We start from the raw sequence: 121,782 nt of genomic DNA on the forward strand, positions 1-121,782 counted from the left end.
CTTATGTCTAAAATTGATGCACCCATGAAATAGTTATATACTCTTGTAGTTTCTAATTTATGACTTAAGAGCTTTCTACCTAGTTGGATGCATGGTCAATCATTTTATGATGCTCCTAAAATCATGAAACATCCTTGTTAGTTTCTTATGGCCATGTTGTGATGTAACTAAATATTAAACTTTATGATGTGGTGGTAGAAGGATGTTAATTTAGATATGTTTGTTCTAAAACTAGTTTCCTTGTAAAATGCCTAGTAAATCAATTGTGCTCATTGAGCTATCAACTTCCCTTTGTTAATTAAATAAATGTGATATGCTGTTATGGTTTGGAACCTCCATGAAACAACTTATAATGATGGTCTTATAATGAAGATACTTGTCTTAATTAAGTAGAATAAGATTTGCTAGCTTCTCTTTTATATAATGATGATTTTACCTTAACTAAAATGTGATGTTGCTAGTAGCCACCCATTAATTCTTGAATTGTCTAAATTTAGCTATAATAATATTATCAAATTGTATGAGCATACTCTAGGCTCTAGCACTCTATGTTGTTAGTAATCATGAACTAACTTCCATGGTTGATGCTTGATGTTGTGTGAGTTGCTTATTCTTAATTTATATCACAAATAATATTAGCACAACTAGTTTTGATGGCATCCTAATGTTACAACTTGTCTTGTTGAGTGTGTGCTTGTATGAATAATTGATTTGCACCTCCACCCTAAGCAGTGATTGTGTACCCTAATTTACCTCATTGACTTGCTTACTTTATGAACTTGAATCATGTTAGCCTTTACCTCTCATAAGTCATTGCATCTCATAAGCATATGCATTCACGGCATCTTTTCTAACTCATCATAAGCATATGCATTGGCATCCTTTCTAATTCATGCATTTGTTTACTTTCTTAGAGAATGACGTTCTGGAGTGTCGCGGTTGCGGAGTACGAAGGCAGGCACCTATGTATCTCAAACCTTACTTTTGAATTCTTAATTTGCTATTATAAAGTATTGTTTGTGCATAGGCTTAACCCTATCTAGTTCATGTGATTTGTGTAGAACCCACTTGGCATGTTTTCCCTTTTAGCTCTAGAACAACTTATACTAGTTAAAGTATGTATGCTTAGACTTCTCGAATTAATTTGTTTAGCCATTCTTAGCGTACGGAAGAAGTCGAGAGATGGCAAGGTCACCATCACTCGCGAGCTATAGGGTGTTTGCTTAAATATACTTGAGTAAATGAGAAAGATTATTAAAACATAAGCAAGATATGAATGATGGATCGAGACTTGAGCAAGTGTGGTAGGGCCATGTTGGAAGTGGAATCCAAATGGTTTAGACTTGCTTGAGTTGGTTAAGGACTGACGCGTCATTGCTTTGATACTTGAGCACTCTTCCGTACAAGCCACATGCTTTATAATGGGATGGTAAGCTTAGTACCATACACGCACCCTTCACTGAGCGGATTCGGCGCGGTTTTTGATGGGGTGTAGTCGGCGGTTCCGTTGCACCTGTCCATCCCGGCCATTCGTCTCAGCGTTGGGGATGGGTATGCGAACGGTTGACACGTGAATCATTGCTTACGGATCGACAAGTCGTATGACCTATGGTCTCGTGTCGTGTGGGAAAAGTTGTACACCCCTGTAGGATTTATAACCTATTGCAATAGCCGCGCTCTCGGACATTAAGCACGCTCTTGTACTTTGACTTTAACGTAGAGTTTCGTGAAGGGCTTATGGAAGATTGAGCTCATAATTACATGATCACTTTACTTATGCAATTGTATTGGTGCTTGATATAGAAATATTAGATGTCATGTCTTTTGCTTATTCACTTGACAAATTATGCTCGCATTTTTATACATTAATGTTAAAATTTGACTGGCATCATGCATTCACCAAATGTATAGTATTATGGATAAGTCTCGCAAGTACGAAATGTACTTACGGTGTTGTCGTTAAGTTGTTTTGCAGGTTCTCTTCGAAGGAGTGATGACCATGTTCAGGCTCAAAGTGGATGGACGGTGGAATTCGCTCAAAGTTTATGCAAGTGGTGTCTTATGGGCAAGGACATCTTTATTGCTACTTAATACTCTCTAAGTTATCCGCTGCGTTTAGGCTCTGAATCATAAGAAAAATATGGTAGGTTATCCACCTAGACCTAGGAGACACCTTAGTTTGTAAAGAATACTTAAATACTGAAAGTCCTCATGTTTAGTTGCTTATGTTATAGTTAAATTCATGAGTTTTTGTAAGATAATTAAGACTTGTAATCAAAAGTTTAAAATTTTGCTCTCATATGTATCCTTGTGATGGTTGCTATGACGTGAACAAACGGTATGTGAGTTGATCCTGGGCGTTGCTCAAGGCGCATACCGGGGACTACCGGGATTATCTCGCTTAAACTGGGTTGATCAATGGATGATGACCCAGTTTAGTTGAGATAATTTGGGCTGTTCCTCACACTTGATCTTCAAAATAAAACAAGATGTGAGCAGTTAATTGTTCAGCACGTCAGAGCACATACAGTGCCGAGTAGGCATCTTGTGTTGGTGTTGCTATATATTTTCTTCTCTGAATGTGGCTTAGCTGTTCATAGCTTCTCTTTCTCCGCGGATGTTATACAGTAACATCAACACGTTCGGCGGTAGTTTCAGAGGTGTGACCATGATAGAGTTTGGTTAGCCTCAGTAGTGGGTTAGCACACTTCGACTGCGGGCGGCGCTACCGATGAATAGTTCCCACATGAGTTTGTTTTATGCCTTGGATACAAATTTTTTGTGCCTCCTTTTCATATATGACACATATAACTCGCATGTACCCCGCATTTGTGTTGTTCATATTCTCCTCTTTTTATTGCCATCCGCCATATTGATTTGGTGGTTGAGACCCAGATATATAACCACAGGCAGGAAGTTGTCTCATATACTATATGTAAATGGTACAAGAATGAATACATGCAAAGCAGGACTATGATTCGCAGAACTATTGATCTATTATGCGAGACCAATACCCTGCAGTATAAATAACTAAGTTGCAATATGTAGAGAAAGGATATTCAATTCCATGATACCTTTCCCACTGTGCCAGGGTCACGAATCGGATGACAATGGACGGAAACCGTTCTTTTGACTTTAATCTTTTTACATTTGGGTCATTGACACATGGGACCTTGACCGGTGACCGGTGGGGATAAAGTTAGTGAAGCCTTGTTCCAGTAGGACTACCCACCTGCTTGCCACTTCACTATTTTATTTCTTTCCGTCATCCGAAACAGACCAACAACTTCTCCTGTTATTTTTCATTATTCGTAAAGATGGAAGAATATATATAATGACGTCTGATGACTGATAGATGCAAATTAAGAATACAGATAAATAAAAAACACTTAAACATAAAACATCATAAACCAAATGTACACCACGACCAAAACCAAATTGCCCTAAAAACACTACAATTTCCCAACCTCTACCTAATAGCAGCTACTATGAAATGCGGCTAATAGCAGTGCTGCAGTGCAGTGCAGTTCAAGAACTGTTATACGGACGAGAAAGATCTACACGTTCCACAGCGAAATTCTCCTCCTTTGTTGATAATAGTAGTGCTGCACTGCTGCAGTACTACGAAAGGACCCGGATAGGTGCTCTAGCCTAAGAGGGGGAGTGGGTGAATTAGGCAACTTAAAACTTAGACCTATGACTCCAACTAAATTGCACAATATTAAACTAAAGCGTGCTATCTATATGTGCAACTAAAGCTTTACTAGTGTGAAAAACCCCTATCCCAAAAGAGTTTAGCAACCTATAACCTTTCCTATCAAGATTCTACTCTATGAAAGTAAAGTCACACAAAGATTGCTAGTATGAAATGCGAAAGCTTAAGAAGCGGGATAGGAGAAGCAAACTCTTGACGCAGGTGTTTATCCCGTGATTCGGTTAGCCACAAAGGCACACCTACATCCACGTTGTTGAAGCACTCACTAAGAGTATTGCTTCTCGGAAATAAAGTCTCTTCCAGGGACACCGAGTCACCACGGTCACCTTGATTCCGGATTCCACTAAGGAGCTTGTCCACGAAGGAAGGGAGTCTCCACGTCCCCCGCACAAAGATCGTCCACGCCGCTCCGCACCAAATCGGAGGGTCGTTGACATTGCCGGCGAGCCATAAAGCTCCAAGGGGCCGGCGCTCCAAGATATCCTCTTGGTTCAACAAAGAACCACAGCACAAAGGCACTAAGCCTTGCCCTCACTCACCCAAGAGCTAATATAACACTTTACACTCTTGAAGCTAGTGCTAAACCTAAGGATATGATCAATATGCACTTGGGTTGGCTTGGAGGGTTTCTTGGGTGTGTATGAGACTTGTAGTTGCTCTAGCAAACTTCAAATGGCCAGGGGATGGCATATATATAGGACTCCAAGTCCATAGAGCCGTTGAGAGCCGTTGGCCACTTTTCTGCGAAAGCACCGGTTAGACCGGTCAGGGGGCACCGGTGCATCCGGTCACACACGGCTCAGTACTAGCCGTTGGCCTCCTGACAGCCTACGTGGCTGTCACCGGTTAGACCGGTGTAATGCACCGGTGACCCACTGGTTCAACCAGTCTTGAAGATTTTCATCTCAGCTTACGCAGAATTGCACCGGTGCTTCGCTCCAGGGGTCCACCGGTGTAACCGGTCCAAAAGGCATGCTTCCTGGCCGTTCTACATCGTCTCTGAACACTCCTCCGGTGCTTGCACCGACGTCCAAATCTTGATACCACCGGTGCATCGGGTGATGTTGTGTTTCTTGCACTTGGTCTCTGCTGCGCAGTCTGATTAGACCGGAGGTCTGGCACCGGTGTAACTGGTCGCCTTCGGATGCACCGGTGCTGACTCACCGGTGTAACCGGTCCTACTGTGTTTTGCAGAACTCATCCAATTCATCGTTTCTTTGAGTTCTTTTTTAGTGTTTTGCTTTGCTTGGCCTTTTTGCTTCATCCCTGGGATCTATAAATATTCACTTGACAAACTCATTTGTCCCATTGATTGCGTTGTTACTTAATCACCAAAATCACAAAACTATGGCCTAATGGGGCCATGTTCCTTACAATCCCCCCCTTTTTGGTGATTGATGACAACACAATCAAAGCAAGCATAAATTTTGCAAAAATTGATAAATTGATACGAATTGAACTCAATTGAACCACTTACACTTGCCTGGATGCTTACCATCATCCAATGTTGATTTGGCCTCCCCCTAAATCTATTATTCCCCCTTTGTCAAAGCCACTTGCAAACTTCTCCTTTGATCACCTTGCTTTGACACTTCTCCCCCTTGGTTTTCCTTGCTTTGACCCAAACTCTCCCCCTTTGGAATCAAATCAGCTAAAAAGCTTTGCAAAACAACATAGCTCAAAGGAAAAAGTTAGTAGCCTAGAGAGTTAGTTCCATGAATCATGATCTAATTGTATTATATCAATGAAGATACTAATTGAGCAATTACTAGGGTGGATCACAAAATCACACTTGCTTGACATGAGTTAAGCTTTCCACAAAGTGTGTGCACAAAATGATAATGTGAAAATCAAGTGCACAACTAGACATTTGAAAGAGAAAGTTTAGATCATATCATGCACAGAGGTAGCTCTATAATAACAAAGAATTGATAAAGATACCAACTGAAAAAAAAATTAGACCATGCATATCTCCGGGGGATAATTTAATTACCTTGCATGTACCAATTTGAAAGAGACTTGTGCCAAATGATACTAATTGGAATTAGATATCAATTGAAAGTCTTTGAGGTCAAAAACACTTGGTACACCAAGGTGAGCATATGCATGAGCACATAGCTTATGAACTTAAATATAGAAATTTAGTTCAATACATCATGGCTCAATATGAGACTACAAAAGATAAGCTTGAAAATAAGTTAGTCTCAAAATCACAAACTATAGGATGAACTCCCCCTAAATGTGTGCATTTAGTGTTTGAATCACTTAACCAAATGTATGCACATTGTTTATGACAACAATGGGAAGTTTACCCTATAGCTTGTGCTCATGGTACATAAATGAAACACATATCTCATGAAGTCCATGTACCATGAAGGGTAGCCACGTGTAGCTTTCTACACATTTATCAAACCATGTAGGTTGCTCATGGGTTAGAATCATGACACAAGCAACCTACCATATATAACACTAGGAGAATGCAATGCATGCAAACAATCTAGCAATGGTAATGGAGCTACATAATGCTTGAATTGAAATCTAGCTACCATTACCTTATGCGGGACTTCGGCACCAAATGTCCAAGTTGTGAGCTTAGCTTCTTTGGCATGAACCCTCTCATCATCTTGTGAGCTAAGCCTCCAAATCCCCCACAGCCGTTCTTGGGCTTCAAGTCAACTTTGGAACCCACACCATTTAAGGACCCTTCAAATTGGTGATGACATCCTTAGGCACCCAAATGGAGTGATTCCAACTCCTTTCTTGCTTCCCAACCTTGTAAGCAACCACCTTGCCATTTGTCTTCTTTTTGATCACATAGGAGGTCCTATGGCTCTTGTTTCTCCAGTTGGGCTTGGTATAGATGAGAGAACTCTTGATTGTGAGCTTCTTCTTATTCTTCTCATCCGAAAGCTTCTTTTTGGGTTGAGGGCACTTGTTGGACTTGTGGCCTTTTCTATGGCACTTTGAGCAAGTCACGTTGGACCCCTTTTCAAGATTTTTCTCCATGTCTTTATGGTTATCTTGAGAAGGTTGGACATTGCTCTCCATGCTCTTGCCCTTCAATCTTGCCAAGTCCTTAATGAGCCTTTTGTAAGGATCACCGGGGTGTCCGACCCTAGAGGGGGAGGGGGTGAATAGGGTCGCTAATCGCTTTCTAACCTAGGGCTCAATCTATTTGCATAAGAGAAACCTAACACGTCCTACACATGCTAGTTATGACTAAGGTTTATCTATGCTACTCTCTACTTACCCCTAAAAGACTTGCAACCTATAGCCAATCCTAATCAAACTAACTAGGAAAGTAAAGGCACACAAGATAGAGCAAATGCAGAAACGTAATACGATAAGTAAAGAGGTAAGGGAGAGAATATGCAAACTCCTGTGAAGACACCAAGACACATGATTTAACGTGGTTCGGTTAGGACACCAAGTCCCTCCCTACGTCCACGGCCACTTGTCCAACACGAACAAGTGTGATGCCAAGTTTCTTCGCTTGATCACCGTCTTGCGTTCGCCACCAAGGCTTCCGGCAAGCAAAGGCTAAGTGGCGCCAAGTCACCAAGACAAGGCCACCGCCACCATCTCTCTCAAAGCGTCACCAACGGCACTGTCTTCACTATTGGAGCTTCTCACCAAGAGGGGTCTCCTTCCCAGCACAAAGTGTCGTTGCCTCTCCACACCAAGTCGAAGGGTCACACGACGAGTACACGATTGCTTGCCGTAGCAAGACTTTGCTCAAGGGAGCTCTCGCAAGAACTAATCCCTATAAGGTGCACAAAGCACTCTCTCAAAGCTTCTCACAAGCTAGATATGACACTAAGCTTTGCTAGGATGGTTGGATATGTTAGTTTGCTTGGGCAACACTTCCTTCAATTTTTCTAGTGTCCAACCATATGCAGCAACCGGCCTTGGGGGGTATATATAGCCCACACACCCCAAAAGAGCCATTGGAAAAGTGGCTGACAAAAAGCGTTATCACCGGTTAAACCGATGATCCACTTTGTGTCATCACCTGTTTAACCGGTGAGCACCTTTTTCCAACTAGCTGTTATACTTCAATGGCTACCTTAATCAACCGACGTAATCAACCGGTGAATGTATCTTCATTGCCGGTTTAACCGGTGCATGTAACTGTCCCAGAGTTCCCGAAAACCAACTCTCTGGACAACTACACCGACGTTCACTTTGCCTTGATCGCCGGTTTAACCGGTGCCTGTAAAACTCCTGCTGCTTCTTCGGCCTCCAAGTCCATTACACCGGTGAGTGTAAAACACCCAACGCTGGTTAATCCGGTGCCAAACCCTAGCTCGCAGCTTCTGTGTTCATTGCACCGATGAGTGCAATTTGCTCATCATCGGTTTAACCGGTGATAGCAAATTGTCTTCGTTTTGATCTTTTCGACTTGGATTTCTTCACGGTCTCTTCAATTCTTGTCCTTTGGACTGAAGAGCACCGGAACCACCGTAGGTGCGGCCCTTCGGGCCTAGCTATGCCTATCTTCTCTTTGTCATCACTTGAACCTAAAAGCATAAGAATGGTCATCTTAACAATCATATTAGTTCAAGTGTTGTGTTGGCTATATCAATCACCAAAACATTATATTGAAATATGGCATGAGAGGCCATTTTCGCTACACCTTTGTACTTCTTGCTTGAGCTCACAATTTTCCTTGGCAATGAGAGCATCATATGATTCTACAACAACATTCTCATTGCATTCCACATTGCAAGGGTTAGAGAAAGATTTATTAATTAAATCACTGCAAGAAGTTGGAGCATCTTTTTTAGAAATTAGGTTTGTACTAGGGGTAGATTGTTTAGTTTCCAAAGAGTCATTAGTATTATTAACGCTCTCAAATTTTGATTTGAGCTCTTCATGTTCCTTGCTAAGTAATTTGAATTTGCAAAACAAATCTTCATAATTTGTAGCAAGAGAAGCATTAAGATCATTAAGGTTTTTAATTCTTTTGATTGCTTTTTAATGACTCTTTGGTGCTCATGAACTAAGTCAAGAAGATCCTTAATTGAAAGAGAGTCGGAGTCATCATCACTTACATTGCTATCCATACCTTTGGCCACGTGGCATGTGTTGGATGATGAAGCTCCCTCATTTGTGCCGGTGGTGGTGCTCTTGATGGACTCATCACTTGAGCTTGAGCTTGAGCTTGAGCTTGATTCTACACCATTATCCACCCATTCTCCAAGAAAAACACGAGGTTCATCCTTGGGCTTTTTCTCCTTCTTTTGCTTCTTCTTTTTCTTGAGCTTTCTCTCAAACTTTTGGGAAAAATTAGATGGTAAAATACTTAACTCTTCCCCGTAGTATTGTGAAGCCATTTCTAAAGGATTCATCCCTTCCCCAAAGAGCTAACTCACTAGGCGGTGAAGCCTAACCGATCAAATGAGCCGGTAAACACAAATTGCCAATGGAATTGGCTTTCTTTGTGAGAGACGTGAGTCCCGGCTCTGATACCAATTGAAAGAACCGGGATCGATGCTCTAGCCTAAGAGGGGGAGGGTTGAATTAGGCAACTTAAAACTTAGACCTATGGCTCCAACTAAATTGCACAATATTAAACTAAAGCGTGCTATCTATATGTGCAACTAAAGCTTTGCTAGTGTGAAAAACCCCTATCCCAAAATAGTTTAGCAACATATAGCCTTTCCTATCAAGATTCTACTCTATAAAAGTAAAGGCACACAAAGATTGCTAGTATGAAATGCGGAAGCTTAAAAAGCGGGATAGGAGAAGCAAACTCTTGATGCGGGTGTTTATCCCGTGGTTCGGTTAGCCACAAAGGCACACCTACATCCACGTTGTTGAAGCACTCACTAAGAGTATTACTTCTCAGAAATCAAGTCTCTTCCGGGGACACCGAGTCACCACGGTCACCTTGATCTCGGGTTCCACTAAGGAGTTTGTCCATGAAGGAAGGGGGTCTCCACATCCCCCGCACAAAGATCGTCCACGCCGCTCCACACCAAGTTGGAGGGTCGTTGACGTTGCCGGCGAGCCACAAAGCTTCAAGGGGCCGGCGTTCCAAGATATCTTCTTGGTTCAATAAAGAACCACAGCACAAAGACACTAAGCCTTGCTCTCACTCACTCAAGAGCTAATCTAGCACTTTACACTCTTGAAACTAGTGCTAAACCTAAGGATATGATCAATATAGACTTGAGTTGGCTTAGAGGGTTTCCTGGGTGTGTATGAGACTTGTAGTTGCTCCAGCAAACTTCAAATGGCCGGGGGATGGCATATATATAGGACTCCAAGTCTATAGAGCCGTTGAGAGCCGTTGGCCACTTTTCTGCGAAAGCACCGGTTAGACAGGTCAGGGGGCACCGGTGCATCCGGTCACACACGGCTCAGTACTAGCCGTTGGCCTCCTGACCGCCTACGTGGCTGTCACTGGTTAGACTAGTGTAATGCACCGGTGACCCACCGGTTCAACCGGTCCTGAAGATCTTCATCTCAGCTTACGCAGAATTGCACCGGTGCTTCGCTCCTGAGGACCACCGGTGTAACCGGTCCTGAAGACATGCCTCCTGGCCGTTCGACATCGTCTCTGAACACTCCTCCGGTGCTTGCACTGACGTCCAAATCTTGATACCACCGGTGCATCCAGTGATGCAATGTTTCTTGCACTTGGCCTCTGCTGCGCAGTCTGATTAGACCGGAGGTCTGGCACTTGTGTAACCTGTCACCTTCGGATGCACCGGTGCTGATTCACCGATGTAACCGGTCCTACTGTGTTTTGCAGAACTCATCCAATTCATCGTTTCTTTGAGTTTTTTCTTTGTGTTTTGTTTTGCTTGGCCTTTTTGCTTCATCCCTGGGATCTATAAATATTCACTTGACAAACTCATTAGTCCCATTGATTGCGTTGTTACTCAATCACCAAAATCACAAAACTATGATCTAATGGGGCCATGTTCCTTACATTCTACAATTTGTTTGTTTGGATTTGGGGTAATTCTCCTTTGCTGATGCTACATGGTTATGCCCTTTTAGTTGCGTGTCTCATAGTTGATGTACCATTTCCTGTGGAGGAAAGGCTAGTTAGTATACAATGCTGACCCTTTTGACTTGTAGTCCTTGCAGAATAGGTGATTTTGTGGTTTGCTTGTTCCATATCTCAGACATTTTTCTTCTTAGCCTTAAAATTTTGTAGCCACGCTTAGTAAATTATGTGTTGCCATTGACAATGATGTGTGAATGCCTGTTATAGGCTTTCTTGGTACTTCTATTTCTGGCTGAAGCTAGGCTGTATTGTAATTCTTTGTTATTTGTTAAACGAGGGTTTACTGGGGGTTATTCACATGCTAATGGGTTGGGCATCTTATTCTACGGGGAAACACATTCCCTTTTTTTCATTTCAAGATGTCTATTTGCAGATTTTGATTGTTACATTACAGTTGCCTATATTTATTTCTTTTGAGTGCTGTGTGGTTTCTTTGAAATCCTTCGTTTTTTTTATGTTCGTATTTAGAGCAAACCTCTGCTATACACAAATCAACTTCTTTTTGATATATTTTGCTAGCTCTGTTTGATATAATGGCTTTGTGCCATAACTTTACTCTTCCTCTTTCAGGTAGCATTCAGAACTGGTGATTTTAACCATCAGGTGATCTTCATTGGTGGCCTCACAGACGAACTGTTAGCTACTGAGTAAGTTAATAATTTTTTAACAATATGTTGATTAACATCCATGCATGGAAACACTGTTGTGATCTAACTATTTGCATCATTGTCAATGTATCCATAAATTAAAACACATGGGAAATTGGTACAAGTTTTGCTCTTCATTGAGAACTGAAGAATTATATCATGTGCAGCTAATAGCAGTGGTGCAGTGCAGTTCAAGAACTGTTTTACGGACGAGAATGATCAACACGTTCCATATTAGCTTCAGAGCTGAACCGTCCCAATGGCGGAGTGGCGGGTGAGCGTGTTTGATCAACAAGACGCACCGACATTGGTCAATGGGTGAACTTAATTCTGCTGTACCACAATTTCTCGGCACCATCTTCCATTGAATATCTTGGACATGAGTTGCTGATGCCTCCTTTTCCTACAAGCAATATTTTTTCTTTTTTTTTCAGAGAGAAGGCTGTAGAGGAGCCTCCCGATGCAAGAACCAGGGCTCAACCCCGATCGCCGGCTTGAGGGCTGGCTTCAGGAACCACTCGGGTTCCCCGGCCCCTCCGCCAAGCTATATATCAAGATATATGATCCTACATTACAAGCTATATATCAAGATAAATGCTCTTTCGAAGCTAGTATTTCCAGTTGAGTTTGAACTAGGATCCGTATTGCCTCCCTTTGTTATTACTGGACCTCATCCATCACTGTCTTCAATTCTTGAAATTACTGGACCAAAACAATTCACAATCAGGCGGCCCATAGTCCTGCTGTCCGGTCAGAATTGTAAGGACTTATATATATTAAAGAGTCAATTAGTAACAATAAGCTAGTGCCATTTTTCTTCATCTTCAGCTCAACAGATTTTTATTCATCTTCAGCGCACAATTAGGTCGTCGGCCGTAGTGAGAAGTACCATGCATGTGACCATCGCCCAATTTGCACTCGATTTAGGTTAAAATTATTAATTAATCCATTAAGATGAGAGTTAACACGTGTCCGCCTCTCGATACGCCACGTGTTAATTCACATCTTAGAAGCACTTAATCAATACAATTCACCTAAACCGATCGCAAATTCGGTAGTCCCGGTACGTGTTTGCCACATGCCCAGGATTAAGCACACGTACCATTATACAATCACGTACATTGCCGATGATCCACAAAGAGCAATTTTACACACTTAATATTACAAGTTCGATATACGTGGGTTCAAACTAACTTCTGTTACAAGCCTTGGGCTCACGAAAACCATATTAAACATAAACTTAAAGTTTATTGCATTTTACATACTCTCACGGAGTTCGATTATGATAAAAACATACCAAGATAATGATGTCTTGCTCAATGACACCATCCCAGCCTCAACGACCTACTCCTCCCCCGTACCTAGGTTGGTGAGGTAGAAGTGGCCGAACACCACTTTCGGCTGATCTGTAACTAGGTTTAAAAAGCAACCTGAGTACAAAAGATACTTGCAAGTCTTACGCGATTAAATAAACAAGGATCATGCAAAGTCTCAAATAAAAGCTTTAAGGTTAAGTAATTATTGCATAAGCATGAGCTCTCTAGATTATCACCTAGTAAAATTAATTAGTATTGCCCGAACTCCGAGAAGTTTTAATTGATCGAGAGTATAAAATTCAACATATAAATGATCATAGATATGACATGAATCCAAAGCCAACAATACCGAAACTCTCTACGAAGAATTCGATGAACCAAGAGCTTGCTCATATCCGAGAGCGCGACAATTCGAATTGATTTAAACCTTGCAAGGGTATACTACTTTACCCACACGACGCAAGGACCATGTGACTCAACCAACCGGCCAAATTGGATGAGAGGGTACTCGCGTCAACCGTTCCCAACAAGACTTGACCATTGAACTTCACATCTAGCTTATGCGGAGAGTTACTTAGGTCCACCGGGGACACTCCCAAGCCTCTCTACATGGCCTCTTGGTCACGTATCTAGAACTGCGCATCAATGATCAAGTCAAAGAAGGTAATTGGCTCATCCGTACCATTATTTGGATATGTGGTAGCACCAAAAGTTGCTCAAGGCCGATGGCATCCACGGACGGTCCTTAATCAATCCAAACAGATATATGCCCATGTGACTTCTTTCTCTAGGCCCTACCATTCCGCTCGAATCTCGATACTACCTCTCCAACATTACCTCAGCTAACCAGTGTGATCAAGGACTATCGGTAAGTGTGATACTCCAGCTATTCTTTCTAAAAAGCAAGATGAGTATTCTAAGTAGAGCTAAGCATCTAATCAAATTAAGTTATTAACTGAGTAATATGTGGCAAGAATATGGTTAAATAATTCAAGGAAGGATAGTGCATCAAAGTAGGTATAAGAATTCAATACATACATAATATATATAACCCAACATTACCCAAGTGAGATAACTAAACTAATCAAATTAGATAGGTGCAAGGAATCATGCTTAGCTGCTTGTCTTGGTTAACTTCGGGCTCGACCACGAACTGGACTCAGGGTTCAGGCTCAACAGACTCGGTGGGCTCGACGGGTTTCTATTATTACTTAAGAAAATCACAAATTTCAGCTGTCCTATACAAGATAAATCAGAAAAGGCATCCAAACTTGATTGAACAAAACTAAGAAAATTGCCACAGATACTAGGTATGAACACAAAGCCAACAGAACTGGTTTTACCATTTTATCATTTTTCCACAAAAAGTTCTACATTAAACCATTTTCAGACAAAGCATATAAAAACACACTAAGACCTTAATAAATAGTAGATAAACATTAAAACAAGTTGTACTACTGGAAAGAGCATTTCACAAGGAACCTAACAAACTTTGGTTTGGCATTTTTAGAGTAGTACACAAATTACTAAGCATTTAACTCACTTTTGCAACATTAAATCGTAGATAATTCTACAGCAAGATAACATGCAAAACAACATTTTTCATGAGTAGACCTAAGTAAGAGGAAGCCATCAAAATAAATTTCACATTTTTCGGAGCTATACTCATGTTACTATGATTTTTGTAAACTCAAAACACACACAAGTACAACAAGCATCTCTTATTAGCTTCCACTGTTCATCTTCTACCCACACAGAACACGCACGCAGCACGGTGGCGAGGCTCACTACTCCCGCCAGCAGCGAGCAGGGGCGGAACAGCACGAGCAGAGCGCGGCCCAGGGTGAAGGGGAGCTCACCCAAAGCGCAGATGAAGGAACGGCACAACAGGGAGGCGCCACGGCGAGCAGGGACGACGACGGGTGGAGGTGCTCGTCGGCGGCCCTACACGGCGAGGGAACGGGCCGGATTAGGAGGGGAACGGGTCAAGGAGAAGGGGGAGATACTCCCTGCGCGAGGAATCGAGCCACAGTTCATCGGAGACGACGAATCGACGGCGGCGGTGGAGCTCGGGCTGGCGCCAAAGGTGGAGAGGGAAATGGGGAGCTAGGGTTTGGCAGGCAATGGGGTCGGCTAGGTTCTATAGGGGCGAAGAGGAGGCGAGCGGCTTGGTCGCGGATGAGGTCGTGCACAGCGCACGGAACGAGGATGGCCAACACATGGAGTCTGCGCCGGACGTGCAGCACCGGTCGGACCAGTGGCCTTCGCTGGTCTGACCGGCCGCGGGTTGGGTCGTGACAATGTACTTAGCATGCATCTTCACCAACCAGTCAATTGGGAATGGTCCAAATGCCTGAGGATCTGCGTCCGGTGACTAGGTAGTACTCTGCCAAGATTAGAGGTCCAGCCTCCGCTTTCTTCAGCAACCAGTTACATCTGATTCTATGGAGAGAGAACTTCCAGTTTATTCTAAACCAAGATTCCTGATGATGCCTCACATTCCTACTGGGCTTGGGTCTGATCTGTTTCTTACTTGAAATTTAGGGAGGACTGATTGAACATGGTTCTCTAAGACTGAACTGTATACAAAAGTGGAACATCATCCTTGGTCACAAGAGTGATCATTTATATAGTTGTAATGGAAACATAGACAAAAAATAACAGAGTTGTGTAATGCACCAAAGCCATCTAAAGACCGAAGAAGTGAGTACTTGAGTAAATTCTTTATAAGCAATGTTTCGCAACTTACGTGCTACGTTTAAAATGTGCTCATAATTCTACAGGATGCCATTTGCACAATCTAAAATATATGTGAAGCTAGAGATGAAATATACAGAGACTTTCGAGTCCTGCAAACTTTATTTACTAACATCAAAACCGTAGGATATGATAGATTGCTCGGATTCGTGGGTTGTGTATAAGGGCATAATCACTGTGATTAGTCCAGGTAAACACACAGCACTGGGCCTGGCTATGGGTTTCGTCGGCCCGGCTGAGGAACACTTACTGGCTATGTTATAATAGGAAAACTTACTGTGCGACAAAAACACCACACAAGCAACCGACGAGAAGGTGCGCCAATCATCGCCGTCGCGCGCGCAACTGGGTGTCACAGTGTCGCAGAAGGCCCAGCGTAGCACTCAGCACTACTACATAACAGGACTTTGTTCCAGACCATTTGTCCCGACTGGCTTTGGGCCCGGGACAATAGGTGGCTTTTGTCCCGGATCCATCGGCTAGCCGGGCCAGCGGGGGACAGGGGCCTTTTGTCCCGGTTGGTGCCTCCAACCGGGACAAAACTCCGCCCTCTTATCCTCTTCCCTCTCCCCCCACCCGAGCCATTCAGCTCACTTATTCTTGCTGTTCTTGGCTCAGGAGAGGGAAATTCTTACTCATTTCTTCACCACATTTGTGAAGATCTTTGATTCCCCCGTCCATCCATCGGCGCTAAAGGTTTGGGGCTTGTTTTTCTCTTCTTCCTTCGCTTGTGTAGCTCATTTCATGCTTTAGAAATAGAAAAAATATGTAGCTCATTTCTTGGACATTTAGATTGCATATGTAGGTGTGATTTTCTTTTAGATTTAGATGAGCATGTGGATAGTAGAAATTTTTAGAATGAGTGTAGACACTTCATGTGGTTTACTTGTATATATGACCATATTGCGGATAGTTGATTTTTGTATTAATGAATGAATTAATGAAATGAGTATATTAGAATTTTTTGTATTATGAATGGATTATTTTGACACTCTAGTGATGTATTCGTTCATGCTTACACTGAAACCATCTAGAAACTTACAAAATTTTTATTTCAAAACAAGTATACGCCGTTAATCTCCATTCAATGGTGGTGGCACTACATTTCGAGGATACACGATGCGTTATAAGGATGTCACCAATGGGCTGGTCGCAACACCAGCACTTGCGGTTAATACAAACACACCATTTGGCACAGTCAGCGTGGCCGTTGTTGCACTGAGAGCATATCAACCAGCATGCTGCCTGTGCCAAGTGCTGTGTTCCTATCAACCATAAATGTTGGTGTTGCGACTGGCCTATTGGTGACCTACATGTACAGCACCGTGTCTCCCCGAAAGACAGTGTCATTACCGCAGGGTCGAGGTTACCGACATATACATTTTCTGAAATAAAGTTTTTTTTCTTCTAGAGGGTTTCTGGATATTGAAAAGAGTGTTCTCCTGGAACTGAAGGGTGTCAAAATAATTAGGAGTTATTGAGATTTCTTTCCATTAATTAGAGATTTCGTCTTTTTTATATGTTTTCATTGTTATTTACAAGTGTAATTAATCTGAACATTGTAATTGTAATAGTAAATAATATTTGCATTGTAATTGTAAGAATTTATAATTTTGTGAAAAATAAAAGTGTTTTCCAGTAAAATATGGCTTCAGCAGCTGGAGGGAATGGCGGCGGTGGGGGTGATCGTTGTCCTTCTCGAGAGAAGGGCACAACTCCTATAGGTCGTCGGTGTAAGAAACCTAGCGTTTTTCATAGGGCAGCGCTCCGTTATTTGGAAAAAGAATATAGAGAATGTGTGGCAAGGGGCGAGGAACCTCCGTTTGATCTTGAGAATTTGTTGCGGTGTTACGGTTCGTCACCAGCAAACTCGGAGATTTCAGCTCCGCCATCTTCTTCTGCGCTAGCAAGAAATCCGTCAGAGCATTCTGCTTTCCCACGCAAGGACGGTTGAAAACCTATGTGTTATTGTGCGAATTTTTAAGTTGCATGGTGAGTACTCCTTTGTTAAGTTCTGTAATGGATTAAGTACTCCTTTTAATTAATCATGATGTATGATAGATATTGCAGATCTTTTAATTATTTATGTTATATCACATTTAGTTTAATTTAGGTTTGATATATTTTATTTATTCGATATGTGTAAAGAATTCAAATCGATTTCTTTAAAATGCAAATGGACTGGCAATGGATATACAATGCTGACCGACGAACGAATTTATTGAAGGCCTGCATTATTTTTTGTCTGTGGCTGAGGCAAACAAGCAGAATGGTTTTATGTGCTGCACGTGTGCTCATTGCAACAATAACAAGGATTACTCATCTTCAAGAATCCTACACAGCCACATTTTCGCAAATGGTTTCATGGAGAAGTATGTTTATCGGACGAAGCTCGGAGAACAGGGGGTTACCATGGAAGACAATGAAGAAGAAGATTTTGACGACCACTTTCCCGGGAATGCTGGATTCGGTGCATTCGATGATAATATTCCCATGGAAGAGCCCGAAGTAGATGTAGCAGAAGATGATCCCAGCGACGATCTAGGGCAGGCACTGCACAATGTGCGGGCAGACTGTGAGAGTGAAATGGAGAGGTTGAAGTTTCAGAAAATGTTAGAGGACCACCGTAAGTTGTTGTACCCAGATTGTGAAAATGGATTGAAGAAGCTTGGCACCACCTTTGAGTTGCTGCAATGGAAGACGACAAATGGTGTATCCGACAAGAGATTTGGTGAATTACTGAAACTTGTTAAAAAAATACTTCCTAAGGACAAGGAATTGCCTACCACAACGTATGAAGCCAAACAACTTGTTTGCCCTCTAGGATTGGAAGTGCAAAAGATACATGCATGTCCCAACGACTGCATCCTCTACCGAGGCAAGTACGAGAATTTGGATGCATATCCCGTATGTAGTGCATTGCATTACAAGATCAGAAAAGATTATCCTGGCGATGTCGAGGGGGAGCGTCCCCGGAAGAGAGTTCCTGCGAAGGTCATATGGTATTCCCCTATAATACCATGTTTGAAGCGTCTATTTAGAAATAAAGATAATGCTAAGTTGATGCGATGGCACAAAGAGGAACGCAAGCAAGACTCGATGTTGAAACACCCCGCTGATGGGTCGCAGTGGAGAAAAATAGATAGAACGTACCTTGAATTTGAATTGGATTCGAGAAACAAAAGGTTTGGTTTGAGTACGGATGGCATGAATTCTTTTGGTCAGATGAGCAGTGGTCATAGCACTTGGCCTGTGACTCTTTGTATGTACAATCTTCCACCATGGCTCTGCATGAAATGGAAGTTCATAATGATGCCAGTGCTTATCCCGGGCCCAAAGCAGCCAGGAAATGACATTGATATGTACCTAAGACCATTGGTCGAAGAACTCTTATTGCTCTGGGGCGATGAAGGTGTATGGATATGGGATGAATACAAACAGGAAAACTTCAACCTACGAGCATTGCTGTTCGTAATGATCAATGACAGGCCTGCTCTTAGTAACTTGTCAGGACATTCGAACAAGGGATATAAAGCATGCACACACTGTTTAGATGATACCGATAATATATGGTTGACTCACTGTAAGAAGGTTGTATACATAGGTCATCGTCGGTTTCTTCCCATCAGGCATTCGGTACGAAAGAAGGGCAAGCATTTCAAAGGCCAAGCAAACCACCGAACAAAACCGATGCACCGTAGTGGTAAAGACGTCTTCGACATGGTAAAAGATCTAGAAGTTATTTTTGGAAAGGGTCCTGGTAGCCAACCTGTTCCGAACGAAAACGGAATGGCGCCCATGTGCAAGAAGAAATCTATATTTTGGGAGTTACCGTATTGAGAAGTCTTAGATGTTGGTCATGCAATTGATGTGATGCACCTCACGAAAAATCTTTGCGTCAACCTGATAACATTCTTGGGAGTTTGCAGAAAGACAAAAGATACAACGTATGAAAAAACGAGATGCCTTACATCCACAACAGTGAGATAATGGACGAGAATACTTAAGTCCTTCCAGCTATACTCTTAGCAAGGAAGAGAAGGAAAGCATGTTTGACTGCTTGAGCAGTATAAAGGTTCCATCTGGATACTCATCCAATATAAAAGAAATCCTAAATTTGGCATTGAAAAAATTTACAAATCTCAAGTCCCATGACTGCCACGTGCTTATGACCGAACTTTTTTCGGTTGTGTTGCGGGGGATTCTGCCTGATAACGTCCGATTAACCATCGTGAAGCTATGTGCCTTCCTCAACGCAGTTTCTCAGAAGGTAATTGACCCGGACAATTTGATAAAGCTGCAAAACGATGTGGTGCAATGCCTTGTTGGCTTTGAGTTGATATTTCCACCATCTTTCGTCAACATCATGACACATCTTCTAGTGCACCTTGTGAAAGAGATTGATATCCTCGGACCAATATTTCTACACAATATGTTCCCATTCGAAAGGTTCATGGGGGTACTCAAGAAATGTGTTCGTAATCGAGCTCGTCTAGAAGGAAGCATCGCCAGTGCCTACGGAACTGAGGAGGTTATTGACTTTTGTGTTGACTTTATAGATGACCTTAAACCGATTGGGGTCCCTGAATCGCGATATGAGGGGAGACTAAATGGAAAGGGTACATTAGGAAAGAAATCTTATGTCTGCACAGATGATTTCTCATTCAAGAAAGCGCATTATGCGGTTCTTCAACAATCATCCTTGGTTGACCCGTATATCGAGGAACACAAGAAGATTCTGCTCTCCGAATTCCCGGAAAAGTCTGAGGCATGGATTACACGTGAGCACATGAACACTTTCGGCAGGTGGTTGCAGAAGCATCTAATGCATAACTTGGATATAAGTGAACAACTGTTCTTATTGGCTAGGGGACCATCTTGGAATATCTTAACATACCAAGGGTACGAGATAAATGGTAACACATTTTATACGATAGCCCAAGATAAAAAGAGTATCAATCAAAACAGCGGTGTCCGTATGGATGCCACGGACAATAATGGAAAAAAGGACACATATTACGGCTACATTGAAGAGATATGAGAGCTAGATTATGGTCCCAATTTCAAGGTGCCTCTATTTCGTTGCCAATGGGTTAAGCTATCTAGAGGAGGGGTAACAAGAGATGAGTATGGGATGACAATAGTTGATCTCAACAATCTTGGGTATAGAGATGAGCCGTTTGTCCTAGCCCAGGATGTCGCTCAGGTTTTCTACATTAAAGACATGTCCAGCAAGCCAAAGAAGGGGATAAACAAGCAAAAAGATGAGCCTAAGCGACACATTGTTCTATCAGGGAAGAGAAACATCGTTGGAGTGGAGGACAAGATAGACTTGTCAGAAGAATATAATAACTTTGTTGCCATTCCACCTTTCGAAGTAAATGCTGATGCATGCATCCTGCTAGCCAATGATGATGCTCCATACTTGCGCCTGATCATAATCAAGAGACATTTGTCAAGAGAAAGTTTGTTACCGCTAATCTTTCATGTACTTGAATCATTTCCTATTATTGTATACAAAAGTAATAACAATTCGAATACTTTTATTATATATGTACTGTACCATTATCATTTATATGTTATATATATATATCATTTTTTATAGTTTTCACTTAATTATCAGACTCAAGTATAATTTTCATACAATAATATGGATTACTCAACTAATTTTATTTATTTCATGAAATTAAATTCACATTAACACACTATACTCTCTCATTAACACACACAATCTCACTAACACACACTATCTCACAAACTCACACAGTACACATTAATGTCATGAAATTGCTTCGTTTTATGTTAAACTCACTTTTTAAACATTAATATCGTGATAGAACCCACTTTCTGTCGAAAAGCAAAAGTTTGAAAAAATTTATTCACTTAATATATTTTTGCATGGTGAAAATAAAAATATGATTTCAAAAAACTTAGATATTTCATTGACCCAATCACTTGAATGAAAATTAAATATTTTTGTTGCGTGTATCAAGTGTATATAGAGATAAGAAATTTGTTCTATAATTTTTGGAACCATAATTTTTTCCCGGGTATTAACAAATAAAATCCTATTTTAAAAGAGAAGTAAAAAGAACCAAAAATAAACAAAAGATTAGGCGGGAACGAGGGAAAACAGGCCCCTTTTGTCCCGGGTGGTAGATCCACCCGGGACTAAAGGTGGGCCGCGGGCTTGGAATTTTCCCGGCCCGCCTAAAAATCCCTTTTGTCCCGGGTGAAGCCACCACCCGGTTGTCCCGGGTGGTGGTTTCACCCGGGACAAAAAGCCCCCAACCCATATATCTCCTTCCACCTCCGCCCTTCCCCCAACACTTGGTCATTTCTTGATCTGCACCTTGTACCGCCGCCGTCCCTTGCTCCCACCGCCTCCTGCTCGTCGCCGTCATTGTCCCTGATCGCCACCGTCCCCCGCCACCAGAGGACGCGCCGACCGAGCTCCGCCACCAAAGGACGCGCCGACCGAGCTCCGCCGCCCCACCGCGCCGTCAGTCCCGAGCTCCGCCATCCCCGAGCGCCGCCCCAAGCTCCGCCGTCCCCGAGCGCCGCCCCGAGCTCCGCCGCCCCACCTACCTGTCAGTCCCGAGGTCAGCTGTCCCCGAGCGCCCTCCCCCCCCACCGCGCCGTCGTCCCCGATCTCCGCCATCCCCGAGCCCCCACCCCGAGTGCCGTTGACGTCGTCCTCCTCCCCGCTCGCACGCCGTCGTCCACGACCTCCGCCTCGCCCGTGCGCCGCCCCGAGCTCCGCCGCCGCGACCTCGCTACCATACGTGAGTACGCCGACCGTGGGCCACCACCGCCCCGGCCCCCAAACCCTAAAATTTTTGTGAATTCATGCTCAAATTTTAGTGATTTATGATCAAATTTTAGTGAATTTTGTTCAAATTAAAACCATAGTTTGATGTAAATTAGGTGTTAATTTGATTAATGTGTTAATTTACAAATTTGAGTATATTTAATTTGTTTAATGTGTTAATTTGTAAATAGTAAATTAGGGTATTTATTTTGATGTAGTATGAAATTAGTTGAAAATGAATTTTAGTAAATTTAATTTGTTTAATGTGTTAATTTTTTTGTGTGAATTTCATAAATTGTAAATTATGGTATTTAATTTGATGTAAATTACGTGTTAATTTTTTTAATGAGTTAATTTATAGTGAAATTATATTTAATTTATAAATATATTAATGTGTATGTATATGTGTATGTCTGTACGTACGCCGATCCAATCTTCGTCCAGCTAAACGTACGCTGATTCCATCGTATTCCATGTAAACGTAGTCGTCCGATCCTCGTCCATCTACTCGTACGCCGATCCTCGTCCATCTACTTGTACGCCAATCCAATCCTCTTCCATGTAAACGTAGTCGTCCGATCCAATCCTCGTCCATGTAAACGTTGTCGTCCGATGCAATACTCGTCCATCTAATCGTACGACAACAACAACATAGCCTTTTTTCCCAAGCAAGTTGGGGTAGGCTCCATCTAATCGTACAACGATCCAAAGAAATGTCCAGCTAAATGAAGTCCGATCCAAACGTAGTCTTCTACTCGACCGGGGCAAATAAGGACTTTTTGGAATCCTTGTGACTATATCTATTCTGTAAAGTAGAATTGATTTATATCTATTCTGTGACTATATCCTTGTGACTATATCTATTCTATGACTATATATTAAGTAGAATTGATTTATAGATATATTATTAGAATTCAATTATGGATATAGTGTTTTCTTTAATTATAGAGATATAGTGAGAAATAGAGAGAATTTAGAGAGAAATAGAGAAGGAAATAGAGAATTAGAGAGAATTTCTATTATGATGTATTCAAAGACTTAATTTATCATGTATTTATGTGAATATGTGAATTTTTTAGAGAATTTTCTTAAGGGTTTTATTTGTATTTATTTTTTAGTTACAATGGACCCGCGACAACAAACAGACGCGGAAGACGAACAGTTCCTGTTGAATATGATTGCCGAAGGTGGTGGTGCACAAGGAGATGCCCCCGAACAAACTGATGATGGCAGCAATACCGACATATATTTGAATATGTCCGGTGACGGAATTGAGGCACCATCCATTCAGCATGACGCTGCTGCAGAGCAAGATGAGGCTGCTGGTGAACAAAGGGCTAATGTACATATCACAACTATATTTACTTGGATTGAACATCATATTTTCATCTGAATCTATATGAATACTATATAAGTATATGAATGTTTTTGTATAGCTGTCTGGATCATCGTCGCAGCAGAAAAAGACGAAGCGAGGCCCGACAAAGAAACTGGGAGGGCGGTACATAATAATGGAAGTTGGTCCAGATGGTGAACCGATCGCTCCAGAAGCTGCCGCCAAAAAATTCGTAAGACAATCCGGATGTATTGTCAGGAACCACATCCCGATCAGCTTCAGGCTATGGAAAGCTTTCAATCCAAGCGAGAAATGGGATGCGGTACCCGAGAGAGAAAAAGAATGGTGCTAGCGGGAGCTTAAGAAGAAGTTCATGGTTTTAGCTGAATTAGAAGAGATATGCAAGCGCTTAAGAAGAACTCATTAAGGAGACCTCCAGAACAATACAGTGATCTTCTTAACATGATGAAAAAGTAATTCTACCACTACTCCGTCGATGATCGATACTTTGAATCACTTTGTTACTTGACTATAATTGTTCTAATCATGCACAGGGTTTGGAAACAAGTTGCTAAAAATCATCCATGCAAATTGGACAAGGAATTGAAGATCAAGACAGATTTTGCGATACGCACTTGGATGATTCGTTGCACGTTTCATTAGTTTTATTATATATTCATATAAATACCTGATAATTTCTTCTTTCTTAAAGTGTATGAGGCAGAAACAAGGCACTAATTTATGCGCATACTATGTATGCGAGAACCGGGACAAAAGGGTGCACCAGGCACGTGGCGCTGGCATACCAACCGGGACAAAAGGGTGCTTTTTGTCCCGGTTGCCAGACTTGGGATAAAAGAGCACTCCCTTTTGTCCCAGCCTGATATTCCCGGTTGGGAAACCGAGACAAAAAAATTTCCCAATCGAGACAAATCGCATGTTCTGTAGTAGTGCAGGCTCCCGCCGCGCCGCGCAGCCTTTACCCAGCCAAAGCCACTGTACTAGAGGAGGAGCGTGACGCAAGCATATAAAACTACGTGTAAACATACCTCTAACGAAAAAATATATCATTCACAAATGAATAAGCCAAATTAAATTCTGATTGAACCGTTGTATGTGTTACGACGAGATCTTTAAAATAAAATCACACTTGATAATATTTAAACAGATTTTCTTTTGAATCATTTTTCCTTTCTTCTATAACATTTAGTTTTATTCTTAGAACAATTTATATCTTCTTAGAATCATGAAGGTAGAACAATTTGTTTGCGAATGTGGAACAATTTGGTTGTGAAGCCAGAACAATTGTTCCACCTTCATGATTAAATTGTTCTGACTTTTTAAAAAATGTTCTAAAATTATTTTGTCAAAACATGGTCAACTGTGGTCCAGTTTTGAAGCTCTCGAGACAAAGAACACAATGGTACAATCAAAATTTAATTTGAATAAATAGTTTAGAAACCATGAGTATTTTAACATCGTTGTTGACATTTGATTGCATCCTGTTACATTATCAAATATTAATTTACTTCTTTGTATTCTCCTGTCACTTTCATTGATCTGTTCGCATATGCCAACGGAACTACTACAAAAACGATTTGTAGCAACGACTCAATTTTTTTAGGGGCGGACCTAAATTTAATCCGCTGCTACAAATGGGTCTCGGTACTGTAGCAACTCACCTGCTCCTAGAAACACCATTTATATAGCCCCCCCCCCCCCCCCCCGCTGCCCTTAAAAATGACGTCCATTTTAGGGGCGGCCGGTGGGGTGAGCCGCCCCTACAAATGGTGTTTCTAGGGGCGGCTCAACCCCCCCCCCAAACCGCCCCTACAAATGGCTCCATTTGTAGGGGTGAGCCGGCCGCCCCTATAAATAGATTTTTAGGGGCGGTTCAACCCCCGACCCGCCCCTACAAATATATGTACACGTAATTCTTGTCATTTGTAAGGTTTTTTTGTTTGCTTTTTTGGCTCAAATGGTACTCTCTTTATCTCTCGCTTGATTTAGGCCTCCATGGTGTGGATTAGCCATTTGCGAGACTATTTGCCTCAAACTTTTGGATGAAGTTGTGCTATTTTAGTAGGAGAATAATATTATCTAAGCATTTGGACTAGATCTAAGTTTTTTGTCACGCCTTACTCCAATTGACACTTGGACTCATTGTGGATATGTTTCGAAAATGAATCCGTACAGTACCCAATCATCCAACAAACCCGATATGACTTCATGAAAACTCATAAACAAATGATACTAACATAAGTTCACAGCTACACGCATAGTGTGCAATACATAGTCACAACTCACAAACCACACTTAGAGATAGAAGATTTAACAAAAGTTCAATTGCATGCCTACATTACATCATCTAACGAATATTATTCCGAAGCAAGAGGTAGTCAACATACTTAACATCGCCAATCTTGTACCCCAGGGCATCGTCAATGAAAATCAATGCACGGATAAGTGTGGTGTCATTTGCTTCACTTCTACGAGGAAGTGCTTTGCCCTAGACGGTGAACATTAGTTCTGCGGTAGGATCTGGCGTAGTTCGAAATAGAAAAGAACGCTGGTAGAGACCTTCCCTTGTATATATTGGTCCCTCCTCATCAGTAGAATAATAACCCAACTGCTCCACGGCTTGACATAAAATTTCTTCTAAACTCATCGCCATAAAGGTGTTACCAAATATATCCTGCAATGGAGATGGAATACAAATATTACAAACTGCTTTGATTAACAAAATTCACATACTATGTCATGTAGAAACTATCATAATTCTTTAAATTAACAAAATTCACATACTATGTCATGTAGATTTTCTCGTGAAAAGCTCTCACATAGACTAACAATATCATGTTGATTCTGTGGAAGTGCTTTGATTTTGAACCATGACAAATATGGAATCAGGTAACCATAGCTCTCAAGTTCCAAAAGACATACTTTTATGGTAGTTCTTTCATAAGTCATCTGAACTAGTGATTCTTTCCCACTAGCCACTATTGGCATCATGGTACCTAGATCTTGTCTTAATGGTACCTCGAAAGAGATTGTCATTTTCTTGAATTGTAGGCATTCTGTGGTTACCACCTGAAGAGGTGTACCACCTAGGTACTGTAGTACCTCAGTAAGCCATTTAAAATAATTGATTTGCTGCATTAGAGGTAACATAACATTAATAAGTATGCAACATTCTTATTTATCAGGCCAACAAAGGATCCTAGACAAAAGATGGGTCGTACTATGCTTGGAGTTGTAATGTTCTGTTGAGAACATCATCTCGGTCTAGTCCTGTTGACTCTGCTGAAAGTGATGCCAGGAGGGCGAGCCAGAGGCAAAGGGTAATCCTGATGCGGCATACCACCACCAAAGCCACCACTTGCCATATGTCTTCATACAAATATTATGCATATTTCATACAAAAATTAACATGTGTTCAATTCTCAAATTTACTACCTAATTTCAATAACTAAATTTTCAAATGTAGGATCTCAAATTAACTAGCCAATTTCACTTACTATATTTCTTATTCTCAAACTAATTAGCTAATTTGACTAACTACATTTCACATTATCAAATTAACTAGCTATTTTCAATAACCACATTTCAAATTCTTAAATTAACTAGTTAATTTCAATAACTACATTTCTTATTCTCAAACTAGCTAATTTCACTAACTACATTTCAAATTATCAAATTAACTAGCTATTTTCAAAAACTACATTCCAAATTATTAAATTAGCTTGCTAATTTCACTAACTAAATTTCACACTAACTAGCTAATCATATACAATAATAACAAAATAAAAATAAATCATGAATCTCACCTTAGCTCAGATTCGGTGCTGGAGATGCGGGTCGCGGGCGTCGGAGGAGCTCAACTATGGGCGGCGGGGGAGGTTGACCACGAGCAGCGGAGGAGGCGCGGGTTCGGCAGGAGGGGGGTTGCAAGGCGGGGGGGAGGCGCAGGCAGAGGTGTCGCGGGCGGGCACCAGTGGTGGGGCGGGTCGGGCGCGGGAGGGTGGAGGATCGAAGCGGGTCGGGTGCGGGCGGGGGGGGCGCGGGGTTGGGGGTCAGGGGCGACGGCTTTGGAGGAGGCGGCAGTGTCGGGCGTGGGCGAAGGTGGCCGTGGTCGGGTCAGCGCCGGCGGCAGCTTGGCCTATCCTCGACCTCCGAAGAAAAATCCAAGTCCAATATATATAGGCAACAATTTGTAGGGGCGGGTGGGAGCATCAACCGCCCCTACAAATCTATTTTTAGGGGTAGGTGGGGCCTAGGAATCCATTTGTAGGGGCGGGCGAAGCCCCCACCCGCCCCTACAAATCGTTTCATAATTTTTTCTGAAAAATTATTTAATATGAAAAAAAATAGCAAACCACATCTAAAAAATGTGAAATTTTCACCATTAGCGTATAATGACCTATGGATCTGGTGAAAAAAACCAAAAATGCAATTGATGTTTTTTAGTGTTTGAAAGTGTGCAAAAGACAAAGTTGCTCTTATGTTGTATAAGAGAGTAGTGTGACATAGTAGAGGTTAAAGTTTGAACACATTCTCTTATTATATACACTGAAATGTAGCTTTGCAATTTTTCTTATGTTTTACACATCAAAATACGCGTATGGTAAAAATTTCAGTATTTTTTAATATTGTTCACAATATTTTCTGATATAAGGAAATTATTGAATTAAATATGGAAAATGATTTCTAGGGGCGGGTGGGAGCTTCACCCACCCCTACAAATCATTTCTAGGGGCAGGCGGCACCCGCCCTTACAAATCGTAATACTATAAATATCAAAGGACTTAGAAATCCCCTGGCGCGCGCGAGAAGACGCGGGAAGGCTGCCAAAACTTTTTGGTGCTCCCGCCGCCGTCGTCCCCTCCGCCGCCCCCTCTGCCGCTCCCTTCGCCGCCCCCTCCGCCGCTCCCTTCGCCGCCCCCGCCGCGTCCTAGCTCAGATTGAATTCCCAATACCTCCCATGTCCACATAACATGGCACCAACCGTATATGAAGACATTATGTTTTAAGTAAAACCTCCAAGCTTCTCGCATGCACATATTGTCCAATGACTTTGTCCACTATATATAGGCACATGCCCCTCCGTTTTATAAAGTTATAACGTCGCAATGATGGGAGCATATATATCATCTACGGATACAAGTATATATGCTCTTTGGGCGACTGGATCCACATGAGAAGCCCTTTCTCAAACTTCCATGGGAAATAAAATTAATTATTCAGTTTAAATAGCTAAAGGTCAATGCAACTCTGTAGTGAAACTACTCGGCATATCTAAGTTTCATTGCCTAATTACCACATTTCGTTGTAGATAGTATAAGATATTACATTAAATATTATATACTAGGTTTAGAAATTAGGTTTCCACATATACCTCAGTTCCCATACATGAAAAATTATGTCAACTGAAAGACCGGATCAGGTGCACTAGCCTAAGAGGGGGAGGGGGTGAATTAGGCAACTAAAAACTTAGACCTATGGCTTCAATTAAATTGCACAATATTAAACTAAAATATGCTATCTATATGTGCAACTATTGTTGTTCTAGTGTAAAACCCCTATCCCAAAAGAGTTTAGCAACCTATAGCCTTTCCTATCAAGAAACTACTCTATGAAAGTAAAGTCACATAAAGATTGCTAGTATAAAATGTGGAAGCTTAAAGAGAGGGATAGGAGGAAGCAAATTCAAGACGAGGGTATTTATCCCGTGGTTCAGTTAGCCACAAAGGCACATCCACATCCACATTGTTGAAGCACTCACTAAGAGTATCGCTTCTCGAAAATCAAGTCTCTTCCGCGGACTCAACCACGGTCACCTTGATCCGGGTTCCACTAAGGAGCTTCTCCACAAAGGATGGGGGTCTCCACGTCCCCAGCACAAGGATGTCGTCGCCGCTCCACACCAAGTCGGAGGGTCGATGACGTTGCCGGCGAGCCACCAAGCTCCAAGGGGCTGGCACACCAAGATATCTTCTTGGTTCAACAAAGAACCACAGCACAAAGGCTCAAGGCCTTGCTTTCTCACTCACTAAGAGCTAATTTAGCACTAACACTCTCAAGAATGTGTTAAGGGCTAAAGATATTATCACTAAGCTCTTGGATGGCTTGGAGATGTTCTTGGGTGTGGGTGTGATGTTCTTGAACTCCAGCAAACTTCAAATGACCGGGGAATCACATATATATAGGCCTCCAAGCCCATAGGGCCGTTAAGAGCCATTGGCCACTTTTCTGCGAGGGCACCGGATAGACCGGTGGTACGGCTCCGGTGTATCCGGTCACTCACAGCTCTGCACTATCCGTTGGCCTTCTGACAGCCGACGTGGCTATCACCGTTTAGACCGGTGCTTTGTCATCGGTTCATCCGGTGCAACTTCTCTCCCTTGCAGCTGTCGCAGTATTACATCGATGCCTTGCTCCGGTGACCACCGGTGTAACCGGTGCTGAAGAAATTCTCCTCGGCTGCTTGACATGCTCTCTGGTGCATGATAATGTGCTTGCACCGACGCCACCAATTAGTACCACTAGTGTAACCGGTGCTACTTGATCTTCTCCCCTTCGGCTAGGCATTGCTTGGCCCTATTGCACCGGTGGTATAGCACCGGTGTATCCGATGCCAACCTGTTAGACCGGTGCTGTGCCACCGGTGCATCCGATGCAACTGGTTTCTGGCTTTCTGCTGAACTCATCCAATTCATTGTTTGTTTGAGTTCTTTCTTCGTGTTTTGCTTTGCTTGTCCTTTTTACTTCATCCCTGAGATCTATTAATGTTTACCTGACAAACTCATTAGTCCCATTGATTGCGTTGTTACTCAATCACCAAAATCACAAAACTATGGCCTAATGGGGCAATTTTCCTTACAATCTCCCCCTTTTTGGTGATTGATGACAACACAATCAAAGCAAGTATAATTTTTTAAAAAATTGAGAAATTGATACCAATTGAAATCTATTTGAAACCTCTTACACTTGCTTGGATGCTTACCATCATCCAATGGTTACTTGGCCTCCCCCTAAATCCATCATCCCCCTTTGTTTCTCCCTATTTTTGAATCAAAGTGGCTCCCTCTTAGGAAGATATTTATTTTCTCCTTGCTTTGATCCAAACTTCTCCCCCTTTGGAATCAAATCACCTAAAAAGCTTGACAAACCAAAATACTCAAAGGGAACAGTTAGTAGCCTAGGGAGTTAGTCCCATGATTTATGATCCAAATGTATGATATCGATGAAGATACCAATTGAGTGATTACTAAGGTAGATCACAAAAACACGAAACTAGCATGACATGAGCTAAGCTTTCCATAAAGTGTGTGTACAAAATGATAATGTGAAAATCAAGTGCACAACTAGATATTGAAGAGAAAGCTTAGATCATATCATGCACGGAGGTAGCCCTAAAATAACAAAGAATTGACAAGAATACCAATTGAAGGGGTTATAGACCATGCATACCTCCGGGAGATTGTAGTTACCTTGTATGTACCAATTTGAAAGTGACTTGCAAATGATTCCAATTGAAGTTGAATACCAATTGAAAATCTTTGAGGTCAAAGATACTTGGTACACCAAGGTGAACACATGCATGAGCACATAGTCTATGAACTTGGATGTAGAAATTTTTGTTCAATAGATCATGGCTCAATGTGAGACTACAAAAGATAAGTTTGAAAACATGTTAGTCTCCAAAATCACAAACCATAGGATGAACTCCCCCTAAATGTGTGCATTTAGTATTTGAATCACCAATAAAATTTATGCACATTGTTTATGACAACAACAAGAAGTTTACCCTATAGATTGTGCTCATGGTACACAAATAAAACACATACATCATGAAGTCCATGTACCATGAAGGGTAATATTGTGTAGCTTCCTACACACTTATCAAACCATGTAGGTTGCTCATGGGTTAGAATCATGACACAAGCAACCCAGCATATATAACACTAGGTGATGCAATGCATGCAAACATCCTAGCAAAAGTAATGAAGCTACATGATGTTTGAGTTGAAATCTAGCTACCATTACCTTATGGGGGACTTGGGCAACAAATGTCCAAGATGTAAGCTTGGCTTCTTTAGCTTGAATTCTTCATCTTCTAGTTAGCCAAGCCTCCAAATCCCCCTTAGCCTTTTTAGGCTTCAAGTCTCTTTTGGAACCCACACCATTTGAGGCACCTTCATATTGGTGATGACATCCTTGGGCACCCAAATGAAGTGATTCCAACTTCTTTCTTGCTTCCCAACCTTGTGAGCAACCATCTTGCCATTGGTTTTCTTCTTGATCATATAGGTGGTGCTATTGCTCTTGTTCCTCCGGTTGGGCTTGGTGTAGATGAGAGAACTCTTGATTGTGAGTTTCTTTTTGTTCTTCTCATTTGAAATCTTTTTCTTTGGTTGAGAACACTTGTTGGACTTGTGGTCTTTATGATGGCACTTTGAGAAAGTCACGGTGGACCCCTTCTCAAGCTTCTTCACCATGTCTTCACGGTTATCTTGAGAAAGTTGGAAATTGCTCTCTATGCTTTTGCCCTTCAATCTAGCCAAGTCCTTCATGAGCCTTTGTAATTCTGGCTTGAGCTCATCATTCTCCTTAGTAATGAGATCATCACATGATTCTACAACAACATTCTCAAGGCATTTCTCATTGCAAGGATTATATTTATCGATTGAATCAAAGGAAAAAGTTGAAGCATTATTAGTATCATTAATGCTCTCAATTTTCAACTTGAGCTCTTCATGCTCTTCGCTAAGCAATTTGAATTTGCATAATAAATTTTCATGGTTTGTAGCGAAGATAGCATTAAGATCATTAAGAGCATTAAGATTTTCAATTTCATTTAATTGCTTCTTAATTACTTTTTGGTGCTCATGAACTAATTCAAGAAGTTCTTCATATGAAGGAGAATCGGAGTCATCATCACTTACATCGCTTTCCATACCTTTGGCCATAAGGCAAGTGTTTGATGATGATCCCATGTTGGTGTGGGTGGTGAATTTCTTGCTTGATTCATCGCTTGAACTAGCACTTGATTTTTCACCACCACTAACCCATTCACCAAAAATGGCAAATGACTCATGCTTGGGCTTCTTCTCCTTCTTTTCTTTCTTCTTCTTGAATCTCTTCTCAACCTTCATAAGTTGGTGATGAGGCCCATCTTTGAGGAAGACCATATACCCTATTGAGTTGATTTCTTGCAAGTATTTGTTCATCTTTTTGACTTGCATATAGAGGTTGGGGTCCATTGGCTCTTTTTCATCATTTGAGGAGTTTTGGCATTCCTCCTCTTCTTCCTTCACTTGAGCTACCTTTGATGGCCATCTTCTTCAACTTTTTTACTTGCTTGCATGCAAGTGCGCTATGTGTTGGTGAAGAAGGTGGCGCTTTTGGCTTGATGTCATGGCGTAGCTCATGGGCGATCACCTTATTAAGGATTTGATTTGGTGTCAATGTGTTGATTTCTTTCTCATAGAGAATTGTGATCACCAAATCATACTCCGGCCTTCGGAGAGAGTGAAGGATCTTGCAAATGAGCTCCAAATCATCAGTTTTCTTCACATCTAAAGAGTTAATCTCATTCACAAGAATATTCAACCGTGAGTACATAGTTTCGGCATTTTCATCATCAAGTTGCTTGAAACTATTAAGTTTATCAATGAGAACATGATATTTTTTATTTGCAACATCTTTTGTGCCTTCACGGTTCTCACTAATAGTTTTCCAAAGTTCCTTAGCATTTTTGCAAGCAAAGACACGATTGAACACATTGTCACCAAGAGAGCTTAAAATAGCATATTTGGCTATCGCATCATGTTGCTTCTCTTGTTGACTATTGCCCTTCATTCCCTCACTAATTACCCTCCAAACATTTAGGCCCTTTGCTTGGAGGTGAGCTTCCATTAAAACCTTCCAATGTTGGAAGCCCTGCCGTCGAACCGTCAAGGAGGTCTTAAAGAATTCATCCCTTCCCAAATAGCTAACTCACTAGGCGGTGAACCCTAACCGATCAAGTAAGCCGGTAAACATAAATTGCCAATAGAATTGGTTTTCTTTGTGAGAGAAGTGAGTCCCAGCTCTGATACCAATTGAAAGACCAGATCGGGTGCTCTAGCCTAAGAGGGGGAGGGGGTGAATTAGGCAACTAAAAACTTAGACCAATGGCTTCAAATAAATTGCACAATATTAAACTAAAACATGCTATCTATATGTGCAACTATTGTTGTTCTAGTGTAAAACCCTATCCCAAAAGACTTTAGCAACCTATAGCCTTTCCTATCAAGAAACTACTCTATGAAAATAAAGGCACACAAAGATTGCTAGTATGAAATGCGGAAGCTTAAAGAGAGGGATAGGAGGAAGCAAACTCTTGACGCGGGTGTTTATCACGTGGTTCGGTTAGCCACAAAGGCACACGTACATCCACGTTGTTGAAGCACTCACTAAGAGTATCGCTTCTCGGAAATCAAGTCTCTTCCGTGGACTCAACCACGGTCACCTTGGTCCCGGGTTCCACTAAGGAGCTTCTCCACAACGGATGGGGGTTTCCACGTCCCCCGCACAAGGATGTCGTCACCGCTCCACACCAAGTCGGAGGATCGATGATATTGCCGGCGAGCCACCAAGCTCCAAGGGGCCGGTGCACCAAGATATCTTCTTGGTTCAACAAAGAACCACAGCACAAAGGCTCAAGGCCTTGCTTTCTAACTCACTAAGAGCTAACTTATCACTAACACTCTCAAGAATGTGCTAAGGGCTAAAGATATGATCACTAAGCTCTTGGATGGTTTGGAGATGTTCTTGGGTGTGGGTGTGATGTTCTTGAACTCCAGCAAACTTCAAATGACCGGGGGATCACATATATATAGGCCTCCATGCTCATAGAGCCGTTAAGAGCCGTTGGCCACTTTTCTGCGAGGGCACCGGATAGACCGGTTGTAGGGCACCGGTGTATCCGATCACTCACAGCTCTGCACTATCCGTTGGCCTTCTGACAGCCGACGTGGCTATCACCGGTTAGACCGGTGCCTTGTCACCGGTTCATCTGGTGTAACTTCTCTCCCTTGCAGTTGTCGCAATATTGCATCAGTGCCTTGCTCCGGTGACCACCGGTGTAACCGGTGCTGAAGAAATTCTCCTCGGCTGCTTGACATGCTCTCTGGTGCATGATAATGTGCTTGCACCGACGCCACCAATTAGTACCACTGGTGTAACCAGTGCTACTTGATCTTCTCCCCTTGGGCTGGGCATTGCTTGGCCCTATTGCACCGGTGGTATAGCACCGGTGTATCCGACGCCAACCGGTTAGACCGGTGCTGTGCCACCGGTGCATCCGGTGCAACTGGTTTCTGCTGAACTCATCCAATTCATCGTTTGTTTGAGTTCTTTCTTCGTGTGTTGCTTTGTTTGGCCTTTTTACTTCATCCCTGAGATCTATTAATGTTTACTTGACAAACTCATTAGTCCGATTGATTGCGTTGTTACTCAATCACCAAAATCACAAAACTATGGCCTAATGGGGCCATTTTCCTTACATCAACCCTATGTCTCGGCCTTCTGCTTATTCCACTTCTAAGAATGATATAGTATAGTTCATGTGCCCCTTTTCCTGCCTTACATTGGCCACGGCAACCTTCAGATCCTTTTACTGCATCATGCAACAAAACTCAGTTACTGCATTTTTCCTAAGTGTTTTAGTGCATCTTTACTACGTTATGCGAGTTCCATAGAATATTTCAAAAGAAATATGAATGGGCTACAATTATTAGTGAAGACAATATGCTCAATTCTGTAATTTGAAATATAGCAAAAAAATATTCTAAGAACTTGATATGTTTTAATTACGCTAACAATAACTTATAAGTAAATCATGTCTTCCATAATTCAAGTGCAATGCTAGCTTAATGTTGTGAAAGCATTGTTTCATTCAGCCACATATATTTTTTCAGCATATTCAAGGCAGTCATTGCTTGTTGTGTTTATTATTTCAAGCTCAGGGGTAGTATTATTAACTTTTTGTTTATGTCACAGAGGCCTGAAAAAACTATAAGGTTAGGTGTAACGTTGGATCCTATGTTTCCAACACAAATTTGTAACTCTCATTTTTTTGTTTGCTGCCAGTGCATCTGTAAGATTTATAATTTGTGTCAACAAGTGAATTTCATGCTTGTTTTCACTCGTTTATGGCATGCCAGAGAGAGTTGAATAAAAGCCTTACCCACTGCTACAACTATTGGTGCTTCAATGGGCTTGGATTCTATGGTAGAGGTGTCAGCCGTGAAAGCCTTTGGTACTGTAGTAAAGCGAGCAGCAACATAAAAAATCTCAAGTGGTTGTTGTTCAGGAAAAGGATTAAAAGGTCACCAACAAGGACTTTGTCCTCGTGCCACTAGATGATGGATCTTTCTGAGAGTTATTTAACCAAATGTAGGGTACATGGCTTAAGCATAAGATGGAGTAGTGTAGATTCATCCCCAGTTTGATTTTCACATTACCTGATGCAGCGCACCTACAGGTTAAAAACCACTAGCGATAATGTGCGCACACACTTTTTTTTTTTGAAAAAACTACGGCCTCACACGCACTTAAAACATTGGAATATATTGGAGCAATGGCAACCTCATTGTGAGGAAGGCCCAACATCAAACATCACATCACCAGATTCATAAGTAAGAAATATACCATACATATGAAGTTTTACAAAGAGTTCCGATGGTAACAATTTCCTTGCATTGTAGATTATATCTTGACAACAAGTCATAGATATATCTTGCTGACACACATCTAACATCAGAAATGAAGGTACACAACATTTGTTCCCTGTTGTAAATGATCAGTATATGCATCTACTACTGATCATATTATTCATATACATATCAAATCTGTAGCAATCATCCATGATTCTGGTTGCTGGGAAAATTCTCCATGCCACCAACCCCATGGACACCACCACTAAGCAAAGGATAGTTCATTTGAAATCCACCAATGGGTGCAGCCCTTGAACTCGGAGCTGTGGAAGCCAAAGGATTGGCACTCTGGGAGGTAGAAGCTATCTCCATAGGTAGTTGTGGCAGGGAACCAGCAGGAGTGTACGGCCTTGCTTGAACCAGTACCTGATTGATCTTCTCTTTGACAACAACATGTATTTCTTCCAGCTTCTTCTGGAACTCTTGCAGTTCATCTAGACCCAATTCAAAGATATTTGCAGTCAACCACTGCATCATACGTTCACCCATTAACTTCTCAGTTGCCTCTTGCAACCTCTCCTGTTTCTTCTTTTCAGACTCCAGTGACTGCTCCAACTCTAACAACTCCATGTTCAGCTTACTGACAGTATCTGTCACTGACGACGACACAGCACTATCATGGCTTGGACCACCCGGGGCAGGGCCATTGGGATTGACCGAATTGAGGAATCGGCTTATAATCTCATCAATAGAGGGATGGCCAAAGGAGAAGGACCTACCAGCCGGTGAGAATACAATAGCACCAACCATGGCGCCACAAAGGATGGACAGTTCGCTGGCCTTCTTGAACAGGCCTTGGCGCCGCTTGGAGAAGCATACCTGCCGTGCTTCCTCGTTCTCGATACGCTTGATCTCAATCTTTTGCCTTCCCTTGGACTTCTGACCCTTCACCATCTCTAGTTTCTTGACGAAAGCTTTAGGAGTAGTATGATGATTTGGTACACAATGCAATCGTTTATATAGGCACATGTAAGGGATCAAAGTGGAAGCAAAAAAATCTGAAAAGATTTGAATGTGAGTGCTACTACATGCTGGATTATAGCCAGTTGGATTATTCCACGTTCTTAATTTGGAAGGCATTTGTAAATATTTGACGTTATTGGGTTAACAGTAAGGTTTTTCGATTGCAATGTTCTGGAATACAGTATGCATGGCACTGTCATAAAAAAATGAGATATCTACTGGTTGTAATCCTTCCATAAATTAATGATTTCGATAGCAACCGAGAGACCATGACAGAACGCGTGGATTTTAGCATCTGTACAACGTGAGTTCGTGAGTTTGAGTTAGTACGACTTGAAAAAAAATCATTTTGCTTCTCGTCACATCCATCCCTGTTGGATATATATAAATTTCAGAAACAGAATCGTGTGCTTACCGTGGCAAAGTGACAGAAAAACTACCCGCAAAAAAAAAGTGACAGAAAAATTGTGAACAAATAAACACCTTGCAGAGATATTATGCTATAGCTGCAATAGGCAGAGATATACTTGACGTTAGCACCATGATGTCATCAACAGATAGGAAGGTAGCATGAAGAGTTAATGGTGTTGATGAAATGTGCAGCTAGCTTCTTATGGTCATCCGACCTGTAGAGAACAGCAAATGCGTCTTACTCAGAACTTGTTGTTTTTGGAAGTACATTAATATTATACAGCACTACATAATAATAAATTCAACTCCAGATCAGCAGTATTTATTTGTGATTAGCACTACGAGCATATATACGTTATGACTCATTCCAGGGTAATGAATAAATGTATGGCAAGGCCAGTTGTTAATGTTCCAGGCAGGGGCGTATCCAAGGGGTATGCCACATGGGCCATGGCATACCCACGATCTGACATTATTCTCTCAGCTCCTGTGTTACAAGTCAAGTTCCCTTCTGCCCACTACGTCGAGACGATTCATATCTGCACTTTCCTACAATCTTTCTATATCCTTTCCCACATACATAGAAAAGTAGATCTAGACAATTAGATATCTAGTCATCTTTTTTTTAGGAAAGACATCTAGTCATCTTATATCATGTAAATTGAAATCATTTTATGAAATTATACCGGATTGTACATGATAGCATTTGTGTCATTGTGTGGCATACCCTACGTTAAAATCCTAGATCCGCCACTGGTTCCAGGCCGTCTAGTCTCAAGCTTGACGATGATTGACTAGCACATTGCGTGGCAAATTCGAGTTTTTATGATGGCAGATTCTCAGTAATAACTGTTCAAACCATTGGCAAAATGCAATCTTCATGGTTTAACTCTGTTTCGAAAAAAAGTCCAAACAATAAAAAATGTTCACTTGAAATGCTCTTTAAAAATTTGTAAACATGTCATGCCATCACCAAATTATGTTTCCTTGCCGTAATTATGTGTTTTGTTCGTAAAAAAGGGCAATCACTATGTTTTCGTGCCAAAGAGTAAGGAAATAAAGCAATGGATTTAGCTGCAGTAAGAAAATCAGGTGAAAAAGCACTCAATGTGGATTAGCTTGAACAATACCGCTTGATGCATGTCACGTTGTGGCTTTCTTTCGCTACATCAAAGCCAAATTTTCTCTTAAATTTGTGTATGGACTTGTAAGTTCATGATGTTCACTCCATGACCCAACTGGGCACTGATCAAACTTGCAAGTGAATGCCACTACTATGTCCTGTTTCAGCAATAGGGAAACACAATCATATCCCTTGCTGTTATTATGTTTTGCCTTTACATTATCCAACAGTCACAATTAAAAAGAAACACCGAGTGCTGTTTCATGAATTTGCTCATTGCCACATAATGCTTCTTCATCAAAAAGGCGAGGTTAATTTTTTATATTAAGAAAATAAATCCAGTCTCAGCAAACGTGAACCGAGAGCTTACAACCGAAAAGAACCACACAACCCTGCAGCACTTAGGCAAGGTTAATAGAGACCTTGGTGGTAGGAGCCAGAGCTGAGCCATATATATCTCTGATGCTCTTGCACTTAAGCCCTTTATTTTGTTGATCAGATAGTTACACATGTACCCGGCCGGGGAGTTGTATATATTAATCTTACGTTGAGTCAGCTCAGCTTCAGCACATGAGTTTCTTGCGGTTTAGACTAGAGTTTGATGTGTCTGCCTTTCCTTTGTTGAAATATTTGTATTTTGAGAACTATAATTCCATTGTTGCATACACCTGCAGAAGTTCTGCAGCTCCACTGCTTGACGGTCCTTTCCATCTCATTCAACTGAATCTCCCCCCTCTTTGCAACATAAAGTCCAGGTTACTTTTTTTGAACCGAGGTTCTCCCCCATTTCCATTGCAGCAACAGAAATACAGAAAGTTTACAGAGTTTCAGAACTAGAATCCAGAGAAAGAAACAGGGGAAGAAACGAGCAGACCAACCTAATTCAGGTAGGACTGTCACTAGCAAGAACCCAGGATTCCCAGGTTAAGTCCCTCGGTGAAATTGCCGACCAGCCTAGACAGCGAAGTACAGAGATTATTACAGCATCCAGAAATACAAAAAAGTCTTGCAAACAGAATTGCTCTTTAGTCTTCCTCATCAGGCACACGGTCGTCGTCTTGAGGAGGAGGAAGTAGTCGTCTTGTTGTAGAAGGAACAGATTGCCCTGCTAGCACCTTGTGAGCACACGCCAGAAGATCCTGCACCCCTTCCAAAATCTTCTCCTGCATCACCTCATTGTACAGACCTGCCCAATATGACAGAAAAGAACAGCTTTGTATCATGATTTCTATTGGATTCCTGAGTTGTTTCCCTTCAAAGCATACTTTGTTTCTGCATTTCCAAATGGCCCAGCAGATTGCTGCGCAACCACTTGTGTACATTGTGTCCCCCCTAGAAGCCACATAGCAATCCAGGTTTTGTATTGCTGGATGTCACAGGGGATGTTGTTGGCCCCAAAACAAAGCCCCACAATCCCCCAGATGATCTTAGCAATAGAACACTTGAAGAACAGGTGTTGAATTGTTTCAGGTTCCTGACAGAAGTAGCAGGTTGGATCTCCAACCCAATTCCTCTTGATGAGGTTATCTTTGGTCAAAATAGCATTGTTCTCCACAAGCCATAGGAAGATCTTAATCTTGTATGGGATTTTTGCTTTCCAGATGTGTTTGAAGGATTTTCTTGTGGATTCTCTAGTCAGGTAGTCATAGACAGATCTGGTTGAGAAGGTTTTATTTTTGTTCCAGTGCCAAATAGGAATATCTTCGGCATTTGAGAAAGAATAATGATAGATCTTATCCACCACAGTCAACCATTGTTCAAACAGGATAGGAGGGAGGCATCTTTTAAACTGTAGTTGCCCTTGGTGATTCAGAAACTGGTATAGAGAGATATTCTTTTCTTTACAGAGCTCAAATAAGATAGGAAAACAGGCATATAAGGGCTTATCCTCCAGCCATGTGTCCAACCAAAGGGAAGTATTTTTTCCATTCATTACTTTGAATGATCTTCCAAGTAGGTAAATGTGTTTCACCTTGAGTAGGTCATTCCAAATTGGTGAATCATCTAGTTTGTGCTACACAGATCCTACTGTGTCTTGGCCCAAGTATTTCTTTTTAACAATCTGTTGCCAGATGCCCTCTTCTTTCTCAAGTTTCCACCACTTCATCTTGTGGATGTTTTTTATCCCTAAGCCCCCATATTTCTTGCTCTTGTTAATAATTTGCCATTTTAGAAGGTGATACTTCTTTTTTTGTTTCCCTCCTTGCTAGAAGAAAGTTCTTTGCTTATCCAGTTTTTCAGTTGTGCTTTTTGGTAAGAGGTACATAGACATGTGATAGATGAATGTGCTGGAGAGACTAGAGTTGATAAGAGTTGTTCTTCCAGCAATAGACAAAGATTTGCCTTTCCAAATTGCCAATTTCTTTTCATTCCTTTCTTCCAGAATCAACCAGTCTTTGACATGCAGTCTTGCTGGGCTGACTGGTACTCCTAAGTATTTCAAGGGAAAAGTTACAGTTTGGCAATTAAATAGCTCTGCATATTGCAGATATAAATCATCATTGCCATTTATCATTATCACTTCACTCTTGGAGAAGTTGATTTTAAGGCCAAACATGAGCTCATAGATATAAAGCAGGAGTTTCATGTTTCTTGCAACATCAATGTCATCTTTTAAACAAATGATTGTGTCATCTGCATATTGCAGAATGACCACTCCATGAGGGATTATATTGGCAACTAGACCAGTGATGAGGCCATTTCTTTGTGCTTGTCTGACCATTCTGGTCAGGTAATCAGCAACAAAGTTAAAAAGGATAGGAGAGAGTGGATCTCCTTGTCGAACTCCTTTATGACTCACAAAATGAGGATCAGTAATATCATTCAATTTCACACTCACTGTTCCCCCAGAAACCACTTGCTTTATCCAATTACACCAGGTTGAACAAAAACCTCTTATTTTAAGGCATTCAAAGAGGAATTCCCAACACACCTTGTCATAAGCTTTTTCAAAGTCTAATTTAATAATGAGACCCACTTCATTTTTTCTTTTGGTTTCTTGAAGTACCTCATGTAAGGCCATAATGCCATTCATAATATCTCTTTTCTTCATAAAAGCAGTCTGATTCTCCAGAATAAGCTTGTCTACTACTTTTTCTAATCTCAGGGTGAGAACTTTTGTAATCCATTTGTATAAGCAATTCAAAAGATAGATAGGTCTATATTGCTGAATCTTTTCAGCATCTTGAACTTTAGGCAAGAGAGTTATGATTCCATAGTTTAGTCTGCTCACTTCTAAATTCCCAGCATGAAAATCATTGAACATTTCCACCACATCTTCTTTAACTATGTCCCAGCAGTGCTGATAAAACTCAATGGGAATCTTGTCAGGGCCTGCAGCCTTGTTTTTTTCTATTTGGAAAAGAGCCTCTTTTATCTCAATTTCAGAGAAAGGTTGGGTCAACTCAGCATTGTCTTCACTGGTGACCTTCTCTGAGGTTTCCCATAAGTCCTCATTTAGAGGAAAAGCATTGCCCGGGGCAGGTCCAAATAGAGATTTATAATAATCAGTAGCATGTTGACATAAGTTGGAATCACCCTCAATTAGTGTATTACCATCCATAAAGGAGGTGATAGTACCTTTTCTTTTTTGACCATTAGCCATTCTATGAAAGAACTCAGTATTATTATCTCCCTCATGAAGCCATTTTGAGTGAGACCTTTTATACCAGTAAAGCACTTCTTCCTTAAGGATTTTCAGGATTTGCTTATGAATTTCAGACTTTCTCTGATTTTGATTTGGGTCAAGATCATGAATTTCCTCAAGATTTTCCAGACTCAACAACTCCTCTTGGAGGGCTATCTTTGTTTTCTTTTGGACTCCTTGCCTATTGAACCCCCAACCCTTGAAATATTGTTTGATCCTTTTTAATTTTGCTTGGATTCTATCAAATGCTGTTGCAGCATGGAAAGGTTTTGACCAAATTTCATTTACTAGAGAATTGAACTTGTCATCCTTCAACCAAGATAACTCAAATCTGAAGGAAAGGTTTTTTAGAGGTTGCTGAGAAGAGGTAGTAAGAATGAGTGGGTTATGGTCAGAAACTTCTCTAGGCATTTTCTGAACTCTGACCATAGGAAAAAGATATTACCATTCTTTACCCACCAGGATTCTATCAAGTCTTTCCAGAGTAGGTGGATTCTGGTTGTTTGACCAAGTATATTTTCCACCAGTCATTTTCAAATCTATGAGATCATAACAAGCAATCACAGAATTAAAAGTCCGTGAGTGTCTAGAGAGAGGGGTTGGCTTGTTTTTTTCTGAGGAGAATCTAATCAGGTTGAAGTCTCCTCCCACTAGGGTGGGTTCCTGACTAGCACCACAAAAGGTTGCTAATTCAGCTAAGAAATCAGCTTTGTGATCTTCATGTGGTGATCCATATACATTCAAGAAATTCCATTTGACCTTGTTTTCCTTGTCCCACAGGTTCAATTGGAGAATATAGTTTCCTTCCTTGAAGGAACCAACATCCAAGAATTCCATTCTTACTCCACTTAGGATGCCACCAGATCTACCCTTAGAGGGAATCCATTTCCAGAGGTAATCATGAGAGGGATCAATCTTCCTAAGAAGGTTATCATCAATATTGGCTTGCATAGTTTTCTGTAGACCAATGATGTGAAGTTTGTGCTCAAGAATCAGATTTCTAAGAAAAGAGGAGACACCTTTCTTTTTTATGCCCCTACAGTTCCATATGAGGGCTTTCATTTAATAACAATCTTTTTATTATTAAGAAGAGTTTTAGTAGGACCAGGATTTCCCTTGTCCATAGTATCTAGTTGAGAAGGGTTGCAAACTTTTCTCTTGCTAATCCCTTTCTTCTTCTTAGATACAGAGAAAGATAACCTTCTCGGAGGTTTTTTGATTCTTTTTGTTGATAAGATATGAGACTCTATGCTCACATGAGAAGTATCATCTTCCCAATCCAACAACTCTAGCACATCCTCAGTTTGTTTAGGTTCAGAAATAGGAGGAGAGGAGGGAATGTTATTTGAGTTTGTAGCCATGCTAGAAATCTTCTGAGTCAGAAGATTTCTAGCATGTTCAAGCTCTTTTAACAAATTAATGGATTCATAATTCTCACTAGAAACAGGGACACCCATATCTGTAATTCTGTCAACAATATCTTCATTGTCTAATATAGAGAAAGAGTTATAGGTGGGAATAGGATTACCTGACAGAGGTCTCTTCTTGTTGGTAGAATTCTTCTTGGATGATTTCCCCACCAGCACTTCTTTTTCAGCCTGATTCTGGAGTCTTTCACTCCACCTTCTTTCCTCTCTTTGCTGCTGCATAAGTTCACAAGAGTTGATCATCCTAGTGAAATCCATATCTTCCTCTAAGTTTTGCTTTCCAGGGGTAGCAACATGCACATTTTTTATCAAGTTCAAGAATGAACACTCCTTGTGTTTTCACACAAGGCTGTTCATGTTGAGACATCCAAACCCTATTGATTGACTGAGAGTGTTTGCCATCCATGACCTTGTTAACTTCTCCCTCAAAATCAGTGCTACTGTCATTGTCCCCCCTTTCTGGATTGGGTTGATAAGTAGCAGCAGGAATTGCTTCATTGTCTTCAAGGTATATAGGGAGAGTGTCAGTTGCTGACTTCCTTCCTTTTTCAGAACCTTCCTTTTCCATATTTATTTTTCCAGGAGCAGAGAAGGATATCTTTTCAGAAGCATGAGACTGAAATTGCATGGTACTACTGCTCATACCAAAAAAAAATTGCTGCTGAGGTTTCCAAATTCTTTCCTATTCCAGATTTGGCCTGAGTCTCATCAAACTTCATTTTCTTGGAACTTGGCTAACCTGCAGAACCAGATGCTTCCACAGAAACTTTGTGAGCCTCTCTCTTCATACTTTCTGATTCTTCTAACTCATAGAAAAAGTCCAGGTTACAATTCAGTTTGTAATTCAACATGGAGTATTACAGGAGGTAAAAGTCTTTTCCACCATGTAGTCACTTCCATGTACATGGGTAAGGAAAGGCAGACAATCATAAGTTCTGTTGCCACAATAGGTTGCTATATCCAACAATTTGAGGATAAGGCAGGTCCCTATCAAAGCATCACGATCTTATTCTATGGAGCAGGCACCTTGGGAAATGCACATGCATTATTTGCATTCTAATCAAAACATAGGTATGCAATAGTTTCAATTTCAGCACATTCAATGAAATTTTAATGTATATATCTTACAGAAATTATTAGCGTGTATGTCTTACGAACCCAACGGCGTGTATGCCTTGGAAAATGCACATGCATTATTCATTGAAATTTTAATGTATATATCTTACACTCAATGAAATTATTAGCGTATATCTTACGAACCCAATGGCGTACACTCATAAGATGCTAACCTGCTGGAATAAAAACTAGCTGCACATCTCTGAATTACTTGTGGAATAAAATCGGTGGCACTAATAAACTTTATTTTTCTCATATTGCTATCAAGATATCGAAATCGGGGGAAAAAACCGGGAATACAGCGAATCCGGAATCGAAATCAGAAAGAGACTTTTTCCGACCGAATGGTCGGTTCCCGTTTTTTATTCGGGAAAATCCTGACGGGAATCCCGTTTATGGGCTGCACTCACGCCAGCCCATAGCCCAAATCCATCAGGCAAGGCCCATGACTAAGCATTGACAAAGACCCAAGTCATCCCTCTCGGTCTAATTTATAGCTCACCTGCCTGCCTCTACTATATCGCTCGGCGCCTCTACTCTATCGCTCGGCGAGGTGGGAGTAAGGCCCTCCCACCCCGTAAACGCAAAAAAACCGTAAATGCAAAAAAGTGTAAAGAAATTTTGTTAATTTGAAGTACTAAATGAAGTCTATTTATAAAACTTTTTACATGGTTGGGTTGTAAATCGCGAGACGAATCTAATGATGCTAATTAATCCATAATTAATTAATAATTAACGAATGATTAATGTAGCATCACTGTTGCAAATCATGGATTAAATAGGCTCATTAGATTCGTCTCGCGATTTACAACCCATCTGTAAAAAAAATTGTAAATAGACTTCATTTAGTACTTCAAATTGGCAAGATTCTCACGCAAATTTTTTTTACAAAAACATGTAAAACAAAGCCTAAAGCTCCTGCGGTGCTGCTGGCTGGCTGCCCATGCTCCTGAGATGCTGCCGGCCTGGCGGCTGGCGCTGTGTGCCTGTGCGCCATGATGTGCCCACGCACATTTGGAGGAGACCACGTGGCCCAACAAATTGAAAGGAGCATCACCGATCAACAGATATGATGGCCTTTTTCATTTATTTTTTCTTTTTTCTTTTTTTCTTTACCGTTCTTTCCTTTCAAGTATTTCATGACAATTAAAAGTAAATTGTTGTGTCCACTATAAAAATATTTGATATTTACTTCTCATTCAACTAATTATGCCCTCTTGTGCAGGGGCGGAGCCAGGAATTTGTTTTTTCATTATTAGGGGGGCAATCATACTAATTTATATAAAAATTTAATCAAAATTCAAATTTTCAATGTAAATTTGGGAGCCATAGGGGGCCAGGCCCCTGCCCCCATGTCTACGCCCCTGCTCTTGTGCCGATCTGCAGGAGAATGATTTGAACCTTGTCTAATGCATATCATATTTTTTTTTTCTCTTATAGTTGTATCATATCCTTATACCGTAACCTATGAGCACTATGGTACTATTTGTCTGTAATTTTTGAAGGGATTAATGATTCATAATTTCCGCTTTTGAGTATCGATTTCCGACCGTTATCGATATGTCTCCGATCGAATTGTACCGTTTCCGATATCCCGCATAACCGATTCCGTTTTCCCGACTGTGGTTTCCCGTTCCCGTTCTCATTTCCGAATAAAAATATGAAAATAAAAGTGGTTAGGGTATTTTCCCGACCGATCCCGGCTGCTTTCACCCCTACCCACGCCGGCAGCCTGGGTTCGATCCCCGGGGCTGGCACCGGGGGCACCTCTGCAGCCCTCCTGGAAAAAAAAAAGGGCTGTTAATCAAGGGGGAAAGCAGTCACTTTTCCATCTACTTTTTATGAAAGTTTGATAAATAAACGTGCTTTAATAATTAAAAACAAGAAACTTTTGGCTAAATTTGTCAAAACAAAAGTTGCACTAGCAACCTTTGCAAGAATTATTTGCTCAAAATCTGGAAAGTGCATCCATTTCGTTTCCAGGAGCACACAACAGAGGAACTCTTATCATCGAATCTGCACTTATGCCCGCCATGTGCACACATTCTGATACGAGAAATGGGGTAGTAGTAGCAGGGAAATTGTATTATTCTTTTATGTAAAAGAAGGATATATTTTCCAAAGAATAGTAACAATATATGAGTGGTAATAAAAAATTGGGTGCTTTGCATAAAGGAGTGCAGATTAAAACAGAGCAGGAATCTACTTAAAGACTAGTACCGGAACGGACATGAAAGAAAAGCTCAACTGCTAGAGAGTGAAATAGATACTAGCCCAGCCAGTTTGCCATGCATATTTTGGTCCCAACTCCCATGATTTGGGCCAACCACATTATCCCTTATAACAAGATGAATGACTCAAGCGAATTCTCCTTCTTTTTCATTATTTTTATTGGATTTCTGAAAAATACAAATATTTCGACATAGTATCAGGAAACTGCCAATATATGTTTTGCCTGGGATGGTCCAGCTAGAGTGCAGATGCAAGAGAACCTCTACAGCAACATTCTTCACATTTTCAAAGTGCAACACCAAATTCCTCAATGTTGTCCGATGAAACGGCAAAAGAAGCGGTGTCATCACCAGCATAAATTCTCCTCATGATCATACAGTCTCCTTTCCCATACTTACAGGTCGCTGGAGAGAGGGGACCAGCCCCTGGCTTCCTAGGCAGATGCATACCACCATGTGCTTAGTGGAGGCCATGATCCTGTCTTCCCAGAGCTTCCGGTAGCGGCGGAAACAGTGAGGATGATACCACTAGCCATTGACACAAATTTTATTCAAATGGGGCGTCAGTGGTAGTCCACCACCTCATTAGAATGCGCCATTTTTAATGTTGTGCCCTGAAGTTCATAAATTTAAAGCGCCATTTGAAAATGCAGGTCGAAAATTTAGTTTCAAAAGTTTCTGAATATATCTATAAGTTCTTAAATTTACTCTGAGACCTATGAATAGAATATTTCTGTTGAAGTTGCAGCATTTTCACAATTTTGTTTTAAATTTCCTAGGTAACTTGTTGACCTGCTTCATACTGCTACTGGCAGGGGAAAGAGTGGGTGCATCACCAAGCCACGAGGACAGAAAGATAGCACAAGATCAAGATCCAAAGAAAAGGTAATTAGCACTTGGACACACGGTAGCTGAAGCCCTAATGATCAGCACTAATACTGTATGATATATGTCCTCAGTCTAAAGCTGGCAGTTCAGAAACTGAATGTTATTTTATTTTTTTAATGTTATTCTACAACTCTCTATGACAAGGAAAATGGATTGTTTTTAAAAAAAAAATACCTGACAGAACTGAATTGGAGAAAGAAAATTTGAAGTCAACCATCGATGGGATCTTGTAAACTTTTAACAGAGGTTGACCTCCTGATCAGAGTCAGTACTAGATTTCACAGGTTGCCTAGCTTGCAGAGCGTTGACCAATCTGGGCCATCAACAACTTCCACGCTCCATAGCCAAAAATTCGGTTGAATTCCTCATCATCGCCATCGACCTCGTTTCAGAACATGGTGTGAAAACACAAGTGATCTAGTAATCTTATTCTAAGTTGGTATATTGACTGATTGTCTGACTTGAATACTTGATTGACACTAACACATAGTGAAAAAAGTAAGATATCTCATAATCATGACTTCAGCGAGGATTCCTTTTTGGATGTTAAAGAATGTACCATACCAGCCTGTCAACGTTGAATATCCACTGTAATCTCGATCACAATCTTCAGGTTTTGAATTTCTTTTCTCTCTCTGAATATTGACTACTTTAAGGTTTGCATTTCGCATACGTTCTTAGACCCATCATTGAATCCACAAACTGGGACGGTTCGCTTCCATGGATGTCTGAAAGCTTCTGTTTCTGCTGTTAGTATATGGTGGTTCTCTGCTAGGATGTTTGCTGAATGTGCTACTATATGCTACTTCGAACACAACTTCTCCAGCACAGCTGCACCCGAATCAAAATGCATGCTTTTCTATATGTTGCACCAACCGATCATCGATTCATCGTTGAGTCATCTTTAATTTCATCCGAGGTTGTGGTGTTGAACTAAATGTATGACGGAGCATTTTAGTATAACAACCCACTGTCATTTTGGGACAAATATGTATTCATATTTCATAGGGGTACATTTGTGTGCCTATTCATAAGCATCTGTTTTCGGACAAAAAGAAAAATTTTGAATTTCAGAAAATATTTACCTAGTTCGGTGATGTAAAGAAACATTCACTTAGCCAATGCTAAAAGTTGGAAGGAAAATTATAAATACAGTCATGCTCTGAAGCCTGAAGGCAGAGGGTCTACCCTTACTCAGGTGAAGCGGCGAACCAAATTTTGTCAAAGTTTTCCTTCAAAGATTTTTTTTTTGTCAAAGTGAGTGACACTTCGTATAAGTCAAATGTCACAACCCCCACCTCCCATGCTCTGACCCGTTCGCATTTATGGCCACGTCGTCCACTCCCTGAGCTCCCTCGCCAGTCGCCACGGAACCCACACGACATGCTCTGCCTCGCCGCCTTCCTCCTCCTCGCGCTGGCGCCACCACCCGCCGCGGCGGCGGGCCGGGCAGCGCCGGGCCCGGCGAACGATGCTCCGTCGTGCCCGTTCGACCTGGCGACGGCGGCGCAGATGATCCCGCGCGAGTGCCACGCGAACGCCACGGCGGCGCCGGGCGCCACGGGCTGCTGCTGGTACGTGTTCGCGGCCTACATCTTCGCCGCCGCCGACCACGCCAACCGCACCGGCGAGGCCTTCCTCCCGCGCGGGCCCGCGGCCGCGTGCTCCGACGCCTTCGCCTCCACGCTTCTCGCCGGCGGCCTCGTGTCGCGGTCGCAACTCGCCGGGAACGGCTCCTGCGACCTCACCGGCGACCCGGGCAAGCTCGCGGCGGGGTCGCGCCCTTGCCAGCTCGCCACCATCGACGGCGTGCGCGCGCTGGCGCCGAGCGCGCTGCCCAACGCCACGCGCCTCTGCGCCGCGCCGGGTCTGGAGCGCGCGCCGAGCGTCGCGCCCGACACGCCGGGCTGCTCCGTGTGCCGCACCGCGGTGATCGCGACCACCTACGAGATGCTGGCCAGCGCGCGCACCAAGGAGTTCGTGCCCTGTGGGATGGCGGCCACGGTCGCCGTCTGGTCCACCGCGCCGCCGCCGCTACAGCGCTACAGCGCCTACGCGCTCTGCATGCTCCAGGTCCTTGAGAACGTCAACAGCCTCGGCACCGGCGACCTCGTGCCCTCACCACCGCCGCCGGCCGCTGCCTCGGCCACCCTATCGCCTCCCGCGCCAGCCGCTCCCAGCTCTACCTCGAGCAAAAACACCGTCGGCGTCGCCGCCGGCTCGGCGGCGGCAGGTGTGGCGGTTGTCGTTTGCGTCGGCTTCGCCGCCGTGGCAATTGCAAGAATCCGTCGCCGGCGTAGGCTGACTGCAGGGGACAGCGAGAGCGGTGACGACTCGAGCGACGACGACGACTCCGTGGCGTCGCTGCCGCCCCTGCCACGTGAAGGCCTGTACATCTTCACCAAGGCGGAGCTGATGCAGGCAACGAACGGGTACGACAAGAAGCTCCTGCTCGGCACCGGCGGCGCCGGCAAGGTGTACCTCGGGCACCTCCCGTCGGGGCAGCGCGTGGCCATCAAGAAGATATACCGGGCGAAGAAGGTGTCGGAGTTCTACGCCGAGGTGGCCGTGCTCGCCAAGCTGCGGCACCGCAACCTCACCACGCTCGTCGGCTACTGCCCCGGCGGCCGCGGCGGCGACCACGTGCTGGTGTACGAGTACCTCGCCGGCGGCAACCTGTGGCGCGCGCTGTTCCAGGGCGAGCTGCCGTGGCGCCGCCGGCTGGAGGTGGCCGTGGACGTGGCCGAGGGGCTCGCCTACCTGCACGGGCTCCGCGACGGCGCCGTGGTGCACCGCGACGTGAAGCCGACCAACGTGCTGCTGTCGGAGTCCGGCGCGGCGAAGCTGTCGGACTTCGGCGTGTCCCGCATCGTGCCGGAGGGCGGGACGCACGTGTCCACGGAGATCCGCGGCACCCGCGGGTACGTGGACCCGGAGAGCTTCAGCGCCGGCCACGTCTCGGAGGCCGCCGACGTGTACAGCTTCGGCGTCGTGCTCCTGGAGCTCGCCACGGGGATGCGCGCCGTGGTGCCGACGCCGTCGGGGGGCGCCGAATCCATCGTGCAGGCCGCGCACTGGGCCGTCACCGAGGCCGGCGGCGAGCCGGGGCCGGCCGCCGAGGCCATGGTGGACCGGCGGCTCGGGCCGGCGTGGGACCGGACCACCGTGCGCGCCGTGTTCGCGCTGGCGTGCCGGTGCGTGCGCCCGTACAAGCACGAGCGGCCGGAGATCGCCGAGGTGCTCGGCCTGCTCAAGGGCATGCTCGCCGACTACAGCGCGCGTCTCATCAACGGCGACGGCGACGGTTTGTCTCCCGACGCCGAGAGCTCGGAGGTCACGGCCTCGTCGTCTGCCGCGACGGCCGAGCCGGCGTCCATGCCGTCGACGTCGTCGTCCACGCTCAACACTGAGGTGATGTCAACGGCGTCGCTGCAGGACGTGGCGTAGCGTGGCTGTGAGGACCCCGGTCGAACACTTGGCGGTTGGCCCATTGGCGCCAATCAGGACAAAGCAGCAGCACATCAGTATCAAATGTTTCCCAACTACTCAACTGTTTTAATTTGGAGATGATCCAGCGGTGCTGTGATTTGATAGTAAGGTTTAAATAAAAATAGAAAATAGAAAGTCTTGTTCCATCGGTGACAATGAGAAGGGGGTTAATACAGTTTGGTTAGGCAGGGCAGTGCAAGAAGACAGCGTGGCCTCTGAATGACTGTAAAGTTTCCTCCGATTTTTGTGATTAATTGTAAATTTTGGTTGATATTTGAATGGGCATGCCAAAAATTATACTAATTGCCTAAATTTATACCACCAAAAAAATAATGTTAGGAGCTCTGTCTGTAAATGCTACAAGAATATACAAAATGTAGGCCATTATTCTAATAAATGTTCATACTTCTCAGATAAAAATGTTATTACAAGATTTGTAACTAAAAAAACTTTTTAATACGGTCAATTGTCTGGATTAAAGATCATGTCAATCACACAAACTGTGTCCGATAGCGATGGTCGATAGATCCAAAATAAATTCTGGCTGGTGGTTGGCACTTTGGAGCTGCGAGGTGAAAAAGCTATCCCATCGCCCAATCTCTGTCGACCGAAACGTAGCAGTAGTCTCAACTCTGATCTGACTTACAATGTGCGATCGGTAAGAACGAATCCGTGGGCTGGTTGGCGCGCAGCCCAGCGATGGAGGAGGACAGAGGCGGCGGCTGGGCTTGGTGCTGGTCTGCTCATGGGCTTGCTCTGGGCCGCAGGGTATTTGGGCCAACCATCCCATCTCTCTAAATATTTCGGATTCCAAATATTTCTGCAATTAACATGCTTTGTTCTTTGGTGTCGTAACCGCATACACACTAGATATTTCTGCAATCAAATCACAGCGGTATTTTGGTACTAACCATGGAAATAATAGATGTAGCTCTATCACTGATACGGACAGGTGCTAAAATATATTCTTTTCTAATCTAATCTATAATATCTACAATAACGGAATAAACGGAACAATTAAAAAGGCCGGGAAAAAAAGGGATACACAAAATGTCAGAAGTGGGATTTGAACCCACGCCCTCGTTAGAGGACCAGAACTTGAGTCTGGCGCCTTAGACCACTCGGCCATCCTGACGTTGACGCTTGAACTACCAATTATAGCTTTAAATTAAAAATCTTTCCTTCATTCGTGAATTTGTCATCTGTTTTCTCGAGGCATCCCGCAACGATTTTCGAAACTTCATTCAAATCATCGCCACAGCTTGTTTTCGAGCTGTGAGGGATAGAGCTAGCTGGCATCAACACGGCCACACCGCAGCATACTTTTATATTTCTACGCGTCTACTGCCTGCCGTCGTCAGGCGTGAGCTGGTGATGGCGTTGCACTCACACGTCGTACGACCAAATTCGGTGGCACGGCTACTACGTCCGTTTGCTTGCAGCTAACGATGAAAACTGACCAACAAAATCCCATCCCGCTCCCGTTCATATTTCTATATTTTCACATTCATTTTTGTATTACGAATAAATATGAAAATAGGACGGGAAACGGAAAGAGGTATATCATGTCCGTATTTACGGGTTTCGTTACTACAAGAAATATGAGTATCCGTGATGAAAATCTAAATGAAGAAAAATGAAAATGTCATAGAATAGCTGCCATTCTGTGACGATTTAAGCAATATCGTCACTAATCTAAGGTAGACGAGTACCTTAATGACGAACATGAATTTTCGTCACAAAAGATGCAACAATCAATGACGATATGACAAATTTGTCGTCAAATATCAAATAGTTAGTGACGTTTTTGTTTCATGATAAATGTAGGTTCGTCACTAAATACCAAACATCATAAACTTATTCTTCATTTAGCCTTCTAGGGAGAGTACACCTTTGAAGTCCTAGTCTTCCCTCTCAATATGATTAAGAGCTAACATTACTTCTTCACACCAAAATATAACAAAACCTTATTTCATATGTTTGCTTACATAAAAAAGACTATTAATAGTTTTACTCAATAATACTATTTTCAAAAGGACACACTTTCTTTCATATGTGTGCGAGCAACGACGAGCAATAGCGGCTACTCTAGGATGGTAGGGATGGTTACAGTGCATGCATCTTTTTTAAGGTCCCAAAAAAGTTTTAAAAATGAAACGAAAGAGGTAATCCCATTTAGTGTTAACTGACAGCGTACATTCATAGTTATCATATTGACTAGCAAGCTACATTGATACAAGGGCCCTGTTCGGAGAAATAGCCAAGAGTTATTTTGAGGGCTAAAGTTTAACTCAAGAAAATAGCCCTTAAATGAAATAGCCCTCCTATTTGGCTCCCTTTTGGCTATTCGGGGGTGGGCTAAAAAATAACCCATAGATCCAAACAGACCAAGGTGATTATTAGTTCAATTTTTTATTAGTATTTTTCAATAGGTCTATTTGATAGAATCATTTAATTTGTTAGTAGTTCAATATTTTTGTGATACAAGGTGATTATTAGTTCAAATATTTTTAATAGCAAAATTCTTAGGCAAAATATGAGTCCCATATTATTTTCAGATAAAAAGGCCAGACATACTACATTCGGCATCTAAAATTTTGGCGGGCAAACTTTTATTTTGAAAGTTTTGGCGGCCAACCTTCCATAACTGAAAATACCCCCGCTATCTCCTGCGCGGGCGGCCTTCAAAATTTGGAATCCAAGCGCTCCTGTCCACACGTTCCCTTCTTATCCCTTCGTCTCTCCCTCGTCTGTTCTCTCTCCCTCCTCAGTACCAAGAACCAAGCACCACACACCACCAGCACCAAGAACCAAGCGCCTGGCATATTCCCCAAGTTCCATGCGTAGCGCCGCTGCGCCGGCGCACGCAGCGGGGTGATGCCCTCTGCCTGCCTCGTCGCTCTGGCCTCCATCACCGCCAGCCTCAGCCTGTTGCGCAGCACAGCATGCGAGCGGACTACGGCGAGGTGCGCACACTGCTTGCTGGGGCCATACGCAGCGGCAAGAATGGGTACACGGCCGGGCTCCCGGAGTACTCGCACGCCATGGCGGATGGCTACATTGGGCGCAAGGAACGCCGCCGAGCAGGTGCTCAACTTCTCCCAATCCCCCCAATCCATTGCAACTAATTTCGATCTTTAATTTAGATCCAGTTTCTTTCTTGGTTCATGAGTCACGATATGCTCTCTCCCTGTGACAGGATTTGGAGTTCGGGTCATGTCCAATCCAAGCTGCCCTTGACTTTGTCCACGATTCAAGCACCGCCGGCAGCTTATAGGTAACAATCACTCCATTCGCCCCAAATCTCTATTGCTTCTTTCACTGAGATGCCATATGTGCGTGAGATGCCCCAAATCTTAGGAATTCATAGATGCATTTCCTTAATCTCCTCTCTGATGACTGAAAGAAATTTCACATATTAGTTAAAAGGCATCATTAATGTGACATGTCGTGAAGCTAGATGTTCTGTCAAGCCAATTGGCTTCCATTGATTTACTTCAGTTGAAGCTTATCTCATCTGAAAATCAATTTATGTGACTTCTATACAGCTTTTCATGTCCTTAATTAGAGTAGATATCTTTTTTTTCAAAGGAGCGGTGGATTGTGAAACCATGTTACAGCTATATTGTGGTTTCTTGTCTTTTCACGTATCTAAACAGGCAACTGATTCATGTTTGTGTGAGCAGGGAAAACCATGCAGAGTGTCGACATTCACATGGTCAACATCAGTGGTCAACCATGTTTGCGTTAGCTGCACACTGGAATCAACTACGGCAAACGATGATTGCGGCCACCATCTTTAGGATCATTTGTTCACACTGTCCTTTTTGTGTATATTTATTTGTATATGGTGGTGAATACTTGTGACCAAGTGCTGGTCTTGTATAAGTAAAAGAATTCTAGGATGATTGTCTAATATATATATTTATTCTTTTGAATGGTTTTCATTTGTCATCTACGTGTATTTGGATATCCTTTTATGACAATGTGGAGATATTTTCGTCACAGAATAGCTATGTATGCAGAGGATTTGTGATGCTTTGGCGATATTGGATGATAAAAAATATCGTCATAGAATGTATAAATTTAGTGATGATAATGTAATCGTCATAAAATACATTACATGATGTTATAGAAATTGTCATAAAGTATGTTTGAATGATGATAAGTGAATCGTCACAAACTAGTTCCATTCTATGACAATTTTGTGAAGAACGCCACCAATACTATTTTGTGATGGTCGTTCTGTGACGATTCTCATGACGCAGGCTAAATGTCACTATTAAGCTTCTATGACGAAAACCCATATTTTTTGTGACGATAATGGATCATCATGGATAGTCAAATCTCTTGTAGTGTTTTTAGCCGCAATGATTATGCATTAATCCCGTATTTATAAAATCCGAAAAAAAATTAGACACACCATATATCCTCTCTTGTTCCACAATATTATTAATCATTGCACTTCATGTTTAAACATAGGAAACACGAAGTCTTAATCATATTTTTTTAAAAAAATAGCTTGCATAAAGGAGTGTGTAGTGTAATATTCATATAAGTTGAATGTAGATTAAACAATAATATCTTCCGGTAAATTTTTCGGTTCCCGTCTGTTTTCGCTCCCGTTCCTGGTTTTTCCGTTTCTGCTCTCGTTTCTCGTAATAAAATATAACAACGAAAATAGTTGAAAGATTTTTCCGCTCATTTCTGTCCGTTTTCATCTCTATTTGCAGCTGTCGTTTCTAGCGGTCGTTTCACCATCTAGAAGGAAGAGGCCACCACCCAGCGCCGCAGATTTGGGCATGCTACGCGCGTGTTGCATTTGTACCATGTGCATCGAGTGCTTCAAACCCATCCAAACATCCAATAAATGATGCATCAATCTGCTAGCTTGGCAAAAGACCCCATTTAAAACTTTGGGCGTGCACATGGGAAAAAAATATCACGTGCTGCGAGCAAGCAACTAACAGCCTTCGATTCGAATAGACCCTGTTTGGATCCACCTCAGATCGTGGATTGTTCGAAGCTGGATTGTAAAAGCTTGGACTGTGCGATGGTTAGATCACACAATCTGGTAAAAGTTATGGCGAGCCAGCTCGTGGGATTCCATAATCCGGGGTGGGTGGACTGTAGAGGCAGGATCCACGGTCCCGGTTAATACGTACTCCCTTCATCATTCGAAGACTGTTCATTTAGTCTTTAATTTTATCTTATAAAAACTGTGCGTTAGTATAATGTAGTAAAGTTCATCTAATTAAAATAGTATCAAATATCAAAAAAATAATTGCATAAAGAAGGGTATAGAGCCAATCAAATGTTTAAGTTAACTTTTCTAGTTCCAATATGTTTGCATTTATTGAGAATCTAAGAAATTAAATAAATTGCACAATATTCAATCACAAATGCTATAGTTAACTAGAAGTAACATGGTCATTTTGCACTACTGCTAATATGTATGAAAATTTCTAAATGAATAGTCTTTGTGGGGCGGAGAAAGTATTTGTATTTCTATGATGCGTGTCCAGTGTTTTAATTCAAATCATAAAAATATTTGATCATTAACCTTCTAGCTCGGCGAAAGATTTCAGCAGCGACAACCATTTAAAGGTTGCATACGAGCAGCACGGATTTTTCCAGATTTAGCAGATCGTGAAGGATTACTTCAGAAAGGAAAAAAAAAGCAGATCGTTGCTGTGGTATGATCTGCCAGATATCTGGAAATATCGTGGACAAACGCATGGTGTCATGATCTGCCAGATATTTCCAGGGACTGCATAGAAATTCCTCCTTCAGAGACACTGCACTGTGTCGCTGCTGTGTTCGACACAGTACTCCTACTTGCTGTAGTAGTGTAGTTGCTGTGGCATCACGCTGCTGGGGACCTGATAGGGACAACGTGGTCAATTGGGAAGTTTCTGAACGGCTAAACTTTCATCTCCTCCAGCTCATCCAGTGAAAAAGCAAGCATATTCGCAGTATCATCAGCATCTGTCCAAATGCTTCGCAGAGACCACCGTTACCTACAGACCAGGAAAAACGGGGAAGCTGCTACACGTACAAATGTTCAGAGCTCACCAACCTCACTCTCACTGCTAACGCAAGGAAAGGCTGCACCGGACCTCAATCATCTGGATAGACATATCAGGAAGATGAAGAATCTGCACTGGAAACAACTCTGAATGTTATCGTTTCGACAAAGCTCTGAAGATTGCTGATGGTATTCGGCTCCAATCTACACAACTACGATCGATTGGATTCTGTTGCCATTTTTCACTCACAAGTTTCGGTAAGTCTGGACGTGGGCTATACACGCAGTGAAGTTTCAGCTCCTCTTTTTTTTTAAGAAAAACTGTGGGTTCCCCACAGCGCTTCATTTTATAATTTTTTGGAAAATAAACAAACTGTACAAGGATTCAAAGAACTCATTGTTACTGTTCTCAGATAAATATAGAACTCCATATAGCATTGAGTTATAATGTTTTGTAGTTCTGACTGCTAACACTGTGCCTCTTCAAGGCTAAAAATTTTCGACATCAAGGCTGCTGTTTGTATCAGTATTGTGCTACATGATCCGCAGTATATTTTCCAGAACTAAATAAAAAATGACTAATACAGTGTTTTTTTATATCCGTATTGTGCTACCTATCTGACGTTTGACAATACACAATATTCAGAGGCAACGAACAAAAGCCTTCTGTATTGGCATCTAGCCATCTACCACCCATCTGAACAACCAAACAAGAAAGATATTTTTAGGAGTAACATAAAAATTCTACAGAGTACATAAAAAATGCTCCTGCCTACGAGTCTGCTTATTTTTAGGAGACAATGTGGTCAGATCAATGTAATAAACAAGTATTGTACTGCTCATCGCCTCTTCTCAGTGCTACCCGCTGAACAGAAACCGAACATCCATTACTACATTTGACCAAACAGAAACATGGCCTGTACGGAAGCAAAGGAACGTGGTGCTCTTCGATTAAGAACAATTCCTGAATGTAAAGTGTAGCACACTGAACAATCAGAAACGAAAAGGACAAGCAGAAACGGGATGACCATCCAATATTCAGAGACAAGGAACGAACATAAAATGGCTGAATGCTGTTTGCCCATCTGAATTCTGAAGGAACAAATCTAAGAGATGATAAATTACTGAACCAGAAACGAAAGAATTTTGTCACTGATCGCAAGCTCCAATGATGAGCTTCAATCCTACACAGGACTCCAATCCATGCTGACCTGCATACCACTACTTCTGCACTACACCACTACGGTCTACGGCACCACAACCAGGCATTAGCAGGGAGTTTTGTTTCTCTGAATGGAAAGCAAATCTGAACTATTCACAGTTGCAGCTGCATCCCTCCTCGGGGTCGGAGCAGAGCAGAGCAGAGCAGAGCAGAGCTCAGGTTCAGAATAGCGGCATGTTGTTGAAGAAGTCGGCGTCCCCGGGCACCTGCAGGTAGTCGAGGTTGATCCCCGCGAGCCAGTCGTCGCCGCCGAGGTTGCCGAAGTCCTGCACCTCCTCCTTGGGCAGGACGGCGCCGGCGGGGGCGGGGCCCATGTCGTCGAACTCCGGCAGCGAGCCCAGCCCCGGGAACGTGTCGTCGTCGATCTCCGACTCCGGCGTGCGCGTGTCGGAGTGGGAGTGCGAGAGCGACGCCTCCGACTCCATTGCCTTCTCCTTCTGCTGCTGCATCTTCTCCCACTCGTTCTTCTTGTTGTACAGGCGGCACAGCACCCAGTCGTCCAGCTGCAGGAGGATCGAACCAATCCAACATCGAAAGCGTCAGCATTCCCGTCGAATCGATCAAGAACAGTTGAATAATCCTTGGCGCATCAAGAAATGGTGGAAATTTAGAGACTTGGTGAGGTTGGCAGGCCGTTGGTTCTTACCCTGAGCGAGCCGTTGCCGGGCTTCTTGCCGCCGGCGTCGGCGAGACGGTACTCGTGCATGATCCACTCGGTCTTGATCCCGCGCGAAGGCTTCCCGTGGTAGAAGACGAGCGCCTTCTTGATCCCCAGGGTCCGGCCCCCGTGCTGGACGGGCTTGTCGGCGCCGGTGGCCTTCCAGTACCCGGTCCCGGCGGCGCGGTTGGGGCGGGAGCCGTTGGGGTACTTGCGGTCCCTCGGCGTGAAGAAGTACCACTCGCGGCGGCCGAAGAGGGCGCGCTCGGGGAGCTCCCAGGGGTCGAAGCGGTAGAGGTCGACCTCGGCGATGATGGGCACCGGCGCGCTGCGCCCGGCGGCGCGCGCGCAGAGGTAGTGCGCGACGAGCTCCTCGTCGGTGGGGTGGAAGCGGAAGCCCGGGGGCAGGTTCAGCTCCGCCTCGGCGTCACGGCGCTGCGTCGCGGCCGCCGCCGTCACCATGGCTGCTTCTTGGTTGGTGGCTCTCGCTCCTTGCGGTGGGTGGGGTGGCCGGCTGCGGCTGAGGCGGGTTGAGTGGAGTGGAGTGGGGGGTTCTTGGGGAGGCGGGGAGCGGAGGGGGAAGGGGGATAAATAGAGAGAGGGGAGGAGGGTGGAGGGGTCAAGGGCACGAAGGTTCGCGGGCGCCGGGGGGTCAAAGCGAGGGGGCGAGGTGGGATTGGGGGCGGCGGCGGCGGCGGCTGGGGGAGCGGGCAGGGCAAGCCCGGGGCAGGCAGGGGTCGCCGATGGTTGGAGGCAGCGGTCGGCCGCTTGCGCCGGACGCTGACGTCCATTTGACCGGGTCGGCGACCCATGGGACACCGTTGGATACAGGGAGCGGCGGCCGCTGTCTTCATTTTTTTTTCTCATCTCAGACAGAAAAAAAAAGGAAACAGTCATAGCGAATTATCAAGGATTCTTCTTACAGTAGTACAATTCAAGCTTCCTCTAAATGGAGCAAAGATGCTGCATCCGTTTAAATCTTCTACCAATTTTTCAAGATTTAAGAGAAGCATACAGCAACAAACGGTTGTGCAAATCTCCGGACACGGTAGTTATGTGGATCTGTTATTTCCGACAATTTATAACAGCTAATCTTTAGAGGAAGTATTATAATAGGCTATAACCAGGTTGATTCCTACGTTGAGAGAGAGAGAGAGAAATGACTACTTCACAAACTGCCAGCCAAAACGAGCACTTTATTCTATGCTCGTAGGTCAGCACCATTGTATCCGCCGCCTTGCAGCCTACAACAGGCGCGGAGAGAGCGCATGGCTGCGCGTCCCAGCTGGCTTGCCGGTGGTATTATTAAATCTGCTCATATCGTTCATCGCAATATGTCGGAAAAAACGTATATTTATATTTATCCCTTTTTAAAAAAATCACCACCAAATCGAATCCTATAGATTTTCTTTTATCGAACAGTGCACGGCCATGCTTAATTACCATTTCAAAACATCAGATGACTCAATGTGTAACTACCATTTCTAGATTCCTCTGGTTTCTTCAAAGGGGATACTTTTAACTAAGGATAATCTTGCTAAGAAGAATTGGACAGGAAGCCAAAAATAATGTGGATGTAATAGTAATGAGACTATACAACATTTTTTCCTAAATTGTCCTTATGCAAGAATGGTTTGGAGGATTATCTTTTACGCCACCAAGATCAATGCGCCATATGTTCAATTCTTGGCTGTCTAATCAATCTAAAAAGATTAGGAATGTCATCTGGGTGGGGGTTGCTGCTATTTGTTGGGCGATTTGGAGATGTCGCAATGATATTATTTTTAACAAAATCAAAGTTAACTCGATTTTGCAGGTCATCTTCAGGGGAACATATTGGTTTCGATTCTGGGCTCAGTTGCAGCGCGATGTGCGCCAAGGATGCTTTCTCCAACTTGAGCAGACATCTTGAGACAGTTGCTCTTGATTTAGTTAAAGGAGGGTGGAAGCATGTCTATCGCTTCCAATAGTTACGTGTCTTTCTAGAGTTTGGTGTGCCTTTTTTGTTTTCCAAACATTGTTTTTTTTGCTGTGTATGCCTCGTCATAGAGGCCGGATTGACTATCCTTTATCTAAAAAAAACTACCATTTCTAGATATTACAACCATTAACCTAACGTATACCGCTTGACTGCTAGTAGTTTTATCCATCATATTAGAAAAGTTTTGTATTTATGCTTATCCTAGAGTTTTCAAAGAAACTGCTATTAGATCGGATCTTTACAGTTCCTCTTCGAAACTGCGCACGACACCGTGCAATCACCTCTTGGAAACACTGAATGACTCGCTACAAAAACTTGGTTGCTATCCAATAACCATACATTATCTAGCTTGTTTCTACCGTGACAGCCAAGTCACAAGTAAACAAGCACTATCTTATCACTAAAAAAACTACTACTAGGATAAATTAAAGAACAGACAAGGCGTTGACGGCAAGGCCAAGAGGATAGAGCCTAGGTGCACCTGCACTCTGCATCATTCTCCACCGGATCGACCACCACGACGACAGTGTCAACAAAAAAAAAAGTCCGCACGTGAGCTCGCCTCTAGGTGAGGTCAAGCTTGTATTTTTAATGCCTTCGCCGGCACGTGCGGCGAGCCGGCAGTGGTGCAGTGCAGCCGCTGGGTACTATCCTGCGACCTGCGGCGGTCTCGGTCGACAGGACACCATGGCCAACAGGTCGCCTGCTTGCTTCGGTTCTCTGAACCTGACGGCGTCACGTCGCCGTCGAACCGGGTCGAGAGGGCGCCTACTTTTTGCCGCGGTGACGTCAGCGACGACGTCATTTCGCCGCTTGCTGACAGGGGTGTCTGCATCAGCGGGTACGGCAGCGCGAGGTGGTTCCTCTGCAGCCGCGGGACGTGTGGCCCGGGATGTGGCCTGCGGATGTGGACAAGAGGATCCGGTACGGAGCACTGGTATGTGGATGCGGTTGGTGTTTGTGACGGTAGGGAGAGAGTTTAGGGGGGTGCTAGCGTGTGGGTGTCACTGTGTCAGTGTCAGTGTCCAAGAATCTAGGGGCGCCTCATTCATCAGAAAAATGATCTTTTTTCCAAAAAAAATCATCGCAAAAAGAATCTAGGGGACCCTTAGAATAGAGGAATATCAAGAGAATTGTACTGTGTATGTATTTTCCTTCGAAGCAAAGTAGAATTTGAACATTCATATGATTGCTCGGGGAAAAATGAAAAACACGCGTGTATCTTTCCTATGGACATGTATGTGACATGTTTGAGAATAAAGCTGAGATTGGTTATGGACTTGTAGTAATCTGATTTCGAGCAATAGTCTGCTTGACAAAAGGACAAGGAGCAAAACTACGCTCCTTATTTTTGGCCATATCTAAGATTTTCCAGAATGTATGGATAGAGTGAAGCCCAAATAGGAGAGAGAGATGGCATTTGAGCATCGCTTGTCACATTGCAAAAACTGATGCAAGCGCTTACAATTTCAGGAGCAATCCAAGTTCATGTGCACCGATGCTTACAAAGTGAAGGGTACACCTATGTGAGTGGTCAAATGAGCAACTAGAGGGCAAAGTCAATAGTTATGTTATTTTTTATTGGTTGTGGGGGCGTGAAGATGGCAAGGGCGAAGCAAACACATTGTGGGTACAAAAGGAATCAAGCATCACAGTGAGGTGTCAGTCATCCATAGTTTAAATTTCATTCACACTATACAGGAACTAAGTAAAAATAAAAAAAAAATCTGTCGGGAGATCATCATTGGACATGATCCAATCAAACTCCTTACAATAGTACTAAGTATAGTTATCATCAGTTAATTAAGTGTGTGAGCATGCAATTTTGTTTTCATGGTGAATATATGATAGCACTCTCTATACTCTATGCTAACACTGAGTGATAAAGAACACTAAAGTTGGATGTATTAGCAACTATCTTCCATGTAGTTGTGTTGGGCACAACTAGGATGATTTTGTATTATTTTTTCTTCTTTACGAGGAATGCTATATCACATCCGAGTATTTAACTTCTTCGCACATGAATTGTTTTTCTTTCCATATATTACCATAACTCTCTACCTCTCATTAGATCTGATGAGCTTTTAAGGGTAGGTTTCAGGGAAGGAGAGGTACCAGTGTCCTACAGATCCAGTAGGAGCTTTCAGGACGGCCGCACAGACGGTAGTGGTGGCAGTTGAGGTGACGCTCCCCTGTTGCCATTCCAGCAAAAGCCGGCAATGCACAATTCCCAGCGACAGATCCCCTGCCGTTGCCGGTCAAGCGGGTTGGGTACATGTTGCTCCCTTGGCGCTCCCTACTAGCACCGTCATTCTTGCTGGAACGATCCCCACAGTTTATGGCGCCCTATTTGGCCATTGTGCACATTAAGCGCATCTAGGCCGATAGATGCTAATACTAAGTTTCGGTGATTAATGACAATCGTATGCGACTAACATGTGTTCTGAAAGAAAAATCAATGATTAGATTAGTCTCATATGAAATATGAAATGTGACCCCTCAATTCGAAACAATCATGCGTGCCAATGACTCAATTATAAAGATTAAGGATATTTCTAGTCTCATGTGTCACAAGGAGATGAAGGGCACTTGATTTAGCTAGGTTTTATAGTTTCTAGTTCTTGACCGTACTATTAAGAGGGGTTCGTGAGTTAGTAGCTTGACCAAAATTGAGTTGGCCTTAGAAATCTTGCACACTCACTCAAAAAACAGTCCAAGATAGTCAAAAGAAGTCGACACAACACTTGGAAGAAGAAACAATCGAAGTTACATTCAACTCCAAGTCAATTCAGCTGAAAATCAAGAAAAACTGCAGCACCGGTTTAACCGATGCTAAGGCATCGGTGCATCCGACGCTTGGAGGAAGTTCCGACGCCCCTGTCGGTCTATCTTCTCTGGATAAAGGGGAAATCAAGTCAACAATCTCTATAGCACCGGTTGAACCGATGGTCCCAAGCAAAGCACCGGTGCATTAGATGTACTTTGTTCCAGAGAGCATGTTTGGTGGACCTCAACTCGTCTTCAGCACCGGTTGAACCGACGCTTCAGAATCAACCATCGGTGCATTGGATGTAATATGTTCCAGAAAGCTTGTTTGAGTTGATCAGTGAACCTCTTCAGCACCGGTTGAACCGATGCCCCTACGGAGCATGCACCGGTGCAATGACGCAAGCCTGGATATTGTGTCAGAACCCCCAATGACTACTATTTGGACACAGAGAGACCGGTTGAACTGACGCCTTCAATTTCTCACCCGTCGGTTCTTCCGATGGTCACGATTTTTCTGCAGTGGACTTCCAACGGCTATGTGACCCTCTCCATTCTATATAAGGGCACCCCTAGCTCATTTGAACTACCTTTGACACATTGAATACCCGAGGCCACCCTTGAGAAGAAGAGAGAGTGCTTTGAGCAAAAGAGTGAAGATCTAGTGCATTGATTGTGCTTCAACCTTGAAGAATTCAACCTTTGCAAGTGTAGCAAGTGTGCTTGACCTAGGGCCAACTGAGTGTAGGTCAAGTGAAGGCTTAGGAGCTTGATACTCTTGGTGTTTGACGGCACCTAGCCGGTCTCGGTGATCGGGAGGTTCTTGGTGAGCTCTTGGAGTTTGTGGGAGCCCCAAGACAAGAAGCTTGTACACGGTGTGAAGCTCGCCGTTCCGGAGATGGAGAAGGAGTATTTTTAGTGATCACTTGCTCCTTGGTGAAGCAAGGAGCGATACCCTTGTGTGGCTGCTCTAACGTGGATTAGGGGGGAGCTTCAACTCCTCGATACCACGCGAAAAAATCCGGTTGTCTCGTGTCCTTCGCATTTACATTCAAGCATTAAATTTCCTTTATTGTGATCTTGCTCTTCTTTACTTGTTTGTTTGACTAGGACAAATGCATGATAGTTTGATCTCTTGACTAGAACTTGTTCTTGCTAGTGTGGTTCTTCCTAGGAAAGATGATCATGTTAGTATGTTCTCCTACCTAAGGACCCTTTGCTAGTGTGCTCTAGTCAGTAGGTTTCAAATTTGTAGATTGGGCAATACTAGTCTAAGTTAAGGACTCTCTAGAAATTTGAGAAAGTCCCAATTCAACCCCCCTTCTTGGGGCTCGATCCTTTCAATTGGTATCAGAGCTTATGCTCTCTTTTCATAGGCTTAAAATCCTAGAGATGGCCCCGGGGAGTAGTGGACCGCCCAAACTTGATGGAGGAAACTATAGCTATTGGAAAGCCCACATGACGGGTTACCTAGAGGCCCTCCATGTCATATGTTGGGAGGTCACCGAAAAACCTATAGTTGGTGATTGGAGTGAAGACCAAGTTAAGTACCATGCTAGAGCCAAGAATGTTTTATTTGATGCTTTTAGTGAGGTCATCTTTGCGCCTGTCCATAGCAAGAAAATGGCTCACGAAGTTTGGAAAGGGCTTGAGACCATTCATGTTGGGTCTACAAAGTTTCGTGAGGAGAAGTACCAAGTGCTTAAGGAAAAACTCAATGATTTTAAAATGTTCCTCAATGAGTTAGTTGAACAAATATATGCTAGATTGAATGTACTTGTTGAGGACATTAATGCTCTTGAAATTTCTCCTTTGACTACTAGTGACATCATCCGGAAGGTCCTACATTCTCTACACAAGCCCAAGTACAACATTGTCACCGCATTGCTTTATGAGAAGGATCTTGCAACACTTGAAGTTGGTGAGGTCATTGGAAAAATTCGGTCTCATGAGATGTTTCTCATGGGTGAAGTTGATCCTCCAAATGCCAAGAAGGATTTTGCACTTAAAGCTAAGAGTGATCACAAGTCCAAAAAGAAAAACAAGTGCAAGGCTCCCTCACCAAGCTCAAGTGATGATGACGCTAGTGAAGATTCAAGTGATGAGGATGGTGATGTTGAGCTTGCACTACTCATGAGAAAGACCTCCAAGATGATGTCAAGATTAAACAAGAAAAGGGTACAACTATGATCCAAAGAGGAACAAATTCCGTACCCGTAAAAGCAATGACAATGTCAAGAAGATGTGCTATAATTGTGGCAAATATGGGCATCTCTCCTATGATTGCCCCGAACCCTCAAAGCTCAACAAGAAGCAAGATGATGATGACAATCATAACAAGCACTCAAAGAAAAGCCATGAGAAGAAGGACTTCAAGAAGAAAAGGTCTTTCAAGAGAAAAGAAGATATCAAGACTTTTCTTGGAGAATGGATCACCGATGGGGAATCCTCAAATGAAGATTCAAGTGATGATGAATCCAAGAAGAAGATAGTGGAGATTGCCATGCATGATGACAGTGATGATGATCCACCTCTACCTCCACCACCCATGTGTCTCATGGCAAGAGGTAACTCTAAGATGAGCGATGATGACAACTCCTCTAGTGATGAAAGTGAACATAGTTTATCTCCTAATGAAGTGCAAACCATCCTAAATGAGTACTAACAAGTGATCAAGAAGTACAAATCTAAATGCAAAGTTTTTGAAAATGAATATGCTAAGCTTAAGGCCTCGAATAATGAGTTGCTTATTAGACACAATGAGATAGTAGAAACTCATGATACATGTATTGTTTCTATCAAGCGACTTAGAGAGGAGCAAGTTACTTGCTAAGCACAATGAATTGAATGTTAAACATGAGAAAGTAGTTGTGCTTAATAAGTCACTTACTTCATGCAACAAGAAACTTAAGATTGATTATGCCAACTTAAGTATGAAGTATCAAGAACTTGACCTTGCCTTTGATGCCTTGGATGAAGAACTAAAAGAAACTCAAAAGGAATTCATCAAATTCAATATATCTACTTCTTGTGATGATCTTGTGGAGTTGCCTCACCCTTCTACTTGTCATCATATTTCTCCTTCTTGTTCAAAGACTAACCATGATAGGGAGAAACAACTTGAGGAGAAACTTGAAAGCATGACCAAATGCATGTTCAATGTGACAAAGGGAGAATACTTGCATAAGGAGATTCTCTTCCACAATGCAAGACACTTTGGGACAAATGGACTTGGATCATTTCCCAAGCCTCCGGAAAATTTTCCCAAGTCGCCGGAGCTCAAGGCATGCTTCAACAAGGAAGTTGGATCATATTGCCAACATTGTCAAATCACCGGGCATCATACAAGGGAGTGTCCAATTCCTACTCGCTCACCTCCTACCTTGCCTCCTAATTACAAGTCTCAATTCAATGAACATCATTTCTTATTAAGCAAGCTTAAAAGTGGCAAAGTTGAGGCAAAATTCATTGGCACTCACATGAAGGGAAAGCTACCACGCCAACTATGGGTTCCTAAAGCTTTAGTAACTCATGTCAAAGGACCCAAACTTGCTTGGGTTCCCAAACCTCAAAAGTGATTCATTTGTGTGTAGGTGAACTACAAAGCTGGTGGAAAGCATTGTGTGCTTGATAGCGGATGTACACAACACATGACCGGCTATGTAAAGATGTTCACCTCACTAGATGAAGATGTGGGAGATCATGAACATGTCACCTTTGGTGATAACTCAAAAGGAAAAGTGGTAGGTTTGGGTAAGGTAGCAATTACCAAGGATCTTTCTATCTCTAATGTGTTGCTTGTTGAGTCGGTTAGTTTCAATTTGTTATCTATTGCTCAACTTTTTGATTTAAGACTAATATGCACCTTTAGTGATAGTGAGGTTGTAGTGACAAGTAAGGAGGACAAGAGCTTAATATTCAAAGAATTTCAACATGGTAACATTTACCTTGTTGATTTCTCATCTAATGATGCAAGCTTGGCGACATGTCTCTTCTCCAAAAACTCCATGGGTTGGCTTTGGCATCGCCGCATAGCTCATATTGGCATGAGCCAACTCAAAAAGGCCTTCAAACGAGGTATGGTGGTTGGTGTCAAAGATGTTACATTTGACAAAAACAAATTGTGTAGTGCTTGTCAAGCCGGGAAGCAATTTGCATCATCACATCCCATGGAGGCTTATTTGTCAACTTCAAGAAACTTGGAGCTAGTACACATGGATCTCTTTGGGCCAACCACCTACAAAAGTCTTTGCGGTAATCTCTATTGTCTTGTAATTGTTGATGATTACTCTAGATATACTTGGACTTTCTTTTTAGAGGACAAGAGCAAGACTATGGGGATCTTCAAGACTTTTGTCAAGCAAGCTCAAAATGAATTTGAGTCAAGTGTTGTGAAGGTCCAGAGTGACAATGGAACGGAGTTTAGAAACACTCAAGTTGAAGAGTTTTGCAATGACATTGGCATCAAGCATGAATTCTCATCAACTTACACACCCCAACAAAATGGAGTGGTGGAGAGGAAGAATAGGACCTTAATCACTCTTGCAAGAGCAATGTTGGATGATTATAGCATCTCACAAAGATTTTGGGCGGAAGCCATCAACACCGCATGTCATGCATCCAACCGGGTCTATCTTCACCGCTTCTTGAAGAAGACGCCCTATGAACTTCTCATTGGGAGGAAGCTCAACATCTCATACTTTCGGGTCTTCGGCTGCAAATGCTACATCTACAAGAAAAGGAAGCACCTAGGCAAGTTTGAAAGTAGATGTGGTGTTGGTTTTCTTGTTGGTTACTCATCAAACTCCAAAGCATATCGAGTATTCAATAATGCCACACGCATGATTGAAGAAACTTGTGATGTGGAGTTTGATGAGACTAATGGCTCCCAAGGGGAAAAATTTTCTTGTGATGATGTAGGTGATGAACCACTAAGAGAAGTCATGAAGAACATAGCCATTGGGCAAGTCAAGCCAAAGGAGGAACCTGAGGAGCTACCAAGTTCATCCACTCAAGTTGAAGCCACTTCCAAGGATGACTCCAAGGTTGAAGAGAAGAGTATACCATCACATCACAATTATGAGTCATCCGATGAAGAAGATGGCGCCTCACATCCTCCTCATGACACCCAAGATGAACAAGTGGTTGAAGAACAACTTCCATTTGATGACACACACATCACAAGTGAACAAGCCCAAGCTCAAGCCCAAGATGTCGAACTACTAGAAGATTCATAGTCTCAATCACAAGAGAGGTTCACAAGAACTTTAAGGAATCATCCCATTGACTTGGTCATGAGTGACCCCTCCGGTGGAGTAAGAACTCGTAGACGTCAATATGTCTCTTTTTGTGAATATTACTCGTTTGTTTTTTGTTTGGAACCCACAAATGTAGATGAGGCTCTTTAGGACCCGGATTGGGTGATGGCCATGCAAGAAGAGCTCAACAACTTCACCCGCAATGAAGTTTGGGTTCTTGAAGAACGTCCTCAAGACAAGAATGTCATTGGTACTAAGTGGGCCTTCCGCAACAAACAAGATGAGCATGGTGTAGTGGTTCGCAACAAGGCAAGACTTGTGGCAAAGGGCTTTACACAAGTTGAAGGGTTGGATTTTGGTGAAAGATTTGCCCCCATTGCAAGACTTGAAGCCATCCATATCCTTTTAGCATACGCTTCACATCACAACATAAAACTCTTTCAAATGGATGTGAAGAGTGCGTTCTTAAATGACTTTATTAATGAGTTGGTGTTTGTTGAACAACCTCTCAGGTTTGAGTACTCTAGATATCCTAATCATGTTTATTGGTTGCACAAGGCGTTCTACGGGCTCAAGTAAGCGCCAAGGACTTGGTATGAACGCATTCGTGACTTCCTTCTCAACAAGGGCTTCAAGATCGGGAGGGTGGATACAACTCTATTCACAAGAATCATCAATGAAGAGCTATTCGTATGACAAATCTATGTTGATGATATCATTTTTGGTTCAACTAACCCCACTCTTTGCAAAGAATTTGGAGAAATGATGGCTAGGGAATTTGAGATGTCCGAGATCAGTGAGCTCAATTTCTTCCTTGGGTTTCAAATCAAGCAATTGAAGGAAGGGACTTTCATCCATCAGGAAAAGTATACAAAGGATATTATCAAGAAATTCAAGATGGATGATTGCAAGCCGATCAAGACACCAATGCCAACTAATGGACATCTTGACTTGGATGAGGGTGGTAAATCGGTTGACCAAACTCTCTATCGTTCCATGATTGGGTCACTTCTTTACCTAACCACATCTAGGCCCGATATCATGTTTAGCGTATGCATGTGTGCCCGCTTTCAAGCTAATCCTGAGGAATCACACCTTAGTGCCGTTAAGTGGATCCTTAGATATCTCAAGCACATGCATAACATAGGCTTGTGGTACCCCAAAGGCGCTAGTTTTACACTCTTGGGATACTCGAATTCGGACTTTGCCGGATGTCGTGTGGATCGCAAGAGTACATCGGGTGGGTGCCACTTGCTAGGGCGTTCCTTAGTCTCCTGTTCATCAAAGAAACAAAATTCCGTGGCCTTGTCAACCACGGAGGCGGAATATATTGCCGCCGGGGCTTGTTGAGCTCAAATCCTCTACATGAAGCAAAGCCTCTTGGACTATGGTGTAGTATTAGATAGGATCCCGCTCCTTTGTGATAACGAGAGTGCCATTAAAATTGCTAATAACCCGGTTCAACACTCTCGCACCAAGCACATAGATATTCGTCATCACTTTCAAAGAGATCATGTGGCAAGGAATGATATACTACTTTGTGGTGTTCGTTCCGAAGATCAATTGGCGGATATCTTCACAAAACCTCTAGATGAGAGCATATTTTGTAGGTTGCGAAGTGAGCTTAATCTTCTAGATGCTTCTAACGTCATGTAAATGCCTTGTCATATAGATGCATTTCATATGTATATATACTAGGAGTTTGTCTAACCTTGTCATGATAGTGATGAACATGGGTCTTGCATGAGTCGGTGGTCTTTGGTTTCGCTCATGGCATGAAGAATGGTTCATCATGAAAAAGCTTGCCAAGGGTTCAAACTTGACAAGATAGATTTAAATTCTTGCGATGTATGTGCTTGTCATATAGAATGCATCCATGTTTAATTTCTCGTTTTGCATTGGCATTGCATCACATTAGTAGCATCACAAGGGAGCAAATCACACTTCGAGAAAGATATTCATGCTAAATATGATATATCAACTCTACAAGGGTGATAAGATCAATGTTGCACTTTCATGCCTATTGAGCCACGTCCTATCAAACTTAAAGCTTCAATCTCTAAGTTCATAGGCAAAGTGGCTCATACATTTGGTTTTTGTGTTTAAACCTCGCTTGGATCTTAATTTGCCTATGTTTATGTAAAAGCTTGCGAGCACTATAAGTATGAGTGTTTGAGGGGTGAGGTCTCTCGAAAATGGTCCAAATTGAGCGTTTATGGCCTTGGTTTTGGATATTTGGATCAGAAGTAGAGTTTGCAGTTCAGCAGCAAATTTTCTTAACCACCGGTTAAACCGATGCCCTGCTTTCGTCTGCATCGGTTCAACCGTTGCTTAAGTCTTCGTGGCTTGGTTTCTGCATCGTCTCTGGAACAACCTCCGACGGATACACCGACGGTCATCGGTGCATCCGATGGTTGGCGGATGAACCGACGATCAATCAGCGGTTCTTCCGGTGCTACTGCGTGGTACTTTGGCCCTTGCAGCATCTCTGGAACATACTCCGGCAATTGCACCGACGACAATCGGATATTCCGGTGCCCTCCTAGCGGTTCTTCCGGTGCCCTGCTCTTGACCGTTGTTCAAACCCGCACAGATCTGGTCAAACTTACTCCGCTGGATACACCGACGCTCTATAATCTGCACCATCGGTTCTTCTGGTGTTATCTAGGGTTTGCGGGCTCGCTCGTTCAGATTCTCTTAACCCGCCCGCGGGCCCCGCATGTCATTCCCACCGGCCTCCTCTTCCCAAATCCGAACCGCCGTCGCCGCTCCTCGCGCTCTCGCTCCCGCGTCGCTTCGCCGCCCGCTCGCCGTGCCACCACCTGAGCACCACCGCCCACACGACGTCGCCGCGGAAGCACTGCTCCACTGCGCCCACGCTGCGCCCGCGCTCCGCGCCCACGCCGGCCGTTCCCGCACCTTGCACTACATCCACGAGCCGCCGCCTGGGCGCCGTCGTCCACATCTGTTCGCCGCGCCGCCACACCTCCTCCGCGCACCTCCACGCCTTCCTGACCTCCACGCGCATGGACCCGTGCTCTGCTCCACCCTTCCCATCTTGATCTCGGGTGCACAACACGTGTTCGGTGAATTGCCCCAAAGGGATTTTTCATCGATTTCGTCGAGTTCTCTTCTCTGATCTTCCAGGGTACGATCTTAGATCATCTCCTCATGTGTTGTAGCACCTTCTTCATATTCTTTTTACACATGACCACATATGTCACTTGTTTTGCACATGCAAACATAGATATCTCTTAAACCTTTTAGTGTGTCATCAATATCTAGGCTGTTATCCACTAGATGTTCCTATTTTAGGCCCAATCAAATCCATACTTTGCTTAAGAACATTCTCACCTCTAGTGCATATCTTGTATTATGCATAATTCCCCTTCTTAATTCTAGTATCTTTCATTGTTTCTCTATGACAGATGGCTAGAGATAAAAAGGGTAAGGGCAAGCAGGTTGTGCAGCAGAGAAAGAAACGCACTCGTGAGGATCGTGAGCAAGAGTGAGCTCAGGCAGTTCCAGATGCAGCGGACAGGCAGGGTTCGCTCAGGATCAGGGATCCTCAGGCTCAGGGGGAGCCACAGCAGTTGCTACGCCGCTCTGGGCATACACGTCAGCCTCAGACCTCACCTCAGTCCCGCTCTGGACCACGAACTCGAGGTGATAGCTCTCAGAGGACAGCAGGCCATGCACAGCAGTAGCATAGTGGCAGTGACAGAGAGGCAGCTGGTCAGGACAGTGATGCAGAGTCAGAGCCACCTCAGGTCGAGCTGTTGGATCTCAGGGGATACCAGGGCCTCGAGTGAAGAGATTGAGATACGTCGCCCCAGAGATGTGGTTTCCTGAACAGAGGGATGTTGGAGTTGACCGTCATTTTCACACCTTGCTCCAGTAGTCTTTTTACCACGCTTACTGCCAGATGGACATCAAGATCAGTGAGCACAAGATGCTTCACTAGGAGGCTATGCGTGTGGCAGCCGGTGGAGTTCCAGTACTCCCCTTCTTCGAGCACTACGATGGGCTGCCGGCACTACTCCGTGAGAGGTCCAGATATATCCGAGAGTGGGTCCGCATCTTCTATGCTATCCTATTTGTTGAGGAGGACTGACAGTTCATTGACTTCATGTTCCAGCAGAGACACTATCGGTTGACTTGAGCATGTTTGGCTACCCTGCTTGGAGTTCGGATTGCCGAGGAGCCCCACTACTTGCACTATCAGGCTTATGGCAACACAGTGCCTCCTCGTCGTCCTCACGAGACACACTTCCCGTCTGACGAGGAGGTCAGTGTCCTCTTTCAGCAGCCCTTCCTGCCAGGCACTCCGAGGATCCCGGATAACCTGACTCCAGTGGCTCACACCCTACACCTCGCTTTGAGGAAGAGTCTGTTGTTCAGGATCGGCTATAATGAGGGGATCACAGCTCTGCAGCAGTGGCTACTACTGCATATCATGATAGGTCGAGACTTTGACCTTGTCGACTTCTTCATCTGCGAGCTAGAGGACGTGATCATGGATGGGATGACAGTTCACCGTCGCCACCCCTTTGCTCATTGGATCTTCTAGATACTCGCTCAGCTCAGTCAGAATGCACACATGGATGAGCTGGCGCAGTCGAGGATGTTGTAACGAACATGGCACCATTGATGCCATTTCGAGTGATTTTGGTGATCGAATGACAACACAACACTTGGACTAATATGATTGTTAAGATAATCATTCTCAGGCTTTTAGGTTCAAGTGATGACAAAGAGAAAGAGAAGATAGGCGTAGCAAGGCCCGATGGACTGCCCCTACGGGGGTTCCGCTACCCGGTTAGCGGACGGGGGTCGAGGGGGAGCCGCCCCTCGCGGGTCTCAGGGCAGCGCCCTGAAAGCTCTTCGATTCAGGAGCACCGGAAGAACCGACGCCAGGGCATCGGAGCATCCGATGGTAGTCGGAAGAACCGACGCCTTGATACTTTGGTGCAGAAGGGAATCGAAGCCAAGTCAGCCTATAGGCACCGGTTGAACCGACGGTCTAAAATAGGGCATCGGTGCAATGGCCGTCCTTTGTACCAGAGACGATGTCAAGTGCCCAGAAGAAGTTTCTTCAGCACCGGTTCAACCGACGGTGCATCGGTGCATACCACCGGTGTAATGACGTCAGCGTCCAGGAGAAGATTCCTTCAGCACCGGTTGAACCGGAGAGGCATCGGTGCAAAGCATCGGTTCAACCGGTGGTCTCTGCGTCAGCCATCAGGAGTCCAACGGCTACTTCGTGTTATGAGTGACCGGATGAACCGACGCTACCCTGCCAAGAGGCATCGGTTCTTCCGGTGGTACGCAGATTTTCAGCTAACCGTTGGAGCAACGGCTACAAGACTTGGTGGCCTATATATACGCCTCACCCCGGCCATTTGAAGATTGCTGGAGTTGCTGGACATCCCACACACACCCAAGAACATCTCCAAGCCATACAAAAGCATCAAGATCATATCCTTAGCCCTTAGCACACTTTGAGAGTGTTGTGTAAAGGATTAGCTCTTAGTGAGTGAGTTTGCAAGGCTTAGAGCCTTTGTGCTGTGGTTCATTAGTGAACCAAAACAAGAGCTTGGTGCGCCGGCACCTTGGAGCGTGGAGCTCGCCGGCAACGTCATCGACCCTCCGACTTGGTGTGGAGCGGCGACGACACCTTTGTGCGGGGGACGTGGAGACCCCCATCCTTTGTGGAGAAGCTCCTTAGTGGAACCCGGGGCCAAGGTGACCGTGATTGTGTTCACGGAAGAGACTTGGTGGCCGAGTAGCAATACTCTTAGTGAGTGCTACAACAACGTGGATGTAGGTGTGCCTTTGTGGCTAACCGAACCACGGGATAAACACCCGCGTCAAGAGTTTGCTATCTCCTATCCCGCTCTTTAAGCTTCCGCATTTCATTCTAGTAATTTGTATGCCTTTACTTTCATAGAATAGTTTCTTGATAGGAAAGGCTATAGGTTGCTAAACTCTTTTGGGATAGGGGTTTTACACTAGAACAACCTAGTTGCACATCTAGATAGCTTGTTTTAGTTTAAGCTTTGTGCAAACTAGTTGGAGCCATAGGTCTAAGTTTTTATTAGTGCCTAATTCACCCCCTCCCCCTCTTAGGCTAGAGCACCCGATCACTTTCAGATGTACTTCAGCTTCTATTCACCTACTACTCCTCGTGATGGTCGTCGTGGCCCAAGAGGCCAGCACAGGGCATAGCGGATTCTGGATGAGCGTGCTTTGGCTAAGGGCAGAGTTGCTCCGACATCAGCCGAGGATGCCTCACTCGCAGCTGCAGAGGCCCAGCTCCCGCACTACTTGGACACTGACTCTAAGGACTCTGAGGATGACGAGGACTACATACCCACTGTTACCGTCCCTCGAGGTGCTCATGATGATGAGGCAGAATCCTCTGGTGCAGCCCGCACCCCAGCTCCTCCAGTTTCAGCTGCTTAGGTCACTCAGCCTGATTCACTCGCTGCTATTCTTCAGAGGCTCTCTGACCAGCAGGACAGATTTGCTGCAGCTCAGCTGAGCATGCAAGCCGAGCAGGCTCGCCAGCAGGAGGCCCAGACACTTGTACTTGAGGGGATCCGGCAACAGCAGGAGGCCATGAGGTTACAGCTTTAGCAGCAGTCCCAGATTCAGCAGCAGATGTTCACATTCTTCTCGGGATGCTTTGGTCACCTGTACCGTCACACTAGATTGCCTGAGCCTTAGCTCCCCACACCCCAGCAGCTCCAGTTTGACCCCACTGCTCCTGCTCCACCTGCTGGCGGCTTTGTGCAGACACCCTTGGCGTCCTTCCCAATGTCACCTCTTCTTCAGACCGGGGTGTTTGCCAGCCCTGCTCCTGCTCCGGCGCCTGCTCCACAGCCTAGTGTCTGGACTGCCGAGCAGCGTGCAGAGTTCCTCAGGTAGCAGCAGGTTCTTCATCAGCTACAGCACCCCTCAGCTCAGTCTTCGAGTCACCCTCACAGCCTGAGGTGCTCCGTCCGTCCGCTGTTCGCCCTACTCAGCCATACACGACTCCCGTCACGTCTGCTCCTCCGACGGACTCCACGGTCGTCACCGAGCCAGTGCTACCTCTACTCCGGCTACTTCTGCTGCTCCGATGACTCCGGTCGAGCAGAAGTCCTCTTCGGCCGACGAATAATGGACGGACAATGACGCCGACGACTCCGCCACTCAGTTCTCCACCGGACCGAGCATGAAGACCCCGCCTTCTCCAGCTCAGGACTAGATCGCCTTCCTTTTTGTTGCTTTGTTGCCAAAGGGGGAGATAGATAGGGGGAGTAGAGATAGGGGGAGCTTGGTGGTTTGTGGCGTGTTTGGATCTTCATGGATTTTGTGTATGGACATGCCTTTTGGATATTGTGTTTGCTCTGTGTTGACATGTCCCTACATGTGTTTTATTTCTAGTAATGCATGCTTGTTTATCGCGCTTCAATTTCATATCTTTGTATCTCTACTTTGTGTTGTCATCAATAACCAAAAAGGGGTAGATTGAAGCGCATCTAGGCCGATAGATGCTAATGGTAAGTTTCGGTGATTAATGACAACCGTATGCGACTAACATGTGTTCTGAAGGAAAAATCAATGATTAGATTAGTCTCATATGAAATATGAAATGAGACCCCTCAATTCGAAACAATCATGCGTGCCAAGGACTCAATTTCAAAGATTAAGGACCTTTCTAGTCTCATGTGTCACAAGGAGATGAAGGACACTTGATTTAGCTAGGTTTTATAGTTTCTAGTTCTTGACCGTACTATTAAGAGGGGTTTATGAGTTAGTAGCTTGACCAAAATTGAGTTGGCATTAGAAATCTTGCACACTCGCTCAAAAAACAGCCCAAGATAGTCAAAAGAAGTCGACACAATACTTGGAAGAAGAAACAATCAAAGTTACATTCAACTCTAAGTCAATTCAACTGAAAATCAAGAAAAACGGCAGCACCGGTTTAACTGATGCCTTAGCATCGGTGCATCCGACGCTTGGAGGAAGTTCCGACGCCCCTGTCGGTCTATCTTCTCTGGATAAAGGGGAAATCAAGTCAACAATCTCTATAGCACCGGTTGAACCGATGGTCCCAAGCAAAGCACCGGTGCATTAGATGTACTTTGTTCCAGAGAGCATGTTTGGTGGACCTCAACTCGTCTTCAGCACCGGTTGAACCGACGCTTCAAAATCAACCATCGGTGCATTGGATGTAATATGTTCCAGAAAGCTTGTTTGAGTTGATCAGTGAACCTATTCAGTACCGGTTGAATCGATGTCCCTACGGAGCATGCACTGGTGCAATGACGCAAGCATGGATACTGTGTCAGAATCCCCAACGACTACTATTTGGACACAGAGAGACCGGTTGAACCGACGCCTTCAATTTCTCACCCGTCGGTTCTTCCGATGGTCACGATTTTTCTGCAGTGGACTTCCAACGGCTATGTGACCCTCTCCACTCTATATAAGGGCACCCCTAGCTCATTTGAACTACCTTTGACACATTGAATACCCGAGGCCACCCTTGAGAAGAAGAGAGAGTGCTTTGAGCAAAAGAGTGAAGATCTAGTGCATTGATTTTTCTTCAACCTTGAAGAATTCAACCTTTGCAAGTGTAGCAAGTGTGCTTGACCTAGGGCCAACTGAGTGTAGGTCAAGTGAAGGCTTAGGAGCTTGTTACTCTTGGTGTTTGACGGCACCTAGCCGGTCTCGGTGATCGGGAGGTTCTTGGTGAGCTCTTGGAGTTTGTGGGAGCCCCAAGATAAGAAGCTTGTACACGGTGTGAAGCTCGCCGTTCCGGAGATGGAGAAGGAGTATTTTTAGTGATCACTTGCTCCTTGGTGAAGCAAGGAGCGATACCCTTGTGTGGCTGCTCCAACGTGGATTAGGGGGGAGTGTCAACTCCTCGATACGACGGGAAAAAATCCGGTTGTCTTGTGTCCTTCGCATTTACATTCAACCATTAAATTTCCTTTATTGTGTTCTTGCTCTTCTTTGCTTGTTTGTTTGACTAGGACAATGGCATGATAGTTTGATCTCTTGACTAGAACTTGTTCTTGCTAGTATGATTCTTCCTTGGAAAGATGATCATGTTAGTATGTTCTCCTACCTAAGGACCCTTTGCTAGTGTGCTCTAGTCAGTAGGTTTCAAATTTGTAGATTGGGCAATACTAGTCTAGGTTAATGACTCTCTAGAAATTTAAAGAAGTCCCAATTCAACCCCCTTCTTGGGCCTCGATCCTTTCAGCGCAGCAGGATAGAGATGCACGACTCTATCAATGCTCCTCTCCCCAACCACCTTCTTCACCACCACAGCCCCGATGACACTAGCTAGCACCGCCAACACCACCTCTTTGTCGTCCCCCACCATCTGCCTTGCTTCCATGTGGGGCAGTATCTCCACTCCTCGACCAAACCATCCTAGGGTGAAACAAGGAATGGTGCAGTGTGGCATGTTGTGTGGTGAGCTTGGATTGTGGAGGGTGTGGGGCAATAACTGTGGCGGCAAAAGGCGCTAGCTTATCCCAGTGAGGTGGCGGTAGCAGCGGCGAGAGACAACATGTGCTGAGCAAGAAGAGGAGGAGAAAGAGGCACCATGGACATCATCGGTGAAGCGGAGGGCTGGTAATTGCGGTGCAAAGAATGGATGAGATGGAGACGGAGGTAGAGGTGGGGAGAATATAAGGAGAAGAAATGTCATTCTAAACCGTCAATCTCATATTCGAAGGCCCATAACACGCGCGGAGGGGGTGGGGTGGCGAAAGTATCCTAGGTCACAACAGACAGCCTCTTCTTTTTGGTATCTCATCTTTGCAACGGACATACTCATTTATGGCTTGTGATAAATATAGTAAATAAATTCTAAAACGAACGGAGAAATTCCCTTTTTTGTTTTGATTTGTCACAAGTGAAGCAGTTCAAGGTTTATTTTTATTTGGACATAATAGTTTCTCCAGGAATATTGTTCCAACAAACATCTTCTAATAAGATTTTTATTTGGATGTTTCAAGACCAGTCTCATGGATTATTATAGGAGCGCACGAACTCTCTCAGTCTGTTCGACTGCGCTTTAATGGCTGTCTGGGCAACAGCTCCAGCCCCAGCCAGCGCCAACGACGAATCCAAATCCAGAGAGAGAGAGAGTATCGGCAGCGGCATTGGCTGGCTGGGCAACAGCTCCAGCCCAGCCAGCTCCAACTCAGCGAGCTGAACAGGACGCCTCTCTCTATATACTTCGTATTTACGTGGGGGAGAGGTTGTGTGCAATATTGGTAGAAACAAATAATTATAAGGAAAAATGAGAGGTATCTTGAACTACCGGATTATTTTTTAAATAATAAAATAATAATAGTTCATATTGGGGATGAGGACGAGTTGAGCATTGATGTTCCCAAGGCCACACAGAGGGACCGCAGCGGTCGGTGCGGCACGAGGGATCCCGTGCCAACCTCACTGGTCGCAGCGCATCCCCACCAGGCTGCGCGGCCGTTTTTTCTTTTCTTTTTTTTTCTTTTTCTTTGACGTTTCCGACTTGCGAGCGAGCGTTTGCCCGTTTCCTTGTCGGCCTGTGGTCGTGTATTGGCTGTTGGGCTGTGGCTGACTGGCTGAGCGTCGCAGCTCGCTCGCACAGCCGGTGCAGCGCACGAGGACGCACGCCCCGGCCGGGAACCGTCGTCAAAGCCAGAGCGCGACGACGAGACGACCCCACGTCACGCCACGCCTGCGGCTGCAGCGAATCTAGCCGGAACTGATAAACCCGCACGTGGCGAAAGAAAAAAAAAATTGAGACCTACTGGTCCGCCGAGCGCCCGCCGCGTGTCCCGCGCGGTAGCTCTTCTGGCGATCGCGTCGGCAAGACCGGCCGCAAGGAGCCAAGGCTCGTTTATTTAGGCTTGGTTGGCACGCAGTCACGCCAGCTTGCTCGTCTCCTGGCTAGCTCCGGAACGGGGAGCACGCGTTGGCACTGTATCCTTGCTGGTGTACCGCGCGCCGGCCGGGCGCGGAGCGAGGTGGTCCCCGCCCGGGTTCTTGTCTTCTAGAAGGAGGCGGCCCGACACGTCACACGTCCTAGGATATTGGCGCGCCCGCCACGCAGGCAGCCAGCTCCGCGCGCGGGCGCGGCGGGACCACCTCCGAGTTCCCGGCGAGCGAAGGAGCTCGCGGCCGTCGGCCGGAGCGGAGCACGTGCTGCTCGCCCGTAAGCTTGCGTCCCACGTAGCCCAACACGTGCGCGCCGGCCGACCGCCCGCCAGGCGCCGCTTGGCTGGTCTGGTCTGGTCTGGCTAGCCTCACGAGCAGGGCGCCGCGTGGCCGGGTCGGCAGGTCCGGCCCGCCCGGGCGTCGCCCCCCGGCTGGCGACGTGGCGGGCGCCCTCTCGTCCCGCCGCAGGGCCACGTCGGCACGTCGACCCTTTTGCCACGAGACGGGCGCGCGAGATGCCGTTCCCACTGCTTTTCGCAACCGGCCGGTGAAGCATGCGTGGCAGTTCGAGCAGCGGTGCTTTGCGCCTGCCATCTTTTTTTTTTCCACCCCGGCGGCCCGGCCCACACATGGCGGCACAGCTCTTGCACTGCCCGGACACCTTCACCTTTTCGAGCAGCTTCTGGTTGCAGTAATGTTTGGATTTTCTAGGTGTATTTAGTTGTTTAATTAATTAGCTACGTGCAACCGGGTGTCGAAATGACAAGTATTTGCAAATAAATTTGATAGTAGTTCACCTAGGTTGTCAGCACTCATTTCTGTTGACGGTACACGGCCTGCTCGCTTCAGAACGGGCTATCAGTCAGCATGCAAAAATTACTGTAGGTATTGCTGGTGGTCGTGTACTTTTTTTTTTGTTTTTTTGAATAATTGTTTTTTTATTGCCGCTGCGACTTTGTTCGATTCAATCCGAGGAATGCCATTGCGAAACGTACGTTTAATAATCCGGCACCCACGCTGCAAATTAAATCTTACCCATATTGACCACTCTTGACCGGTCAAAGCTGAACCCAGAAGCCGTCCGGCACGGTCGTTGACCCAACACAAAATTCGTTGGCCGTTGATGATGATCGATGAAGCCTCTTTATTCAGTGCATGGTTTGACCGTAACTGAACTTGTTTTCCTTGGCAAAGGGAGAGAGAGAGATGAGTAAAATCAGCGCACAACCTTGGTACGAAAGCTTCTTGATACTGTCATGCGTACACTCATACTGTCTGAGAACTAGCTAGTGAGTCGACTCGTCTCGTCACCGGTAGGGTTGGGTAGTGCATCCTGCGCAGTAGCCTATATAGCTAGCTAGCTAGTGCAACTATATATCTACACTAGTTCTTCTTCTTCCTTTTATTATTATTATTAGCACCATAGTAATTAAAACTGAATTTAACCTTGGCAATCTAATTTTGTTTTGTCGCTGCCGGAAAACCAAACGAAAGCAACCAGGTTCCTTAATTTTTCGATGCAATGGAACCGTATTGTTGTTAGTCCAAAAAAAAAAAACGTTGGATTTTTCCTTCTGCTTTCTCGGTTTGGTGGGCTGGTGCCTTGTTGCACGGGCCGGTTCATACTTGAAAGCCGCCAGCCCAAAGATACCAGCGGCCCAAGTCTTATGCTCTGATTAACGGCCTGCCGGAGCCCGGAGCTGGCCCAGCTGATTGGCCAGCCTGTTCGGTGTTCGGATGCTTGGGGCTGGGCTGGTCCGGCCGACATCCCAGCTCCAGTCGAACGGCTGGCGGAGAAAACCAGCCTCTCACAGCAACTCTAGTGGAGTGCCTTAAATTTATTTTAATCACTTATTTTTTAAATTTAGTCGTTTAAAATGTAGTGTCTACTCCAGCAGCACCGACTAAATAGACTAAAAAATAATGGGTCTTACTTTTGGTAGCCTAAGTAGAGGGTGACCAAATTGAAGAGGTGGGAGAGAAAATTTAGTCACCCCTCATTTTAGTCACTTAAATAGAGGCTCTGCTGGAGATGAAAATTTGAGAAAAATGACTAAAATATGGATTTAGCTAGTCATCCAAATAGAGGCCCTATTGGAATTGCTCTCAAGTGCGTTAGGAATTTTCAAATGCTCATCAGCGGTTTCAAATTGGCTGGTGCTGCTGGCTGGGGCTGGACTGAGCTGTTTGGCTGGCTGCTCCAGCCGCAAGCCCAGCCCAGCCATTTATGATCAGCAGGCTGAAGCTGTGTATGACACTGACAGTGCTGCCTGGCATGGGTGAGTTAGGATCGAGTCGGCAAGACGTTAACCGTCCCAAAGCATGGAACACGAGGGTACCCAATCAAATCAAGGAAGCTGCAAGCATCCGGCCTGCTATCGGAGTGGTAGCATCGCTGGAGGCACTCCCCAGAGGTCCTGATTCGATCCCCCTCGGGGGCGAATTTCAACTCTGGGGTTAAAAAAACTATCTCGCTTGTCCCACGTCTAAAGCACTGTGGAGCCCGGCCTAACTCACAAGGCGACGGGCCCCCGTGTACGGGTGGGGCAGGGGTTCGGGGGTTTTCTTGGCCTGCTGTGAGAAGATCATTCTACCTCTCAAACAATGCTGTGGGGCGGTCTCACCCCGCATGTCAAGTTTTTTTTTCTCTTTATAATTGCTTGTCATTTTGACAGAATTGTAGTATTGGCCAAAGTTTTGTTAGGCCAACGTTAGTAAGTGCTAAAAGTTAGCTCTTGTACCTCTCATTGTATAGTTTACATGACTTGGAAACCTTGACAAATGACGAACTTCTGAGGCCCTGTTTAGTTCTTTACATGTAAACGCAAAAAAGCCGTAAACGCATTAAAGTGAAATGGTATCTTGCTAATTTGAAGTACTAAATGAAATCTATTTAAAAAACTTTTTGCATGGATGGACTGTAAATCGCGAGACGATTCTAATGAGCCTACTTAATCCATGATTTGCAACAGTGATGCTACAGTAACCATCCACTAATTATTGATTAAATATGGATTAATTAGCATCATTAGATTCGTCTCGCGATTTACAACCCAACTATGCAAAAAGTTTTGCAAATAAACTTCATTTAATACTTCAAATGCCCTGTTTACATCTTTACACATTTTTGCAAAATGAACTAAACACACCCTAAACCGTCCGAGACGACCCTACGTGAATATTCATTCATGACAAAAGGATCGTGTAACTAATGGATCTTGTGTGATGATGAGTACCGGTGATCATTTAGCTTTCGGTAGATGCTTCCTAATATGCACGAATGTTACTAAAAGCAAAGATAATGATTTAGCCTGCTGTTGGCTGCAAAAATTTTTGCAACTCATCTCTCAGCTCATTTGGATAATGGTTCTCTCCACCATTAATACATGGTCCACTTGTCTATCTCATAGCTATAGAATTGTTTGATTCTCGTTTTGAAACTGGCTGTAAGCTTACAGCACACTTTTTCTCTCTTCTCCTCTCTCTCTGCTCCACCTTAGTATTCAGCATGTTTATAGTTTACCATAATACTTACTGTAAGGATAGAACGTCAAACTCCTCGAAGACAATCTATGTCAGATCACTGTCCACAAGCTCCCCGTGAGATGTGTGACATGAATCCCTTTCGCTCATGGTAAATGTGGTGGTGAAATCATAGTCAAAGGACCATCCATCATCCGTGGGAAGATAGTAAAAGGAAGAAGTAATGGTTCGCCCTATGGGCTGATGATCAGTGAAATGAAATTAAAGAAATTTTAATTAGATGAGCCTAGAATAATTTAGCATGCTTCCAATTTGGGCCAAAATTTGCTGCATGCGCAAAAAAAAGCTCAATTTACTCTAGAACCGTCTGTGATTGTGTTAATATAAAAATTCTTTAGAATGGGCTACAATCACTACTACAAAAAGAACATTAATTGCAACTTTTAAAAAAGCCCTCAGAGACGGGCATAACTTTAAACCGCCTCGGTTAATACCTACGATTATATGAAGCGTTCATTTTTCATTAACTAAGGCGGTTACAACAGCCTCTCAAAATCGATTAACAAAGGCAAGCGCTTTAAAATGTCCGTATCGGTTAATAGACATTAACCGAGGTAGTTTTTCTAGCATAAACGTCTCGGTTCATATATTAACTGAGGCACAATCATTCTATAAGGACCGCCTCAGATAATACTAGTCCATCTTGAAGTCCAAACTGCCCATCTCGGCCCAATATATCTTCTGGAGTATATAAGCACGAGTTAGGGTTTTCCTTCCCCTTCACTCCTCCCTCTCCCAGCCTTGTCCCTCCTTAGGCGCTCTCCCTCCCTCTCTCCCTCAGGCACTCCTCCTCCACGGGCAGGTAGTGGCGGCCGATGGGCTTAACAGGCTTTTTTATTTTTTATTTTTTCTATTTGATTAACAGAGGCGGGTAGGCAACTGCCTCTGAAAATGCTGAGGCGATTGGGTTTGCCCGTCTCTGGAATTTTTTTTCATCCGACTCAGAAAATATTATTGCAGTAGTGAATTAGTATACCCACTTTACTACACCCCCAGTTTCAATTTATAGATCAATTTTAATTTGTCACAAGTCAAATTTGCCTAACTTTGAATTATATGTTTGTACTAAAATATATTGACATCTATAGTATCAAAGAAATGACTATATCAAAAATTATTTCACGGTCTATCTAGTGATTTAGATATTTATTTTTTTTTCCTATAAACTTATTTGAAAGTAAAGAAAATTTGACTATGAACAAAACTAAAATAACCTACAATTTTGGACGAAGGGAGTAGTAAACTTGGCATACTAACTACTAAGTGCAGTCAGTTCTAGAGCGAGGGTTTGTATTAAACTATTAACACCAAAGACAAAATTCTCCTCTCTTTCAATCCAGAGCAAGGGCCAGTGTGCCTCCATTGAGCTAGCCGGTGTGTGGCAAACAAATTGCCAACAAACTCCCTGATCTGCTAAAACCTGCGACTCGCATGCCTATATAAAGTTAGCAAAAGGCGTTCAGTCATCTCTCAGCAGCGCGCACACCGTACCCATCATCCCATATGGGGACCTACAGCGGCAGCCCTGTGCTCGCTCTGGCCCCGCAAGATGAGGACCTTCTTCAGCGCAAGCCCCGGCCTTACACCCCAAGCATCTGGGGCGATTTCTTCCTACAACACCAGCCATGCACCCCATCGCAGGTACCTGCAGATAGATCAGTATCATTGACAAAAATAAAACCATCAAGGTGCGTGTGCACGCTTGCTTGCGATGAAGTATCATTTTTTTTCTCTCGAATACGCAGGAGAGCTGCGCATTTTTTATTAAGAAGGAAAAATAGTTTCAGTTAAACACGCCAGCCCCAACTCCCAGATGCTAAAAGAACGACCGGGGACTACACTACACCCAAAAGGCTACTCCTCACAAAAAACTGATGAAGTATATCATTCATGTCTCTGTGTTGCATGCAGCTTCTGTCCATGAAGGAGAGTGCACGGATCAAGCAGGAGGAGGTGAGGCAGATCGTATTGGAGACCACTGCCTCTCGCGAGCTGGTTCTCAAGCTGGAGCTTGTCGACACCCTGCAAAGGATCGGGGTGGACTACCACTACAGGTAGGAGATCGATGAGTTGCTGCGTGATGTTCATCTTGATGCTCAGCATGAAGAAGGCTGCGATGACGACCTATATGTTGTATCGGTGCGGTTCTATTTGCTCAGAAAACATGGGTACAATGTCTCTTCTGGTAAGGCATGGTAAAACAAGTACACTTCGCATCTACTCGATCGATAGAAAAATCTTGACTTTAATAAAACTTCCCTTATTAAAGATATACTACGCATCTATCGTGTTAGATTCATTATTAACTTTATTTGCTTATATAATTAAGCAGATGAATTTGTGAAGTTTAGAGATGACCAAGGAAACTTTGCAACAAGTAATGATGTCAAATGTCTGTTGGCGCTGTATGATGCTGCGCATCTCAGAACTCGCGGTGAAGAGATTCTTGACAATGCCATTGCTTTCACCAAGAGCCGCCTTCAGTCTATGATTGAAACTTTAGACCCAGAGCTGGCAGCAGAGGTGGAATACACATTGGAAACACCCAGTTACAGGAGGGTCGAAAGAGTGGAAGCAAGACGCTATATCTCTGTGTATGAGAAAAGGGCTACACGAAATGACACCATACTGGAATTTGCGAAGCTGGACTACAACATTCTGCAAGCTCTGTATTGTGAGGAGTTGAAAGCGCTTACGCTGTAAGATGACAGAATGTCCTTTATTTACTTTGCATCCTGAAGTTGGTATTTGTTTACTTGAACTGAAAAAAATACTGTCTTGTGCTAATCGTGTTTAGTCTTTAATTTACAGATGGTGGAAAGGTCTCCAGTCACAAGCGTATGCGAGATTTGCCCGGGATAGAGTGGCGGAGATGCATTTTTGGATGCTTGGAATTGTTTACGAGCCTCACCAGTCGTATGCACGGATGGCGTTGGCAAAATGGCTTAAACTTGTATCGCTGATGGATGACATTTGTGACAACTACAGCACAACTGAAGAATATGATATGTTCATTTCTTCTCTGGAAAGGTTGGGCAAGTGCTCGGTAATTTCTATGTGGTACTTATAAGGATGATGAACAAAAGCTATACATCATATATGATTTAAATTTTCTTTTGTTTTGCTGGGACAAACTATAATTTGCTCGAAATGGATGATAGGTGGGATAAACAATCCTCTGAGAAATTGCCTGCATACATGAAGGCATTGTTCATCTTCATGCTCAACACTATAAGTGATATCATGGAAGAGTTAAAACTTCAGAAGAACAAGCATGCTGAATTTGTCAAGGAACTGGTAAGTTTTGCTCCAAACATCACAACATGCAAAAAACCACAGAAGGCACGCATGGTTTTGGTTTATGTTTAACATTGTGCTCATCTATATGTTTAGTTTATTGATATGGCCAAACGTTACGGTGCTGAAAGAAAATGGCGCGACGAGCACTATGTACCAGCAAAAGTTAAAGAGCACCTACAAATTTCAGTGGGCAGCAGTGCTTCTATGCATATAGTGAATGTCAGTTTCATTTTAATGGGAGACATAACTACCAGGGAGGCCATTGAGTGGGCTTTCTCCTATCCAGAAATGATAAGAGCAGTTTATAATTTTCTCCTATCCAAATGACCGTGAGCCGTTCATTTTATTAGATATTACCTCCCTAGAAGGTAATACCTTAATTAATAGGATAAACATGAATAACTAACTACTGCAATCTAACAAATACTTGCGTTATCTATTTGGAGCACATGAGAGCCCTTGCAACGTGATGTCCACGTGAGTGCAACGTGATAGCCCTTAAAAAGTTGCCGATGTATGCTGAATTGAACGTGGTGACAGCTAATTTCTTGTAGGTACGCGCTAACAAGAATGAACACGCCAAAAATGGAAAAAACATATTTTTGTGAATGTGAACATATTTTTGTGAATGTGACAAACTTAGAAAATTGATGTAACCAACAAGTGCACAGATATATATAACGTAACAGGTGCACATATATCATAAGTAGAATTTGTGGTTGTACTTGTACCTCATACACGACAAGTCACGATAGTATCCCAATATGTGATATGGTTTGGAAAAACATACCTAATCATTGAATGTGATTTACTTATACATGAAACAATATTTTATTGACAATGATAGGTATATGTTACTTTAGAGACTGATGGGCGTAATGTATACACTTACGTGATATATCTAAATTGCATCTAACAAGATATAGTTTTATATTAACGGTCAGGACGATTAAGCCGAGCGGAGGCAACGTGATCAACTAGAAATAGAACGGAAACCGGCCGGACTAGGCGGAGTCCGGTGGCATTTATGGTTAGTGGTGGGCCATTCTTGGAAGAATATGGATAATTGTTTTTTTCTTTAATCAATAATTCAATCTTTTCTAAAATTCAATGGGCGAGATTTATTTAAGATCTTACCTCTCTAAGAGGTAAGAGGTGTACCTTAGCATTGTCACATGAGATCTATATGCACTCCATCTATTAGTCATTTTTTGTCTGCTACTTCAGCACATGGTGTTCTTCACTGCACATTGCATGGTACAAGTCATGAATTGAAAACGCTGTCAGTTGAAGCGCAGCTAAAAGTTGCTGTTACAATTTACTTACTCTAATTGTTGGCCCTTGAAGCGAGAGCAAGTGTCAAAGCATGTGGCATCCACGGTGCAAACTTGCATGAAGGAGTACGGGATCACGGTAGATGAGGCCAATGAATGTTGGTGATATGCCTAAGAGCCCATCATCACAATACGGTTTAAAGGCCTAAAAGGATATTGATCCAAGAGGGATTAGGGTTACTAATGGGCCTATGAGATAGAAGCCCATTAGTACCCCCTATATATACGAGGGAGGGGCTAGGGGGGCGAAACTAAGAGCTGCGCCACCTCCCTAGCCGCCGCCCCTCCCTCTCTCTCGGCCGCCGCCCTTGCCGTGCGTGCGGTGCTAGCACACCGACGCCCGGCGTTTCATCCCCGTACGTGTGGATTCCGTGGAGGCGCTGCTGCGACTGCTGCGCTGATCGGCTGCTGGGATCAAGTACGAGGAGCTCGGTTCGTGGGACGTGATCAACTACTTCCTCTACATCGACGCGCGACTTCTTCCGCTGCGCTGCGCGTCTAGTGGTAACGATCTATGATCTTCTACTCGCAAGTATCTTGGGTATATGCGGTAGTGATGCTAGCGTAGCCTACCCGTTTCCCTACAGTGGTACCAGAGCCATCTTGCGTAGTTTTTGGTCTGGATCTTTTGGATATATGTGATATGTTGTTGTAGTAGATTGGATCTATTACTTTTGCACGGTTTGATTAGATCAATTGGTCATAAGGGGTTAAAACTGGAGCGAGTTGATTGCGCGGCATGTGACAAAAAAATTAGTTTGTGTTCTTTCTCTGTTATGCATACAACATGTCCCTACCGGCTGGAATCACCATCGGGACTAACTGTGTGCATAGTCAGCAGATTGAACCAACAGATCAAGGTCATGTGTAGATGCAGTCTTCTCAAGTGCAAAGTTTGCACGGTCAAGGTGATTGACCTAGTGAAAATTGAGGCATTATGAATGGCTCGGATTTGAGGTGGTGCGATCACTCTGATGAGATTTTCATAGGGATTCCATAGATGCGGGACCGCCGTTGCTTTCTCGCTGTAGCGGCTTCCCAAGCGCTACTTTGGTAGAACACGTCGTACGCCTAACTTGTTTTTGCAGGGTGTGATGTGAATGGTATGGCCTCAATGTCATGTGATGATGTATGTGATGATTTGTGCGGCCTGCGTGTCGCAAGTTAACACAACCGGGTTGAGGTTGCACCATTATTGTATAACGACCTGCGTGTCGACTTGTGATGTTTGAATCCTCATGTAATTATTTCACTAGCTATTAGATGTAATAGCTTAGTATCTTTTCATGGAGGCTTCAATCATGATGGCGATGATGATCACCACAAGACAAGACGGATGGCAATGGAGGTCACCTTGGAGCCATGGCGATGGAGCCCATTGTGATGCAAGAGGTCATACTATTCACAATATAATATGATTATATGCCTGTGATGTTTATTTTCCTGTCATACTATTCTTTCATGCTTTTTACATATGGTGGATGCTTTAATCATGATAGAATAGCTTCCCTCAGAAAAGGTTGAGTTTTGATGCCTTTTACCAATAGCTGCACCTATAAATTTTGATCGTTGTGTGGTAGGTTTACCAAAGTAGAGTACCCTCAGCTATCACTTTTGTATAGGGTGGATGTCGGACATTCACAAGCATAGTATTGGTTTACTCAGCAAAGCTATCAAAACAGTTTTGGGCTTTAAGGCATAGGGTTGGGGCCAGGGCATTGGATGCCACCCAACAAACAAGAGTCGCATAGAGCTGTAATTAGTAATTTGTTATTTACCTGTATCACTACTTTTCTAGCCGTGATGCTAAAGCTCACTAGAATTTTAGTGATTATGGATCTTGAACCACTATATGTCATTAGTGGGAAGATGACTTTGATATAGTAGGTTGTCTTTTGTTAAATCAGTTAATGAAAGTCTTTACATAAACTTAGTGCTGAAATCTTGCTTTACTTTAATGTTGTAGATCATGTCTGCCAGTAATAATTCTGCTTTCAATTTGCGTTCTGTTCTTGAGAAAGAAAAGTTGAATGGAACAAACTTTATTGATTGGTACCGCAACCTGAGAATTGTTCTCAGGCAAGAGAAAAAGGAGTATGTTCTTGAGCAGCCATATCCTGATGATCTCCCTGACAATGCAACTGCTGCTGATCGCAGAGCTTATGAGAAGCACTGCAATGACTCACTTAATGTCAGCTGTCTGATGCTCGCCACCATGTCCCCTGATCTGCAGAAGCAGTATGAGCATGCGGATGCTCATACCATGATCGAGGGGCTGCGTGGGATGTTTCAGAACCAAGCCAGGACTGAGAGGTTCAATATCTCAAAGTCCTTGTTTGCGTGCAAGCTGGCAGAAGGTAGCCCGGTCAGTCCTCATGTGATCAAAATGATTGGTTACATTGAGTGAGTTGCATGGGATGCTAAAGACAGCAGAGGAGAGCATTAAGAAGAATCCCAATCATGTGATGATGATTCAGAAGGGGAACAAAAAGAGGAAGCGTTGGACGCCTCCTAATCCCAAAGGTAAAGGCAAGGAAAAGAGTTCCGGTGGTGAGTCCTCGGGCTCTAAGCTAAAGCCAGCACCTAAGGCCAAATCTGGCCCTACTTCTGAAGATGAATGCTTCCACTGTCATGAAAAGGGACATTGGTCTAGAAACTGCAAGAAGTACTTGGAAGAAAAGAAGAAGAAGAAGGGAAGTGAGAGTTCCACTTCAGGTATAAATGTTATAGAAATAAATATTGCATTATCTTCTAGTGAATCATGGGTATTTGATACTGGATCGATGATTCACACTTGCAAATCGTTGCAGGGTCTAAGTGAGACTAGAAGATTTGCAAGAGGCGAGTTGGACGTTCGTGTCGGCAATGGCGCAAAGGTTGCGGTGTTGGCGGTCGGCACCTACCACTTGTCTCTACCCTCCGGATTAGTTTTGGAATTAAATAATTGTTATTGCATTTCTACTTTGAGAAAGAACATTATTTCTTCTTCATGTTTGGAAGAAGTTGGTGATTTTAAGATTGTAATAGAGAACAAACGCTGTTCTATTTTTTGCAATGGTATTTTTTATGCTCATTGTCCATTGGTGAATGGATTATATATTCTTGATCTTGAGGATAAATCTGTCTGTAACATTAATACTAAGAGGCTTAGACCAAATGATTTGAATCCCACTTTTATTTGGCATTGTCGCTTAGGTCATATAAATGAGAAGCGCATTGAACAACTCCATAAAGATGGATTGTTAAGCTCATTTGATTTTGAATCATTTGACACATGTGAGTCTTGTTTGTTTGGAAAGATGGCCAAAGCGCCTTTCAATGGTCAGAGTGAGAGGGCGAGTGACTTGTTGGAACTTGTACATACCGATGTATGTGGACCAATGAGCTCAATAGCCAGAAGTGGTTTTCAGTACTTTATTACTTTGACTGATGACTTTAGTAGATATGGCTATATCTACTTAATGAGGCACAAGTCTGAATCATTTGAAAAGTTCAAAGAATTTTAGAATGAAGTACAAAATCAATTAGGCAAGACAATTAAATTTCTGCGATCTGATCATGGAGGAGAATATTTGAGCCTTGAATTTGGTGATCATTTGAAGCAATGTGGAATTATTCCGCAGCTAACTCCGCCCGGAATGCCTCAATGGAATGGGGTATCCGAACGGAGGAACCGAACCTTGTTGGACATGGTTAGGTCCATGATGAGCCAAGCTGATCTTCCATTGTCATTTTGGGGTTATGCTCTTGAAACTGCTGCGTTCACACTGAATAGGGTTCCAAGTAAGTCTGTTGAGAAGACACCATATGAGATATGGACTGGGAAGCATCCCGGATTATCTTTTCTCAAAGTTTGGGGATGTGAGGCTTATGTCAAACGTTTGATGTCAGATAAGCTCACTCCAAAGTCAGACAAATGTTTCTTTGTGGGGTATCCTAGGGAAACCAAAAGATATTATTTTTACAATAAGGCGGAAGGCAAAGTGTTTGTCGCTCGCAATGGTGTTTTCTTAGAAAAGGAGTTTCTCTCAAAAGGATTTAGTGGGAGCAAGGTGCAACTTGAAGAAATTCAGGAAACACCTGAAACTGTTTCAGCACCCACTGAAGATCCACGGGATGTGCAAGATGTTGCACAACCCGTAGTTGAGGCACCAGCCCCACGAAGGTCTATAAGGGCACGTCGCGCTACTGACAAGCTCAACCTCCTTATTACGGAGGAGCGCCACGTATTATTGATGAAAAATGATGAGCCTTTGACCTACAAAGAAGCAATGATGGGACCTGACTCCGACAAATGGCTTGAAGCCATGGAATCCGAGTTAAAATCCATGCATGATAATCAAGTTTGGAACTTGGTCGATCAGATTGACAGTGTAAGACCTGTCGACTGTAAGTGGATTTTTAAGAAAAAATTAGACATGGATGGAAATGTTCACATCTATAAGGCACGATTGGTGGCGAAAGGTTTCCGACAAATTCAAGGTGTTGACTATGAGGAAACCTTTTCGCCCGTCGCAATGCTAAAGTCTGTTCGGATTCTCCTAGCAATTGCCGCATATTATGACTATGAGATATGGCAAATGGATGTCAAAACCGCTTTCCTTAATGGACATCTAAGTGAGGATGTGTATATGACACAGCCTGAAGGTTTTGTCGATCCTAAAAATGCTGGGAAAATATGTAAGCTTCATAGGTCCATCTATGGATTGAAGCAAGCATCTCGGAGTTGGAATATTCGTTTTGATGAAGTAGTCAAAGGGTTTGGCTTCATCAAGAATGAAGATGAGCCTTGTGTTTACAAAAGGGCTAGTGGGAGCGCACTTGTGTTTCTGGTCCTATATGTGGATGACATATTACTGATCGGAAATGATATTCCAATGCTTGAAGCCGTTAAAACCTCATTGAAAAAGAGTTTTTCGATGAAGGATTTAGGAGAGGCGGCTTATATTCTGGGTATTAGGATCTATAGAGATAGATCAAAAAGGCTAATTGGATTGAGCCAAGACACGTACATTGACAAGATATTGAATCGGTTCAATATGCAAGATTCCAAGAAAGGTTTCTTGCCAATGTCACATGGCATTACTCTAAGCAAGAGTCAGTGTGCTACGACACCTGATGAGCAAAAGAGGATGAGTACGATTCCTTATGCTTCAGCCATAGGGTCGATCATGTATGCTATGCTTTGCACGCGCCCAGATGTTTCCTTTGCTCTAAGTGTTACGAGCAGGTATCAGTCAGATTTCGGTGAACCTCACTGGACAATTGTAAAGAGTATCCTTAAGTACTTGAGAAGAACTAAGGATATGTTCCTAATATTTGGAGGTGAAGATGAGCTCCTTGTAAAGGGTTACACCGATGCTAGTTTTCAAACAGACAAAGATGACTCCAAATCGCAATCCGGTTTTGTTTTCTGCCTCAATGGTGGGGCAGTGAGCTGGAAGAGTTCCAAGCAAGATACGGTGGCTGATTCGATGACAGAGGCCGAGTATATTGCAGCTTCCGAAGCTGCAAAAGAAGCTGTTTGGATCAGAAAGTTTGTTTCTGACTTGGGTGTTGTTCCTAGTGCGTCCAGTCCAGTGGACCTCTATTGTGATAATAGTGGTGCCGTTGCACTAGCAAAGGAGCCTAGAACAACTAAGAAGTCCAGACATATACTGCGGAAGTATCACCTCATCCGTAACTTTGTTGAGAGAGGTGATGTGAAGGTTTGCAAGGTGCACACGGATTCAAACGTTGCTGATCCGTTGACGAAGCCTCTCCCACAACCAAAGCATGAGGCGCACATGAGATCTATGGGTATTAGATACTTACATCAGTGATTCTAGTGTGCGTGGGAGATTTTGTGTCATGAGTATGTTTATGTAATGATAAATAATTGTTATTTGTTCCATGGATGATTATTTTACATTGATTATCAAGTATGTGACTTGTTCGTGAAACTCTTTGTTGACAATGATATGATTCTAAATTATCCCTAGTTTATGTCGTTGTGTGGGACAACAATGATGTTGAGACTAGCACATGCATTAATTGATGATCATGTTTCACGGATCATGGATATGGAGATATCGGATTAATGATGTGGACACATGTTTGTGAACATGGTGTTGGATTGACCCACTCCAAGACAATGTTGGAATTGTTATTTTGTATGTGCCATCAGTTGTTCTTGAGTGTTATACCTACTGGATCCTTAGACCTGAGATCGCCATTGTTTCTCACTGTATGTAGTGGTGCATCTTGGGGCTACTAAACGCTACTCCGTGACTGGGTAGTTATAAAAGTAGCTTACAGGTGTGTCATGAAACATGGAATGAGATGTGAGCGGATCAAGATGGAATTTGCCCCTCCTAGATAACGGGAGAGATATCTCTGGGCCCCTCGAGATAGTTGGATTTGAAAGTGCATGGCCATGCCAAAGTGATTAAAGAGTTAATCATGATGACTAAAGGTTAGTTATGAATAGAATCCACTATTAGATCGAGAGAATGGTCGAGCTATCACAAAGGTGGCACGCATCTCGCTTTGAGCTTGACTGGTATCGTGTGGCAAAGGGATCGGTGTATGAGTATATCTAAGGTTCGGCCGATATGATCTTTATGTGTATTTGTGAGTCACTATGCCCCGCTAGGTGCCGCTATTGACTTGTGATTCGGAAATGGTTTCCGATCACGACCACCTACACATGAACCTAACGGGTCACACACTTAAGGGGTTTGGAATGTTGGAAAGCTTTCATGTATGATTGTCTCTAGTGCAAGTGGGAGATTGTTGGTGATATGCCCAAGAGCCCATCATCACAATACGGTTTAAAGGCCCAAAAGGATATTGATCCAAGAGGGATTAGGGTTACTAATGGGCCTATGAGATAGAAGCCCATTAGTACGCCCTATATATACGAGGGAGGGGTTAGGGGGGCGAAACTAAGAGCTGCGCCACCTCCCTAGCCGCCGCCCCTCCCTCTCTCTCGGCCGCCGCCCTTGCCGTGCGTGCGGTGCTAGCACACCGACGCCCGGCGTTTCATCCCCGTACGTGTGGATTCCGTGGAGGCGCTGCTGCGACTGCTGCGCTGATCGGCTGCTAGGATCAAGTACGAGGAGCTCGGTTCGTGGGACGTGATCGACTACTTCCTCTACATCGACGCGCGACTTCTTCCGCTGCGCTGCGCGTCTAGTGGTAACGATCTATGATCTTCTACTCGCAAGTATCTTGGGTATATGCGGTAGTGATGCTAGCGTAGCCTACCCGTTTCCCTACAATGAAAAGCTTCAAGAACTAGTTGACGAAGCATGGATGGAAATTGTCCAGGGATGCCTTGACAAGGCTCAACCCATGGAGCTTTTGGAGAAGGCAGTCAACGTTGCACGAGTAATGGACAACATGTACAAGCGTGATGATGCGTATACCCACCCATACAGTCTCAAAGACACCATAACTTCAATGTACGTGAACTCCGCGTGAACCTGATGAAGATTCAGCACCAAATAGGGCTATTATTTCAGCAAGATGCATGTATGTATGTATGTATGTATGTATGTATGTATGTATGTATGTATGTATGTATGTATGTATGTTGTAAATACATAAGTCAAGTGTTAAACTTTGGCTCTTTGATTCTTGAATAATATATGGGAAGCTGGTGTAGGAACATACTGACATAAATAAAATTTCAAGTTCCAAAAATAGTAGCAATGTCAGAAAAATAACATAAACAAAAAACAAAGCACTCGATGTACAAATCAGCCTCCTAACTTCCTATTCACTAACTACGGCGACATAAGGTAATTCTACCGAGCTCATGTACAGTTTGCCGCCGTCCCATTCCACCACCTCGGTCAGCCTCACGCTCTTGGGACCTCTCATCACCTGGATCACTTTCCATCAGTATTGATCCTCACAGCGAGCATGTCGCTCTCCGTACCAACAATACCTGATCGCCGTCGGCCTTTACGTTGTCAGGATAGACCAGCAGATCGGCGAGCGGCTCTGAGGTGTCCGCCTTGGGACCCTTGATCCAATACCTGAGCAACTTGCACGGGCCGGTAAGTGCGACGCCGAGGTGTGACTGGTCGGCATTGATGGTGAGGCCATTCAGATACGTAATGCTAGCATGCAACACGGCGACACGGTTTGTCTGCGGGTCATACTTGAGGCGGCCGATCGAGTCACCCCACCCGTGGCCATCACCCTCTCGTGCTGCGATCGCGGGTAGTTCATGCTACTGTCCGTGAAGAATACCTCCCCGGTGACCTGGTCGACGTTGACCCCATTGGAGAAGCGGAGCGGCACGCCGCCGGCCTCATCGGCTATAGCGCCGCCGCCTCGCCGCTGCCCCGCCAACACATGTGCTGGGTTGAATAACCGGACCATCGGCGAGGAATCCATGTTTGTATACATCAACAATATACTATTAGTTTTTTGGAGGTTCGTCGGAAACGTTAAAGTTGCCTATTTGTAAAAATTCCTAAAGATATCACGATGACACTTTCTGCTAATTATCATGAAGCTAATATCTGTCAAAGGATGCAAACTGATGATCCTTAGATGCGCCTCTAATCCTTTTAGTTCGAATATTTGTACTGAGAAGTACTCCCACCCTATCAAAATTGGCTTTTCTAGATGCATAATATTTGCTATGCATCTGGATATATATCATATCAAGGTGTATAGTAAAATCAATGTATCTAGACTAGTCAAAACGACTAATAATTTGGGACAGTGAGAGTTGTACAAATATTTGAACTAAAAAAGGTTGGAGGTGCATCTAAAGTCACCAATTTACACCGAACAAAACTAGTTATTATTAGGTTAACTCTACATCTTACTTTGTTCTACCTTGGGACTACTGCTAATTAGTCCAGTTCTCATCAACGGATATGTTAACGAGACCATTCAAGGTATGAGGAAAAGAGAAAAAGATTGTCTGTACTTCATATCATGTTGGATTGATAATTACTAACTAGAAAAGAAAAATTACAAAATGAAATCTACAATTGCTTCTATATGAATCGACGTCTTTGAATCAACCACTGATGCAAATCCATAAACTCAGGTAAAAATTCTTCCAACAGACTTTATATGTATTTTTTTCTCGAAAGTGCTGGATAACTGCGTACATTACATTAGAAAAGAGAGACTTCATTAGTATTACTTGGTTTGCAAATTGAAATTTGTCTTTGATCCATTTTTTTCTTGGTAAACATGCATGATTCTTATTTTTTAATAAAATCAAGTGTATATATAGCACATAATCACATATATATACATGTTATAGCGGGCCAAAATCTCCAGCTTTTAAGGTTGCAAGTCGGCCGAACAACCGAGAGAACGGCCCACACATCACAGCCCACAAACGCTCCAACCTCTCTCTCTTTCTCTCCGGTGATCCGGTATCCGCAAGTCCTCGTCGTCGCCGTCCGTTGTCGCTGCGACTATATGTCGTGCTGCAAAATTAGTAGCCATCGCCTGAAGGGATTAGATGGGCCACCATAGAGAATCGGCCCAATAAATTTGGAACCGCCAGCTTTATAAATCCTGCAGTCTATGCTGTACATGCTCGTAGGTAGCTGTAGCCTATTAGCTGTAGCCTGGCTGCACTACGCATGTATCCAACATGCATGCTGCTTTAGTTTTTTCTCTTTACATTTTTTTTCTTTTCTATGTTTTGTCTTTTTTATTTCTTTCTTCCTTCTTTATATTATTTTATTTTTAATCTAAACGTAGATAAATCTTCCATTATCTGCTCCGCTTGGTTTACTTTTCTTTCTCTATTATTTCTCTTATATCTCTTCCTTTCCTTATTCTTTTCTTTATAGTGTGAGGATATTTCTTTTCGGTACATAAAAATTTAAGCAACAAAAATTACTAAAAAATTGGTGTGTGTGAAATAATTTATATTTTATACACTAACTTGTTTAGCATGTGTATATGTGTTTATAAAAATATTTTTTACAATGTAGATGCATTTGTTGTCATGTAAAATTATTTATCTGTGTATAACTAATTTATTCGCAAGGTCAAATTATTTTTCGCTTAGTGGATTAAATTGTTCCGTGATGCTGACTCATTTGTTCGTGATATTAATTTTTATTATTTATTCTATACGAACAAATATTCGTGATATGTAATATTTTGTTCGTTGTACATTATTATTTGTTCGTTATGTTTAATTTTTTTGTTCGTGTAAAATAATCAGTTGTTTATGTAGTTAAAATATTTGTTCATATGAACTGAAAATAATTATTTAGTATTAAAAAATATGATTATAAAAAATGTCGTATAAACATAGTCAAGTGTGGTCTTGTTTTAAAAATCTTTTTATAAGAAAGATAATGGTGCAATCCAAATTTGATTTGGATGCTCGGTTTGATAGATATTACTTTTTTTAAGTTTCAAATTTGTAGTGGGCATATGAGCGGCGACATCATCATTGCTGTCTTTTTTGCATACACGCATGTACTACGGAATCTATCTTCTTCTTTTGTTGGATACAATGCATGTATAAACAATCTGTATAGATTTATAGACTATTGGCACATTGAATACCGTGCTAATTTATTAATCTTGAGGAGATGGTTCCCGTTCTTATCGCCTCTGGCGACGTATAGTCTCACCGTACCCGTCCGTTGCCCCCCCCCCCCCCCCCCCCCCCCCCCCAATCGCAAAACTCAAAAAAAAAAAAAAAAGTCGTGCGAGTCCGGCAGGGCGGGAGGCGATCTCGGGGCACGGCGAGCCTGCGGGCTGTGCAGATTGCGCCCGCCTGAGCGCGCGCTGATAGGCGGCAAGGTCATGCGGCTGGGCGCTTGGCCGGGCGGGGGCTAGCGCCATATCTATTTATCGTGCGCGCTCTGCGATGGGATGTATTCCCATTGCAGGTGCAAGGAATAGACCTCCCCGGGGCTAGCGGCATCCAGCAAGGGCGCGACGGCGACAGGGGCGGCGCAGCAGGCCGAGCACCGCAACGCCAATTTGGCGACGGAATGGGTGAATGAGCAAAATTTGTTTTGTTTTTAGGGAGCCAAAATTTGTTTCGTTTGTCTGGTTTGCTTAAACTGAACAGGGGAAATCAACAAAGTTCATATAAGATAAAAAAAGTGGTGTATTACCCTACATTCATGGTGGAAAAAAGGAATTTTTGCTACAGTCAAAGCATCAACTGAATGATGATAAGAAGTATTTTAACTCGGTCAAATACAAAGCACACTAGTTGCGGTCACAATCTTAGCTTTTGAGGCAGTAACTGTGCCGCAAACCAAACTCGCAAACTGGCCTGCTCCTTCAGGCCACCACCAGCAGCGCCCTCCTCGGCCGCTCGTACTGCCACCCGAGCTGGCCTGGTTCGGCCTGTGAGGCACCCCCCGCGTGGGGCTCCTATCTATCTCGTGGAAAATAGATAAGCCATCTATCTATAAAGCCTATTTGGCCCAAATATTCTATATAAACTTCTGTAACATTTTGGTATGATTAATTCAACATTTTATTGAACTGGTTCAACATTTGATAATAAAATGTTGAAATTGTACAGATGAAATATTGAAATTGAATGCATGAAATGTTGAAATATTAGATTCGAAATATTGAATGGCGACTGGCCAAGCTTCTTCTCCGGCGAGTATTGGATGCAGCGCAGGCGCCGGCTCGGCGGCGCAGCAGCGGCGGGGCAGCAGCATGTGAGCGGTGGCGGTGCAGCAGCGCATGCGCGGCGGCGGCGCAGCAGCGCGTGAGCGGCAGCCGCAGCGTAGCCTGCAGCGCGGGCGACGAACTGCAGCGGCGCAGCGCACATGCAAGCAGCGGCAGGCATGCAAGCAGTGCGCATGCAGGCAACGGCAGGCAGGCAGCGCACACCGGCGGGAGTATGCTGCGCGTAGGGGACGTAGGCCGCAGGGGCAGCGGGAGCCGCGGCCCGCGGGCATGCGGGGCCGGCAGCCGATGGTGACGGCAGCGGGGAGAGTGAAGGGAGAGAGGTAGGGTTTGAGGTGAATCAACGGTTGTGATTGATTGCACGAATCTGAAACATTGGAAGGTGGTGAAGAAAAAATCTTGTGGAAGATAGATAGGATTGGCGCCCCCACATGGGCCGCTTGCCCCTCGCGCTGGGCTGGCTTGCGCCCCCTCTAGTCGGGCCGCAATGGCCTGGAGCAGGGCTCTGCACTGCCCGCGTCCAGCCTGCTAGCCCGGCAGGGGAGCACATGCTCCTCGCGGCCGAGCACCCTGGGCACGCCCGGGTCGCCCCTGGCCGAGCGCGCGCTCGAACTGACCACCTCGGCCGGCGCCGTCCACACCCTGCCCCTCCCCCTCCAGCCAGGGGAGCGCTCCCCCTCTCGCCGGCGGGCGCTCCCCGCTCCCCTGACTGGAGGTAGAAGACGAACAGAAGCTTCTGCGATAGCTCTGCACAAAATCACGCACGCGATAAATAGACACGGCGCCGCCACCGCTGCAGCTCGCCATGCCACGCAGTCCACTCCACACCTCCTCTGCTTGAAAAACCTGCGCAAAACCAGACGAGGAACAAGAAACGATCAGTGACCAAACCCAAAGAACAAAACGCAAATTTCTCTCTCAACACTCCATGAATCATAGAGAAACTTGAGCCGTAGATCCGCAACCACTAGATCTAACAGATCCAAAAGAAGTTTGCAAAAAGTTGAACTAAATCTCCGGAATTGAAAATCGTAAGAAAATACTGCCTAGAATCGTAGAAAAGAAAAAACGAAGAACTAAAACAAGAACTCAAATATTGACGATGGAGGACAAAAGGAGGTTAGGATCTCCATTCCTATCAAAATTTTCACAAACCCTAAAACGAAGATCACAAGAAAAAATAGAGAGAAAAAGAAAATGGGAGTGGCACAGCAATCCCCTCCACTTATAGGGTCTCCGGCGAATGACTAAAACACCCCACGTGTCCTCCGCCCGGACTTTGACCGCGCCAAATCCACCCCCGGTTTTGAGGCCCAAATCGGTCAAACCTGTCTCCCCCGGTTTTGAGGCCAAACCGGTCAAACCCTCTGGCACGCCGCCGCACGACATGACTGACTCCCCAGTTTTGAGGCCAAACCGGTCAAACCACCGATGTCGACGCGTGTCCGACATTCCGCCTAGCCTTGACGCCTTCAAGTCGTTCGCACGCGCTTGCCTCACAGGCCACCTACTTGACTCATCGTCATCCTCCCCGACTTGGCCGACACCGTTTTCGTCATTATGTACTCTTGTTCTTTCATGCACCATGTGGACCGCCCATGACTCCTCCCGGCCTCACCGGATCCCTCGGTCCAGGCCTACTCGCACTCGCATTCACCCTTCACCGTTTTGGTTTCTCGGCATGAACCTTTCGCTTCACCAAGCCTACTCGCGTCCATCCTTCACTACAATCCTTCAGCATGGATCTTTCACCTGACCTTCACCTCGTGCTGTCGACTGCCATGCCCTATACTACACCTGCACATCACGAGACAAGAGATACATCAACTCCACCATTAGTGCTCTCACTTTAAAGGAGTTACTCATTTTTATCATGCTAGTAATGTTCCTCCTTACTTTAAGAAAAAATAATCTTACAACAAAGGAAAGTGCAGAAGAACATTCTCTTTTTTAAAGAAGGAAACTACGACATTGCGTGAACTTTTTATGATGAAACAAACAACACTTTACAAAGGTCACTTACAAAATGAGAGAACTAAAACCAGATAGGGGTGGGTGGGTAAACCAAGGAGAGAAGGGAAATACAAGTATGTTTTTTTTTCATACTAAATTATCGGACAATGGGAACTATTTATTCACAGATTATTTGTCATACAATCGAATGTTTGCGGTGTTATTTTTTTTCATAATATACTATTATTTGTTCATCTTGTTTATTTTTTGTTTGCAGAAAACAACCATTTGTCCGTATTATTCAAGTACTTGTTCGCAATAATCAAAATTGTTTGTTCCATATTAAAAGGAAACTTTTTAACAATGTTATCCAAACATAGGCAAGTGTAGTTTTTTTTAAAAAAAAACTCACGTCAAAGAAATATTATAGTGTAATCAAAATTTAATTTAGATATTCGGTTTAAGATATATAACTTTTTTAGTTTTGCTTCGGTGGAGTAGTGTGTCGTACACAATCTCAGTCTCACCTCGGTAATGTTTAGTGTCGACGGTAATGAACAACTGAACGTTATTTATTTGCACATAGCATACCTCACATGATGATACGAACATTATTATTCGGAGGGACGCCACCCGCAGCCCCGATTGGATGAGCTGGCTGTAGGAAAGGGCAGCGCAAATGGGTACAACAGGGGATGGAGGTCGAGGTTTCCATGGCAGTCACCGCACTGCTTTTCCAGCTCGTCTTCAATTCGGCTCTGTCCGGCCAGTGTCGAAGGCACGAAGCAAGAAGCCACAGCAGCACAGCCAGCACGACTTCCTTGCGTTTCATCAGCATCACACGTCCCCTTCCTTGCATGTCGCTAGCATACCGCTGAAGCATGCCCACATTTTTTTTCCTTCCAAATTGCTGTTCTGAAGCTTTTATTGTGGTCGTGGTTCCACTACCGGAAAAAAAGCCTATAGACACCGGTTAGGTACGATTTTTGAACCGGTATCCGGTAAGACCAATAGTTGCGATCATCAGCACCGGGTAAAAGAACCGGTGCCTAAGGCTATATTTTTTGACAAAAATGGTTGGCCGGGATTCAAACTCAGGATCTCTTGTCTCACGTGTGCCTTTCTAACCATCTCACCTATACATCACATCTAATGGGATGATAGTTATTTTTCTTTTGAAGTAACTCATGGACGAGCCTAAGGTACCGGTTGGTAACACCAACCGGTACTTAAGGCCCTTAAGGCACCGGTTCGTAACACCAACCGGTATCTAAGGCTCATTCATAGGTTTCATCCACCCCAAAAGTACCTACTAGAGGTACCGGTTTATCTTTATACTGGTACTTTTGGGTGGATCTTTAGCGTATTTTCTAATAGTGTTCTTAGATGTCAGAAGTAGCTTAAATTTGCATACTTTCTATTTCTTCATATGGTACGGTATTCTGCAGCACGTGCGCACTCGTAGCGATGATATACACTGTATACCATACATTTACAACACAAGGCTATAAATATCAATAGCGATGATGTCAGTGATGACCTCATCATCTGCTGCTCACTTGCTGACAGGAGTGTCTGCATCAGCGGGTACTGCCGCGCCAGGAGAAGTGGTGTCACATACAGCCTCACACACATGCATGTCACATGTGGTTCCTCGGCAGCCGTATAATTACGTGTGGCCTGCAGATGATCCATCACGGGATATGCATGCATTGTGGGTGTGGTTGCTGTTTCATCAGACTGTAGGGCCGCGCATCATTGCTAATGCTGTGGATCGGATGGACTTCATGTGAAGCACCATATGTACTGTTTAATGGGAATGCTTATTATGCCAATGCTACAGATTATTTTAGGCTATGTGACAGCAAGTGTGGTGGAAATAATTTGATTACTGTTAGCTATGAACGTGATATTAGAGCAAGGTGATTATAACAGCGAGCAGATATTTGTAGGATCTTGCAGGTTGGCGAGACCACCAAGATAGCCCGTACGGTTTTATCCCAGCAGTTGTAAGAGTTATACGCCCTCCGTTGGAAGTAATTGGCTGGCTGGGCTGGTTCATCCGACGCTGGCCCCTCCACTCGTCGCCGACTCCCCCTCGCTGGTGGTGGCTGGCTGCCCTGCTCCAGCCCAGACAATTAGGTTTAGCCTGTTCGGCTGATACTCGGTACTCATCATATTTATTATAAATTTATTCCAAATTGTGCGGCAGTCTCATCCGAAGGGAACAATTCTCTAAAACCACAAGTTTCTTTCACATACTAAATATGTTGCTTAAACGAGAACTATTGCTAAGATTTCTCCCATAGGGTCGCTAGCGTAGAAATTCGTCTCGCACAAGTAGACAATAATTTTCAGAAAAAAAGATAAATGTAGAGGAACTCGCCCGCCCCCTGATTCCGAAGTGCCACAGATCGAAGTGCCTTTGCACATTTTGATCATATGGTACACTGGGAGCGATAGATACATGCATGAAAATATAGCAGACACGTACATGTGCAAAACATGGCTATAACATGTGTAAAATAGCGATGGTGTCAGGCTGTCAGCGACGACCTCGTCTGCTGCCTTGCTGACAGCCATGGATGTCTTCATCAGCGCAGGTGCTGCATGCTGCAGGCATGCAGCGCATGTGCAAAACCTGTGGCCAGCAGATAAATGCAGCACGGGATGCTGTGTCATGTGTGGATGCATGCAGTTGCTGCTTGATCGGAGTATAGAGTGCCCACAAACGACGCACTCATCTAGTCATCTGCTACAAGCCTGGCCGATTCGCGGCCGGCCGGGTCTATATAAAGCCTGGCCCGCGGATTAGAGGTTCACTATATCATCGATCTGCCAGCAGCCGATCGAGCTAGCCTCCTCCATCCCAGTCCCAGGCACACCCATCATCCAGCTGACTGATCTATCCATGGGGACCTGCAGAGGCAGCCCTGTGCTCGCTCTGGCCTCGCATGATGAGGAGCGCAAGCCTCGGTCTTACACCCCAAGCATCTGGGGCGATTTCTTCCTCAAACACCAGCCATGCACCCCATCGCAGGTATACCTGCAGATCGATCAGTAACAAATTAGGTTTCGACTAACAAAAACTATCATTCATAAAAAAAACCGTCAAGGTGCGTGTGTGCATGTGCTGTAGTATACATCATTCATCTGTCTATGTTGCATGCAGCTTGTGTCAATGAAGGAGAGGGCACGGAGCAAGCAGGAGGAGGTGAGGCAGATCTTACTCGACACCATTGCCGCCTCTTCCGAGCTGGTTCACAAGCTGGAGCTTGTCGACACGCTGCAACGGATCGGAGTGGACTACCACTACAAGAAGGAGATCGATGAGTTGCTGCGTGATGTTGTTCACGATCCCCAGCATGAAGAAGGTTGCGATGATGACGAGCTATATGTCGTATCGCTGCGGTTCTATTTGCTCAGAAAGCATGGGTACAATGTCTCTTCTGGTAAGGCCTGCAGTAGTAAAACACATTGCAATTCCTCTGCTACAACTATTTTTTTAGATTCATTAATTATTAACATGTTATGCTTATAAATATATAAGCAGATGTGTTTGTGAAGTTTAAGGATGACTGCAGAAACTTTGCAAGTAATGATGTGAAATGTCTGTTGGCCCTGTATGATGCTGCAAATCTCAGAACTCGCGGTGAAGAGATCCTTAACAGTGCCGTGGTTTTCATCAGGAGTCGCCTCCAGTCTATGATGAAAACTTTAGACGACCCAGAGCTGGCAGCAGAGGTGGAGTACACATTGGAAACACCTAGTTACAGGAGGGTTGAAAGAGTTGAAGCAAGGCGCTACATCTCTTTGTATGAGAAAAAGGTTACACGAAATGACACCATACTGGAATTTGCAAAGTTGGACTACAACATTCTGCAAGCTCTGTATTGTGAGGAGTTGAAAGTTCTTACAGCGTAAGACTTGCTAGACTGTTATTTGCACTGCTATATATGAAGTTGGTATTTTATTTTACTTGAAATGCAACCAAAAATAATGCCTTATATATGTTAATCGTGTTTATATATCCATCTTTAATTATTTACAGATGGTGGAAAGGCCTCCAGTCACAAGCGTGTGAGATTTGCACGGGATAGAGTGCCAGAGATGCATTTTTGGATGCTTGGGATTATTCAAGAACCTCGCCAGTCATATGCACGGATAGCATTGACAAAATGCTTTAAACTTGTGTCGCTGATGGACGACTTATGTGACAACTATAGCACCACAGAAGAATATGAAATATTCATGACTTCTCTGGAAAGGTTGGGCAAACGCTCGATATATAGTTTCTTTCATACTTGAACGAAAGCTCGACCTATGCATTAATATTGTATAAATTTTAAATTTTCATTAATTAAGTTTGCTGTTACAAACTATATATAATAGGTGGGATAAACAAGCCGCGGAGAAAATGCCAGCATACATGAAGGACTTATTCATCTTCATACTCAACACTATAAATGATATCATGGAAGAGTTAAAACTTCAGAAAAACAACCATGCTGAATTTGTCAAAGAACTGGTAAGTTTGTCTCCAAAGATCACACCATCCAAAAATCACAAAAAGATGATGTATGGTTTTAGATATATGTTTAATATTTGTTCATCTATATGTTCAGTTTATTGACACTGTCAAACGTTACGGTGCTGAGAGAAAATGGTGCGACGAGCGCTATGTACCAGCAAAAATTGAAGAGCACCTACAAATTTCAGTGGCTAGCAGTGCATGTATGCATTTGGCAAACATCACTTTCGTCTTAATGGGAGACGTAACTACCGGAGAGGCCATTGAGTGGGCTTTCTCCTATCCAGAAATGATAAGAGCTGCTTGTATTGTCGCGCGCGTCTGTAATGACATCATGTCACATGAGGTACCGTACCAAAACTCTCTATCAACATATACGTATACATATAATCCTTGATCATTGTTGTAAATAATATACATTTTATTATTTCTATATTCTACATGCTGACCGACACCCTATTATTGCTAGTGCATTTACTTAAGCTTTTATTTACCTTTACTTTTATTAGCAAACATTTTCTTGGTTTCTTCCACTCATAATTATTAGAACTATAGAGCTTGGAAAATCAATTTTATTTTGAAAAGAACTAAAATTAGTTGAAGTAGCTAAAGAAAAAAGAATTGCTTTAAAAATTACTTCCTTTTAATATTCCTTCTTTGCTCTTCCTTGAAGCGAGAACAAGCATCAAAGCATGTCGCGTCCACAGTGCAAACTTGCATGAAGGAGTACGGGATGACGGTACATCAAGCCTATGAAAAGCTTGGAGACCTAATCGATGAAGCATGGATGGATATTGTCCAGGGATGTCTTGATCAAGCTTATCCTATGGAGCATTTGGAGAAGGTGGTTAACATTGCACGAGGAATGGATCACATGTACAAGCGTGATGATGCGTATACCCACCCATATAGTCTCAAAGACACCATAACTTCAATGTATGTGAACTCCGTTTGAATATATATGATGAAGATCTAGCATCAAATAGGGCTCTCACTACTATGAAAAGCATTTGTAGGAGCGGTTGAAAACACATTTTTTAGGATGGGTGCGGTACCTGCTCTTACTTTTTGCAGCTAAAAATGTTGTTTGGAGAAGCATGTAACGTGCCCACCACTGAAAAACCATTTCTAGAGGCGGGTCAGCACCTCACCCGCCCTTGGAAATGCATTTCCAGCGGTGGGTGAGGGGGTGACCCGTCCACGTAAATGTCCTCCCCGCCAAAATATTGCTCCATTTTCACAAAAGTTTTAAAATGGGATTCTCAATTAGCCCATTCAGATCCAACACTCAAATAACAATGTATATGAAATCAACTCATATAACCAGTTTTGTACACCAATACTTTAGGTCTTGAGTTCATACATCGATCAATACTTAAATTCGTACAACCTGTTCAAATCCATAAGAAAAGGGTAGGGGTATATCAATGCATATTACAAATTTCATGCTACTCCTCTGACCCACTTCTTCTGTAGATATGGACGATAGTTAAGGTCTCCAATTGTCCAGCCTAGAACTTCATCAAAATAAGCTAGAACACGGATGAGTGCACTCTCCTCCGCTTCCCAATGATAGTCACATTCAGTACTATAAATATCGAACAATGGAGTGTTAAGCTGATTTGGCCTGTAGAAGGTGAGTTTTGCTTGGAACTTCAAACCTCTAGTGAAGAATGTCTCTTCACCATGTAAGTTCAATCCAAGTTTTCCAAGACTTTGATCCGTAATAGCTTGAAAGCTCGCTGTCGCAAAGTTAGTACCATTTAGGAGATCCTAAAAGGTGATAATAGTGTTATGAAAGTTGAAAGATATAACATAACTAAAGTTAACAATGATAAGAGAAATATCTTATGTCCTGTTTTGTTGATTAAGCTGACAAAGCCTCTCAGCGGTCTAAAAAACATTGCTTTCTCCCACCTCGAGCTGCTTAATTCAAAAATATGAGAAGTCGGGCACAAAGTACCCATGATCCTGAAGCTACTAGGGAAACCTCCACAACTAGCCTCTCATAAGTTACTCAAATTGGTGCTACAACACCCATTGTGGCAATTGAAACCATCGGGATGGCCTCTCCTGATGCCATTGAGATGAAATCTATGTGTCGAACAGGTACGTGAAAAGAAATATGTACGTTTTTGAAATGAGGTTCACAAACAACCTTGGTTTGCACCAGAGAAATAGTATCACTCAAAACTTCGACAGCATCTTTGAGCCACCTAATACGGTTCATATGCTGCATTGTATCTGGGCAAATTTAGAAATTATTCATATGCAGTAAAAAATATATTAAGAGAAGGAATGAATATTATAGCGTTGGGAATTGATCCTGAACGGTAAGGCAATGACATCATAGAAGTGTAGTCCAGGACGATAAGGCAACGTGTCCTCTAACATGCCTCCATGGCCACCACCATGACGCCACTACCACCACGACTGCCACCACCATGGAACATCTACTTTTCAAATATAATTACACCATAAAGCATTATAAATCACAAAATGCTCTGAATAAATAATAGAAGAAACTTTACAATTTTTGGTTGAGATCAAATGTACATTAATATAAATAATTCGCAATTGCATATTTAATCATATGGAACAATTTTCACAATCACTTTAATTCAAATGTATTGTAGTAACAATTTTTTTAATAATTCACAATTTAACTAACTGACTAATTCAGTGACTATTTTTAACACTATCACTAATAACACGAATGAAAAAAGAAAAAAATAAGATAAAGAAACTCACCTTGGCTCGGCGTGGGAAGGAGTGGTAGCGCGCGGCGCTTGTGGAGGCCGGCGGGGGTTGGAAGGCCAACGACGAGTGGAGGAGGAGACGGTGGTGCAAATCTGCGTCGAGGTGAGGATAGGAGGAGGTGCGGCGCGGGCGAGGAGTCGGGCTTGGCATTCGGGATCCGAGGAACCGAACCTCGGTTCGGTTCCTTGGTTCCCACATAACTTTGGTTCCTAGATAATAGGTACCGATCGGTTCTTCTTATAGACAGGAACAAAGCAATTTCAGTTTTGGTAAGTTCGGTTCAGTTTCGGTACTAACCGAAGGAACCAAACTTTCAGGCACTGGGGCATGGGCGGTCGGAGCGGGCACTGGGGCAAGAGTGGTCAGAGCTGGCCGGAGCACTAGAGCAAGGGTGGCTGGAGTTGGGTGGGGTACTCAGGCAGGGGTGGCCGGAGCTGGCCAGAGCACTGGGGCAAGGGCGGCCGGAGCTGGCCAGGCACTGGTGCAGGGGCGGTCGGAGTTGGGCGGGGCATGGGGCAGGGGCGGCCGGAGCTGGGCGGGGCATCGGAGCAGCCTGGCACGCCGGAGCTAGCCTGTCCGGGCGCTGGCGGCTTGGTGGTGGTGGGGGGGGGGGGGCGGCCTCGCGGGTGCTCCTTAACAACATAAAACTTGATGTCGATGTGTTTGCCAGCACCACTCGTCTTGTTGTTATGAGCATAGAACACTGTTGGCTCGTTCTCGCAGTATAACTTTAGTGGTCTTTCTATGTTGTCGATCACTTTCAATTCGGGTACAAATTTTATTTTACTTACTATTTTTTATTTTATTTTCATTTTTAGTTATTTATGATTTTGTTTTCTTTTATTTTATTTTTTCTTCTTTATATATAATGTATTAATATATACATATATATTATTCAATTTATATATACATATATAAAAATATATTTTCGATTTTATTTGTCTACTTTAAAATTTTATCGTAATATATGCTATTCCTCATTTATATTTATTCAATTTTGTATGCTTATTAATTATTCGTCGTGTGTATATATGCTGTTCGTCGGTAACAATAATTTGTTCACGCTGTAGATATATTTGTTCTTAATAAAGTAATAAACACGCTTCCAATATATGTGGTATATATTTGGGCAGCACAAGTACAACACACAGAAATGTCACTTGACGATTTTTTTAAAAAAATAATATTATTTTAATATTTAATCACAAAAATAAATGCAAAAATTTTAAAAATAGGTGTGTGTCGGCTCTCCAAGAGCCGACAGGATAGTAATCGGCTGTTGAACAGCCGATAGCCTACGTGGCATGTGATGTGGTGCACGCGCACCACGCGGACGCGGCTTGTCGGCACCAAAAGGCCTTGTCGGCCATTGGATGGCCGACAGGACCCAGTCGGGCCGACTGTGCTATCGGCCCAATAACGATCTGGGGACTTGTCGGCCCAAACATGGTCCTGTCGGCTCTCCGAGGGCCGACAAGGACCTGTCGGCTGTCCAAGGTCCAACAGGTACCCGTCGGCCACCCATGGGCCGACAGGTCCCTGCGGGCCCTGCTCCACTCCACTTTTGCCTATAATAGCTCTCGATTCAGGCCAGTGGCAACAAAAAATTAGCTGCAGTACTAATGGCTAGTGGGGGATCATCTTGTGGGAAGGGTTTCGGCTTCGGGCGAGGAAAAGGGGCTAGGAAAGGACCACCGATAGTGTGGCCCGATTCCATTGGCCCTGAGGATTTTCCAGAAGCAGTGTATGAGTTTCCAATTGAGAGCAGGAGTGATTTCACCAAGGATTCACCGCTGAGAGGGTACGATAGCCGTATAGAAGATTGGCCAAAATGCATGCATGGTGAGGATTGCTTAGTGCAGATGTGCGCCGAGGGAACAGATGGAGGTCATCGTTTCTTCAAGTGCCCTCGAGCATGGGTAATGTTGAGTACTAAGGGTGTGTTGGATATGTTTAATATGTATTGTATAATTTACATTATATTTTGTGTTTCAGGCATCCAATACTCCAGAGAACTGTGGGTTCGTACGATGGGTCGATCCTCCCCCAATTCATCCTCACGCGAAGTACATCTATTATCCGCAGAATCATATCTTCGATTTAGAAATAGAAGTAAGCAGCGGCAACAACAAAGAGGAGGAAGATGAGAACAAAGGTCCCAGCCCACTGAAGTATCCATGCACTAATCCATATTGCAACTGCCCGTGTCACAACAACAATGGGCCTCCGGTTCCGCCAGCACCGCCAGCACCTCCTGCTACAGGAGCATACTATGTATTCGGTTCGACACAATTTGCTAATTGGGAGCAGTATCAGGAGTTAGATATCGTGTTCGCTCGATGTTGTGTTAGTATTTGTTGTTTGTTAGAATTACCTAAGGCATGTTAGGTTTAGTCCAAGACCTCATTATCGTTGTGTTCAACAGGTCCTCACATGCCATTTCATGTGTTGTGCGCGTTGAATTATGTAAAGCAGTACTTTATTTGTGTTGAATGTGTGAAGTTTGCATTGGATTCGACTATGAATGTGTTGAACGTTGTGGCCGACATATGACGCATAGAGTTGTCATATCCCGCTGCACATTTGCGTCAGCCTCATTTAATCGTGCATTATATTCGACTATGTAGTGAAGTGACATAAGTTGACGGTGAAAGGACGCTAATTGATTGCTTTGCCTGTCCTGGCGTGCGAGTGCAGTAGTGTGCCACAGTGAATGGTGATCGCTTTTACTGTCGTGCGAATGCAGAAGTCAGGAGCAGTGAGAGGCCGTGTCCATGTTTAAAGTGCGAGCAGTGTGCGGTGTGGAGCATGCGAGTGCAGAAGTCAGGGGCAGTGAGAGGTCGTGTCCGTGTTTAAAGTGTGAGCAGTGAGTAGTGTGGAGCGTGCGAGTGCAGAAGTCAGGAGCTGTGAGAGATCGTGTCCGTGTTTAAAGTGTGAGCAGTGAGCGCTGTGGAGCGTGGGAGTGTAGAAGTCAGGAGCAGTGAGAAGTCACATCCGTGTTTAAAGTGCGATAAGTGAGCGGTGTGGAGCGTGTGAGTGCAGAAGTTAGGAGCAGTGAGATGTCACGTCCTTGTTTAAAGTGCGATCAGTGAGCGGTGTGGAGCGTGCGAGTGCAGAAGTGTGGAGCTGTGTCGAGCAGTGAGAGGTCATGTCTGTGCTTAAAGTGCTTAGACTGTTAACATGAAACGTCCATGTGAATGCTAAATTATAGACTCCGTGACTCCCTCGCTGTTGGAAAGGACGATGCAGGCAGCCCTGCGTGTATAAAAGGCAAGCATGTGGTTGCCGAGAGCACATGCTTGCAATTTTGCTTCCACATATTTTCAGTTAGCCCAAACAAATTGCTATGAGCTCCTCATTCTCCAGGCAGCTTTCCGTCGGGAAATGAAGGCTAATTTAGGACCCTCTCCTAACGATCCCAATAGATGTATTACAGATTGCAAGGTATGACCGAAAGGTGTAGAGCCACCTGATTGCTATTGCCAAATGCGTTGTGTTCCGAACATATCTCGTGATTACGAGACTTTTGGGTAGAGGTATTGGTGTTGCAAGAATATCGAGGAAGTCCAAAAAAGAGGTGCAACATCGCATGTATAGATTAATTTTTAAATATGTTTGTGTAGTGGTTTTGTTATTTTTAATAAATTTGTTTCGTTTCTTGTTTACAAAAGCATGCTGGTGATGAGACGAATACTCATTGATGTCATTTCCATGAGTGGATTGACACGTGGATCACTCATCGTGATCAGCAATATATGGCGTGGTCGAAGAAGGTGGATGAAGATGTACACAAGTACGAGCGCGAGAAAGGAGAATGGGCAGGACGTGATAAGGGTACTGGCCGTGAATGATGGATGTTGTACTCCTCTGTCTCATTTGGATGAATCGTGCTGTCAGAATAAGTAATGTAGCTGTTGGGCCAATATGTTGCGTGTTTATTTTCGGTAGCCTCTTCCGCCTGCCTATGTAATGTTGTATGTTGGAATTACCTAAGGCCCCGTTTGGATGTATGCATTGAAGCCTGGAATTCGGAATTGGCATTGGATACACTCAATGCCAGCTGTTTGGATGATTTGGGAATTGGAATTGGAAACTGGACCCAATGCCAAGCGGTATTCTGGGTACCGCTCCACCACCTCCCTCAAATTCGGACCTCTTGGCCTCCGTATTGCGCTGCATCGACGACCCGGCCTCCTTGCTCCCTCCGCGCGCGCTCCTCTCCCCTGAGCTCCTATGCCAGGGCGGCAGCGGACCTCCAAGCGCGGGACCCCAAGGCAGCGGCGGCTCCACTCCGAAGGCGCGGCGCGGACCCGAGCCAGGGCGGCAGCGGACGGATACCCGCAGGCGGACTGCGCGACTCACATGGGCGGATGCCCTCGCCTCCTCGCCGGCGTTGGGCCGGCCTCCCCGGCATGCTGTGGGTGCCGCCCCCGCCTGTTCGCGCGGTCGCGCCTCCTCGTCGGCGTCGCGTGGGGCCAGAGTCCAGCGAGGACGCGGCCGCCGGCGCCCTCCCTGGCAGGCCGCGGACGCCACCACCGCAACACGGCCGCCTCCCACTCCGGCATCCCAGATCTGCACCGAGCGGCGGCGTCTTCCACAGGTCGGCTTGACTCCCGTGGGCGACGCGGACGGGAACCAGAGCAGCGGCTCGGGCGCAGGCTTCTGTGAGCGCCGCTCATCTCCCCCGCGGGCGTGGCCCGGCTCATCTCCTCCGCCGGCGTAGCTCCAGCCAGCACCTCTCCTCTCCTCCGCCTGCGAATCCCAGCCGCGCCGTTCCTCTCCTCGCCGGCGACGCCCGGCCGGCGTGGCTCATCTCCTCTGTCTGCGAAGCCCGGGCAATTCTATGACCACCCAAACAACAGCTTTGGTATTTCAGTCCATTTCCATTGCCAGTCCGATTTGGTATTCAACTCAATTCAATACCAAGGTCTCCAATATCGACATCCAAATGGAGCCTAAGGCATATTAGGTTTAGTCTTGGACCTATTTAATGTTTCTTTCAACAGGTCCTGACATGCCATTTCATGTGTTGTGTGGGTTGAATTGTGTGAACCACTACTTTGTTTGTGTTGAATGTGTGAAGGGTGCTTTTTTTGTTTTTTTTGTGTGAAGTGGCCGACATATGACTCATGGAGTTCTCATATCTCGCTGAAAAGCTGAGTTCGCTACAGTATCCAGGATCGTCACGTCGGTCTGTAAAGTTTACTTGTAGACCAATACTTCTGAAAAGTCTAGTTGTAGGTCACGTTTTATGAAATGGCTACTTGTAGGGCACCAGTTCGAAAAAGTGTATAAGTACGTCAAAGGTGATTAAAAACTTTTAGGTCGCGAAGAACTCACTTCTTGTAGTAGAAAGTACAAAATGCTGATTAATTAGACATTGAAATTACAAAAAAATTACACTGGCATGTGCATGGAACACGCTAACGTCGTGTTCGAACTAGATCTAATATGCCTTAGGAAATCTGAAATATGGAAACGATACTGATCTACCGAGTGCACCGAGGATACTTCCCCTTCCTAATAGCCTCGGGCCCCGCCTCCTTCGCACGGCGGGCCCTCTCTCGCTTCCTCTCCCTATCAGCTTCACGCTCCTCCGCCTGCCGAATATGTTGTGAAAAACAATATTACAATAAAACAGTACAACACATAGTTCTCAGGATTATCACTACTCGAATATATAGTTTCGTCCAACAATACAACAGTTACTTAACAATTATTACAATACATAGTTCATAGAATTATCAGAACATTACAGGAAATACAAATACATATTACACATACACAACCATAGCCCTTCTACCTAATTATTGTTAGATTTGCGTTGTGGCACATGTCTTTCTATCGTGCCGTCTGCATTCCTATGGATTGGATAGCTTTCACAATCCTTGCGGAGGTGTTCTCCACCGCATGCTAAGCAAAATTTCTCACCACCTGTAGCCTCCTTTGCGTCCATATCGTTTCTAATACGACGACTCTTCCGACGACCCCGGAGAATGATCTTACTTTCCGGATCAGGTATCCATTCTGGCCTATTAGGCGGAGGTTCCGTAAAATCAGCTAGCGCCTTCCAGGCACGGAGTTCGCCAGTCCAAGTAGCCATTACAGCCTCCTTCAGAAAATACGGTGACACGTAGGTCCCTGCAATTCCTGTCTTGCCATGAGCAACACACACATGTGAACAAGGGATATGCAGCAGTTTCGGTTTATTGCAAGAGCACACGCACGTGTTAGTTTCTGGCCAAAGCTGGCATTCCATTGTTACCTAGAACTGCCCATTCCAACAGCACCCTTGTCACGCACCGACACCTCGAAGAAATAACCTTGGTTGCCCATGAAGTGCACTCGATGCAGCGCTCCCTTGGCACTTATTTTATCTATTATCTCTGTCATTTTACTATAGTACACCATTTGAGGATCTCGCACGACAAGTGCGGCTTGCTGAAATCGTTCTCGAAGATATGCCGCTGTTCCTCAAAGAATGCACTCCACAATGGCGGTCAAGGGAAGGGAGCGGCATGCCTTAAGTACCTAGTTATACACCTTAGCCAGATTTGTTGTCATAATTCACTACCTCGATCCATCAGTATCCGCAATCAATGCCCACATCTCAAGGGGCTCATTTTTTATCCACTCAGAGAAGCATTTCACTGACCTTCCCCCTTTACGCCTCCTTGTCACGCGTGCAGGCTAACACTCGATAGGATCTAAAGCACGCGACTCCTCTTCCCGTGCCACAACAGTTTCTTACGAACCACCTCCATATGACTCGTAGTAAGCTTGTCAAGCACGGCCCATATTTCGTCAAACTTGCATCGCTGATTCTGTCTACACTTTTTATTGAAAAGATCCTCCAGCCGCTTGCTTCTAAACTGGGAGTAAAAATTCGCAGCCAAATGCCTCATGCACCGTCGACTATGCAGGTCTGGCCACGAAATATCAACGTTGCGATCTTCCTGCAGTTTCTTGACAGCTGACAGTATACCCTGTGGCGATCATGGAGGACACACACGTTAGGCCTCTCACAAACCACGGCCCGCTTGATGAGTGAAAGAAACCACAACCAGCTTTCAGTGTTCTCAGATTCCACAAAAGCGAAGGTAATCGGGACAACCTTGTCGTTTGCGTCGACCCCAATGCAGGTGAGCAGCTGCCCTTTATACATTCCGGTCAGAAATGTTCCATCCACACAGAGAACCGGTTTGCAGTGTTTGAAAGCTTCAATCATGCACCCAAAGGACCAGAAGGCACGCCTAAGCACCTTTTCACCATTTGCATCCTGATAGTCATCAATATCAATTATAGTTCCTGGATTCCTAATCTGTAGTAGTGCCAGTAGATGTGGTAGGTGGTGGTACGAATCCTTGTACGAGCCAAACCTCCACTCGAGCGCCTTCTGCTTTGCTCGCCATGCCATGTCATAAGATATTTCATAGGAGAATCTATTGGAAAATTCAAGAATGATCTGAAATGGAGATATAGAAGTCTTCTTCACAATTTCTCTGTACATCACAGTGGACACAAACTCAGCTGTCATATTTCTATGCTTCACAACGGTTTCTGAAAGCTTGCATGAGTGCCCAAAGACGATAGAAGCCACAAAGTTGTTCTCCCCCTTCGGCAGGTAACCATGAACACGCCATGGACATCCAGGGGACAGGCACTTGACATCATATGTTGTTGGATTTGAAATAACCACCTTGAATGGTTTCTTTTCCATGAAAGACTATTTCTTAACTGCATGTTGCAAGTGCTTCTTATCGTGAAACAGTTGTCTGCTTTGGATCTCAATTTGATTGTACACCCAGTTACTGTCATGACCATCATTAACCGTGAGCCCATCCATGTCAAAGTTGCCCCAATCCTCGGGAACGGTATCATCATTGTCGAATAGTCGAGTATCTCAACATGCAACAAAGGTTCTGTACTCCTCGTCATCTACCTCTCCATTTCATCAACTATTGCCTCATCCAACTTGCCCTGATCAGCAGTCATGTCACCGCCAATTCCTTTCATACTCATCTTGTTGTTCGAACACAGGCTGCACCTCCACCTCCTCTGCAGTAGCATTTTCATGCGGCCAATCGGTTTCAGCCACCTCCTCTGGTGCACCACCGGCATGGCTCATGCTCCTCTCTCCTGCAGTTATGTTTGCCAGTTCTTGCTGCACAAGCACAACAAGAGGGAATTTCATTGTGTTCATAGCCATATGGACAAATCCACACCAACATTTCGAGTTCCTCATCTCGGCCAATTCCCAGTGCCAACCATGCTCACACTGCCTTGGAACTACACCAGAAACTTTGATCCTCCAGTGACTTGGGTCAACTTGCAGAAAATTATGCACCCAACCTAACATATTCTCATGTCTCATATGTAACGGATTGCTCACAGTTATATTTACATACTGAAACTGACTTAAATCTACCCTCGAGTCACAATAATTGATAATCCCATTGCCATGATGAACTCTGATATTTACTAGTTCTGAATTCATCCCTGCTATTGAATGACACGGTACCAAATTAGCCATGCAACCGTAACATTATGTCTATTTTTTTAAGTTTTACCGAACCTAACTTTCTGCATTAATATCTTAGACAATGTCGTATGCTTAAACTAAAAACAATACTACTACATAAATGGTACAAAACCGAATCCCGGTACACAACTCACTTGGTTTTGTCATGATTTACGCGATTACGTACACCGTCTAGAGTCAATTCGTCTATATACTTAACTAACTATTTTTTAAATATTAAACAATTGCACAAATTTATATACTACTATGCTATATTTAATATATATTAATCTCATGCGACTATATTTATATATAATAACCTCATGTGACTACATTTAAAAAACAAAGAATACAAAATCTCACCTTCTCGAAACGAGGCAGAGGTCTACACGTGTCCGGATCGACGAAGAAAAAGGCCGCACGCGCGGCGCGTAATGCGCCCAAGCGCCCGCGGGCGCGGCCCTGGCCGCCGGCCGCCCGCTGCGCGGCGCCGGGCGCGCAGCAATCCGGCCAGGGGCGGTGCTCCGCCGACCGGAGAACCGCGGCCTTTGAGCGGCCAACCGGGGTGGGGTGGCGGCGGATCGGACGATTGGCGGCGACGCGGGTCGGGGCGGCGGCGGCGGCGCGGCGGCGGGTCGGCGGCCGAGCGGCGGCGCGGAGGGAGGTGGCGTGGTGGGTGAAAAGTGAACTGAGGGAGGCGGTAAATGGTCGGGTAAATGGGCCGACACCCCTGTCGGCTCCTCAACTGCCGATTACCCTTCTTATCGGGCCGATAGCCCCTGTCGGCTTCTGAAGGGCCGACTAGCCCCTATACAGCCAACAGGCCACGCTGGCTTGTGTGCCCGGCCGCGGCCGCCTACGTGGCACACCTAGTCGGCTCTTCAGCTGCCGACAGGTGCCTGTCGGTCATCTAATGGCCGACTTCATGCCTATCGGCTATTCAACGACCGACAGGCATCTATTTCTGCAATTTTCTCGAATCGACATTTATTTTCGCGATTAACTATTAAAATTATATTATTTAAAAAAATTCGTCACTTGACGATACAAAAATAGATCAGCGCGCTCCAGTTATATATATTACCTGGTGCTGCACAATTAGATGAACTAGTAACTAGTGTCCATGTAGTACAGGTGCATGCCCTAAAAAGGCAACTTATTCATATACTGTATAGTAGCGCAGGAGTAGAATTCAAGCTGCACCCATACTGCTTATATAAGTTAATTGCTTAGACCGGGAGTGAACCTAGGTAGCACATCACTTTGGGACGAGATAAGAATGCGGGCCTTGCAAGAAGGCTAAAGAGATCCGGATCGTAGGTGCACACGCACAGGTTCAAGGTAGGGTTTTGGCCTTCCTGGATACCCGTCACCCGGCTTGCAATGCCAGTGGGCGACTCAAAGATGAGGAAGGAAGTAAAAAAGGCACCATTCTGCTTAGCATTCTCTTCAAAGGCCTCAAGACTGTCAAAGCTTGGAGGACAGAAAGCTTGGGACGATGGAGAGGGCGCCGGCGCCAGCGCCTGAACCGGAGCAGAAGTTGCAAGCGTGAGCGCCATGGCGAGGAGGAGGAGGACGAGCGCAGGGGAGGACGCCATGGAGTTGGATGCCATTGCTAGATAGCGAGCTGTGGTCTGTGGAGGTGTTATCGAATGTGTGTGTTGCCTTAAGGGCGTATAAAGAAGGTATTTATAGGCAGCAACCGTGGCTACATGGTTGTTGGTGCTGCGAGGCAGTTTGTCAATGAGATTGCAACTTCCACGCTGGCATTAAGGGCAGCAGTCAAGGACGATCCTAGTACACGTACGTACTCCAGTGTATATTAGTATATTATCTTACACTTACAAGTGCTAGACCTTGAAGAATTTTCTGCCCATATGTAGATGGTACGAAGACAATACACTCCCTCCCGGTCATGACCGGTGCACTAGATTCTTACTATACTTATAGCAGCTAGACCCTGACGATTGTGCAGCCTATCTTTAGATGGTACATATACCAACACCAAAACGCGTTCATACTCCCTTCCTGTCATGAATAATTCACATATATAGTTCATGCAATTTTATTGTGAAATGCTATTACATGCATATGTCCAACATATGTTTCATTTTCGCACAAACATAAAACAATCAAGTTTAACACGTTGTTATAGCATATTTATAATTTTGCGGTATTAATATAGGTTTATTTAGTTTTATGTCAGCTAAAGGTGATTTGAAAGTTTTGTGGAGAAATCAAGATGAAGGGAAGCAAATTGAGGGACCGAAACTGACGACCAGAGGGGGGAGGGGGGTGAATGGGAACTGATCAAAATTTATCGCAACCTGAAGCTCGGCTTAAGATCCCAAGTGCGCACCCAACCCCCACTTCTAGAGTGTGCAAGTGTAGCTATAACTGAGCTAGACACCAAGCAAAAACTCTAGAAACAAGCTGCGAAAAGATCAGATAAAGAGCGAAGAATAAGCACCAAAACCAGCACGGTATACTAACACCGGTTAAACCGACGTGTGAAGAATTACTCCACCGGTTCATCCGACGTCACAGAGCCGGCAGCAGAGAAGAAACACTCACCGGTTAAACCGATGCTATGGTTCAAACAGCGTCGGTTCAACCGACGATAGCACACTGGATAAACCGACAAAATCCAAAATGAACACCGGTGCAGTTGTCCAGAGAGACCTCAAAATGGACTAATGAGCACCGGTTTATCCGACGATTTCAACTCCAATGCGCCGGTGCAGTTGTCCAAAGGAGAGCAAAAAGAATCCAACAATGCACCGAATGAACCGACGCTATGAATTTTCTATACGCCGATCAAACGAGTCAAACAGCACGTTGGGAAAGCTAGTGAGGCTTCACTGGTTGAACCGATGCCTGTGCATAGCTAAAGCACCGGTGCAACTGACGAACAGCAGAAAACCCTAATGAATGAATAAACCACTCACCAGTTGAATCGACGCCTATGAGTACAAGCGTCGGTTTAACTGGTGCTCGGAAGAACTCTGTCAAGAAACGTTTTTCAGCCCGCGTTCTTCCAAGAACTCGATGATCAAGTGGCCAAATCAAGTCCAAATCTCAACAAATTTTGCAGGCATGATCACAAGGAACTTGTGAACACGTCCACGGATGGAATCGACGAATTACTCCATGGTTTGGGAGAAATCGACGAAATCCTAAGCAAGATTGGGGTTTTCTCAAGAACTCCAAAACTTCAATTCGAAGGAGCTCGTGAATCCGAGGGTTTTAGGGCTAGGCAAGATGGATTAGGAACACCCCAAGGAGTCACAAAATCGTCAAGAAACAACCCGTCATCTTGAGTTCGAGAATCGGCAAAGGAAAATCGAATTTCAATTAAAACAAAGCACAAATCGTATGAGATTGAATTGAATTCAAAACCCCGAAGGGCACGAGGAGGATTGGGCCTCCTTTCCCGATCAATCTCAGTACAAAAACCTCAAGAATCCATACCACTAATCCCTAGTTCTAAAGAGGAGAGGGAGAGAAAGAGAGGGCGCCTGGGAGAAAGAGTGCCGCCATGTGTGTTTCCAAGCGCCGGGAAAGAAGGAGAGAAGGTGAGAGGTATTTAAGGTGCCCACGCAAGGGTCCAAAATACCCTCGACTCAAACTAGACACTAAAACGCCCGTAGGGGCAAAACCGGAAATATGTACACGATCTCATCCGACGGCGGAG

The 121,782-nt window shown here is 44.1% G+C and overlaps 4 protein-coding genes, 2 long non-coding RNA genes, 1 other non-coding gene and 3 pseudogenes across 7 annotated transcripts; 4 read left to right on the forward strand and 6 right to left on the reverse strand.

Moving 5' to 3' along the window:
* Positions 1-12,487: 12,487 nt before the first annotated feature.
* Positions 12,488-14,962, reverse strand: LOC120659749. Its single transcript, XR_005669161.1, has 2 exons — positions 14,559-14,962; positions 12,488-12,789 (listed from the first exon to the last, which is right to left on the reverse strand). It is a non-coding gene; the product is annotated as an uncharacterized LOC120659749 (long non-coding RNA).
* A 21,546-nt stretch (positions 14,963-36,508) lies between these two features.
* On the reverse strand, positions 36,509-37,258 carry LOC120662393 (agamous-like MADS-box protein AGL29). The gene has a single exon (XM_039941549.1). It carries the CDS (start codon positions 37,256-37,258, stop codon positions 36,509-36,511), a length of 750 nt encoding a protein of 249 aa, XP_039797483.1.
* A 12,190-nt stretch (positions 37,259-49,448) lies between these two features.
* On the forward strand, positions 49,449-51,961 carry LOC120659750 (proline-rich receptor-like protein kinase PERK3). Its single transcript, XM_039937976.1, has one exon. The coding sequence runs from the start codon at positions 49,553-49,555 to the stop codon at positions 51,614-51,616; it is 2,064 nt and encodes a 687-aa protein (XP_039793910.1). The 5' UTR covers positions 49,449-49,552; the 3' UTR covers positions 51,617-51,961.
* Positions 51,962-52,709: 748 nt separating this feature from the next.
* Positions 52,710-52,793, reverse strand: TRNAL-CAA. Its single transcript has one exon. It is a non-coding gene; the product is annotated as a tRNA-Leu (tRNA).
* A 1,636-nt stretch (positions 52,794-54,429) lies between these two features.
* Positions 54,430-55,612, forward strand: LOC120659753. Its single transcript, XR_005669162.1, has 3 exons — positions 54,430-54,745; positions 54,858-54,935; positions 55,345-55,612. It is a non-coding gene; the product is annotated as an uncharacterized LOC120659753 (long non-coding RNA).
* Positions 55,613-58,697: 3,085 nt separating this feature from the next.
* LOC120659751 (NAC domain-containing protein 67-like) lies at positions 58,698-60,242 on the reverse strand. Its single transcript, XM_039937977.1, has 2 exons — positions 59,555-60,242; positions 58,698-59,411 (listed from the first exon to the last, which is right to left on the reverse strand). Exons 1-2 carry the CDS (start codon positions 60,026-60,028, stop codon positions 59,070-59,072), a joined length of 816 nt encoding a protein of 271 aa, XP_039793911.1. The 5' UTR covers positions 60,029-60,242; the 3' UTR covers positions 58,698-59,069.
* A 25,264-nt stretch (positions 60,243-85,506) lies between these two features.
* Positions 85,507-96,216, forward strand: LOC120659754 (annotated as a pseudogene).
* A 222-nt stretch (positions 96,217-96,438) lies between these two features.
* Positions 96,439-97,053, reverse strand: LOC120662394 (annotated as a pseudogene).
* Positions 97,054-105,017: 7,964 nt separating this feature from the next.
* On the forward strand, positions 105,018-107,801 carry LOC120659755 (annotated as a pseudogene).
* An 8,667-nt stretch (positions 107,802-116,468) lies between these two features.
* On the reverse strand, positions 116,469-117,287 carry LOC120662395. Its single transcript, XM_039941550.1, has one exon. It carries the CDS (start codon positions 117,285-117,287, stop codon positions 116,469-116,471), a length of 819 nt encoding a protein of 272 aa, XP_039797484.1.
* Positions 117,288-121,782: the final 4,495 nt, after the last annotated feature.

This window comes from Panicum virgatum, chromosome 2N, assembly GCF_016808335.1.
Source record: "Panicum virgatum strain AP13 chromosome 2N, P.virgatum_v5, whole genome shotgun sequence".
Classification (NCBI taxonomy): Eukaryota; Viridiplantae; Streptophyta; class Magnoliopsida; order Poales; family Poaceae; genus Panicum; species Panicum virgatum.

Coding starts and splice junctions, on each gene's coding strand:
- LOC120662393 (XM_039941549.1), bottom strand. CDS start 37,258: ATGGTGAAGGGTCAGAAGTCCAAGGGAAGGCAAAAGATTGAGATCAAG.
- LOC120659750 (XM_039937976.1), top strand. CDS start 49,553: ATGCTCTGCCTCGCCGCCTTCCTCCTCCTCGCGCTGGCGCCACCACCC.
- LOC120659751 (XM_039937977.1), bottom strand. CDS start 60,028: ATGGTGACGGCGGCGGCCGCGACGCAGCGCCGTGACGCCGAGGCGGAG. Junction 59,412..59,554: donor CCGGCAACGGCTCGCTCAGG/GTAAGAACCAAC, acceptor ATCCTCCTGCAG/CTGGACGACTGGGTGCTGTG.
- LOC120662395 (XM_039941550.1), bottom strand. CDS start 117,287: ATGGAAAAGAAACCATTCAAGGTGGTTATTTCAAATCCAACAACATAT.